We start from the raw sequence: 129,369 nt of genomic DNA on the forward strand, positions 1-129,369 counted from the left end.
TACGCACTTCGCGTAAAATCATCGCCGCCGAAGAGGTGGTATATATACTCACCGGAGGCTGGACGGAATTAGGGTATAGAAGCCCGTCAAAAACTGACGATCGTCGTCGTCGTCGCTACATTTGAAAAAGGTCTATTAACATAATTTTTTCACATTCACCCGATATCTATGGGTAATCTTCAAACTCAGGGTAATGGGTAATCTTCAAACAACAATCACGAATAAACGATTGGCATCGAAGAAAACCGATTCTTCGACATCGGGGCAAATTTATCCATTCGATTCGGAATTACACCAAAGTGCTGCAAAAAACAGTACGTTATTTCACTCAAATTGTTAAATATAAATCCATCTACGGGCTAAGACCGACTTGTGCAAAAATAACAGAGGCAACGTTATATTAGCAGCATATCAAAGTCATTGATCTTGGTCAATTTTCAGCTAATAAAATACCTATATAAACACAGACTAAGGGCGCAAATCCACTCACTACATTTTATAAATAAATAAAATCCGTTATTTTCAGATTGATGTGTTATTCTAGTGTGTACATAGGTGTCTGAAAATTTACTATGCGGTTTCTTAAAACTCTCACTTTTCTGAGTTCGAATAATTACATTTTCTCATTTAAAGGTTGGTACAAATAAAAAAATTTAAAGGCTAACGTTGATTCGATTTAAATTATTATTACGAAGCAGCCAATTACCAAGAGACCAAAATTATCCTCCAACAAGCGGCTGTGAATTCAATTCAAAGTAAATATTCTCATCATACTGATTATTATCATTGCAACATTTCATATATTTATATAACCACCATTCCATGCCCAAGAAATTGATTTCGAAAATATCAGGCAAAATTAATGAGAACGCTGGTGGCCAAAATATATTTAACAATTTCCCTAATATATATTTTACAATGGCATGAATGATTTCAAAATCTCTTTCAATTTTCTCAAAAGCAATCATGCCACAAGCCAAATCCTAATTATTCGCAGAGCAGAAACAAATTTAACGTTTATTACCATCGCAATCGCAGCCCTGATAAAGCACAGACTGGCTGACCAAGTTCCGTCCGAGGCACGCGTGCACCAAGCATCACCGATTGTGCACAGCCGCGGGCGACTCTCCAGAATGCGGCGTCCATTGTTCTTGTAGCCCAGGTGTTCTGGGTGGAACAATGACAAAGCCCCCATCATCATCAGCGAGAGCGAATAATCTTCCCGCCTCTTCCGCTCTCCCGTCATCGCGGCGGCGATGGCCGGTGAGTGAGACAACAGGGAGGGGGAGGGTCCGCGACACTGTTGTCCGCCAGGTTACTGAAAAGGTGGGCGCTCCCGCAATTCGCGGTGGGAAGCAGCGAGGATTTATAGTCCTGATCCGCACTATAGCCGGTGACCCGCGAGAGCGGTACACGACCGCAGGCTTTTACCTGCTTCTTGGCAGTCACGCTATGGGTGTCTTAAAATTCTCCACGGCCATGTGAGCAGCGAGCACCCTGCCGGGTTTTCCGTGGATGTGCGTGGGAAATGAAAGCTTCTTCGGATTGCGGGCGCGTCATCACCCCAACCCTTACCATTAACACGGTGGTCTGTATGGGGTTTTGCCGGTCGCCCTCACATCTTGGGCGAATGCCATACCATTGAACCTACTCCAGCTGAAAAGAGTTCCAGAAAATAATTGTCCACTTTGATTCTCGTCTGCTACAAGATCATTAACACAATGGCTGAACAAGTTGTGGCAAACACAGAAAATAAAATTCTTCCAAACCAATGAATTTTTATGCAAAGGTATGTGAAAAGTAACGTCTGATTCGTTTCATCTAAGTTCCGTGTACACCAACGGCAAAAGAAATAAATGGTATTTAATTTGACATTCCTCGTGCGTCCAAATCCTGACGTAAACTCAAATACCTTGGATGAGATCAACTTTTTTTGACACCAGCATAATGCTTCTGCATCCTGTCTCACCTGTCGTTTTTTCGAAATTAATCATAACATGATTTCAAAGTGAGTAATAGGGAGCATTTCATGCCGAGTAATACATTGCATATGCATTTAACGGCATAATTCACATAATTAAATCCGATTTATTCAAACTCCCACCTCGCATGGTAGCCTGCTGCGAACTTTACTCACGAATAAGTTTATCAATGGTCATAAATTCCGACTGAAATCGGAGAAATATTTCGTGCTAATAACGATAACGCAGTATGGAAAACTTGCACACCCTGAGAAGTAATAATATCATGCCAAATAAATTATTATATTGGTTATCTCGGATAGAATGTGAAGGCAGCCCGTAAAATAAAGGAGGATAGCAGTCACAGACAAAAAGTTATTTTCAGTTTGCTTTTAAAAAAAGCGGTGAATGAGAATAGATGGTTGCCAGCAAGGACCGCAGAAGGCACAACTCACTTCTTTCCTTCGTCGCCGGTACATCCTGTCCCGCCAGCGCCAGTGTACCCCCACCCTCTCCCCTAGCGTAGTCGTCCCCCCCCCCCTTCCCACACACCCCCGCCCGCGCCTTGGCTCCGACCTTCGTCCAGCACTTCACGTCAGTCACAAACGCGACGTATTTCATCCAGACTCAATACAACGCACACACGCTTCCCGTCCCCTCTTCCTAGCCCACCTCGCGTCTCCCTAACCCCTTCCTCCCATCCCCCCCCACACCCTAACCAGGGCGCATTACTCCTTTTCTCTTCCCCTGCCCCTATTCAACCCTCACCCCTTTTAACCTCCCCCCAACAATCCACCCCCGGCTCGGCCGGAATCCCCACTACCCCAGTCCCCTTACGCGGGCAGAACACAATAGCATCCCAGAGTCTTTATATATTTATTTATAAAATGGGTTCAGGAGGACGGTGAGCGAGCGAGAGAGAGAGAGATCAGGGGAGGTACCTACGGGATGAAATAGAAGATATATATATTTGTATGAACGCTGTCTTTCTTCTCCTGTCTCTTGTCTCTCTCTCTCTCTCTCTCTGGATACCGATTCCGGAGCCGCCACCCTCCTGGTCCAAACTCGCCAGACACCCCAAACCCCACCTCCACGACTATTACTACCTACCCAGACTCTCCCCTCTTTATATATATGTGCATCGTTTTTTTCCCTTCCCCGTCCTCCTTTCAACGCCTACCCCGATCCTCCCGGGCCATCCGCCGCCACCCTTTCACGACCTCCTACCGTCGTCGGTCACCCCACCTTCCCACACTCCCGATTTTTCATCGCACTCCTCTTCCCACCCTAAAAAACCAAAGGCCCCATTCATAGATTTTTTAATTAGTTTGCAACTCAGAGATGAACAGAAACTGTAACCATGGGCGTACCCAGTGAGGGGCAGGGGGGGCAGCTCCCCCCCTTGAAGCTAAATTCGCAAAAGTCTTTAAGCAAAATCAGTACTGAATTGAAACGAAAGTATTCAACAAATTTTCTTTAAAAACACGAAAAATGATATATATTAGAATAAAATATGTAACTAAAATAAAACAATTTTTTCAAGGAAATAATCTCATAAATCCCATGTCTTGCCCCCCACCCCCAGATATGATCCTGGGCACGCCTTGACTATAGCAAAAAATATATCAATGCAGTAGTCATAGCATTTGGCAATAGTGTAGCTGAACTTCAGAGAATGAGCTGTAACGCAGTATGGCAGAACACGGGATGAAAATTTCTAACATGAATCGGGAGAAATACACACAAAACGTTTTGCCCATCAAAAACTCCTACCTGGAAGGTTCGATTTGCTTTCAAGTTGGTTCTCAGCTTCTTGTTATTAGAAGTTCATTCAATTCACATGAGAACTTTTATTCTGGCTCACTATGTGTTACAGCTCATGCTCTGAATTCCAGCCACTATGTAGCCAGATGTTGTTACTACCACTTTATTGCTAGAGGCATGCTAAGTTAATAGGTAATGGAAAATCGACTCAGAGTGGTTTTTTAGCAAGCGAATGAACACCGATAGTCGCCAAAGCTACTACGCTAGTCGCTCGAGTAGCGGGTTTCACGCGAAATTTATGAGCAAGGCCCCAAGTTTCGGTCACAGAAACTAAGCACTCACACACAGCGGGTATTACATGTTCGTGAGAGGCTCTTCCCCCCCGAGAGGAAACAAGCGTGCATGTGCATGGCTTGTTGGGTGAGGGGAAGGAGGGGTATGATGATCTGGATAGAGGGCGACTTTGAAATAAAATGAGTTTCTGGGGTTGCCATGGAGGTGGACATACAATTAGGATGAATGGTACGAGCACAATGGGGCAAAACGGGTCCTGCCGAGCGCTGCTAGGTGGGGTGCTCTGTGGGGGGGGGGGGGGGGGGGGGAAGGGGAGTCGTATGCGAATGAGAAAAGTAATGCTACGCGCTAAAGGTCTTCTTTGGATGGGAGAGTAGGAAGCCAGGAGATTTCACGCTTTAGTCCGAATGGGAACGAAGGGTTACATCTACGTCAGTCAGCCATAAACGCAGACTGCTCTCTTCACTCACTTTATTCACGACATTTGGCGCGGGTGTGAGTTGGATCACGAAATTGTGCTTTGAACTAAACAATTCAAAGCGCGTGCCCTTGTACCCCCACCATTCCATAGTAAGAGGGCATAAATAGGATGTGCACTCGGGAGTTACTAATCTTATGCGGTGGCGAGCAGCATACTTCATCCCAAGGTTATTGCGTGGAATACGACCCCATTGGTTACTCGCCTTTGATTGATTTTTAACATTTAAAGTCGCCTATAGTCACTTGTTGAGTCCCGAGATCTAAGCATCAACATGCCATTTTTTAAATTTATGAATGTAGATTACGCCAAAAACTCCGGAATGAGGCGGATGGCTTTCTTCTACGTGTTGGTTTCCTTCGGGCAGTATGCATGTGAGTGCCAATCTAGATTCGTGATGCCGAGAGCGGGTCTTCATTTCAAGGCATCCAGCACGCCTGCTGGTGGCCCCATTTCTTCTTCCACGTCATTTAAAGAGTAGTCGATACTGAAATATTTAATACTGTAATGGATTAGGAGAGCATGGCATACTTACTACTACACTGTTTAAACTATTGTCAGCAGGTAATTATCCTGAGAAAATAATCATCCATATCTTTCTCTTATCTTGAATTTTGTTCGTACATTTAATTATGGAATTGATCATAATTGGGAAAAACTTCCGCACAACTACTTCTCAGACAATGGTGGAAGGACGGTAATAAAAAATCAACTATGGGTTGATTTCTTTCTCAAAATAATATAACTATGCATTGATGCTAAGCGAAATCGTTATTATACATTTTAGCTACAGTTGGATTTGGCAAAGACTTTTAATGCAAGCTTGAGAAGAGGAAAACCACCAAAAAATCCGAAAAAATACCGATTTAACTTTTAGCTATAGCATTGCCTACATAAATATGATTTCCCATTTATTTTATTAGCACCGACTACTTAAAATTCCACCGACATGACTCATTTGGCAGCTACTAACAATTAAACTACCTCCCTCGATGAAGATACGTCATTGATGTACAGATCCCTTGTACAACTGTGTAGTGATAAATAAGTATGAATAATATTCTGAAAATATATAATAATGTTCAAACTTAAAACAATAAATAAACATGTAAATAATCTCAACATTTTTTCCTATGTCGGATACAATCGCTTCATTTAAGAATATAAAATTCTCAAGTATGATAGGAATATTTCTCGGGTTTCCCACCGGGTGTCGTATCGGGTTGTAGTTCCCAACGTTTCCATGACTAAGTCCGTCATCGTCATCAGGGGTTAATGTGATGACGATGACGGACTTAGTCATGGAAACGTTGGGAACTACAACCCGATACGACACCCGGTGGGAAACCCGAGAAATATTCCTGCAGAGCATACGCCGGGAAAAACTCAGATTCTACTCAAGTATGATAGTTACTAAACGATTTTAATTTTTCTGTTGAATACTTCTGACGAATATTTGTCGGGTTTTCAGCCAGGTTAATGCTTTTATACAAGCCTACGCGTCGCGACGTTTCGGGAGACGACTTGTCTCCCATCCTCAAGGCTGTGTTACTTTATGGAAGTCCAATTTCACGCTGAACCGGATCGACCGTTTACCGAGGACAACAATGCGGCAATGCTAGTTAATAGGTTATTTTGAACGACGGCTTGCATAAAAGCATTTACCTGGCTGAAAACCCGAGAAATATTCGTCATGATAGTTACTTTTCTCAAGCAGATGTTACAGTACTCAAATGCTTGACACTAATCGACTTTGTATCGCTGGGACCAACTCATGCAATGAATGCGCTTGCGACGGTCCCTCATGGAGAGTGAGGCGTGGCCTGGGAAGATGGCGAGTGGTGGGGGAAGAGGAGGAGGAGGTGTTGACAGTAGATGACGAATGCGATTAAGCGCTCGCCCAACCGAAAGGGTTATAAAAGTGCCACACACTCTCGAGGTTGCCGTTTTGCGGCCTGCTTAATAATTCCTGAGCTGTTCAAGTGACTGCCACCGCGTGAGGGGCTTTTTGTTGCCCATGGGACGAGATTAGGGAGATTTGAAACAGCGACCGTCCGCTCAGACTGTTTTGTTACCTGTGTAGCGTGTGTTGTGTAGCATTGTGGGGTGGATTTGGGGATGTACTATATAAATGGGTGTGAGCCGAGAGGGGCATGAGGCCTATTTGACGGAAGAGGGGTCGAGAATGCCTACTCAAACGCCACTTACCTCTCTTCCTCCCCACCGGGAAGCTAGAATATGACCTCTCACAAGGTGAATCATAAATACGTGATTTCAGTCTCATTCTCCCAGTGGTACTAGTAAGTTACAAATTGGGGTAGAGAGCGGTTCTTAAAGCCCCTTGCAAAGACAAAATTGGTTTCTGCTGAAGGTTAAATGGAATGGAATGGAGCAAGAAAAAACATCGAGGAAAATATGAATAATCGTAATCATTATAATTTTCATGATCATTCAATTGCTTATCCATTTTTATCCTACGTAATAGCTGCTTAAAAATAGCTTAGTTAGAATTGAAGCGATCATTTTTGAGGATTTCTCAAGGTATTATCCGATCAGTCTAGGACTTCAGACGATGCGAATAAATTATAAAAGTAATGCTAGAATCACATACACTCGCTCACTCTGTGTTTCCACCCAAAGGTAGTGGGGATAGGTGAGGGTAGAGCTCACCTCAAGCTTACCCACAAGCATAGGAAATTCAAACATTCATGGTAGGGTAGTCAGTTCGCTTCCCTAGGCCTCCTCGTATTTCGAGGATTAATGCCAGGGATGTTCAAATACTCCACTGGTGATTTGATAGCATGAACTTATGATTTATATAATCGGCTGGATGGAATTTTAGCCCTTTTTCTCTCAGTCATGAATTATTCTATCAAATACGATTTTTCAAATTCAAGACGCTTTAACTTTAATTAACAACATGCTTCCAAAAAGTTGTAAACATGATAGTACAATTGAACAACAAGATGCACCATTCTGTATTTGCGCAGTGCACTGAAAGCAGAACTTGTGTTCTTCCGAGAGCCATTAAATCTGTGTACAAACGGTCATCGTGCGAGCTTTTTTTATGCGTCGCAAAATATAGACGTTTAAGAGCGTATATTTTCTTTGGGATTGCATTTTTCCAGCCTCCAATGGGTCTCTTCCCTTTGTGCCTTCCTGATAAAACACAATTACAGTTTTTCAGAAACCCTTCATCCGATTTCCACTTGCCCGTTTGAAGACCGAACGACGGAATGAAAATGTGGGTGGCGTGCGCTTCCTCCAGTGGCGTCGGTAAGACTCATTGTCAGAGCCGCTGTTGAAAAATATTATGTGTAGGCTATCAACGAGGTAGCACGGCGTTTCCAAGCATGCAAGCGGTAGTGCACTCCAGAAAGATCCCGAAGTCGAGATGATGTAAGCCCTGATCAGGTTATCTGGTTAGCCTGGGTTAGATTTTAGACCAAATATGTTGATATTTCTGATGACACTCTGATGGGGAATTTAACTAGTTAATTTACGTATCTAAATTTTAGATCGGGCCTGAAATAGTTCCATCAAACTTTATGAAATTCCTGATTAGACCTCATCAGGTTAGGTCAGACATGATGTAGATACTCTCATCAGACTTCATTTAAATCCTGATAAGACTTAATCCTGTTGTATGAGAAATTTCAGCGCGGTTTATCTGCTAATGTCTACCACTGCTTTCACAATTAATAATGGAATTGGGATAAAAATGATGGTAATTACAATAACCGCTCAAAAGTTATGCATCAAATTAAAATGCGTCAAAAATGACAACTGTACTCTTAATGATAAATAATCGTAAGTTTTCCTAACATCGAAGTTCGGGAGAAAACGAAAGACTGACTGAATATTATCAGGGAGAGAGAGGCGAATATCATTGCAGATAGTGAATATTTATCCTTAAAATAATGGTATGAATAAACAATTCATATTAATCTTAAATAATCTATGTGCTAACTAGCAACAACGATATCTTAGCTCAAGTCGAGTATTGTGATAGTAAATTAGAAAAAAAAGCCGACTCTACCCTGGAAGTATGTAAAGAAGTACCTTCCAATCTAAATGAAATCGGAAAATGTTTTCGTATTACCTTTGACTTTAATTTCTAATAATGGTTCGTCAATCTATCATTTTTAATGCAAAGCAAGATTTTATAGCTAAGTTTTTCTCCCAGATGATAATGAATCGAACTTAATGGTTGTTCAAAACGTGAATTAGTACATTTTAATTTTCGGGAAAGTAATTACTCAATAATGGTGAAAGGTGAACACAGTGTAGGCTGGCGTCGCAAAGATCCCAACCATTAAAAAGTTCAATGCTGACCTTTTCCTTCACTTTTTATGAATGAAACCTATTCATTATATTAAACCACCCCACTTAGTCTGTTGCCCCTCATTGCCCAGATTGCATGCATGAAGTAATTAATTGGTATCCTGTCATGCTGAGAATGGGCTCCCTGAATTCTCATAACGCTTTTATATTCACCCGAAACATCTGCTCCTCTGTGTATAAGAAAGTAATTACAGACCAAATAAGAAGAGCGAATTTGGAGCTCCGAAAATTACAGTCGTCACCGGGGTCGATCCTTTTGATTCCGAATGTTTTATTGATTCCCCACATCCACATCCCCACGACCGCATACCCAAGTGGTGACCCGGAAATTTTCCCTACCCTCAGTTTCTCCCTTTCAAAGTCTCCCGTGCGCTTTTCAGAGAAAGGCACTCATCTCTCCCCGCCCATCGAACACACTGCCGTTTCAATATACTAACGTAAAAGAAGATGCGACTCTATTCATTAAACGAGGAAGCGCAAATCCTGTTCTGCTTTGGAAAGAAACCAGTCAATTACTGGTAACCGCACCGTGGCTATGGATTTAAATGCTGTATCCTTCATTTCTTATTCAGCATGATGTTCATTTGCGCCTTATGACTGCCCGTGGTACGCTAGGTTAGGGAGGGTGTTACACAGGAAAGAAGTAATAGTGCTGAGAACTTTATCAGGATTAGTCAAACCAAGTTCGAGCCCGACATCCAAGACATGGGCGTACCGAGCGAGGGGCAGGGGGGGGGGCGTCTGCCCCCTGCCCCTCACCGTAAAAATCGCCAATGTCTTTAAGCAAAATCAGTACTGAATTGAAACGAAAGTATTCAACAAATTTTCTTTAAACCCACGCAAAATGATATGTATTAGTATAAGATATGTAACTAAAATAAAACTATTTTTTCAAGGAAATAATCTCATATAATAATAAAGCACTGTTATAATTTTCTTAAAATGTTGGTTTCGTTCACCTTTTCCATGCTAAAATGTCACAACTTGGCTTTCCCCCTGCCCCCTGGAGCATGACTTCCCCCCAAGTTATGATCCTGGGTACGCCCTTGATCCAAGATGTCACAGTTATAGCTTCATGCCGAATGGTATGAAATACCGCTCAGATCGCAAACTCAAAAACATATTGAAGAAATGATTAATTCATCGCTAAAATTTTCGTTGGTACTTTTCATGTTAGTTTTTAAAAACTTTTAGGGCTATGTCGCCGCGACAATTTTCGGGTGGCCCCAACGCTTGCCGACCGATGCTGGTCGTCTTTTTAATGGAATCTGATGAAGTTGGAAATTGTAGGCATTTGTGTCAGGGGGCGGGGAGATGGGAGCAGGAGGTGAGAGGAGTCGGTTGTTGGGCGTTTTTCGGAATTCCGGGTTGCCAAGTTTGACTTATTTTAAGGCCTGTGTCCGTGTAAATTATTAAAAGTTAAAGGAAGTTGACGTTAAAATTTTAGCATTCTAGGATGCAGACGGGATTCAACTACGGGAATCGCGCTTCAAGGCCATACGCGTACCCAACACATCAGCCTAACCTCTTCTAATCCCTTAAAGAATTAAATTAATCCTCCTCCTAATGAGTCCTCTCTCACAGTTTTAGATAGATTTAATTCGCATCCTTTGAGTTCTAAAAAAGAATATTGTAATCAAATTAGATTTCGCTACTGAAAACGCGCAAAATTCATCGTAAACATGCAACACATAATAACGCGTGGGGTGATTCTGGGAGGTTTGAACCAAACCCAACAAAACTCGCCCAATTTTTTTCGCTTCTATTGTGCGTTTCAGCTCCGAGGAGGAAGACGGAGTCAGTTATTCTGTGGTTCGCAGCGGAGTTAACAAAAGGAGGGTTGTTATGGAAAAGGATGGGGATGGTGGGGGGGGGGTTTGGCTGGTTTGATCCCACCCCTCCGACTCCTGCCGCTCGTCCGTCTGTCACGCCGGGATGAGGATGCCTCGCTGGTAGGCCGCGGCGGTCATGGGGGGAGGGGGTCGAAGAGGGGAGGGAGGGTGGGTTGCTCGGGACGGTCGCTCCCATGAGTGAGTGAGTGATCGCTCAACAATGTACTCGCTTTGTCCCAACAATGGCCCTCACAGCAGCAGTAGTGGGATTACATAATGTGTACCCCATCGGAGAGACATTGAGTCTAGTTCCCTCTCTCCCATTTATTTTTTTTCTGTATTTTTGCCCGCGCCGATTGTGACCCCACAAAAGAAAACGGATTCTTCGCATTAAATGATTCCGACCTATCAACAGCACCTAAACGCGTACCCCTCTCAAGTTTTACCTCTCTCTCTCTTCTATGACTCCATGGTCAGCGCCTTCTATCATGGAGTCAGAAATTTGTTTCCAATTGCCCCCTCTGCCACCATTTTGTTTGGTAGTTAGGGTATATGCTGAAACCGACATGTTTCCAAATTAAATAAGGCTTGGCCATTTTTCATGCGGAGACAGCGTAATGGTGTATTCAAAGGTATTGAGATAAAAACTCATACACAAAGCAATGGTTGCCTCGTATTAGCAATATTGTGGTACAAAAAATTTAACCTCTTAAAGAAAAAAGGAGAAAGAAAGCATTTTTTATTGATGGCCAGCTTTTTTGGCATTTTCGTGGCATAAGAGGCAGAGAAAGGAAGTTTAAGATTACCTTATGTAGATGAGTGTCAAAAACATCGACACTTACTATATCTGGCTAAATACTGATTTTTTATATAGATTAGTGAATACCCGGACTATCATGCTGTGACCTCCATTATCGATCAATTCCTCATTGAATAAAAAACCTCTCGTGTCCTCTCGTGCATAAAAAGTCATAATATCTCAAAATGAAGTATCTGTATGGAACTAAATCATAGCGTCATCAGTCGCGAAGTCTCAAATTCCCACTTCGCCGCGATGGCAAACTTGCTCCCTCCCCACGACCAAAGTATCCTCCCCACCGCCCAGCATGAGTTTCTCTCCGACCCACACTCCTTCCAGTCGCATTCACCAATGAGAAGCCAGGATAGATATTCATCCTCGACCCTCATCCTCGCATGTGAAACTTCTCTTTCCTGGTTTGTGCATTCATTTCATTTCGCAGGGGGGAGGGATACGAAGGTCGCTGGGAATATGAAGGCCCACCAGCATGCCCTCACGGTGTGCCCCCAACCATTAGAGTGTCCTTCTAACCTCTCGCCCCTCCTGCATACTCAGCCAGCGACAAAACGATCGAGAAGATTCGGGCACCAAACACGTTTCCCTCCCGAGTCGAGTTTGGAGTGGTTTGCTCTCGCGGTTATCAGGTTCCCTTCTTCAAAGATTTTAGCGATTCTATTTTTATATATTTAGAGGAAAATCTCTGTGCCATCTTTTTCCATAAGGTGGTTCTTACTTCCTTGAGGGACAGTGACTTCCAGTTTTTGGGAAAGGTGGATCGCGCCGTCCACAATGTTAGCGGGAGATTATCCGTACTGTACTTTCCGAATTTATTCTGAACCTGCAAAGTTCATCGTGGCTATCATGTTGTGACCCCCCAGGTTCCCTAATACATGCCAAAATTACAGCTTCTTCGGGATTGTGGGTAAAAATAGTCCTTTGATTGGCGTACCCATCTTACGGAGAGAAACCCCGCGATGCCGAAAGACTATCAATTTCTCTTATCGAATTCACTCATCCAGTTAACCTATCAATTCCAATTTTCGCCTATTAAAGGGTGTAATTGTGGATTAACCCTACATGGGGGCCAACCTTTGGTCAGTTTCTCGCCACCCATTGGACCCTTATAATCGTAACCTTCCCGTGTCCCTTCCTCGACGCTGAGATTCGATGTGGTCCCTCACCCCGGCGGGATTGGAGTTCAGCGTCTTAAGTTCAAGCTTCCGTATGACCCTACATAATCGGCGGTTTACCAGTAACGGATATTATTACAATACTCAGCTAACTAAGGTGTATTGCAATTGGGAAAGTTGGTTAATGTGGTCCGACGATAAGCTGAATGTTGTGATAACGATATTTCAGTAACCATTTTGACGATTTTTTCCAATAGCATCATTGTATATTTATTCAACAATGCTTCATATGAATCGCCAATTTGACGTAAAAAAATATTAAGCGTAGTTTCCAATGAGAGGTGATAAAGTTTGATTACAAAATTGTTAACGAGACAAATTTTCCCAGTCATCTACCAAACACTTACGTTCTTTTCGTTCATAAATAGTATATTTCAGTAGATATTGAAACGGTTTAAACCAAATGAAAAAGCATACCCACTGAAACGGTTTCCATTGGATAGGAGCATAAAATCTGGTAAGCTGAAGTGATCAAGAGGATTGCGTACCACGCATCGGAGAGCATGCATTTTCAACATCGCCAGAGGGATAGAAAAATGCCAGCCCGACAGTTTTTTATTTGAGCACTGAAGAACGTGACGAGGAATACTCTGGGCGGAAGACGGCAAATATGTAAACGGCGAGTTGCCTTTCAAACTGGCCCACCCCCCGCCACGCGCGGCCCACTCGTACCCATTGTTCCACGACCGAGAACTTGCAAATCCAATCCCTTTTTCTCTTCCGTCGACGGTCGCCAAAAGGCTCGCTCGACAGGAAAAAACCCACTCGCGAGAAACACTTCTAACTTCTTTTATTTTTTCGTTCGCTTTTTATTCTCTCGGCCCATGGATTCTGTATGCTTCTCACTCGAATCCCCAAACGCGCACCACTCTTCCATTGTTCTTCGGTTCGGTGATGACGACGGGCGGTCCGATTGCCTTCTCATTGGCGCGTTCTCCTGGAGGTTATCCTTCCCACTCGAACCTTTCTCTCTCTCTCCGTGGTCGGTCGTTCCAGTCACTTCGCTACTACGTCTGGAAACTCGAGCGAGACTTTAATTTTTGTCCTTTATTACCAAACGAGGTGGAAAATGTGTGCCATTCTTTCCGTCGATGAGCAATCAAGTAACCTCTCGTTCCCCTCCATACTCTTCATTTGAGTCAGTGTATAGTGCAGTGACGAAATGTTTGCTCGGCGATCCTTCCTTTTCCCTCTAAGTGACAAAACCTTTACCAGTCATCCTTTCTTTTTTTATTTTTTTATTTCTTTCATTCTTCTTCTCTTTATTACACAGATGGCCGCGCAGTAAGTAAAGTTGCCATTGTTCTCGAAATTTCTTTGCCGATACGATATATTTTGCCAACTCGTTCGAAGGACCCCCAACTATGTCCATGTGATTGTGGTTTTCGAGTAGGCATACCGTTTCAATGAACTGAAACAGAGGGTGCGTGAGTCAGGGAGGAAGAAAGGATGGGTGGGAAACATTCCGGCTGATGAAAAGTATCAGCAGAATTAAAAGGAGTGACTGCCTTCGCGGTGAGGGCAATATCTATATAATCATATCCATACTTACCAACAACATGAGTCCTTCATAATAAATAAGTTTTTAAAATCGAATGCCACTTACTCTGTAATAAAAACGCTGGATTTTATTCAAGCACCTAAGCATGATCAATCTAGGAAACCTCCAAGATATGACGCGACAATATATATAATTCATAATTACAGATAGCGCTATTGATTCATTCCTCGCAACATTTTATGGATTATTCTTCTATCAATAAAAAATTAACCACTAAATTGAGAGAAAGAATGTAAGTTCACTATAACAACGCACTAAAGAAAATTTAAAGTCGCATCTATTTAAATAAATATATATTTGAATAAATACATACCTATTTTTAGAAAATTATTAGAATGTGTACATAATTTCATCATTCGAACGCTAGAGTGAAACCAATCACAAATTTCATCAATTTGAAAAGAGTCGAATCGCAATTTTTTTTGTAAGTTTCGTTTTTTGGGAATTTCATCTCGCAATTAGTGGAATAATATATTTCCAACAACCGTCCATTCCTGAAGAGGAGGGAAACCTTTAAGTAAAACCTGGAACCGATGCTCTCTCAAACGAGAATTCGGCCGAAATAAAGCTAGCCCGACCATTTAATTGGATTCATTTTACGTTCAATCCTTCACGGGCCTTCACATGCCTCATCACGGCTGATGGAAGTTTGGAGCTATCACTAACGTGGAAGCGGTGCCCCTTTCATCTCGTGACGAGAAAGAAGCTTCCTCGAGATACTCCTGAGCACTTAACCGCCGGGGAGAAAGCTGGGGTAAAAACACCGAGTAGGTATAGAAATATTTTCCGGAATTTCGAGTGGGCAGTGCTTTCGCTTCGCCTGCGCAACATCATCCCAAACACAGCAGCTGGGGCGAACGCCACAAGATTTAGATTCACTTGCCTTTGATCGAGGTGAAGAGGTTTTAAACCCGCAATGCTGCAATGAAGAAAAAAATCAATATTCGTATTTCTCAAAAATATGTACCTCTTCTGCATCACTAGTTCTATTCTATTACGTCATGGTCAAGCGGGAGAATGAAGCGAACAAATTCGACCTACAGCACATTGTGCAACGAAATGTGATCTTTCTGAATTATTTGATGCATCCTTCTAAACATTTACGTCTCTTATAAAAATGGTAAGGACAAATGGAGGATAAAAACGTAAACACGAGGTGCTCCGTAATCAATCGGTAATTAAAATGGGAAGTAAAATATTTCGTTCATTTTTATGTATGGTTTTCCTTTTTTTTCCTAAAAATTTACAAAAAAACAATAAGTGATTAAATATTAATCTCCAAATCAAATTAATTAATTTTAATAATAATTAATCAAAATTAATTTTTACACTGCGGAAGTAAAGCTAGTTTTCATATTTTAGAGGTGCATTTGAACATCTCAAGTACGTAAGGCCTTCTCAAAAATTAGTCAGTACCGGTAGCAAATCTCGTCATAAGGATGCTGAGTTAACTATTCGAAGAAAATGAGACGAAAAAGAGGTCTCAATATGATAAATCTATGTGTATCCCATTCAAAATGTTAGGTGAAAATACATGGGATAGCTATGGTGTAGAACATGAACAAATTGTGTTTGAATGAAAGAGAACGTTTTTTATATAACTTGTGGGAATAGTGTTTAGAATGTAGATTGGTAAGTGTGGAGGGTAATATCACTTTCGTTTGTGTAAAACTATTTCTACGAGTAGTGAAACTATATTGAAGTGGCAATTTGAATTGGAAAGTGATATTTAAGAATAGAATTCGTTGGCCTAGTATTGGAAAGGTCCCGAGATTCCTTAAACCTTTCAATTATACCCACAGAAAAGGATAATGTTTAGCAAATTTTTACAGAAGATTTCTCGGTATCACCATCAGCATTATCATCTCTTGAAGCATCCTACTGAATCCACAATGGCGGCCGTGTTACAACGATCCCTCCGACCCTTCGGCTTCCCTCAAACCTCTTGTTCTATTCTCTGCCGCGTACTCCAACTCAAGTCGAAGCCACTCTCTCTCTATCTCTCTCTCTCTTCCATCCAACCCAGCGCACTCACTCCTCCCCGCAACCCCTTATCCCTCCATTCATCCGCAACACTCTGCCTTCAACTTCAGGTGCTCATTATTATCACGCACCTACCCACCGACCAACCACGAGGATACTGCTGCTGCTAAAGAGTAGCCCGCGAACAATGTCTAAATGGACGCAATCAAGACTCACCGAGGTAGGTATAATAATGCACGCACAACCCCTACCGCATATAAAGAGTTATACACTGCGCGTGAAAGGCCATTTTTTTAGGTTTCACCAAGGAGGAGAACCCATTGAGCGTGTGCTCTTTCAATCCCTGCAGCCTACTTCTCCTTACTCAATTCTGCTTCGATTTCTCCTTCTCTCGGAGATTGCGATTGTATACGGGAGTTGCCCTGCCTACCGCCGCCACTCACCTTCGCGGCGCGCATGGCAGAACAATGGACGGGAGGTGGAGGAAGAGAAAAGCATCGTGGTCCTTGTGATCGGGCCACAACAACGAAATGGACGCATTATAGTCCTTTAAGAGAGCCACGACAAGGAATATGGGCGGGGGATATTCTATCGGTGAAGTGACGGTGGCGAGCCGCATAAAGGATTACAGTAGGAATACCTTTCGGGTGGAGAGGGAGCGGCGGAAAATATCCACAGATTCCTTCGATTTCATGCCGGAGCGACCTTTTTTCCCCTTTATATACAACCCATCCTTCCAAAATTCTCGCATACCTCTCCTTTTCCGATATCTTGGCACGTTTTATTGTCGAGTGCACCTACTAGGGGGGTTGAGGTAGACAACATTCTGCACCCGTGGAACTGGCAACAAAAGGGGTCGAAGAATAGGATCAGATATTTCGATGATGACACGGGATACTCGCATCTCAAGAAGTGACGAGCCGATTGAGAGTGTTTTAATAAGTTCTCCTGAAGTATCCGATAACATGAGCTTTTTTCTGCAAGATTCATTGAGAGCAGAGGCAGTTCTAGGGGCTGTCATTCGGGGAGCTGAGGGAAGATCAATGTAAGGATTTCGCAGGGAATCTTTGACATATTTTGTGGAGAAACTATATCATGGTGATTATAAAACCTGCCTGATACGTCTCTCCAGCAGTTACAAAGTATCGAAAAGTTTATCGGATGTGGTCACATACAAGGTAATATAATACCTTATATGTGGGCTAAGCTACAAAAATCTTCCCTCGCCATTGCATTGAATAGATGCAATATTATAAAAAACCTCATACTCCTAATAGTATCTCCAATCTTTTCGCTTTTTACCGGTATTTACCGAAAAGTCGTAAAATTCTCATAGCTCCTGGCATTGAGATATAAACTTCTAAGAGAGTAATCCACGTATATTCACTTAACTAGTACTAACATAGGTAGAGCGATCAGGATCCAAACAACGCAATATATGATTCTGTGGATTGGAAATTGTCATAATTACATTTTGGCATAATCGAAGTCATTTCAATCGTGACAGAAATGAATTTCTTGCGAGGAACGAATAATATATTCTCTAAGAAATATTTTGGGAAAATTGGTAACACCTTACATCGAGGAAAACACATTTCCTGAACTTCCATTGAATTTCAATGTATACCTCCCTGTCACTTTCTCTTGATGTCCCAAGCAAAATATGAAAACATCTTGAAGATAATACTTCCGACCATTGCCACAAAACGTAGCTCTTCTTGGAAAATTTCATCGTCGGTTCCTAAATTTCCCTTTTACGATGCAGCTTCTATTATAATCACCATTAGTGGAGCAAAACAGTGACATCTGTCCAAGAGGAGAGCAGGCACGCGATAGCTTGACACCCTAGATGTCTGGCCTACTCATGCCACAATAGTACTCCGTTGGCATTACCCATTCGTCTGCTACAAAGGTCCCAGCCAGCATATGCCCGGCTCGGCATCCAAGAGACAAAGGAGAGTGGAAAATAAACTCTGTCGAGTGACGCAGGACGTGATTCCGAGGAACAAATGCTTCGTCGTCGTCGTTTCAATGTTCACTCCCGTGCCTCAAAAGCGGTCTCCGTCGGGGAGAAAGGAGTCCTTCTGACACCCGGCACGGCCCACTGACAGAGCCCCCACTCTCCCATTACTCTCCCTTGAAGGGTGGCACGCTCCCTCTTATACTCTTCCTCCAAGTTTATTCTTTCATACCTCGCACATCTCAATTTCCACTGCACCCGCCATGATATCAGCCCACGACCCCATGGTGTCATGAACTTCCTATAGCATCTTTCCCGGAACATCCTGTGAAACAAAAACCTTCGCTTTTGTATCTTACTTTCACTACTTGCAGCTCTTTACCCTTTCCTTTGGAATATAACTATTGGATTTAGCATTTCAATTTTGTTCTTTTGCCATTAAACGTTTGAAATTTGTGAAAGGTCTAATTATGAATAGACTTGTTTACCCGTTGTTCTAGAGTATTTATGTTTATTCTTTTCACTATTCTTTTGTTTTTATTCCAGAAATTTTCCCGGTAGTTTTAAACATAGATATACCGAGTCACTCAGTTCCGAGTGATGAGAGGTTGAGACATGTAACGAATGCTTCTTTTATAAAAAAAAAAACAATTACTCCACTATTATTTCTGAAAATAACCTTGTTCATTTCACATGTAAAATTCACAAAGCACAAAAATACATGTAACTTTGATTAATTTCATCTAGAATCGTTAGCGATGGAGGCATTCGTGAATAGAAAGAACTTGTGAGAGGGCGGTGGGAGCTAGAAGAAAATACTAGTGAAAAGTGCGATCTGTTGTGAAGCGCTTTAAGGTGTGGGAACGTGGACACTTTGGGATAAGACGAGAATAGTCCTGAGGCCTTATAAGTCAGTGCGTGGAGAAAAACGGAGAAAGTGAAGTGGATGGAGAGGAGGAGGAACGACGAAGGGCAGGACATGGTGGGCAGGGAGAGAAAATTTCAATATGGTGATGCACTAGGTGGTGATACCGATAAGCCATTTGAAAAAAATGCTAACAATTATCTTTTTCAGTGGGTATAAGTGAAATGTTGAAGCACAATAGAGGGGAGGATGCAGGCTAAGCGATGAAGGCGAGGCAGAGAACGGAGGTCATGGATAAAATGAACCCTAAGCCTAATAAATTAGGTGAGAAGGCCAGACCGGGTTGACCTGTAAACTGTAAAAAATCCCGGTTTATGGTGGGGACTCGCAATTTGTGGTGTTTTCACATTCTCATTATGAGATATTTTGATAAAACTTGATGGTAAATTGGTACTTCAAATTCCAGTTTCCTTCTGCGAAAAATTGTTTTAATCTTCTTAATTGTGTGGAGTATCATCGGCCGCCAAATTTTCATACATATTCTGGTATAAAGGCTAAATTTTATGATTGCAATCTGAGTTCCCCTGCAACTTTATTAAGGAGGGGCTAAGACGAAAATTAGCGAGCGTGCGCGGAGCGCCGCGAGAAAGTTGTATACTCCAGCCTCTCATCCTATTATTTTATTTATTTATTGCTTGTAAACGAACAAGGTCCCTCTAAATCAGCCATAGTCGAGCATAGCCTGGAAGAGGACCATAAAATAAGGTGGGATGAAACCAAAGTTTTATGGCGATCAAATCAATTTTGGAATCGTTTAACTAAAGATACCCTAGAAATAAGAGTAGGAAATAAAAATGTGAGCAAAGATACCGGATATTCGATCAGCAACTCTTGGAATAGAATTCTTAAAATAATTTATGATTGCCAGAGCTAAGTCTACGCTGGTCCTCGGTCCTCCGAGACAACAATCGGAACTCGACCAATCCCGCTCCTCCTAATGCTGATCTTCAACGGTCACTTCAAATATTTAATCAGTGGCCGTGAGAATGGGTTGCGAGTCGGTACCCGAAACATCGGCGCTCTTACAAAATCTTACCCGTGCGGAATCCCGAGAAAAGTTTATAGATTCTGTTCGCCGATAAAATCTCACATGAGGTCCCTCTAAGCCACATGGCTCGACAGAGTGCTCCACACATATGCACTGAATGCGGAAAAAAACTAGATGATGTAAGTACACAAAAACAAATTAAAAATTTATAATAATTATTATTAATAGTACATATTACGGTTTGATTTCCCACCAAAATACTAGGCAGCTCTGATATTACAATTGAAAGTTTTATCTAGCACCATGTCTTATTAAAAGGCGCGTAAATTTATAGCATCGAAGAGCGAGTATATTTACAGTGTCAAACATCTTACTGAGCATCCTTGCAGAAAATTACTGTATCATCGACGTTTCCACTAGTCACGGTTTTTCTCCCTCACTCAATCTCATGTTTTTCTCACTTACACAGTCCCTCAGCCAACGAGGCAGGCTGCTTTGGTCCTGACAGCCCCCACCCCTCCTTGCTCCCATTGTCCCCTACCTGTCGCTTTCCCCACCCCAATCCCTATCCACAATAAAAAAAACCTTTCTCCTCGCGAGAAACTCATACTGCTCTCCCTTCAGTGGGAGTGGGAGCGGCGCAGGGGCAAAGCACCGTGGAACAGCCGCCGACGCCCATCAATTAGCTCTCATTCGTGAATCTCAAGTGCCGCACACGGCCGCCCGACATCATCGCACACCCCCCGGTATCCCCCCTTCCCAATTCCTAACCACCCTCTTGTCCTCTTTCCTCCTATCGTCCCCCATTATATTCTTTTCCTTCGGAGCAGCAGCGGACGGTCGGCTCACCTATGCCCTCACCTATTAGGTACAACAACGCCCTCTCCAAAACTCCCTCCCTCTCTGCCTCCACATCCTCGAATCTCCGTCCCCCCTCCATCTCCATCCGTTCGGCTCCTGCTCCGGCTTTTTTGGGTCACGGAGATCGGTCGCATGCCATGTCGAGAGAGCACCGCTGCTCAGCGCCCGCTCCGATTCAAAAGGTTGCATTTCAATCAATTCACGGCCGGCCGCCGCGGCGCGGGGTTCGCCGGACTGTGTGTAGGGAGGCGATGGATGATGGTGCGGTGGAATGCGCGGATGCCAGCCGCTGAGGTTGGCAGGCGAGTTTCGCCAAGCCTCGATGGCTCGCCCTCTCGTCTCTCTCCGAGTAATGGTCACCGAATTAATATCGAGTGAAAGAAATTATCTCGTTTATTGGGGTCGTTCAGTTTTGCAAAGTATTTTGAATGTAATGAAAGTTTCAAAGAGAAAAAATCGTTCGCGATAACGTGGACTTGAAACAATCTTCCGTGGATTTTTCGAGTTTATTTGAAATCTCCAAGGTATATTACCAAAGGCGAGAAAGACGCCTTAGTACCTTAGCTTAAGGTTGTACCCAGAACAAAGTTTAGGCGAGGGTTCATTAGGAGAGGACGTCTATTGTATTTTCGGAAGGGTTCATTTGGAGGGGCCGTAATGAAGACTTTATATTTATACAATATTTTCAAGGTGAATCGAACCCCGAACTCGCAATCTTTAGACTAATATTGAAATAACGTATTAACCCTTAGAAAAATATTATTAGCCATGATATCAAGAGCATATGCACACGAAAGGTTCTCTGTTGACTTTCCCCGTAAAAAAAGTAGTCAAGGTAAACCTTTCCATTCGCTAAAGGGTAATATAATGACTTCTCCAAGAACATATAGGGTAGATCTAAAATTTTGGTTCTACAATCATAGCAATAAGCGCGAGTAATTATCGGGGGGTACCCAAAAAGTTTCATTGAAACATACCGCAAATTAATTCCGAATCGCAATTAAACTGTTAGAAACTACAACCGTCGATGAAAGATATGATGAGCGCTTTTCCAGGAATTCCTTCCCTCTAGAAAAGTGTATTCTTTGCGCGCAAATATTCCCCGTGAATCTTCAAAAAGCCAATATTTGCTCGAGGTACAGTTCCAGAAGAGAGCATTTGTTCCGAGAAGTTGCTCTGCGCCCCGAGACAGATGAGAGCACTTCTATTTAAAATTTTGTAGAGCCTACTCCCTTGAAAGAAGGTAATGTTTAAGATTCACTCGGGAAACTGTTTAATGAACCTGTTTCGTGTCCCACTCTTTTCTAAATATGGGCCAGTTCGGGTATTAAAAATATATTTATATTCACCTTTAGTCTCATATATGGTAGCGTTTTAATTTTTTAAATGAAAATATATATCTATTACAACATTTATCCTTGCTGAGTATACCCTGGATAAAATAACTTAAGATAGGAAAAGCATTAATAACCAGTCTACAGATATGCATTACTCTTTAGAGCCAAGCTGAAATAGTTTTTTTATGTTTTTATTTTTAACATTTTAATGTTAAGTGAATCAAATTATTAGACATGATTCTTTGAGAAAGCTTCTGGAACTGTCAATTTTTTCATACGTTCACTAACTTATTATAGTGTTTGATTTTTAAAAAACTATAATATCTTATGATCATCTCCTCTCTTTTTTATTATGATGTGATACCGATTATTTGTCTTTTTTAAGCCTATTTAATCGAAGTTTATCAAGTCTATCATGCAAGTCATTTCCGTGAACACGGAAATATATTCAATTTCATGATTTTAATGCCCAAATACGTACAAATTAGGTTTCAGAACAATATTGAATTATCATTGTAGAAAACAATATCTTGCCGACAGTTAAATTTTTCTCTTGTTTTTAGATCAACAAATCTGTGTAACAGACAACCAAGCAAGAAAATGCAAAACAAGGTAATTTACCCCCACCGTGCTAAGCTCATGTACATTATTTGCTTTCAACTGTTTGCCTCATCTTTTCGTTCTTCCCTTGTCATTCTCCAAGTTTGGTTGCAATGTGTCAGTCATTCTTTGCACTTTTTCTCGTGGTATGGCCATCTGAAAGGCTTCGTTAGCAGTTTGAATTGCTTTAAGCGCGTGACGGTGATACCTTGTTTTCTCAGCATTAAAAACGACAACACTCGCGCATTTTGTCCTTAATTAGATAAACAGTCAATGATTCATGCATCAAGAGAAAGAGTGGTTGCAAATGGCTTTATTAGGTACTATTTGATTGAATGTCGTGTATTGCACGAATATAAAATTAACAATTGCTTATGATTTTTTATTCTTGTAACCCTTGCACCTGGTGATGACGCCGCTGCGTCGAAACTAGATGTACCGCGAGAATAAATTGGTGCATCAATGCATAGTTTTCTTTACATTGGTAAGATTACCATTCTTTTACGATAGTTATAGCATATATTTATGGAAACTGAAGAAGTCGATTAATATTGTGCATCAAAATTAAAAATAAAATGAGAAGAATAATGCACATTCATGACTATCCAACGCTAAAAATATCATATCGAATAATATGAGAAGATTTCCATTTGAAAAACATGTACCCACATTCACCCACACTCCTCTGCATTTGATTTCCACGAGTTCCATTGCGGCGTTTTTCGGTTAGCTCGGACTGAGTGCTGAGAAGCCAATGGGTTCAGTGCAGCTCTCTAAAATAACACTCACATCACTCGGAAAGATACACATCTTCCTTTCTCGCTTGTTCTCTCTCTTGACTTCTCTCTCCTTGTCTCAACTTTTCTACTTTTTCCTACAATGTCCGCAAGGACGAAAATAGCCGTCGAGTTGTGTGGGAAAGGTTTCCATCACTACAATAATAATGACTGACTAAATATGACTAATAATGACTAACTGACTGATAAAAGACTGTAATACTAGTCATTCCCAAACTGTGGTCTGAACACCCCTACCAGCGAGGTACGTTCTCATAATACTAGGGGACGTTTGAGTTTAGGATGTTTCAGTCCTAAATTTTGTGAAAGTCATTATTATATTGTCGTCGCTCAAATAAAATTTCATATATTAGTGTTAAAATAAGGAGGTATTGGCGATGTACGCCAAGGTTCGTACCGGGTGAGAAGGGGGAGGGGAAAAACAACACAAAGAGAATTACCATGACAACGAAAACGGTTAGAGAGATAAAATTTTGAAGAGGAAAGTACGGTGTATGAGGATAGCCTCAGACCGGTGTTGTAAAGGGAGAATCAGGAGACCCTTTTCAGAAGAAGTCAAGGAAAGCGGTGAGGCACATCCCGTTTAAGCTTCTGAAGGAGATAAGAATATGCCATGAAATTCGTTAAAAGAAAACCAAAGATAGGTGGTGTTGCAAAGTACCGCAGACAGAAAGGGAAATGCGAGGGTTATAATAAAATTAGGCTGGCAAAACCTCAAGCAGATGGTTCAGTTCAAGCATTTTTGTAGCACTTGAGAGGAAAATGGATACTGCTTTAAAGGTATCAGAAAGAGAACCGTGCTTGCCAAGGAGCTCATAGTGAACAGGAAAAAGCTGATGAGAGTATATCTCTACTTCACTAAAAGAATAAAAGAAAAGCTAATGAAGAGCTTTATGTTTAGTGTGGCCGTGTACAAGAACATAGGCAATGAGAAAGGGGCAAAAAAATACTGGAGGGCTTCTAGATGTGACCGCGGAGCATAATGGAAAAAGTGACGTGGATGGAGAGGAAAGGAAACTATGAACTGCTAGACATGGTGGTCGGAGAGAAGGAACTAACGGAGGGGATACGAAGTAGAAAAAGGGTCTGAGTGAAGCTAGTGCGTAGATTGGGGGTAATGCAAAAACTCGTGTTAGAAAGAAGATTACTAAGTTAGAGGAAAGGAAAAGAGAAGGAATAAAATCGATCGACAGAATAAAAGGGAATAGGCGTAGGCGTCAACATAATAGGGTAGTTTCCTTCATCAAAGAAAACGAAAGGCATTGATTGCGATTTTTTACCCACCATTAGTGTATTCATAATATACAAATTATTTGGTTATTGAAATACCAGTTTATACTAATGGCAATGGTCAATTTTAACCGCATTTGAAAAAGGCCAGATTGGCGCCCAAGCGAAAATCTAAAAGCGTGAAATACGTACTCCAAGAGCAATGATATTTCGATTTAGGCAATAAAAAAATGATAGGAAACCTCCCTATTGACGTCAATTTGAGTGGGATCTTGAATTTACAAAGAGAGACAGACCGCGATTTTTTTGCACAAATTATCCAAAACCTACCTTAAATGGTAGAATACCTGTGACAGTAACCGGTTATGGCCGAAGGAAGAACAAAGGAGCCAGCAGAAGTGAATGCCCAAAAGAATATACAAACAGCTCAAATTTCAAGTGTAGCAACGAGGAAACAATTTGTCATGCCATACTTCTGGAACGGGTTCTTTCATGATATAGACGATTAGAGGGCCAGGGAAGTCAATGGTGGAAGCATTTTAAGCATGCTGTGGCTTAAGAAATGAGAAAAATAAAAAATATTGAATTATTTAGAAGTGAGCAAGTCCTAAAACGAGTGGGGGAAAGTAAGGCCTTTTTTAAACCCCCAAATATGAAGACTTAATTGGATAAATTAACTTAATTGGTAACCTCATTTTAGACCGATGAAGACAAGCGTTGAAGAACTAGTTGACGGCAGATTAAGTTCCCATACTTGAGGGCATGCAAGTCATGTATGAAAGATGTAAGAGAAAATCTAAGTATGGGTCATTCCACATTAATGCGACAAACGTTTGTCCTTTAGGGTCTCGTATTTCGATGAAAATTTCTTTATGGGTCTAAATCTACCCCAAACTAAATACCCCGCGACCGTTTTGCGAAAAAAATATTTTGTGCGTTTTATGCGCATTTTTTTTTTCACATTTTTAACAAAAAATATATACGTCCTTCTATATCACCACCAAATTGTCACATAGCCATGATTTATGGCTCGTTTTAAAGCTAAGGCTGGTTGTATAATGCTAAAATGTGTAAAAAAATCATGAAATGCCCTTTCCTATTATTTTCATATTTAAATTATTAAAAAAGTTTGAAGAAAACGCGAGAAAAGTCGCTAATTTACCTACATTCAATGTATGTATGCCATCAAAATTTGACTGAAGGCTGTGAAAACAACAATGAACATAGAAATGGGTACAAATATAGATGAAAATATCAGCAGTTTCGCCTTTACATTGCTGGAAACATTGAAGTGCATTTAGAAAACGCGAAGCTAATTATAAGTAAGCCTCTATGCAGTGAATTCCTGAATTAATGTATAAACAGGTTAATAATGAATTTTCTTTTAAATCCAGCACTCATTTACATTTGCAAACAAGTGAAAAGTAGAAGGTACGACTTTATAAAATCTTAGCACAATAAAACACGGAAACCCAGTCGCCGGAAGGCTTTAAACTACTTCGCAATTAATACCGTGAGTCGAATTTTTTTTTGTTATTCGTAACTTTTATCCGAAATTTCATTGGGATATCCAGACTATAACATATAAGGGCCCCTTTTATAAAGTAAGACCCTTTTGACGACTGTGAAACGTACTTGAACTAAAGCCTCACTTTATCGTAAAGTTACTCTGTATAAACGGCCATATTAGACTCGACTATGAATCGCACCCAAAAATACACGTGCGCTCACCTCCCCAGCGAACGGTGGGCTCGATCTCCAGCGGAATATCTTGTGCGCGACCACGCTCATCGAGTCCATTTAAATTCTTTCACATTCGATGAGTACATTTGCCCTCGGGAGGTTGTCCGCCGAAAAAACAAGTGAATCCATTTCGGGCGCAAACACTTGAGCCTATGGCCACGCAATGTGCCGCCTAGATTACGCCCTTCGTCTTCTCTGCTTTCCAGGGTTGCCCTGTCTCCCGTCGTGGTCATGTTTGCCATCCTCCCCACCCTCCAACGCACACTTTCTCGGAAGTATCTGGGAAGAGGACACAGCTCCGCTCTTAACTCATCCCCCGGTGATCAGCCACGGCTTAAGTCTCCTTGGCCGTAATTGTTTTTGCACCTCAGTGGATACTAGCGATTGAAACTACCTACATGTTGGAGAGATCGTGTTGTTTTTTGCGGGAAATGAGGTTGCCTATCCACTGTCAGGAAATGTATATACATAGCTATTTTTTCTTGCTTCCAATACAAGTCACTTGTTTTAAGGGTAAGTGTGATAAAGATTATTTTCGTTTCCATAGTGGTTTCCGTTCAAAGACTTCACACTGTTGATGATAATTTAGCACCACTATGTGCTTTTATAGATTCTATTTAAAACTTTAAATGTATGACAGCGAGCGTTAAAATTTTGCAAAGTGCTAAAATACTTTTGGTATTTTCTCTAATTATTCAAGTCACTCGTTTATTGGTTTAATAAAGAATAGCATTTTCATTTACCTCAATATTCACGAACACAAGATGAAAGCGATTTTCATTCAAAAATTAGCCATTTATAAACGTTTTTTTCTACTTGTTAATGCTCTGAGGCATGATACGATATTCTTTAAATTCCTAGTAATTCATCTTTTAGATAATTATAGTTTATTTATATGGTTTAAAGAATTGTTTAATAATCCGCATCGATTGTCATCATAACATCACGCATATATTACAACAGTGAAAGAGAATAAATGTATGCTGCATATTTGCTTACGACAGCAGAAATCCACCGACATACACACTTTCAGCGTCATGTAACTAGAAAGCAAATGTATATCTACATAATCCCCAGGGAGCTACCTCCAGGGCGTTTAGCAGGGTGTGATCAATCACCAGCATACACCATGCAAGAGGATTCCCACATGCACACCACATGGGCATAAAATGTTACGCATGCTATCAAATTATACTTCCACATTCATGCGGAAGCTGAAACATGCATTACGGAATACATGACATATAGTCGGCTACACTACAAGTCAACTAACCTATGACGAATGACTGATGCTTCCATTTTTAGGCCCTCTTGGAAACCGGTGTGTCGTCCAAAAGAGAAAGGAAGATGGGAGGATGAGAAGGACCTTAGAGACCGGTGGCATACACAGTGTTTCGGAAAGGAACCACCTCGTTGTATAAGAAGTTTTTAAGTTTGCCAGGCCATTAGCGGACGGCACTTGACCGCAAGGGTCAACACGGAGGCTCCGCCGCATCATCGGGGGTGGGGCGAGGGATTTTTTCGAAGAGGACCTTCGAGTGGACCGAGAGAGGACAAAATGTAATAGAGGGAAAGAGAGCCTTCGGTGGCAAAGGAGAGGAGGAGAAGAAGAATAATAGAACCCCTTCGGACTCCTCACGCCTCCGATCCTGTGTTTTCCGACCGTCCCCGAAGTCTGTGAGTCTGCATCATGGGCGTTCTAATGCGCGACATTCTAAGGGACCGCGAGCCCTGCCTCTCCGTGTGTGTTCCCTCCTGAGTGGACCACCACTCACTCAAGAGGGAACTAGTGTCACCCTCTGCCCTCTCGTATTACCTCAAGGCGTCTCGTCTTCGAGAAAAAATAATAATCGTTTCAGGTGGTCTAGTTTAACCTACGACCGTCTGAGGCTAGATACGTTTCTTCGGGAGTTTATCGATCTATGCGTCACGATCATTTGATGAAGAGGTCGGCATCTATGTTGACGTCACACACGCACTTACACGGAACTTCCTCAAATACCAGGTACATATTATACAGAAGTAAATTCTTATTGAATCAACTTTGGTTACAAAAATGTTTTTATAGAGTTGGGCTTGGAAATGCGTAAATCAAAACAAATTCTTTTTTGCGTGCAAACAAAAAATGTTTTCCATGACAGATGACACCTTAAGAAGTTAAAAAGGCCGCTATGATAAGGATACTTAGAATATGCTTCATTAAATCTTTATGTATTCCAGCTAACATTTTTTCAGCTATTTGAGCCAACGGGAGCGCAATTTCTTCTAATTAACGTGATTTGACTTTAAATAAAGCCTTAATTTGCTAATAACTCAAAAAGTAGTCCGTTGTCGAAAATAAGTATTATTTTTATAGAAGTTATTACGTTAAAATGAAAATTTTATCACTTATTTCTCCGAAAGAAATATGTATTCGAGCAGTAATCAATTTTTTCTCTGTTCTGAGATCATCTTTATAAAAACCTATGTCAAATGCGGACAGGTAAATGAAATGTTCGAATAATATAATACGGAAAACAATTTTTTTGTATTCATCAGTCAATTAAGAACAATTAGAAACTGTTTTGATATTTTCGTGAAAATGACAATTCCTACTTCGTTCTTTGTATCTAAATAACTTCCAAATAAAAAACGGTTTAAAAAAACCATGATAAGGAAAAGTAAATAAAAAGTTTTTTAACATGTTAATGCTGCTGAGTAAGATAACTTATCGGAAACTCGGTCGCGATTGAGCGCCTGAAGCACAAAAAAGAGATGTATGATGAAAGATCGGCCAGAATACTTGAATCCAAAGCCCTGAATGGCAAAGTTATGTCAGCAACTGTGACGTGAGCGAAGATTTAGACCCTACTCTCCCAGTGGATTCTAAATGTGGTGAGGATGCGAAAGGGACGAAGCCAATGGAAAGCTTTGGCCTCGGAGGGGGTGGATAAATTACCTATATCAGTAAGTGGATATGCATCCTACATATGTCGACTACTTAGTGTTGTCTTGGAAATAACCTGTTTAGCTAAAAATCTTGGGTTCAAATGGCAGCATGTCGAAATGTACTGTACAGAAACGTAATTGTGCGGTGGATGATCAAGAAGTTTTACTAACGTAGTGGTAGCGAACAATAAAATTGCTTTATACTGCACAATGAATCCATAAATTGGATATCATGATTATTTGATTTTTAACAGCATGTAAAACTGTGGCAATGCTCTCTCCCGCCACCCAAGTGAGGACAAAATTTTACCATCCGACTTTCCTACGGAGGACGACGGAGAATGACAATAAATTTGCATTAAATATGCATCGCTTCTTTAAAAATTCATGCATGATTGATATTTTTTCTAAGCACTTATTCCACTAAATTCTAATCTCACTAGTTTACCTCTGGAATATTTTATTCGAGATAATTCCAATCCTTGGACTCCTTGGGATGATAATGTGGTGGTGTTCCCTTGCCTTCCACATCGTAGTACTACCGCCGTTAAAGTAAATGTTACCGCGCCTGTAGTGAAATATGTGTCGCTGTACCAGCCAAAATGGCCTCCACCTTCGCATATATGAAGAAGAGCTTCTGCCCTCTCCCCCAGGTGATGAGAGGCATAATTATTGGCGGCCCTTAGTCGCCAAGTCAATGCATGTTCAAAGGTTTCGGTATCATTTAGTCTACCTTACCCAAAGATAGACCAATATCCCCTCAGAGCACCGCCACTTTTTGTCCATGACTGCTTATTCGATGAGAGAACTCACCTATCTCGCAGATAACCCCTATATCTAGAGGTCGAATCACCATCCGCAACCCGGTGGACGCACTCGGTGGCTTTAAGCTCAGCCGCGAGCTAAGTTGCTTATGCTCAGTAAAATTTACCACCTAAAGATGTAAATCCCAAAATTTTATCTTATAAAAATTTCCAACATACGAAAAGTTAACTTCGAATTAAATAACATAAAAAATACATCAAATGAGTTTTTATTTCTTTCGATGAGAAGAATACCGCGAAAAATTCAGTAGATTTGTAGAACATCTAAAGTTTATTCTTATTAATTCTTTTTACATCTTCACCCGCGGTAGAACGCATAGAAATGAAGGGAATATCGAATATGAATGTGTACTCTGCCGGAAAGGTGGAAAGATTTTTCGGTACCGAGGACGCAAGCCCATTGTACACACGGCGCGGAACGAGAGACTTACACTCAGCTTTATTTTTTTTCGACGAAGCTCCCTCTCCCGATGAAAAAATAGAGTGGGTCGGCCGGGCAACGTATTTTGGGGGGGGGGGGTTAAGGATGCTATGAAGGGGGAGGGCGGCTGCTTTAGCGGTGGGCAAAGGTGAGCAGCGAAGCTTGGGGAGTTATGGGAGAGGAGAATATGGCCGCGCAAACACAAGAAAGAAGGACAGGGTGACACATCTTGGAGCCCTCGTCTTTCGTCGGCACATGCTTTTTTTCATCCTTTTTGTTTGTCCAGCAATTTCGGCAGTTGGACGACGAAAAAAACACTTCAATCGTAAATTTTATCCCTTTCCAGAGTTTTTTTCTAGCATATATTCCGTTCGGACTGCTATATTTTTTTACTATTTTCACATTCCTCCCCTTCCCTCTCTCAACTCAAATGGACTTGCTGAAGTAAGAATGTTAAAAACATGAAGATTCCTCTGGGAAGAAGAGAAAATATATTCGTATGTGTGTGTGTGTGTGTGTATGAAGAACGTATTCATTTCCTCCTTGGTGAAATCCGAGGGGAAGCAGGTGCTGTCCCGGACGACTGTTTGATTTATTGTCTCTTCTTTTGTTTGATCTGCTAAGAGTTTTCGGGCTCGATGATTCCACCACTTAAAAATTCCCTATGTAGCTTTCCGAGGCTTGGAAATGGGAAGCTGTGCTCGTCAAGCCACGACGAAATGCTTTGAGTTCTTTCCCTTCATCCGTGGATGTAGGTTTTGTGACATTTTTACCATTATTAAAATGTAATACTTAATTTAAATAATAATTCTTGCTCAACTTTAGCGCACCGAGCTATCCGATTTTTAGGCTCACTGGATATAGGATATATCGCTGTCTCTTGGTCTCCAAATGTTCTCAAGTAAAAAGGAGGCCGTGTCTTTTTCTCCGCCACTGAATTCCAATTTCTAACGGCTTCCACTACGGTGCTTTCAAACAACTTCTACCCGTTATGTCTTTTTATAGTGTTATAATAACCACGCGTTGCTTCTTCATGCTTGGTAAACAGAAATACGATATGTGAAGCTGAGCATGCAAAATAAATAGCGTTGGACTATTTTTCCTGGTTGCCTTCTAGTTTGAAGTATGCTTAGGTATTTTTGTGTGAAACGCATAATAGTAACGCTCATTTTTTGTGCATCTACGCTCAAGTTTCATTATCAATTTTCATCGAACATTCGATTTTGGTTCAAATTTCGCCCACGGTGCTCGTGTGTGAAAAATAAATTGGCAACTCCGTGGTGGCCTTTGCTAGCGGCGATCTCAATTGATCGGGTATCCTATCAGGATATTACTAATGTAGCATGTTACATGAGGATAATTCCTTCGAGTCCTTGAAAAATATTCATCTTCATAACCTATATGAATTTAAATATGAACATGATAATAATAATAAATATTTCATGCTGCGTTTGTTTTACCCACTGCTCAGATGAAACGCCTTTTTCTGAACCACAATTTCTCTCCTCTCATTTTGCCATTAATTTTTTACTCGTACCCGTTAATGAATAGATTGAAGGATATGATTAAATTTTACTTCAGATATTTCTTTCAATGATTCAAGTTTTTGACGGTAACTTCGTACGTTTCTTTCGTTTCAAGCCTATTCCGGCTAGTTGGAGTCAGCCGGCGGTTTAAATTCTTTTCCCGAGATGGAATGTGAAAAACAGTACTTAACGATTCATAGAGTAATGGCGAACAAATAATCAAACTTAGGTGGCGCGTATCTCTCGTTTGAGGTAACTCGTAGATAATGGAAGGATTTGATTATTTCCCTACATATGGTGGGTGTGAAAGTCTCTCACGCTTCCCACCAGGTTAGGCACTCAATTTCTGTCGACGTTTCGATGAAAAACTTTTTTCATCAACCAGCTCTGAGGACGATGAAAAAGTATTTCATCCTAACGTCGGCAGAAATTGAGTATCTAACTCGGTGGAAAGACCGTGAGATATCGAAGATAATACCCATCCAAATATTTTACTGCTTATTTCTTTCTAACTACCCTGATCCACAGAAAGAGAGAGTTACACTTATAAAATCTCTATTCATTCAATCTTTGATTGAAATCTCGTGGGAAAGAATTGTGACTTAATTCTATACACTTTCAAAGATGTCTTGCCCCTTGGTTCGATAAAAATACCGATTCACTCTTAAAACGCTACCATTGTTCCCGCGGTATAGATAAAAAAACAAACAGACGCCGGGACTCCCACCTAGCCACAGAGATGACACGGACTGCTGCGGGAGAAGGAATAATCTGCTGTGCTCTTTGCAACCGCGCCTTGGAGTGGGACAAAAGCCAGCCGGGGTAATTCGGATGGGAGTAATTATACCAATTTTCCCACTGAAAGGGGACCAGAGGTGCTGCAGAAGCATAACCCTTGCGTTCACGGAACTGAGGATGACGGGAAGGATTCCAAATGTCCAGCAGTTTGGGGGTGTACGTACGTACATTACGCTCTGTGAGATAAATTGAATCCCGCGCATGAGGATCCGTTTTTGACCTTCAAAGGAGGACGATGAGGAAGAATAACCGTCGTACTCCAGGAGCTCAACGCATGGGCAAACTAACATTTTTCAGTAGGAGATATTAATCTTATTTTTTCAAGATTTATTTTTCCAATAAAAAAGCCCATCGATAAACTAGGTACCTCGTTAGATGAGTTTTTCCCCCTTTACTGGCCATCTTTAATAGTAGAAGATTAAATGTGTCATTCAAGTGACAAAATAACATAAATGTACTTTTACCATTTCGGCGTTCAACCTATCGTAAGTAATGCAGGACATTAATTTCGGCGAGGCGCAAAAGTTGTTTTAATCAGGAAAAATGGGTAACCTATCGGAGTTGGCCTCTGATTGAGTAGATGAGAGACATCGTATAACTAGCAGCCACCGACTGATAAATGTATTTTCCTGGATCAAGGTTATATCCTAAATTTAATCAATGAAAGGATGTTTTTTCAGATTTATTGAGCAAATCAGGAGCCTTTCAAAGGAATGTATTTGCGTGAGGACGACTGGATCGCGAACATTATCGTCTACTTTTTACATCAATGAGAGATTAAAATAATTTTTGCAACTACTATGATTTTAGAATCCTCATAATGCTTGAGCGAGTTTTCTGTTCCATCACCAGTTTGATAAAAAGAGGGGCTCGTACAAATAACACTATTCCTAGTAAAATTGTGAAGCTCTCGCTTCAAATCAAATTTGTATGGCAAACACCAAACAATTTTTACTAGAAATTTTTTTCCCCAGAGTCTTAAGAATGATGAGCTAAACTCTCTTGATCAAATATCTTCCGGGCCGGCAGCATTTTATACATTTAAAACTCTGACGAAAAAAACCTTGAGCGAAATTATGAAGCAAACAAAAAATAATCTATCATTATTAATGTGCATCTCTGGTTAATAACGTATCATAAAGAATATTATTCATGTATTTTTGATATTATTACAATGAATGATTAGGTTATTTTATAGGCCAAAGCTTTTGTTATGACTGTATGCAATATTTTTCATGAACGAAGAATAAAAAAAATGATAATTCTGAAAAATAAATATATTGTTTTGCTTTATCACTACTGGAATATGGAACTATTTCCTATTTTATACAATTATATTTATGCAGCTCATTCTTTGTATTCAGTATTTGGCATTTTTCTTGTGAAGCATTGCTTTGCATCAAAAATAAGTTTACGTCCTAATGCTGATTTGTTAGGTGAGCACTAATCTCATCCCGTTCTATTCACCACAAAGCCATTTGCAAGGGATTTAGGATACTTATGAGTACTTCTGGGAGGCCCTCCCAATAGGAGGGCTCCTTTCCTTGGGGCGCCTGAAAGTTTCCACAAATCTATGAGTTCCAGGAATTCGCAATTATAGATCAAGGGTCAATCAAGGATGTCTTCAGGCAAAATAAAGTGCCCGCTATCAAAATCTACCAGTACCTCGTCGTGATATTTATGTGACAGATGTCTCTTCTTCTGTAGCTGAACCTGAAATGCCGATATTAAAACGCATATTAATCTCATTATGTATGGCAAACAGAAAACAAATAAGGGACGTTCTTGCTGCAGAATTTTAGGAGGGTAATGTGATTACGATACGTTAAAAAATACATATCGAATGATAGTTTAACTTACATTCAAATTTATGCATACCAAGTTGAACATTTTGACTACTGGTCTGACTTCAAGCGCAAAGAGGCTTTTCAAATGAACTCAACGACACCGCCGATATTTTATTTTTACACAGGATTTATAATGAGGTGTTATTCCTGATTGCTTAATTTTTTCGAATTGCTCCATGCGGCGTAGTAGTTCTCCACCGTCGTGTCTTTGGAGTGGTATTTTTATAGCTACACCTCAGTATTCAGAGTCGAAGAGTATTCAGAATTTTCTTTTAAATTGTTTTATCACATCATTGAATATTATCTATAGATATTTTTTGAGAAACAATGAAATTCCTTGACAATGCTGTAGTTGACACAATGAAGTTTAATCTATCAACAGGTATAAAATAAACTATTGGCATCGAATATCTAACAGCCTCATCTATCGCTCTCACAAACGTTCCTTGTCAATTTCATCAGCGTTTCTCAATTGGCGGATAGGTAGAAAAAAATCGAGGACCGACGAAGATGAGGTTCTAAAAGATGGACGATAGAGCAGAAACTCGCATCCCTTGGAAACAAATTCGATGAAGGCACGTCGTCAAAAACCTCTTTCCCGCAAAACACGTCTGCTTTTCATCGCAGGACTTGCACAGGGAATCCGTATGTGCACGCACACACCCAGCACAGCCACTCACGTCCAGCGAGCGTGGGGCACTACACACGTACACCGCACCACCAACCCGAAGAGCCACCACCACCCACCCACCCCCTCTCTCTCTCTCTCTTGTCAAGCTTCGTCCACACGTTGAAATGTATATGTATGCAGATGCGGCGCGGAGGAGGAGGAAGAGAGGCGAGTTCCGTTGGCGTTGGACGTTTGTCGCGTGATATTATGGAAGGAGGGTGTGCGGGTGGGCGCAGGAAGAGGAGGAGGAGGAGGGGGTCGGAGGCTGGACAATGGATCGAGGGGAGGAGGGAGCGAAGAATGAGGGGGACGACTGGAGAAGGGGGGGGTGGGATCGGCAAGGGACTAGCAAAATTCATCATCAATTGGGAATCAAGGAGGGGGAGGGAGGGGGCGCTAAATAGAACTGTCAGGGCAATATGTCGTCTTGTGTCGTTGAGGACGAGGCCGCCGCGGAGCAGGGGATGAAGGGGAGGAGGGGGGATTCAGAATTACGTAGAGTGGGGGGTTTGGTGCGGAGAAGGAAGAGAGAATGGAGCGTGGTGATGAGGAGAGGACGGGAGAGGAAGCCTGCAAATCTAATCACGGATTGTCTCCGAGTGGGTCTTGCGTTATGTGATGAATACGCGGGGACGGAATATAAATTGGAAAATATTTATATTTATAAGAGTTCCGGATGGGGAGAGGATGGAGGGGTGGATTCTCTTGGCTGGCTCTCCTACTCCCCTATCTTATGCCGTGATTGTTCGGGATTTGACCGCCATTGGGTATACTTTGGACGCGGCTTCGCTTGAAAGAAGTTGCCGGAAAGAGAAAAAGATTCAAAGTATTAAGCATGAACTCGAAGGAAATATTTTATTTCATTTACGAGCGAAAGATGAGCGAGAATAAAAGAGGAGGGGTCTTTTATGTAAGTCCCCTTACAATGTTCTCCTAAGTATATATATTTTCTGGCTTTTTTTGTTATTTCATTTAAGAAAACATCCACATTTTTATCACAAAAAAAATTTTTACCTTTCCTCCAGTTAAAATCGTCGGGGGTAGCCTCACGAAACAGTTATAAAAGTTAAGTGCTGGACACATTTAGCAGATGTTGATGTATTTCTACTTCATTCGGAAATCAACGATCAAAGCACCATATGGAGTTACGGTGATTCTGATTTCATTAAAAATTATACACATCGATTTTTACGAGAAGCTAAAAATCATCTTGTTCCAGAGCTATGAAATTTCGTTGCTCCATCGTCGAGAAACTTATTTAAGTCATAGTGCATATCAAACCTACGTGTAAAAATGAAAATAGCTACCTAGTCAAGAGGAAACGAAATAGTGGTAAATTATTTTCCCATTACAATAATTCGATGAATCTTTCACGAGCTTCCAACTGGGCTAGGGTCTCCATTTCTGCCGAAGTTTCAATGGAATACTTTTCCATCGAAACTTCGAGTCGCATTCCATTGAAACATAACCAGAAATGGAGTCGATCGGAATCCCGAGAAAGAAGCGTCGCAGTACTTTAACGGAAAATCACCGCAACCTTCTGAAAATTTAACTACTTGAAAATAAATTTTATGTTTTTAGAAAAAGCGGTAATTGAACTAATGAAAAAGAGACAAAGAGAAAGCTCATGTTGAATCTCATCTTATGTTTCTTATCTCAAGATTTCCATTGTACCGATATAATTGCTATAATCTCATCCTCTTTCTAAAACAATTTTTCCTTCGTTAAATAACAAATTTCAAAATAAGGCTCCACATGTTACAAAGAGGCAAGAAAAAATGATTAATAAGGCAGAAAACGACATTTGTGCAAAATTTCGTCACGTGTGGACCAAAAACAGGAGTGCAATAGTTTATGAGGCGAGAAATCAATCGTAGGATGATTAACGTGCATATAAGAAAATGTATAAGCAGTATACCACTAAGTAAAAAATAAATGAATTTTAAATACATTTCAATACTTAGGCATAACTCCAGTGTGTAAAATTTCAAGGGAGGATATATTTATCAGGATTATCATGATTAAAATTATACACTTTTCATGCCATCATCAGCAGCCCACTCGGCAACGTTGCCTCCTGATTGTAGCACGATTGCCATGATTTTCGTTATTTTTTAACACCGGAAATCTTGTCATGCTTAGCAAAAGAAACTTTCATTTCGTGATAGGAACTGACCGTAGGTAATTTTAATCTGACATTGAAATTTCTTGGTAATCACGCATACACTTAAATAAGGGAAATAAAATGAAAAACTAATTGAAAACTTTTCCCTCATTATTTCTGAATGCGAAGGCTCTCGATATAAAGTGGAGAAAGGAGCTATTGATTGAAGCATTTCCGTCGAACAGCTTCTCAAGGACAATGTTTGGAGAAAGATATTGAGGCCAACGGTTTTTAAGCAATCCATGGGTTATGCCCACTTCAGAAATCAACTGGGTCATCGGTGAAATTGCATTCAAATTAAAGAAAGATTTGCAAAGAGACAAAAATGCCAATATGTATATGACACATAACACCGTGTGAGTTTAATATAAATATGAGTATGTTATACTTCTAGCAAACTACGTGGGGTATGTCAAGGTATTTAGCTTGAACTGAAAGTCCTCCATGTGATTGGATCGATGTATCGCACAATTTATTTGACGTTTTTAAAAGAAATGATCATTCACCAATAATCCAGGTTCGTCTCTTTTCTCCCACTCTTATTATCACTTCCTCATTACTTAATCAGTTTCATCTCCGTCATTATTCGATTGTAACACATTTCATATGTTTGTACTCTTGACTTCTCTGAAGCTGTCAATCTCCTAAAGCCGCTCCCAAAAGAGAAATATGCTCTTACGTAGAATCTGATGAATTGTTTCCATACTTCTATACTTGTATTATCAGCTATAAGATGATTCCTCTAGTAAAAAAATCTTCGCCTGTGCCATTCTACAATTTACTTTTTGCCTTGTCCATCACTGGATATTTGGCTTCCTAGACAACAAAAATCTTTCACCGTTTCAAGTTTTTATTTTCAAAGTTTTATGTCTATCCCATCCTCCTCTCTTTCACTCCATGCTAATATCTTTTTTATTGATTTTCAGCAGATATCTGGTCGCTTTCCTTACTATATTTTTCAAAATCTTCTACATATCATTATTTGCCTCGTCTACCTTTTGCTATGTCGTCAGACAATCGCAGCATACAAATTCTTTCTCTGTGAAGATTGATACCTAAAGCCTTCTCTTTGATTTCATTGACGACTTATTCGATGAAAACATTAATGATGACTGGGAACAGTGAATGGTGTGCACTGCACAGGCTTGTATCAATCATAGACGCCTATTCTAGCTTCTTCGCAGTTGGGACCAGATTTTATCACAGTTACTCGGTTTTTAAATGTACTTATTGCCTACGCTTTAATTGACATTAGAGCTATTTTTTCTCTCTTTCGCTTTCATTTGTAGAGAGTATACTTAATTGCATCATAAGATACTTCGGGGTTTGAATACTTGAAGGAAAACTGCCCCATAATAGCTCACGCCTGATGAAAACCAGAGGATTGAGCAAAAAATCTGATTTATTCAGTATTTATATTTCCTTATTCCTAAAAAAATTTGATATCAATAAAATTATTGTTGTTGGTGAATTTATTCTCACCTTCTTCATATAAATACTTGCAAATATTATCAATACTTCTAAACTTAAAAGGGATCCCAGGGGTCAAGTCTTTCCTTTGAGACAAGCCAGGTTTCTTGTTTAGATTCATTGTAATTATTGTTGTTCAGGTTTATTGTAATTATTGTCATTTACTGACTGCGGTTGAAAATAACCGAATCTCTCACTGTGCGACACCTCCCGTCGGAGTGTGACAACTGCCCGCTTACGCGCAAGAGGAAAGGCGTCAGAGGAATCCTAGGGTATATTCTAGGCGATGATCCAGATCTCCAAAGCCATGTCACAATCGTTCCTTAAGAAAACTGGCCATATAAATTCAATATAATGTGCAAACATTTTATTTTCATTCATAATCTTCAACTTCTGCCTTGTTAAATATGCAATGTTATGATGCAATTAGACTGTGCGTGGTGCCAATGACCTTAGTACTCGACTCACCCGTGACCCCAAGCCTACCACTAGCAATGGAATTGCTTTCAACAAAAACCCTTGACGAATTCTTCGGTTAAATAGAGGAAGAAAGCAAATGGTTGAAGTCGGGAAGAGGACGAGGAACGTCTGCAGAGAGGCGAGGAAAACGGGGAGAGGATATGCGATGGGCGTGTGGGAGGTTCGCGAGCGAGTAATTTTCTCGCCACCGCCGCCGCAACCGAACTGGTGTCGGTCATGTGTGCACGACCGCCGATTTAATGCCGCCGCCGCCGTCGTCTCCACATCCGCACCAGGACGTCCGGCAATGATGGGCCGCAGAAGCGTGAGGATTTGGGCACATGGGTCGAGCGGGGAGGTGATGGTGGTGCGGGCAGGGAACAGGTAGGTGCGGGGAGGATGTCCCGCTGGAAGGGGAGGAAATGAGAGGAGTTTGATGAGCAGTGTGCGTCGTGAGTGTTCTACCTACCATTTGCACGTGTGTGTGTTGTGGGTGGGCATTGGACGGCTCTCTTGCCTCACTGAGTGATTTCGGAGCGTCGCCTGGACGGCGGAGGGCGTTTGGAATTGGGCGGCTTTGATAATTCCCGTGACTGGGAGCGAGGTGGTGGGAAGGGGAGGGGGAGGTTCCATATCTCTCGGGCCGTGCAGAATGTGTTCTGATGCAAGTGCGTCCGCAGGTGATGATCGGCTTTGGTCGCGCCAGGGGCGTATTTCAGAGAGAGGGGGAACAAACGGAACTTGTTCTTCAGTACAAAAAAAACAGCACATGAACGAGAAATATTAGCACTTTTTCACAGTTATAAGAATGTTTCATCGTTAATACAATTATATTTGGCCGGGGATGATCGGTAAGGCATTGGCCGCGCCAGGGGCGTATTCAAGGGGGAGAGGTACAAAACGGAACTTGTTCTTCCGGGACAAAAAACAACAGCGTAAATTTATGAATGAGATATTAGAGCACTTTTTCGCAGTTTCAGGAGGGTTTCATCGTTGATACAAATACACTTGGCCTATAGTGCAGGGGGTGATCGGTAAGACATTGGTCGCCCCAGGGGCGTATTGAAGGGGGAGGGGAGCAAACGAAATTTGTGCTTCCGGGACAAAAATAAAATAACAGTACATGAACGAAAAATATAAGCAATTTTTCACACAGTTTTAAGAAGGTTTCATTGTGACTGCACACTTTGATACAAATCCATGTGGCCTATAGAGCTAAAAAGGTTAAGATTTCATAGATAGTCTTCGAAGATAAATGTAAAATTGCCGTGAAAAGAATGTAAGAATACACCACGTACATTTTTCTATGTAACCGTAAGTTACCCAAGTAATTTAACAAATTTAGGAAGTTGTATGCTAAAATGCTCATGTTTCATTTGCATCATGCTATTTATGCTATGACAGTGGCGTGACTATAGGGGGGATGAGGAGATAGATCCCCCCCCCCCCCCAAAGTCTCGGAGAAATAAAAAAATTATTATTGCTATTGCCTAGTTTTGACATGTAATAACTGCATCTGGTTATAGTTAAACCTTTAGTGCCAAAATGATGAAAAATGTATTTCCAGGCATGCCATTTTTCAAAACTTTTCCCGGCCCCCCGATGCCTCGGGGGGTGGCCATCCTATCCTGCCCCCAAAGCATATTCCTAGGAACGCCACTGTTCCGTGACACACCTTGGATCAATTTTTGGTGAGAACGATATAAATACATTTGGCCTAGTTTTTATTTCAAACAAGCTTTTTGCCAGCCATATTTAACACCTGTTCTTGTTTCTCCTTTCCCTGGTCACTTTTTTCAATCTTTCTCTTTTCCATTATCGATTGTATTAAAACCATTGTATTAAAAAACCAGTACGCTCTGTAAAACATGCAATAATAATAATAATTATTATTATTATTATTCTTACGTCGCTCGGGTTTCGCGGTATGCACTCGCTTTCGTCTAAAATAGCCGGGTGAAGTGGTCATTTTGTTCATCAACATCTGGCGAGGTGTGAACAGCCATCCATAATTTTGCATTATGATGATTTATTCTACTTGTAATATGTCAGGTGGCAATGACTGGCTAAGGTTGAGCAAAAGCGTCCTTTTCCTTCCCTCAACAGTATGAAAATATGCTAAGAATATATCTGTAAATCTAAATCAAATTCTGGTATCACTTAAACGAGCTGGTCTAATTTTAATAGATATAGATATGAAGTGACATGGGAGATTTTTAATAAAATCATACTAAATTTTTACGCCTAAAACATGATAAAAAGCGATTGACGCAAGCGTTTTGAAGATAGCGTCAATTATAAATCATGCCTGAAAACCCTTCAAATACAGTTTCTTTCATCTGCATGCGTCATTAAAGATACAGAACTCTTGTAAAAAAAACGACATGTCATTGTTGTAATAGGAGCTATTTCAGGACTTAATGAATGCATTTCAGTATAGAGAATTGTGTTCTTATCCTAATAGATAGCTAGTTTTAAACTGGATAAGGAAGCTCATACATATTTCCGCTGACTATGCCTTTAAGTAAGGATTTCTTTGCAGATAGATTAAAGCTGCTAGTTCTTTCTCATAATCATTTACAGCCATTGGACCGATAATTAGTTGTTTACTTGCCCTACAATTGATTATTCCATAGAGTAAGAAAATACTTACTCTATGATTATACTCAACCGTGATGATGTGGCGCCAGCTGAAAATAATCTGATTACCTCGCATTAATATGGAATAAGTACACATTGGTAGCTTGTGCAAATTATTCATTTTTATATCTTCAAAATTAAAGAGCAATGAAAATTTTGATATTTTCAATGAACTTTCTAGTACAGAAAATATCCACCCATATCATTTCTAGATGTTCTCACGATTATCTATCGATATGATAGTGATATAGATAACTGAAACCCAAGATTGCAACGTTTTTATGAGAATTTCGCAAATATGATCAGTGAAACCTCTAGATGAAGAAAAATTTGGAAAAAATTGGAACTATCATGGACAAGATGGACTTGTATGGGCAAATGCATAATTTTCGTTAATATATACTGGAAGTTCATTACTACCTATTAATGATGCGCATGTTAAAGTAGCCGTTAATTGATGAATTCCTTGGTATGAGTAATATTCATCCCAAGATATGGGCATTAAAATATTTGGATGCATCTTATTCTTCATTGAGCATGGCTATCAAAGGAACTAGCTATCTTCCGTAACAGTTTTCTTAAGCAGTAGCTATGACAAATGCTTTGATACTGAAAATATATTTTTCCTGTATAAACCTGCAAATTTATGCATGATGGTATTATAATATCTGAAATTTATACAAATGGTTCCTCCAAGTTCAAGACGGTGTAAATGAAGGCTAACTAGTAGGTTATCAGTGAGCACTGATGGAGTTAATAATTGGTAGAAACAATTTATGAGAGTTAAAGAAAACTTACCAATTTTATTACATGCCGATCTTTCGAAGGTGCCCAAACCAAGCAATGAATCTGTCCGTAAGAGGCTTCTTCCTCGATTCATTCGCTAACTGTCGCCCTGCTGCAGAACGCTGCAGCCATAAAAGTAAAAAGATGATGTAAGTTATCTATGGCAGCAGCAAGTAGTAGTCAAGGATGAAATAAGATTTGATGCTTTCCCGGCGAATGATGTGGGTAAAATTTTCTCGTGAGTCTTACCGGGTTAATTTACCCATACTAACCAAGGTTTTGATCTCCGACTCCCATCGTCAGGGCTGCTGAACGTCGTTTTATTTTTTTCTTGCTGAGTCACATTGCTACAGTTAATTTGATGTATCAAACCATAATAAATTTAGCAAAAAGCATAATTTCAATTCCTTCATCGCAGATTTTTGTGTTATTTGTTAGTATAATCTATTTCCTTACACGATCTTTTGTAAAATCATGTTCTTTATTTGGAATTACGATCAAATTTGTCAAGTGCCTCAGGATTGGTCAGCTCTGTGGCACTTGATGGCGTTAGTTGGCTTGATTCGCTTATCGTCTTCGCGAACTTTCTCTCACTTCTAATATTTTATTCGTAACGGGTTTACAGGTATTACTGATTGTGTACTCAGAATCTCGATAAAAATTATTTTTCTCCAGTTTTAACTCTATGACTTTCTCTGTGAGGCGATTCCAAAAACCTTTGGCGTGGCAAAGTATTTTCACCTCTTCTATTTTGATGGTGCGGTCATGGCTAACACAGTGTTGGGCTATGGCTAATTTCTCCAAGTGTCCAAGCCTCAAGTGACGATTGTGTTCCTGGAGCCTTGTCTCAATAGTGTGGCCTGTTTCTACAAAGTTTGCTCCGCCGCACTCCACCGGATCCGGTAGACGTCAGGACTCTTTAGACCGATTGGTTCCTTCAATTTGACCATTCCCTCAATTTCATCAGAGGCTTATGGATGGTATCAATATTGTGTCTCCTGAGTAACCCAGAGATTTTCCCTGAAATGAGGAGAAATAGGGCAGGAAAGCTTTGGCGACCGTTTTTTCCGTCAGGTCATCCCGTGGCTGGAATGTCCTTTTGAGGAAATCTGGTGCCCCACTGTAGCCATTATGAACAAAATTATTCTTTTCGAAGGCAAACTGCTTTTGTCAGAGATGGACCTGGCTTGATGGAACAATGATACGATGACCACCGAGCGCTGGGAGGGGTTATGGTGATTGCTTCCATTAAAGCATAAATTAGTGTTTGTCGATTTGCGGTAGACACTGTGGCCTACTAGTAGTAACAGTAGTATTCCATCCTTCCTCCATTGAATGAGGATATCTATCTCTAAGGATGAGGATGATACGGTTGCCGACCATCTTTATCCAGTTCCATAGTTAAGGTAATGTTGGGATGCTGGCTGTTCATGTGTTCCAAGAATTGATCTTGGGTATCCCTCCCGTGGGGCCAGACGATGAAAGTGTCTTGACGTACTGATAGAAGTGCTTTGGGTGAAAAGGATTTGAGTTCAAGGCCTTCTCGTCGAAATCTTCGTCGTTGAGGAGCGTGATGGTCTTTCTCGTTATGCAGTCAGTGGGGTTCTTGGGCAGCTTCACATAAGCCTTGATTGAGCCTTGATCCTGAAGTTATTCCAGTACCTTATGGTGGTATTCATTTGTCTTCATGAGGACGGTAGCGTTGCCCTTGTCCGCAAGCAGGATGGTAACCGCGACATTTCGTTTCAAGGCGCGAAGTGTGTCTCGCTCTTCCCTCGTGATATTGGGTTTCGGCAAAACGGCTCTTGAAGTACTATTGAAATCTCACCTCTCACTTCCTCTGCTACTTCCTTTGGTAGTTTCCGTATTGCTTGTTCCACTTCACCAATAAAATCGCTGTACGGAATCACGCTGTGGGCCGGTGCGAAGTTAAGGCCTTTGGAAAGTACAGATAGCGTATGCTCGTCTGTGTCTTGATTATTCAAGTTGATCACTAGTCGTTTGCGGTCCATAGGAGAGGAGGTCCTCTTGGAAGATTGCAGTTTGGAAAACCTTTTTCTTTTTCTGCCTCTTCGATTCCTTCCAAAATAACTTGGGGACAATTTCCCCTCAACAGCTCCTCCTTTCAAAACTTACTTTTAATTAGCCAAGGAGTCAGTGGCGTAACTAGGAATATGTTTTGGGGGGATGAGAGGGGATGGGGAATGGCGACCTCCCACCCACCTCATTAGTAAATTTTGGAAAAATGATAAGCCTGCAAATACATCTTACATAATTTTAGCACTTAGAACTTGGGTTTCATTAAAATTTTACGTTAAAATTTTCTGTGAGTGAAAACTAGACAATAGTTTTGAATATTATTTTTATTTCTCTGAGGCTTTGGGGGGGGGGACATCTATCCCTCTCATCCCCACCATAGTTACGCCACTGCAAGAAGTTATTTATAAAACAAAAACGAAGCGCATTACTGCGGACCGTAAGCAACTCAGTTATGCCTCGTTCACATTACGATCGTCCGAGCCGTCGTCCTTACGATAGTTGACCGAACTAGCCGTGTGAATGCAAGTCCTGACTATAGTTGACGTAGTTCCGAACGTTGCCACTTTACTATGGTTAGGCGCTGGGAGACCGGAAACGGAAGCGACAAGAGAAAGACGAAAAGCTCGTGAAGCTCTATTTTTTTCATGGATTTGTCCTGGGAAGGAAGAATATGGGCGGAAGAAAAATTATTCGGTAAATACACGTTGAACACAGTAATATCTTGTCATTGCATACCTCAACAGCTTTGCTAACCGTCAATTTCCCGTTCACTTTAGATGTCAGCACTAGAGGGCAGCATAGGTTTTAACCATCGTTGTGTGAATGCACGATAGTTCCGACGACGGCTCGGACGATCGTAATGTGAACGAGGCATAATAGCAATTGTCAAGGGGACTGCATATAGGAGGTGCACTTACATCCCATTGAATTCTGATTTCTGTTGCCACTTTGGTAGCATTTTAATCGGTTTTCAAAAATGTCCGCGGCGCGGTGATGAGTGCAATTCGATCCACTTTTTTCCAATATTTCGCAGTAAAATGTTTCTAATTGTGAGGAATATAATTGAAAAGCTATGAATTTGATTGATCACATCATCATGTGTATGAATTTCGGCTAATATTCCTAATTATACCTTATTTTCCCGTGAAACTCGGATCGATTTGTCCGTCAGCGACACGAGTGGCGACTTCTGTAAACCCATTTAAAAGCGCGGTGGGTGACAACACATTTAGAGACCGACTTGAGAATCCTCTACTGTAATATTCGTGACTATGATTATCAAGCGTAAGGATTTCTCATGCAGTATATTTTCGCTTAGAAGCATTGCATTGAAACATTAAAACACTTTATTCCCTTTGATGAAACTAGTGTAATGTGTCACAGAAGACTGTGGAATAGTTAATAGACGAAAGAATGATTATAACAATCAAAATCCTTGTAACTGTTGCATAAGTTTAAGTGGAATCGCGAAGTTTCCATTTCTTTTCACCATGAAATAATTACAAAGATGCTTGAAAAAACACAAAGATGTTGTGGAACGAATTTCAAATTATCTGCCGAAGGCATTGATATTAGCGTGGTATTGATGGTGATTAATTAAAGAGTTCCCCTCGCTAGGAATTAGCCTGAGAAAGAAAACGCCATACTAACTCGCAATTTGCTCAACATTTCTAGGATCATCATTAAACTTGGTAACGCTGAATTGCGTCCCTAATCATCACTCAATCATCACCTAGGAATTCATTCACCGCCAGTTTTCGAACTTCGGTGTTCAATTACCTATCCAGATGGCATTGCTATAGGTAAGGGCTGGAAGAAAAGCAGCTCAAATCAAGCTTCAATGTTATTCTTTATTAGCTGATTATATCAACAGAAAAACATTTTTCTTACAATTATATTTTCACACTTTCTATACACTCTCGTTTAGTAGCTCACTTTTCAATAACGGAAATTTTTAAATAATACAGTCCTCAGAAGATATTATACACAACTCGGTCACACACTTAGGCTAATTGTTAATAATACCACTACTTCACCATTCATAAAGTCTTCACAACTTTGATTCATAAGTACTTTAATTACTAAATAAACTATGAGCATTCTAATAGGTAATATCAGGAAACGGACCTATATATTCATACTTTTGTCATTATATTCACATTAACAAATATATTTTCATTGGAAGTGATTCCCCAAAACTAACCGTCGTTCTATTCGGCACTGGTCCGAGGTAAGGTAGAAGTTAATTGTCCCGGAGAGCATCAGTGCTTCGGTTGAAAAAGGACTCAGTCTCTTCCTCAAATACTTGTCCACACCCGCGAAATTAGGGAGTTAGACAAATCAATAATAACATTGCTAGATGCTCTTACTTATTGGAACAGTAAAAATGGCACAATTATCAGATCAAATTGAATTGCTAAGTTAATGTCCGTCAGAGTGGAGTGAAACTTCAACGTTTCGCTCAACAACCACTCCGAAGTAACCATTTAATCATAGAACAAATCTTTTGAACTTTGCATTTTACTCTCTTCACTACATAACCCACTGAAGACTACCTCTCACAGTTATTTACATATAGTTATTTTATTCACAGTATTCACAGAATGGTTTTTGGGAAGCAATCACAATCGCGTGGTGAAAGCGGATATCTTGTCCGCAAATAAAGGGGACACGTTTCAACGATACCTGTGCGATCATTAGGCATCGATTTTATTCCACCCAGGAGCTGGTAATTGTTCAAAAAAGGCTTATAATTATAACACTTATACGATTGGCCTCACATAACTGGACGAATTCATTCATAAATTGTATAGCACTAGAAAAAAATAAAAGCGCAAAAGAAATAAAATTAAACATAACTTAAAGAGAAACATTTTCTCTGGAAAAGAAGGTGATAGTTAAGACAATATTTCTCAGAAAATCAAACCGAATATATTGTCATATCGCCAACAAGATCACAATTAAAGCAAAGAAAATCTCCCCTGGGATTATAATGTGGAAGAGCAAAAAATCTTTTGAAGATTATTAACTAAAGTGGGATCTGATTGCACTTTTACTATCAATCTATTCTTCGTATTTGTACACCCTATAACCTTCATGAGCATAGTTACATAAATCATTTTTTCTGAGCAACAGCTTCTCTGCACGTCGTCCATCTTTCAACTTTTACGAAATTATGTCAAAACAAGGATTTTAAGAGAAGAAAACTCAGTCCTCCGTAAAAAAACTGAAAGGAAGCAACTTTTCGGCAGCCAGAGAAAACAAGAGGATCCATCGCGAAGACCGGAGACAGGCTCGTGGATGACCTGAATTACTCCCGCAACAACACACGCTCCTCTCACGGATTGTATTTACACAAAGTTTCTCTTCTCCGTTCCGAAGGGGAAAACAACCGAGATCTCCTCCGGCTACTTTCTTCCTTCTACTCTGAGTGCGTCGACGCGTGGTCCGAACCGGGGGAGGGCGAAGAGGCCACCGAGGAGGCTGACGACCCATTGCTCTGGCCTATACAGGTGTTGTTGTTGTTGGTGATGTTGGCCACGCTCTTCTCCATGGACGTGGTCAGGTTGGCGTTGGGGTGCCCGTAGAAGTCGACCGGAGGCGGGAGGCCCCCACCGTTCGGGGGCGGATAGTCGGATGGCCTGAGGAGCGTGGGGAGGTATCCAGTGCCGGCATAGGGGGCAGCTAAGAACCTCCGGTGGTGGCTCTGATGGTGCGCCATGGGATGGTGGTGGGGCGAGAGGGGCGAGAAGGCGGAGGGCCTCCTGGGCGGGGGCGGCGGGGGTGGAGGTGGCGAGAAGTGGGGCGGCGTGGGGCCCAACGAAGTGAGGGAGGGCGAGGTCAGGTGGGGCGGACCCTGATGGGCGTTGTCCGCCGTGCCTGTCAAATACTCGATGGCCGAGAGGACGTCGCCACGGCAGCGGGCAAGGGCCGCCTCCACCTCCGCTCTCCTGCGGCCAGGGAAGGCCAGCATCAAGGTGTCCAGGGGAGTTCTGGCACCGGGGCCTCCAACCTGTCCCCCGCCACTACCGCGTCGCCCGCCCTGATCATCCTCCTCCTCCGGGCTGGACGTAGCCCTTCCGGACACCCGACCGTAGCACCCGACCAGGGGCACAGGCGGGGAATCGCTCCGCTTCTTGGGCAGCGAGAGGTTCTCCGGGGTGATGTTGGCGTCCTCTTCGTCTTCCTCTTCATCGTCCTCCTCTTCCTCTTCGTCGGCGCGCTCTTCGTCCTCCGGCTCCTCCTTGGGGCGCCGCCGCATGTCGAAGGCCACCACCTCTCCGTTCTTGGGGTGGTCGTCCTCGAGAGAGGGCGGAGTGACGGTCGGCGGTGGAGTAGGGGGGCCCTGCGGGGGGGATCCCGTCCGGTGCGGCGGCTGCTGGCCGGCGGCGGCGGTAAGGTGGTCGAGCGGGGGTGATTCTGCGGACGGCGGAGACCGCCTCAGTCTCTTCCCGACAACGCCCTCCTCTCCCGCCTCCTCCTCGTCTCCTTCTCCATCCTCAGCCTCCCGCTCCGCTTCTTCCGCGCTTCTTGCGTCCTGCGCGGCCTCCTCGGCGCCTCCTTCCCTCGTCTCATCTTCTTCTTCCTCGTCTTCCTCCTCAGCGCCAGCTTCGTCGACGGCGCAACCCCTTTGCTGCGGAGAGCCTTTCCTCCGGGACGTCTCTGACCTCGGCCTCTTTGTCGCGCTGCTCGATATCATGCCACCACCTGTGGAAGGGAAACACAGGCTATTTAAATATATTCGAGGATAGGTTTTCCAACCGATTCATATTAATGCAGGGCACAGGATCATCTTTCCCTAAACTTTTTTCGAGCCACCCGGAACACCTGGATCTAAAAATCTTTACCCAACGCCCCCGTACTCTGTTACCCTATCGCCGGGTGGTTTGAAACAGGATCTATGCGGAAAGTAGCCATTCTACAATGCTTACGCTCAAAGACGATCCTGCAGCCTGCGCCCCACTTCACTTCCTAGTTTGATTTTACCCCCTCGCATACAGGTAGCCGTAACACTAGAGTTAATATTCAAGGCCACAACGTTTCAAATCACCATGGAATACTTAAATAATACGTAGCAAGTTGAATGAAAGAAATAATTCTTTCCCTGCAATCCAAATTAATTATTTTAGCATAGAAATATCTCAAGAAATTATTAGTAGCTCTGATAAAATTCCATGCGAGGGACTTTCTCCAATAAATAGACTGGGACACACTCATAAATTACATTATGTACTCATAAAATTCAGGTTATTTTGTAAAATAAGGCAAACTTTCTAGAGAAAAGAACGTTGAAATGAGCGGAATATTAGATATGTTTTGTAGGACGTATTGGAGAACAGGTTTCGACAGAAAATTTTTAAGGAAAAAGGTAGATTTCTGACAGGAATATAACAGATCTGTAAAAAAATTCATAAAGAAAGCTTCCTCGCATTTGAAGGAATAGTTGCAACACTCTCAAGGAACACTTTCTAAAGAATTGTTGAGATGCCAAAGGTTTATAGGAGCACATCTATCAATAATATTATTTCATATCATAATAATTTATCATTCAATATCGATCCAATAGCAAAAAATATTTTGAATATTAATATGGTAAAAATAACGTTGAATGCAACTTACGCCGAAAAAAGTAAACCTAAAAAAATGGGATAAAATACGTACAAGATATTTGAATTGAGCTATGGTCTATAAAGATGCAACGGCTTGGTGCTCAAAGAACTCAAGAGGAAGTATTTTCAATAATATTCCATGTTTTTTCCTCGTTATACTGTTTCCCCGACGGAACCGTTTAATGGAAATGAGTTTCCTTGACATTAATTACTGCGACACGAGGGCGTATTCATATAGCCCTGACGAGGAAACAGGTAATCTAAAGAGGAGTTGAAAACAAAAAGAAGATAAAGAATCCACTCCGTGAGGTAGTTATTTTTCGTAATAAGTGGGTCATTTCCTTCTAAAATTAACAAATGGCTGCAACGTGGCATTATCTATCACATTACACGTGCCATTTTTATCTCTCGGTATTATTCTCCCCTTACCTTTACCAATTTGCAAATCAGTCAGAGAGACCGAGGAGAAAGGTCCTAGGGAATGCGTATAAAAAAATAATTGCAATATGTCTGTTGCATTCAGTTATTTGAAAGATTCATAGAAAGATAAAACACGACCCCTATATTTACAGCTGAGTCATGTCCAGCTAAATTGAACCGTAAATCCTGACGACTTGCTATTTCTTACACTTCATTTTGAAATCATTACGAGCAGTTCGAAATTCTCGTTATAATTCCTAAATCGTGGTACAGAATACCTAAAGCTAGTAAAATTATAGAAATTCCAGTCATACAAATGCTTTATCCAAGAAAAAATCGGATACCATTGTAAGTTTTTTATCAAATGCAACCATTTGGGAGTACCCTGAGAATGAGCAGACTTTTCCTGCAAACATTGGCTGCAATTATTAACTTATGGTAACCAACGCTTTGATAATTAATTACATTTTTTAAATAAGAGCCACTGCTTATTTTTCTTTAGATATAGATTTATTCCATATGAAAGGGACACCGCTCCCGAAGAAAAAAATACAAACGTTCCAGCAACACGATTCCATCCCGTCACCGACGTAGCTTACAACACGGACGACGAGAGGCGCCAGGGCCCGAAGGAAACTCTCAACGCTCCCGCTTGATCTCCTGAGGAGGAGAGAAGGAAGAATATTTCCACGAGATCACAGAGGTATCTGCTTCGAAGGAGGAATATTTTCTACGGCCGTCTCCATGCACACACGCCCCGCATAGAAATTGCTCGCCGGAAAAACACAAAAGCACTCTTCGGAAGATTCAATTTGCCTCAGTAATGAAATTCTAGGGTTCTCCGACCCCTCTTCTCCCCCGCTGCTCGCAAGGCAACTCTCTTCTCACACCGCATCCTTGCTAAGGGACACCCACCGCCTCACCCTTCCGACACCACCCATCCCTCCCCACATTCCGATCTCATCTCGGCGGGGACAATGTGGCAAGCGGCCCCGGCAGTCAACCCGCTCCTCACCCTCTGATACTCCTCCCCCCTTCACCCTCTCTTTTCACCCTTTTCGACTACCTCCCTCCCTTTATTAAGAGTTCGCATCACTACCATTCCACCGAATATATTTCCTTGGCGTACAATTTGTTTAAAAATAATACCAATGTCCTTAAATGGTCATGCATAAACCCTATGCTCATTAACCTCTATCAAAATTTGATTGTAAATGAAATTTGAAAATTATTCGTATTATTTTCTTAGAATTAAAAAATTATCATTTAATTACGGGTATTGAGATAGGAAAAGGTCCTCTACATATACCTTAAAACAATCAGCAAGTTAGCTGAAGTTTTGAACAAGTAATAACTCAAGTACGACGATATGAAGTGATACGTTTTCTCATGGTGGTAGCTCCGCGACTACGTGATTCGAAACCTTTACTTTTCAAAAACCTATTTAAAAATTTTCCATCATATATGATACTAATTTAGGTTAAAATCCCGGTTATAAAGTTTGCAAAAATGGCACAGAAGCCTTTCAAGGCAATCGTAGCGCCGTTCGCATATAACCAACGTGATTTGACAGCAATGACCCCATTCATTTGCAAAAAAACTCCTAAAAAATTAGGGTTACATGCCATGTCCTTACTTTCATCATGATTTCTAGATGTTATGACGCATTCCCCATTTTAGCCAAGCTTTACAATAGCTTTCACATAATCGATAATCGTGGTTAAATTAGTCACGGAATATAGACAGATAAAAATTATTAACCCCGTGTGTGTATCTCATCTTAATTCAACCAAAACGTTCTTAAAGATAGGAGTAAAGAAGGTCAAATCAGAAGGATCCTAACTGAAGTTTTGACATTCAAAATTTGCTACCCTGCTTTCTATATCACGACTACCCCACACCCGTCGTACTCAAATCACCTCAAGTCTTGGGTAGAAAAGAATTGAGCTCTCATTCCCGCATATTCATCACTTTTGCCAACCATTCCCAACCACTTAGAGAACCGGGGAAGCATAGGAAGAAAATCGACATGCAGTACGCCAAGGGCGGAGGAGGAGATTAAGAGTAAGACATAAAAATTCCGCGCCTCACTTATTGCTCAAATTCCTCGAGTATCAATCATCGAGGGAGATTTCTGGGGAGGTGGCAATTCTCCTTCCGTTGGTGCTGAGAAGTGTGCGATGCGGCTGTCTCGAGGACTATATATAAATGAGAATTTAAGACTATGGCGATAGAGGCGAGGTCGAGGGAGGGATTATGGTCCCCATTACACGCTCCCCAAGGCTCTCATCTGGGTGAGAGCATGTGAAGGGGATTGAATGTCTTCATTACAACAACTCAAGTAGACGTTGAGAGGGTTGGGGTTAAAGGAAGACTATGAAGAAAACGACAAAAATTCTTACCATTAATATTTTTGAGGTTTTGAAATCGAGACGTTTACATAACGAATTCAAATATCTTATTTTGGTTGACTTACTTTAGATACAACCTTTAAAGGGCAGTAAATTTATTCACGCGTACTTCCTAAGAAATATTGTAGACCCTAACTCTGTGCGAAAGTGTACGCGAAAATAGGTATCGGAAATGCATGCCACATTTAGCCACGCAAAAATAAATCCTTGCGTGTCTAGAAACAATATATACCCATAGTTAATAATCTTCATTTGTCTGTGAATTAGCAATTACGGGTTTAGCGTTACGCGCGAGTTGTCTTTCCTATGGCAATATGAATTGGCAAAGCCTTAATATTTTGACGTTTGAAAATATGGATGAAAAAGAACCATTCAAATACTTCAATTGCTCACGTAGTGAGGGAAATTCATCTGGGCAATAGGATTTTGAATTCGTTTGTCCCCAGCTAAAATTTGAATGCAATATGAAAAACTAAAAACGTTAATCATTCTCAAAATAGTCTAAACGATAATCAAAAGAAACTTGTCCATGGAAAAGCGACACCACTTATTCCATTCATCTACAGTATTCCTCAAATATGTAGAAGAATAGCACACGTGCTATGCAACGATAAAACTAAAATCAATATTTTGACGAACGGTGTCTAACAAAGGACCGGAAACAAGTAGTAAAATCAGACTGTGGATCGTTAAGTAACCTAAAAACTGGATGCAAAGGTTGATCTTGCACATTAAGTTTTCTAATAGCAGGGACTGACCGATTCAATGTGGAGAAGGAGAAAATAAACCAATAATTATTGCGTTTAAATTCTATAAAAAGTATCTAAGACGTTTAATGGCGAAATATTATCCAAAAAGATTGAACTGGATACTTTAAAAGGAAAATCTTCGCAAACATAAGATATTTCTTCCAAGATCACCGTGCCCATTCTTTTTCACAGCATTCTCATCCTGCTATCCCGAAAGTCATCATGCGGCAATTGTTTTGAAATCAACACATGAGTGTTATCCTTGGTAAGTGCATTAAGGCTTTCTAATAACTGTTTGCACTCCATTCAGTGTGGGATGCGTTGAAGATGACGGGCAAATAGCCGAGCCCTCGAGGATGTTGAGTTATTCCGAGGCGCAAATAACTTTCACCCGCTTGGAGAATCGGTTACACATAGCAAGTGATATCAATTCAACCATTCCTGGATCATATTTCGCGACAAATATTTCACTAAATATAGGCTACAGGTGGAAATGAAAATTTAATGTCAACTTCGGGGGGAAAATGTGTGCACAATGAGCTCAAAAAACGCTTACAATTCTCACAAAACATCGCTGAATTTAAATGACTTATAATCAGCCTAATTGGTTTTCCTTCATCTCTCTCGGTATAGTAAGGAAATATCGTTCTGGCTACAGTTCAACAATAACAAGGAATTCTCAAGGTAACCTTCAGCTTACTTGCGTCGAAATGAGACAAAATCCCAAATCCAGAAGTAAGTTCAGAAGCTGCACGAAGGTACTACCTACTAACAGCGACATGTACCCAACTCAATCAGATAACTAAATGGCATTTCAAAAGCAACGTGTAAAATTATAATAAAAATGTAACTGTAACAAAACATATAAAAATATATAGACTCACTTTACCGATTGCTTGATCCTTACGTTTGCTTACTTAGTGAACAGAAGGCACAGCGATATAAACAATAGAATTACATATATACATTTAACGGTTTTTATCCAAAGTCAAAGTTAAATTTCTTACTATAGTTTGTAAACATTCTATAATGTATGTGAGACACCTATTCGTCGGACATTTTTACAACAGCTGTAGTCATGTTAACAATTCTTATCCGCGGAAAATAACAATTTTTGGTACCGCTAATGATAGGCATACATTTCAACAGCATTTCGACATACGTAAACACTAGATTAATGCACGTAAAGACTCCAGAGTATGTCTATGGCCAAAGTAACTCTATACATTTGAAAAAGAGTACTGCCATTATCTGACCTCTGTCAATACTGATATAGAACTGAATCTTATCGTTAGAGGAATATCTTTAAGGCTGTTCATCCCATTATCAGTGAGCAGTCCCTCGTACTTAATTTGGTGCAGCTGGACACGATCATATACCTAAGATGTTCAATGGGTACCGATAAATCTCGCAATGAAAGCGCAACTAAGATAATGCGATCATGATAATATAGAACTCTTTCCTCTCTTTAACTTTTCAAATTACCCAGAGATTGAAGTGACGGCAGAATATAAAATAGGGGACGAGGAAGTTTTCGATTACTCACCCCGGCTATTAAAAGTATCCGGCGCGTGTTGGAGCAATCGTCGCCTTCATCACCCTACGCCCTGGCCGCTTTGTCATAACAGGCGAGCTGGAGGAGGGTCGAATTTAACGCTCGTGTGTATACGTCCCTCCCATATTGACCTCGGCTGCGTCGGCCGAATGGCTCGAGATGGAATTTATTCCCTCGCACAAGTATAAGTAGACCGGAGCGAACTCTTCATACCTCCCCAAAAGCAGCTCCCTTTCTTAGCGAGCTGAGGCCAACCGCATTCTTCTCTCCCCACACCCTCACCCTTTAGGAAGGCCTGGGGTGCAAACGTGTACACGTTTCGAAACGGTTTTATTGCGTCCATCCCCCGGCGAAATTCACTTCTCTTTCTATTTTTGAATATAGTTTCCCATCCACACCCTTCTCCCTATAAAGTGGGGGGACAGGGAACACTGTTGGGTCGACTGAAAGGTTATTTAGGAGTTGCGATGGTTTTATGCTTCGAGTGAAGTGAAGATACGGTTCGAGAGGGGGTTGGTGCTTTAGTGCTCGATTCCGGGATGCATTCGGCGTGATCACATCTTCTCCACACAAGGTAGACTTCCACATCTTCCCTCAACCTCTCAATTAATTGGGACAAAGAAAAAGAGTATTAAGGAAGCTGCCACTATATGTATATGAGAGTGATACCCAAGACAAAAAAGGCTGCACCAAGGAGGTTTTGTCACTAAATGAGATTTTCGTACGCTAATGGTTTCACGTTGAATGCTACAAAAAAATTGAACACTAGCCAATTAAAATTTTTTGGAATCATTTCTTAATCAAATTTAACAGTAATTTTGATAAAGTATTGCAGCCTCGTGTAGGTAATAATATCAATGAGAAAAATCAATAATTCTTCACGTATAGATTCACAGTTTTGTACAGCATGAAAGTGTAATAAAAACTTCAAAGATGTGGCTATTCTATCTGTGATATCTATTGTTTATTTTGACGTATATTTAAGCACTTATGGTCACTTTTTACAAAATTTTAATCAAATTTCGTATTTCCCCAAGACGAATTGCCAATCACAAATTTCAGCAGGCTGCTGAACATACTAATTTTTTTAACAAGTATTTGCAAAAATACCTAAAATGAAATAATTCAGTCACTTGGAAAGATTAAAAGAAAAAGTTCATCAAGCTTCGAGCCACCAGTCGCGTTTCATACTTCATGGACATATATAGCCTACCACCCAAAAATGCTTTTGCCTCGTGCCTTCGGAAACAAAAACAAAATTCTCGAGGAACCATGAACTCATTTAATTCGAGCAATATATTTTCCTCTAGTTGCAAATTTCCTTCCTTTTTTTCATAAATTGAATCACGCTTGGAATATTTAGAAATCTTATCACCGTCCAATGCCGTACCCCTTTGTTAAAGACGGAGCTATTCCTGAACCCCGCTCACACGGAACAATTTAATGGGACGAAATAGAAGCTGAAAGTATTCGCTTCCCGAAAAGAGATTAACTGATTCAGGATGAAATAAACAGCACGTCTATTGTATCAGACACACGAGAACTCCGTTAACTTCAAGCCGACCCAGACAAAAGCTTTTAAGAGAAGGAAGGAGGCGGCGCAAGAGAGACTGTAGGAACGCGCAAAGGATGGAGACAAAGGCTGCATCGGTGGCAAGGAGCAAAAGAATGAGGAGGATCTCTTTGAATCCGGAGAAAACTTTACGACAAAAGAGAGAGATAAATAGGGAAGGGGAGAGGGTGAAGATGGCGGAAAGGAAGATGGCGGATGACATTACGTTGGAGGAGACGGGAGAGAAAAAAAAGAGAGAACGATGGTTTCACGGGTGGGAGATATTTAGGGAAGGATACGCAGGGGTGGAGAGGGGTCCAGGGGGAAGCCTGGATGAGAGGGGGGCCGAGATGGAAAGAGTATTTGGGTGTGGGAGCAAATTCCGCGCGTTCCAAGTCGCCACCCGCTCTGCGTTAATGAAGAACTCGGCATCAGTCATTTGTCACTTATTATATGCCATTTTGGATCTCCTCCCCACTTTGCCTTATACGATCCCTATTCACCTTTCCCCTACCCTCCCCCCAAATACCCTTAATCCTCTTTCGCCACCCCCTCGTCCCCTCCCCTATTTAACATTTTTCAAGATCCCTCCCCCATTGGTTCACTCCCACACCCTTTCCCACGCAGGAGTTCGTGCCCCCTCGAGCGCATTCCCACCCTGGTTGTCTGCTTCATAGTCAAAGGGTTTTAGCCCCCGAAGACGGGAAGATGACGTTTAACACTGACAATGGAGAAGATGAGGTAACTGAAGTATCAAATGATTGAGCTTAAAAATTAACAAAATGTTTTGGGACAGTGGTTATCATAACCACTAACGCACCTGTTGCCATTGCCAAGTTGATATTCACTTTGTTCTAGACAATAATTACTTCATTCTAATTCGGTCAATATAGTGCCCTGTATCTACTGAAAGACGGTGTCCGATGCCTTAAAATTTTTCAGAGATTAAAATCCAACTCTCTTAGATCAATTAATGTCATAGGTACTTAATTCATTTCGCATGCTTTTTATCGATACTAAAATTTTCCACGCAAAAGCCTCACAAAAGTTTCTGAGCTCTCACATCTTCATAGAACAGAAATCAAGTACCTGAAACTTTTATTTACATGTGTAGGGAAATAAAAATGACATCGGAATTGGTGTTGTAAAGGCGTTATTTAAATATGTTGTAATGTTATATGCAAATAAATATTCCCACTTTTCATTGAATAAATAACTTGCTTCGTCACTAACTATTATGTAAATAAACGAGACGTAGATCAAAATATAACAAACTTTATTTTTTTTAACGTATGGCTTCGATGTTTGAGCGATTTTGGAGAAATAATATAGATATAATGTTGATTATAGATCTTTAATGCATGTTTGGGCACATTTATCAATGTGCAACGTGAGTGATGAATTATGCACATTGGAAAGGTCAAATATTTTTGACCACAAATATTATTTATTGCTGTAATCTATCCTAAGAGGCAATTACAAAATTATCACTTAAATTTATGATCCAATATCTACCATTCTTCTTTTACTGTCTTCATAGAATAACTTTTGATTTTCCCCAAAAAAAAAAAACTTTCCGTGAGGAGAATTCAACTGTTTCCCGATCAAAAGTAAGCTACGCGTGATAAACTCCCTCAAGATTCTGAAATGATATTTTATACGCTGCCTCCTTTGATATTAATTTTCCTGAAAATTTTCTCCATCCCTAGGACCCCTTCTGCTCCCAACCACTAATTTCGCTCCATCCTCCACCCTTACCCTCCTCATGCTTTCAATAAGCCCCAAATCCTCCCGTTTAACAAGCACCTCATAACCATAAGGTCTCACTTTCCACCCCTTCTCGACCTATTTAATGCAAGGGCTTGACACTCCCCGAAAACCCTTCGTCTCATATCCGGTGTCCATTCTCTGGCAGAAAAGGAAATCATCTCCACAACGCAGTCCTAACACGTCACGAAGGTTATCCGTCAATGAAACCGTCTTCATCTCCGAATTCCATGTTTCCTTCGTTCACTTCTCTAACTTCACGCGTACCCATACAATTACCTCTCCATTAGTTATTGTTACGACATTTCATTTAGGGAACTGAAGTGTTCCCAAATGAGTTTACATTTACTTACTTAAATAATATACACAGCTAAGGAATGATAAACGATTTTAATTTTCCTGATGAACAATACTCAGGAATTCTTCTCAATTTCTACAGCAGGTTAATTCAGTCGTAATGGATGACGCGTCGCGACGTTCTGAAAACGACTTATCGAAACGTCGGCCAATACGACTGAATTAACCTGGTGTAGAAACGGAGAAGAATTCCTGAATACTAAGGAATGGTTTCGTTATTTCTTGCAAAATAAATTGGGGAAAAACAATAAACGGAGTTTGAGTTAAGACCTTAAATTTTTGGTTGTGACTTTAGCTAATCATTATTCTGAGCTGCTTTACTGTTACCTAAAAATATTCTTCAGGTTACGGCTGCATTACGCTCTGGTAAACGCGAACCAGAAATTACAAAGCAAGCCCTAAATTAGAGCAAAAATATAATGGGAATTTTAGGGAAAAATCATACTGTTTTGCCATCGTGGCATTCGATTGGAGTTGCCAACGGTACAGGATTCGAGGCGTATCTGTTAAATCTTGAAGTGTGCGCCTTTCCCAGATGGGAGACTTGAAGATGGGCGCTTGACGTAGGTGCTTCCATAATGAGATTCCCACTCGGCTACTGTGGATGTAAGAGTGCTGGTTAAGCGGAGAAGGCGGGGCCATAAAGAGAGGGAGCCACTCGACGCCAGTCCCGAGTCAATAAAACAAACCCGATCAACCTCGGCGCACCCTCTCGAGTGACTTTCAGAAACTCAAATTCGACGAAATAATAAAACCCCTCACGGATAGGACCTCCGAAAGCGTGTTCCTCCGCCCACTCGCCTTTACCCAAGGAGTGTGTCTTTCCCATTCTACCTGCTGTGCCCTTTTGAGAGCTCGTCCACACTCCGAGGGAGAAATCGCCTGTTGTATGTCTGATAGATATGTCATGAAAATATGGAACTTTGAAACTGACCCAGATTGAGCGTATGTTTGTGTAACGATAATTACCATAAGCACTTCACAAATCATCATAATTCTACCTGTAAAATAAAATTTACGACATGGAAATAAAATGCAATTAATGAATTCAATGATGAAACATAAAACTGACTTTCGGCAAAATTTATCATATTCCACCTCAATATTATGAATTTAACGCCAGATTTATTACGTGAAAATTGCGCCTGAAAGTAATGACATATTCTGTCCACACTTGATGAGGGAGTTGAAATTGGTATCACGAGTTCCAGGAAACATCAATGACAAATCTTCGCTAAAATAAAACAGGATATTGTCTCGAGGAGCACAAGAAGCGATAGGATAGGGAAAATGATTCATATAAAAGCTACCTATGACACTTCACGAGCTTTTTAACTATAACGAGTAATTATTATAGTAAATATATTTCCTCCTATGGTATGTTTAGGGTGCTCTAAATCCATACCAATGTGGAATGCATCAGTTTTAGCGTGCTAGAAGAAATTTTCACTTTTTTTTACATTTATGTGCATTTAAAGAGCATTTTTGGGCTCACCATATAGTCTCTTAGTCCCTGAGGCTATCATAAACAATGCAACACATAATTAGCGTACATTTGGTAGAAAAATAAACCCTCATTACATCATGCTAGAGGGTAGAACGTTAGGTAAAGGAAGGAGGACGAGAGAAGATTGGAGGCATTCGAGATGTGGGTATGAAGAAGAATGGAGAAGGTGAAATGGACAGAGAGGAGGAGGAACGACGAAGTGCTCGACGTAGTGGGTGAGGAGAGGCAGGTTTAAGATGAGAGATACGGAGGAGACAGAAGGTTTGGATGGAGGGAGTACTTAGTGGGGAGGGGGTGTTGAAAACTGTGTTAGAGGGTAGAATGTTAGATAAAAGTGGGAGGGGAAGGATGAGAATAGAATTTTTAGATAGATTGAAAGGGAATAGGCCTTACAGTAAATGGAAGAAGGCAGTGCTAGATGGAAGGGGAGGCTCCCAGATTACTTCTTAGTACTCCATGGTAATCTACCTTAATCGGTAGAATACTATAATATGAATCACATCATGAGCTGAATAAATAGGTTAAAACGCGGGGTGTTTAGCGCGATTCATTGTATCTTCAAAGATGCCATTGGTACCACCTTCGGAAGTCAGCCGTGAAAATAATCACATTTTCCTTACTTTGCCGTCAGGGACTACATTTATTAGCATGTCGATCTTGGAACTTCGAAAAAAGTTGTTATATGACCTCTTCCAGTGGCGGATTTATGGGAGATCTGAGGAGGTTATAGATATCCCCCACCCTTGGATATCCAATTTATATTAGATAGAATGGTAATTTTTTCTTCCGACCCCCTCTACTGCTGGCAGTTTACCCCTTACTTAGCCTCCCCTTTCCCAATCCTGGATCCACTACTGACTTCTTCGTATACTTATGAAACTTTTTTTTGAAAAAATTTTGATTGACGAAGAATATAATGGGAAATATTATCCTATTTTTGGAACTCCACTTGCTCGTACTGTAGCATTTTAGCGTATGATTCTCACCGTCAAATCTAATTTCCATCACTTCATAATTGTTTGCAGTCATCATTGAAATTTACATTTTACCTCTCTAATTAATTAATAGATCACCCCTAATTAACGTTTATGCTTATGATGATGATCATCGAATAATACCCCCAGCAATAAACCCCATCTCATAAATATATATATATTCACTCGATTAGCATCAAACCCAATTTTATCGTGCAACCCACTGAAAAAGAATTATTATTATTATTATTATGGAATACAAAATAAAAACGACGAGACCGCATTTCGCTGAAGTAACCTCTCAGTCAAAGCATTTCTCTCTCATTGAAAAAGGTCCGAGCGCTGAAAACATTATTAATCAATTTATATTGGATTTATAAAACACGCGCGAGATTGGAGAGTAAAAATTAATGTCGGCAAACAATGGGTATCCTAAAGAGAAAAAGGGGTGGGGTGAGTCATGGCAGAAACATCCTTTTGTCCGTATTGGAGCCGAGATCCTTTACAATCTCCATTCGACACACACCCAGCCCTTCATATTTTTCCCTCCATGGCAATTTATGTGGGAAAAGGAAACAGCCAAATATTTTGCTTGTCGCCGATGTTCCGTTCGACAACCCTTCCGCAAAGGGAGGATACGAAAGGGTTTGCGGAGAGATATCACGCTATCAGCGAAAACGATGAGCACCGAGATGATGAACAAAGGGACGTAAAATGTAGAGGACACGCTGAATAGGGAAGGGAAGAAGAGATGCGGGACAAAGGGTCCTGTAATCGTTATCACAGTAGCCAAAGGAAGGAGACCGTGCGTGTTTCGAATACATATGAAGGAAAATGCGGAAACTCTAGAGTCGAGTTCCGCGAAAAGGGCGACAAAATGAAGTGTGATTCAGGCGAACGATAAAGAAAGAAGTCTGGGTTTTGAATAAAACACATCCATATAAAATGATCTGGCACTAAAGGTGACGTAAAAAAATATGGACGTTAACGTGACACGTTATCCATTCTGTACGTACGAGATGTCTCCTAAAAACTTAATTCATCGACATTTCCTTCTTCAGGAAGACTTTGTCACAACCTCCGTCTTCCCTTTCTCGCTCTACCATAGGCCACAAAAAGACCTAAATAACACATTTTATCTCAATAAACTTGATTGTTTCTGGCTTTACTTTGTGAAAATCCATTCTTAATAATAAAACGTTAAACATTTTATCTCTCCTAAATTTTATGAGCCTTCATAAGACTTTCATCTTTCATTCTTCTGATCACTATTAAGCCTTGTCCTAAAGCTTAAAAGTATGATTTGGTACTCCAGTGTATGATTTTTAATATTTTTAGTCCATCACAAATAATCAAAGGCGTATAAGTAAAATGTACCCGTAATTCAAAGAACCTCAGCTTCCTATGTCACAGTAAATGATTCTTAATCTGTCCCTCTATTCATCAGATTCGCTTATTTACCTTCCTTGCGAAATTTAACACTTCGTTGCGTCCTGTCCCCACTAGTCCAATACACCTACCAATTCCGTCCTCTCCCATTCCTACATTTTCAGTGTCCCATTCTTCACTAGAAATAACTTCAATAGAAAAAAAATTTCTGCACCCTGAGAATCTAATCTATCACCTCTAAATAGGCGTCATCAAGTCATTGATTACACGTTAAGTTCACATTTTTAGAGGTGTGGAAACTTTTGTAAATATGATGATCTATTAGTAAAGAAATTGGACACACGCCAAGGTTCAAACGGATCTTGAAAGTCGGCAGTAGGTGCAGTGAGAGGGAAATGAACGGATGAGAGGGGCTCCACACCCCGACGGGATGATAACGAAGCTGCTTAACCCGCGTCATGAAGTCGAGAAGGACTTACTCCTCCCTTTCTAAAAGTTAATAAATCTTCAAAAAACTTACTCAGAGGAGAATTACTCAAAAGTTGATTCCACGATAGGCAGATATTCTAATTTTTCATCACTCAGGGTCAACGAGAACGGGCAAGCACATCCATGATGAAAGGGCATAAATGGTAATTTCCACTCTTTTTAATTCCAAAACTCAACAGCCCACCCAGATTTCAACACATTGTATCATTTTCAACCTTAAAAATGAAACAATGTGTTGAAACTTGGGTCGGTTGTAGAGCTTTGGAATTAAAAAGCGTGGAAATTACCATTTGTGTTCTTTCATCATGGATATGTTCTTGCAGCATGTGGGCCGGAATGACTTGGACCGATAGGATACAGATAGCCGAAACATTGCTCACCACCAAATGAATCCAGAAACAATTTTAAATACGGCCAAGCACATACTTTACGATTTTATTAGCTTGAATTGTCATTGTTAATATTTAATAACATGATCGTTCTTAAAACAAATAGAAAACAATTATTTTCCAATAAATAAATAGGTAGCAGCTTTAGAGGCAATCTATTACGCGCTTAGTGTAAAAAACCCATATGGAAAGTAACCATAGCGACAAAAAGACCAGCGACCTACAAATACCAATTTCCGGCATAGTATCCGCCACCTAATAGGATAGACATGACGGGACACAATTGCGTATAGCATGTGGGCCGGAATGACTTGGACCGATAGGATACAGATAGCCGAAACATTGCTCACAGCTGGACAAAGGGAGTGTTGCGGGTGGTGTAGGCGTCATTGAGGATGCTACCCTTGGCATGCGGGGGATCACACCGACCCGGCTAGCTGGGGATCAATTGATGGAAGGGAAGGAAGCCGCGATGCCGTATCGAATGGCGAGGAAGGGGGACACGGATATATATGACGGAGATGGAGCTGGAAGATGAGTCGGAGGAGGGGGAGGCTGGGGGATTATTAACTGTACAACCCCGTCGCTGGCGGATGGCGGGTGCAGCACTGCAGAACACAGAGGCGTCGAGCCGCCTAATTAAATTGTCGTCAATGGAGCGGAAGGCTTTGGAATCTGCTATAACGTCCCGATGAAGTGTGTGCCGCGACCCTCGACCTCCCCGACCCCCCAGAGACGCGCGCCGAGGGAGCAGGAGGGTGGGACAGCAGAGAGTAGGGAGAGACCACGTCGCGAGATGCCGCGAACGACACATTTCTCCGAGTAGGAAAGGGTTAACAGTGCACGCGGAGGACTTGAGACGCAAATAGACGCGAGAGGAACCCGGGATTGAGCGGATCAGAACAAGGGCTCCGTTCAAGAGAAAGGGAGGGAGAAGTGAAGATTCAAGAGGCAAGGAAGGAGACAATGGGACGGGACAAGGAGTCTGCGGGACTAGGAGCAGATGAATGGGAAGTAAGGCGCGTTTGTTTGAGCACAAATGAGGAAGCAACTATGCGTATCTATTGAAAACGATGAGTAGCCTCCCACCTCCTTCATTGATATAATTTCCTTACTACGCGAACGAATTTCTCATGCACGGGAGAAAAGGTTTCTCCACAGTCACCATTTTCCGTATTGCATAAATATTTCCCAATCCTACATGTAAATGATGTATTGATAAAATAAAGGATTCAACAACCAAATACCCAAGAAAAATATTCGCCCATAAACTAACTTTAATCCTATCCCAATCCTAATCCTGATCATTTCAAATTAAGCAATAGAAGACCTTCTAGACCCCAGAGAACTTCAAGAAAATCGTCAATATGGTCAGTTTGTACAGACCTATTATCACAATCAGATTTGTTTCTACCTCTATTACATGTTATTAATTGTAAGCATAATATGGAACGGTGCAATTACATATAGCAATGACACTTAGGAGCAATAATCACGATGGCCTTCACATTAATACCAACATTAATGGCCTTTTATCGAGGGGAAAAATTATCGTTAGAAAGAAGTGGTTACGGAAAAATTTACAAAGTTGTCGTGAGGTTTTTCATTTTTTAAATCACGGTTTTCACAATTGATACATGACCTCACATTATGATTGCTTTTCTTCAAACACAAGAGCTGGCTGAGTCATGAAAATCATTAGACGTGTCCCATTAAAAAACATTTCCATTGAAAATTCTTGGTCTATCACTATTTGGAAGTGACGCCAAATGAGCGGCATCATCATCACCAGTCAACGTTCCTAAGATTGATATGAGGCAGCTCTCCACTCAATTCTCCTATCAGCTAATATTTTCACACCTGCGCATTTCTTCTCTTTCACATCCTTCTTAACCTGTTCCTTATATTTTTTTGAGGCCTTTCTTTTCCGTTCTTGCCATCCACATGCCCCTAGACGATCTTGTTTCCATCAGGCCATCATATCTCAAAATAAGGTCGTCTAAAAGGCTGTTCCGTCTTCTTGTTAAGGATTATTTGGCTCCTCTTCTCTCCTACTCTTCTGATGACTTCCTCATCTCTTACTCGGTCGATCCATTTCTTCCCCATCATTCTTCCGCAGCACCACATTTCGAAGGCCTCTACCCTTGATTTCTCCGCTTCTGCCATCGTCCATGCCTCACTTCCGAAGTGAAGAATATCCTACATGTAAGTTGTGATTAAGTGTTTCTTTACTTTTATGTTTAAATTTCCCGCAGTATGTAGTTCTTTCTTCTCTTCGCCTGGGCTATTCGGATGATAATTTCTTTTTTGCTCCTCCCATCCCTATTTTTCTAGCTCCCCAATTCATAGAATTAAAATATCGTAAAATTACGAAAAAAAATGACACGCACTTCTCCACAATTTTCCTACCATGAGCTCCTCCGAAAGATTGGTGCTTTTACGTCGACACACTTACCTAAGCAATAGATGGGGTTCCTAGAGAATGGATCATCCGCGACACGACCAAGTCTACACCTTCGACACATCCCTTTGATTCGAACAATTTCCAAACCCAGTCCCTTAATCCATAACCCCTATCACACACTCACTCTCTCTCTCCATCTCCGCCAGACAATGGCATGTACCCTTTCAAACCATCCCTTCCTACGACCCATCCGCCCACGATAACCTACCCACCGCCCGCCGTCGCGCTCCCAAACAATAACGCACTCCGTCGGTAACTCCTGTCCGGCAACAATAGAATATCGATCCCATCGCGTCACATAATCCTGTTACCCTACCATTGTCGCGCATCGCGAGGGGAGGAGGACGAGTAGGGAGAGGTTGGATATGGGGGGATATGGGGGGACAGGGATGGGGAGGACTGTGTAGCAGAGGAAACGCTGCGAAAGTTAATAATTTTTCGAAAAATCCCGCCAACTCCCTCTTGACACTCATGTTTTCATCGCTCACCCACACGTCCGAGCAATACACGCTCGAAACCCATAACCGAGCGGCGGGAAGGGGAGAGGGGAGAGGGGGGGGGTGAGGTCGCGCGACCGTCAATGTTCCGAAATGAGTGTTTCGGATGTAATTTATTGGGTCCGTGAACCCCTTCCCATTGTCGCCGATCGCTTCCGCACGTCCAACGGGTGGGGGGGACGGGGGAGTTGCGTTCTCGCGAAACAATAAAGCCGAACCCAATCGCGTTTAGCCTCCTCGTTTTGTTTTCGCCAAGTTTGGTTTTCCTGTCGCTCGTTTTCATTTATTTATAAATCTCTCTCTCTCTGTCTTTTTCGCATTATTCGTCGCTCATTTTTTTAAATTCCGCATCGCGTCCAGGGCATGTTACGGAAATATCTCAAAATGATTACATGACGTTTTGTGAATGGATTTGTTTAGGGGAGGAGTTGAGCGGGGGAGAGAGGATGGCAAATCACTCCATGCGGTGTGAATGCATTTGATTACCATCTGCTCTTTACAATCGTCCGTCAGTGTGCATGAATGTCATTCGGGATGAAGAAAATTACGAACACGCAATGACGTATTAGTTTTTTCATCAATTTCAGTTTTCCGGGTAGAGGAAGGAACAAAGAGGTAACGCAATTAACTATCATAAACATATTGGCATATAACAATTCGATAAAGATATAGAATATACACTTTGTAGTACTTCTAGGAAATATTTTTCCCTTCATAGTGGCGTATCTCAGTGTATATACGTAATTTTCATTACATCTTGGCATAATTTATTAGAATGAAAGATGCAAAAAGATATTTCAACCGAGGATAGAAAACAATGATAATTGTTTTGATGACGAAACGGGTTAAAATATAAAAGCGGCATCTATTCTTTAGATAGCAAGTAAAAAAAGAATATGATTTAAAAACATGACATCATTTTATTTCGCCTGCAAATAATACCATGCGATATGGATAAGTTACCAACGCGAAGGCTCATTCTGAATACAAATAAGGGTTGATGCTTTCTATTTCTGCTTCCTTTACCACTCTCTTCGAGCCTTGGATGATTGCGACAGTGAAACTTCTATAACGACCTCCCCTCCCCCTATAACTGTCTCCGCCACTCGACTCTTTCCATATTCATGGGCGATTGGGTTTCATATAGTAACCATCAGCCAGTAGCGATAACTAAAAATATATGCCCACCGCTGGGAATTATTCACAGACGAAAAGATCCATGAATTACAGATGCATTCAAAAGAAAAATGGTTTCCTTTGCAGATGACACTAATTGCCCGGGGAAGTGCGTTAGGATAATATGCATAAAGCTTCTTGAACCCCGTGAAACTGAGCAACATCGGTTACTCTTTTCCGTTTACCCAAACTTAGAGCAAAACTCATCCATAAGCTAATTACTTCCAAACTTGAAAATCATTTTTATCAATTCTAATTTTAGTCCATAAAGCCAAACTGACTGTCCCTAAACCCAACGCATTACTTAATATCATCTATGATGATTTAATTAACTTTATCCTACTTGAATCAAATAATGCTTCACTACGAGATAGATAGGTAGAAAAAATATAATTCCAAAAATATTCCGTTGTGATTTATTTTAAGCTAATCAAGCAATTAATTATCAATTGGCTGAAACGTGAAATCAGCCAAACAATTTGCGAAACATTTTTATCATTACGACCGACTGCAAAAGACTAAACATTATATGGCAACCTAATATGATACGAGTAAGGCGTGTAGTTCAGTATTTAGTGTTACCTAGATCTAACTCTATTTAACTAGTATTTGACATAGAGAACAAACTTCCCTGGATTGAAAAGTAGAACCACGACCTTTTTGGCAGCAAGACCTTGCCTCTAAAATAGGATTGATTTGTTCTACACGTGCACTGTGAACTGTTGTTATAAAGAATCCAAATTACAATCAATCGTTGCATAAACAATCCTTTTAAAAATCGCACCTAAGCCATACACTTTACTGTAACAACTTATCTTAGATGAGGTAAAATTCCAGAAACACTGTTAACTTCAACCTGGTCTTTCGGAAAACAGGAGGAATTAAATATTCCGCATCACCGCATCAAACGCACTAAGCTTTGTCGAGCAAATGCTGGAATGCTCGCCGGATTCCAAAAGCTTGGGAGAAATTCAACCTCACCACTGTCGACAAATTTGGAACACGAGGGTACAGATCACGACCGCATCATGAAAGTGTTACAATATGCGAGGAATGGGCGTATAGTGATTTAATACGCCAATTTCAATTTATAGGATGGGGTACACAGTGTAATACCAAGTAATGATAATTAGGCGACGCGACGTTCGGAATCATGAGAGACCAGAGGATACCTGGTTAGCAGAAAGCCGCAAAACACTCACTGGCGTCAAAACAATTGGATTCAGCACATTAACTACATTCTAAATGTGACTTTAAAACATGTCTCTAACATTTCGAGTGAAGTAAGGAAAATGTTATTTTCAAGATAAGAAGCATGGTATTTTTTAATAGCCATAATTGTTCGTAGAAATATTATTTTACCATGATTCTTTCATTAACATGTTTATGTTAACTTGCTCAGTTGGCTTAAAATATTGAAATACGACTCGCAACACCGCAATGAGGTCACCGTGATTGAAAGGCGCATCTGCCGATGGGCATCCCCAGGCAAACAAACGCCACCTGAGACCCTTTAAAAAAGGAAAACCTTTTTAAAATTTCTCGCCAACTCTCACCGACATCCACCACGTCGAACACCCCCGTTTCCCACAGCTAGAGATTGGTGCGAAGTGTTTCCCCCCGAGCGAGAAGCGAAAAAATGTAACTCTCGGAGTGTGGCTGACAGGAAGGGCAACTCGGGAGAAGTTCAAACAAGCGCCTAAGTATCCCTCCTCTCTCGAACTCCGGAAGTAGAAAGTGTCGGCAGCGTGTTTGGAGAAGGAAACTTAACGCCTACACTCAACGAGGTTTGCACTGCGTGTGGATGCGGAAATGGACGAATGCTGGTGCCCATGGGGCGGAAAGATGATTTCATCTCACTGCAGGAGAATAGAGAGAGAGAGAGGGAGAGAAAGAGAGAGAAATGGAGCAATGTATAATCGTCGATGGATCATACTACAATCGAATACACCCACAATAAGCCGAATAGTATCGATTTAATTCAGGGGGGTGTTAGGCCAAAGGGTACAAGTGATATTTTTTTCTTGACAGAGTTAGATACAGAAATTAGGTAAAGAAAAAAAACAAGATCAACTAGATATTAATTAGCGCATTAGATTTTCCACTCGATGTCAGCAAAGAACAGAACCTCGCTCATATCCTTTGACCATCAAGTTTTTTATATTTCTTCTATCATTTCTATATTCAACTCTGTTTAGAAAAAAATCCCTTGGCTTCTCACCCCCTCAATTCTAAGACGTTATCTGATTTAAGTTAGCACACAACAGCATTCGTTCTTGACACAAGGAAAGTAGCAAACATCGAAAATAAAAATAAAGATAAAATCCGCGTACACTAACTCTATAACCCTGTAGATATTCAGAGGGACCGCCAACAACAAGAGCGACCTACATTTACGAGCATGTTTATATTAATTTAAGTAATTGACGGTACTGAAATCCTAAGAATATCGCAGCTTTCCATCGTTTTCCAAGTCAGCTCCATTAGTTACCTGATTTTCTCTTTCATTTTTCCCTTTTTTACCTGCCTGAAGGACTTATTTCCTGGTCTTACTCGGGGGAGTTCAATTTCTCTTCCATTATATTCCTCACTAACACGGTACAGTATAACATTGCCAATGCACCAACTCCGTCTTTTGTGTCTGGTGCTCCACATTTATGTTGTTTTCCTCCTATGATACCGTATACGTCCTCGTTCCTCAACCTATCCGACCAATAAATCTGCAGCACCCACCTCCAGCACCAGGTCTATGTGGGCGACTATTCTTGTCTGATAAGCTTTTCCAACAGTCTATGTTTCATCTACATAAATCCGCTGCTCACAAGAAAAAAATCACGTACTGCTTCCTCGTCTTCATTCTTATGATTCCATATGAACTCATTTTTTCTATGATCTCAATTCTATTCGAATAACTTTACGACTGTTCAGTAAAATTTGGTTATTTACTCTGGGATTTAACCCGAAGTGTGGTTTGTATAGGGGAAATTCCATTTGTGACGGTATTACCTGTAGAAAAAAACTATGCAAAAGGATATTTCGATAAAATTGTAAAATACAAAAAAATTGCAGAACTTATAACTGTGCATGATCAAAAAAGATTTATGAAGGTGATTTTCACTTACAGTAACAAAATTAACTATCGAAATACCTTCTAAACATGCCCAAAATTAACATGTGACGGAATTACTGCCAGGTCAACCTCGTATATGTAATGATTTCAAACATCTTTAAAAGTATGTGAATCGAAGTATTATTTGAAAACTTTTAATAAGGCTCTGAATAATGGTTCAAAAACTAATTTCATAAAATTCAATCATTAAGCTGTTGATTTATCAAGATAAAATATTTCCAGCCTAAATTTAATTTGAGAGAAAAAGTTGGCATTTTCATGGAAATGCCCATAGACGATCTTACTCTATACTTAGCCACAGGTATGTGAGCACAGCACATTCACGGCAGAGAGGCCAGTTCCTTTTCCTAGGCCACCTTGCAGTTTGAGGATTTCATTTAGAGGGCGTCCGAAGGCTTCACCCGGTATTTGAACCCGAGACCCTTTAATCAGCAGCCAAGCACTACACCCACTAAGCTACCACCCTCCCCTAAATTTATACTCACATGTGAATATTGGAAATTCGATGAGGTGAATCAGTCGATCGATTTCAGTTAGGAATTCAATAGCCCGAATTACCGGGCCATTCGATAAAAGAGCTCCAAGCGCTCCACACTTAACACGACCACCTCCTCTATTCGGTGAAATTATGTATATTGGGGAAAACTTTTGCTTACGGACATAATTCGACACATAAAAGTTTATCCCACATCGCATGCACGCGTACTGCGAAGGCTAGCGAGGACATGGCAGAGGCGGTGAGACACACGATCGTGACGCGAGTAGGTTACAGGGAGGGGAGGAGGTGCGAGATTTGGGTGCCGGAGCGAGAACAAGTTAAAGACGGAGAGCGATCAAGCGTGGGGATGGTCAAAAAACGGAGGCAGAAAGGGTGAAGGAGGGTGTAGGGAGAGAGATAGAGAAGGGGGAGGGGCACAAAGGAGTGCAAGGCTATGAAAAGGTTTAGGGGGGGAAGCACCACCCCCCGCGGGGCGAATGATGTCGTGTACCGAGGGGGAGTAAATCAGACATTGTCAGACGCAAATCCTCGACTCGAGAAGGGATGAGAAGGAGAAAGGGCGGACGGTTTTGCACCGCGCTACGATACACGGGACATACGACCCCCTCCCTTCCTCCTCCTTTGTTCTATCCTTCGAAGCCAATATAGCCACATTTTATCCCGGGACGATGTCGAGTCCTCTCCCTTCCTCCCCCCTCTCCATTCCGAGAATGTTTCTTGTGACTTCAATATCCTTTGAAATGAGAAATTCAATATCCAGAGGCGCGCTATTTCGCACCACCACCACCAGCCACACTAAACGGAACACGAGACAGATAGAGGAGGAGGAGGAAGGCTAAAATTCGATGATGCACATACACACACAGGGAAGGCAATGTGGTGAAAATCCTCCTTTTTGATGCTCAAACACGGGAAATACAAACAAGGAACGCCGCAACTGGATGCGTGAAATGTTTTCATGAAAATTATTAACAGTAAGAGATAACATCGCATAATATTTCGAAATGTTCGCTTTAATTGAACGTGTTACAGACGAGATAGGTAGATATATTTCTGAAATACAACGTCAGAATCACCACATGGCTATACTAGGGAAAAGTGAGAATGCAAAGTTTAACAGATCTTTGAGGGGAATATTTCGTTTATAAAATACAACAGCGATGAACCAGAATGTGAAACTCCACATTTTTGGTTACATTTATTTCCAAGAAAAAAGGAACAGTCAAATAAAATTCTCGAATTTCCCTTATCAGATATCATTTTACGATATGCATAATTTCAATACGATTGAAATGAAATTAAATCTAACTTTTCCCAAGCCCCAGCTCTTTATCAAACTGTAGAAAAAAAGAAGAAAAATGAAACCATGAGTAATCTATATCATAAGAGCGAATATACTCTACAGAGGAAAAGAGGATGATCATAAACACGCCGTTGTAACTATCAATAAGTGGTATTACGGTGAACTGGAGAAGTGCTATGAATTTCAGAAAACTCACGTTCAAAATATTATATGAAATGCAGGAGATGATGGAGTAGCTCTGATGCGCGATGTGTTAATTCTCACTTTGATACTAAATGTGAAGTTTACTAAGTCCTTTAAAAAGATACAAAGCCACAAATATGTTTATGCTCAGGAAGCGAACCATCTTTCCACTCGTATGAGTATTTAATGAAAGGATGCGTGGCCAATTAAACACACATATCGCCATAAATTCATACACAGAACTGAAATAAAAATTTCTCATTGAGAAATGAGCCATCATCGGCCGTTAGGTAACCTTCGGGTCGAGTCCCCACTTGGCAAATGAAACTCCGCACGAATAATCTTCAAAGATTCGTTAAGGACGTATGGCGAACAAAACAATCGCTCAATTTTATATCCGCCTCCTATACGTACTAGACTGGGGAAAGGTAGCTAGAGAGAGATAGCTGGAGTGGGAGAGACGTATGCATGTAGAGCGGTTTTTGGAGAGGCAATTGAATGGCGCTTGTTACCTTAAACCTCGCGCGCACCGTCAAGAGGGCGATTTCCTTTTCAAGATACCACCACCACCACTCGTCCATTAATTCTCCCGTGGGCGAGGAGGGGAGGAGATCAAGTACGGGGGATGTTGAATGCTCCTCTCGTCCAATTAGACGCTCATTATTTCGGAACAGTATTCGAAAAAAAATCGTTTTGGAGAAACAAAAGCGAAGAGGCCAGCGAGGCTCGTGAAAAGGGGGCGGAAAGGATAAATGTATAACACGCGCACGAGATGGCCGCTGAAGAGGCTGGGAAATACATGGGAGAGTTTAAGGGGGTGCAGAGTGAGAGAGAGAGAGATGTTTGGAAGCATTCAGGATGATCTGGATCAAGAGGGGCCCACGGGCGGGTGAGCCACTTGAGGTAACCAGGATGATGGAATGGAATGGAGTGCGGGTGAAAATAGCCCGTGGCCATTCAAGGAGATGGAGGCTAAAGTGTGGGCGGGGAGGCGGTTAGGTGGTGGTTTGCTTGCCTAGCGGAAAAAGGGTCGTGACCCTAGATGAGCAGGAGGTGATAGGGAAGTTTGAATTGAGAGACTTGCGAGGGAAGCGTAAGAAGAGTAACTCCCTATTCAAAAAAATGGAGGTGGAATTTGAAAAGCGTGACGTTTTCAATTCTTGTATCGAGTGAAATTAGAAATTTCACTGGTATTTTCTACTTTTTTGACAAAAAAATGGAATGAACTAATTTAAGTCTCAATTTAAATGACCCGGGTATCTATTGTTACACGTTCCATGTCGAAGTAACCTTGACTACGGTGGTAGCAAGATCGAAGAGAGTTCACTCGGAGGAAAGTTGCATTACAAGGGAGTTCAATTGGTGTGGCTCGACTCAAGGCTTCACCCACAAAAACTGTGAGTTTGAGAGAGAGTGCAAAAACTAATACCTGCAACATATCCACCCTTTATGAATGTGACTATTGAGCCCCGGGTCGATTTTACTAGGCGAAAGTGAATAAGAAAATGAATTACTCTACAGAAGGGAAAGAATAAAGTCACAAACGAATAATGACGATTCGCTGATGAACTTGAAACACTTGAATCTGATTTACTGTCATTTGATGAGCTTAATGAACTTTAAACTTGATTGTTTCTGGCTTTACTTTGTGAAAATCCATTCTTAATAATAAAACGTTATTGTACTTTTCCACACGATTTAATTAATACGACCGGTTTCGTCGCAGAGGCGACATCATCAGGTACAGAATCCGTTATAATAACAGTTATTTTGTAACAAAATAACTGTTATTATAACGGATTCTGTACCTGATGATGTCGCCTCTGTGACGAAACCGGTCGTATTAATTAAATCGTGTGGAAAAGTACAATAACGTTTTATTATTATTAATGAACTTTGTTAAAACCGATTGATAGTGCCGATAAGATGCAGAAACCGGTCGAGGACAAAGAAACCGTTTTGTTTCGTGTGGAAAACCACTTAAAGCACACACAATAGTTTGTTCTTCCGCAATAATACACGTTCCCATAATGCCAATGTGATACCTAATGAACTTGTGATAGAGAGGTTTAAACACTGGGAAATGTGGCAAATTCATTTGAGGATAAAATCCGCCAGAGGATAAAAATGAGGAGAAAATTAACGCTAGAATAAGAAAAGTAAATGCGAAATAACGATATGAAAGAGCAACCACAGTACATCTTATTCCGCCATGGTACTGGAGACATGAACGCTCGATTAATGAACACCGAAAGAAAATGGAAGATGCAGAATTTTCACTCTATAATAATAACACTGATAATTCAACATGCCAAACGTGTCAAACTTAGCTTATTTATAAAAGAAGATAAAATAAGAAGCGGGAAATAATAGAAAATTTCATGGATTTTCAAATAGCACCAAATTTTCATAGATGCACCGAATGAAATATATTCCACAGAAATCAAAAGAAGCCAATCCAAAAATTGCCCGAAATATTTCCAATTTATAAACTCTTGACTTCACTTAGCTAAATAGCCGGACATAGAGAGAGAGAGTAAACTCCTAGTTTTTTAATAGGCTACCCGTAAGGACATTTACTTTCAATTCGAGGATTCGAAAAGGACTGAGCTGAACTAAAACGTGATACTTCTCTATTACAACACCAACGAAAGCATTTTCTCGACGCACCTCTCTTTTTTCAAATGCCACTAAAAGAAAGTTCCCAATCGTTTTAGAAGCTAGCAAAATATCCCTCTAGACGCCCATTCCGAACTCTTCAGCCCCCCCCCCCCCTCCTCTCTGTGGAGTCTCTCCTCCCACCACCTCCCACCCTTCGCCTCGAAACTAAATCCTGGCAATGTTCCTGGAGTGATTCTAGTGGGTTGGGATAGGGATGGTGGCGGAAATCGAGAACATTTAAATGTGAGGCAATTGGAGTCGAAGGTAAGAGGGGGAAATCCGCGTGGGTGGTGGCGATAGAGGGAGGAGCGGCTGGTCAGCACGGCTCAAATTGACTGAAGGCAATTAGGCTGGCCGTTCCAACTCAAGTATCATTCCCATTCAATGGATACCACCCCAGCTACTCCTCCCACCCAAACGGCCCTTAATCCGACCACTTCTCTATATTTTTGCCCGCCGGGGAGAGAGAGAGATCGCGAAGGAAAAATAATATATCGCCCGAAAAAAATATGTATGATAAAAATATTAGCCATCATTTTTTTAGAGAGAGAGATCGCGAGAGAGGAGGAATAAAAAAAAGGAGATTGAATTCTACTAAAACCGAAGGAAGGAAGGCAGTGCCTTTCGTTGTAACCTCCCTTCCCATAATACTCTAGCGCTTTCCGCCGGACTGAGGGGAATGGGAGAATTCGAAGAATCGTTTTTCGAACGGAGCGGGATTTTCCTTTTTTATTCATCCCTACCTCTCGCAGTCCCTCTTTCGCTCTCTAAACGGCCGTCCGAAAGTGGGTGTGTTTTTTTTTGCTACGATTGGATGGAAAAAAATAAATGAAATTATTTTCGTCCGCGACTGTGCGGGAGCACTCCAAGCGTGACTTTTTCCCTCTCTTACCCCTTAGAGTTGTTCGGTAATCAGGCGATTGTTAGTTTCGTGCGGCCAGGGGTAGAAAAAACTCTAGCCTTTTCATGCGGCCGTTTATGGCAGCGAGGGCCACGATGTGGAGGCAGGAATGCGAGTGTAAGTATGTGATTACTAATCGCGAGGGATTCAGTTCCCTATCCTCTGACCCACCCGATTCCTCAATCCCATAATTACCTTCAGAGCGCAGTGAAATATTTCACTCTTCAAAAGAAATACCTTCAAATGCTCGTCTTCTGGCCTCGGTGTTTTTTTAAAGGAATTATCCCAGTCAACTATGACCAAAGGGCGGGATTAGTTCTTTATGACGTCTAAAAATATTTAGAAGCAATATTGAGTGGGCTTAACATCTCTGGAAATGTAATTCATGGAAACCGAAGAGTCAAAATTCTCATGGCATGTGCATAATAGTAGGTACACGGTTTTAAGTAAAGCATATGTGGATTTCTGTTATCATATCGGTAGGGGTCACGTTCATTTATCATGACAAGTGAAGGACACAGTATAAATATGAAAAAGATAACGCATTTACGTGGAAGGAAAATAGCGTGAATTGTGTGCTAAAAAGCGTCAGGATGGCTAAAACTTTAACCCTAATCAGGTAGATACAATAACAAGTTAATAAGTAAAAACATATGAAATGATGATAACATAAAGTTTCCTAAAGTTATCCCCTGATGTTCTTGGAGATAATTTTCTTAGATAGATTGATAGATAGAATCGATGAGATCATCAGCACCACTTTTTGTAGGTGTTAATGGATTCAGAATAATCAATCAAATTCCGGATCTTTCCCTCCACTCAAAACTAATAATAAAAATAAAGGTGCAAAATGTATTCATATATTTGATCTGTATAGTTAGATCCAAATCCAACACTTCAATTTTTTATTTGAATCGATGGCGTCTATATGATGCGGGAAACTGCATTTCACTCGAAAATGGATGAATAATAAGGAACAGCTGAATACAGAAACAAGTACTGCATTACCGATGGACTTATACGCCAATAATAAGAAGACCGAACCTTTTGCGACATCTCGAGTGATACCCGAATAGATAATGTTTTCCCTCCACTCCCTACTGGTCGTTTAAATAAATTTACTTAGACGCAAGTATCTCGAATTGACCGAAAGCTCTCAAGTTGAACGTTTTCGAGTGTTTCCACATTCGTGTCCATGATTAAGGGTCGAATTCCATCAGAGCAAAGGAAATAATAATCAAAGAGAACCACTGAGGACGGAAAATAATGTGTATTATGAGCTCAAAAAGCGTCGGGTTGGCCACAAAAGTAACCCCTATTCGCTACATTAACTATTTACATGTTTGTAAGTAAGTAAACGTTAAATGATGAATACTTAAAACGCATAGCCGTCGAGATTTGTAGATTTTATTTTCAATTTTGCAATTGAGAATAAACTCCATAAGAACTCCACCTTTTGATATCTCCTTAGTTATGTCTAAATCGATGCTATTTTACCTCCACCCCCCCTTCATTGGTCATTTAAACATATTTATTCAGACGCAAGGATCTCGAATTGACCGAAAGCTCTCGAGTTGAATGTTTGCGAGTGTTTCCACATTCGTGTTCATGATTAAGGGTCGTATTCCATCAGAGCAGAGGAAGTAATAATCAGAGAGGGGAATATATTTTGAAGTGCATTGCAGTCGGAAATAAATTACGACCTCTTGAAATCGCTCCACTATCTTTCTTTGACCACACTCTTTTTAGTGTTCTCTCCGCCTCTGTGCTACAAATTAACAAACCGGCTTACTCGAACACTCTTTCACCCTGTGTCCTTCTGCCCTTCGTTCAACCTCTCCTTCTGCATTCCACTCACTCTCTCCCATTTTTTAATAGGCCGATGGAAATTACAAATAAAATATATGTTAAATACGCTTTCTTTCTCCCCTTCCTCCTTACCCGTGGTCATTCACGAGTAAGTTTTTTGCGAGTGTATTCTCATGGAGAGGCAAAAGATAGAAAAAAATAATGAAATATTTCGCACGCCTTTAGTTAACGAAAGAAATAAAAATTGCAAAGCTCACTCTCGGCACTGCTAACGATCGTTCACAAAAATTAAGCGAAACTTATGAAATAAAAGTTCCGCACAAAAACTTTGACTGAAACCTTTGGGCTCGTTAAATTAAAAAAATATGGAGGAAGAGAAAAAAAGTTGAATCGGGATTCGGAGCCGGTTGGAAGAAAGAAAGAAGGACAGAATGAAAGAGATGAAAAATGAAAACGGACCTCTCAAAAAGTAAGAGGGCCTCGAGGAAGGAAATAGAAAAAGCGATAAGGAATGAGACGGGGAAGGAAACAAGAGTGGGCACTAAAGAGCTCTCGGGCAAATGTGAACACGGCAGAGCATTTGCAGAGAAAAAAATAATGTTTCGGTGTAGCGTAGTTCAACTCCAAAAGCATTCAAAGCAATCTTTCCGTATCCATCCCAAATCCCCGCCTTGGAATGGCGATCACCGATGTGAGCCATAAAAAGTCTCATTCGCATGGGTCGCATTCAATTTTGAGGCCTCGCTTCCAACAGTCATAATTCCTCTCCTTGTTACCGCCATTGTTTCGCCGAGATAAAAGGGCACAAAAAACATTCGCGTGCACAAACCACCACAACCATATCTGCTGCTTAATGGCAGTTTTTCGGTCGGAAGAATATATATCATTGCAGTATTATTTTTTTGTCGTTGCCAAGCAACTCGTGTGGAAAACGTGGATTTTCTCCATGGTGGGAATAGCATTTCCGAGCTACCCAAAAAAAATGCAACTCGGATTATTTCTTATTCCACGTGGAAACTGAACCAGTCCACCAATTAATGAAACGCTTGAAAAATAATAATTTTTGCGGAAAATGTCAGGAGCGAAGCAGGTTAGTTCTTAAGGGACTCTTTTCATTTATTCGGAAACGCTATCCTTTTCTCAGATTAAAATGAGTTTTTTAAAAACATTCAGTACCTACTCTCGTGACGTGAACTTATTCGGTCAATGGAGAGCCGTAAACATTTTTACGAATATGTTAAAAATATCATTTATTCACCGTGAACGTTTCCACGTCGACTGATATACCTCCACTGTAATGTTTCTTGACGTCTAATAAATATGACACAAATGAGCTCAATAAAACCGTCTACAAATTTTACGTTTTCTAGAGATGATAATGAAAAATTATTATTTAATGACCGCACTTAACATGTAACGCATCACATGCAGTTTTTTTCAAATATTATATTTTAAATAGCTTTTCTCTACTCTATTTAAGCCCTCTGCTGCGCCATTTTTATTCACTTTAAAGTTTTACTCCAATTGCAGGTTTAACGCTTCAATATATCAAAAAGTAGTGTGGTGAGGTTTTAACGCCTAATTTACATTGTTCATAATTTTCACGCGAGCATTATTTCTGTTTCTATCCGAATGGATTTCTTTGTCAATTATATTTACACCTTTCCAAAATATAGATTATAAAGAACATTTTGAAATGCTCTTTCTAAACATTTACCTTGAAACATAATTTTTTCGCGACGGACAATTGAGCACAACAAGAAGTCTGCAGTTGGAACTCTCATGAAAATGGCGTTTATTTTAACATCAATGTAATTCGACCGTGCATAAAAATAAATTTCGTACCATACTGTAGAGGAGATATCATATACCACTTATTCCGTCGTAATAAAAACTTGAGGAATACTTATAGCTCCTTTCCCTGCTTACGACCCTGTTCCATGCCGGAGTCAGATAATGTTATTTATTTACAATATGCCGTAATTCGTGCAGAAAATAAAACCGTATTGCTCGGCATTTCCGCGAACTTGGAGGTCTGTCTCTTGATCCACGTATCGTGCCACTCATATGTATCCGCATTTATGTCATGCTAGGCCTTTTTCCTGACCTCACTTCTTGCGTCACGAAGAATTTGAAAATATTATGTTATCCTGCAAAGTTTCTTCGAGCGAACGATTTATATTTATCTGAGATAGAAATACTCCAAAACGTGAAAAAAAATATTAGCAAAATGAAACGGATAACAGAAATACGAGCGTTCCAGCATGTCAAGACCGACAACGCTAGACGGACTGAAATCGTTTTTCTGGATATATTGAGTTCTCACAAAATCATAATTGCATACCAATCTATTTAAACCTCCTAAGCAACTTCAAATTTCACTCATCAACGAGAAATTATCACTGAAAAAAAAGACAATATTATTTTTTACCCTTTTGAATTTGAACTCACTCATTTCAAATTTCGAGAGGTCTATTTGATTTAGCACGCCGCTTGCATATTACCGTGCATTTTTATAACTCCCCTTCAATTTTCTTTCCGAACATGTTTCCTTTGGCTAACGAGAGATTTTGGAAGGGAAATAGTTACCTCATGTCACATCAGATGGATTTTTTTCCGATCATTGGTATACACATCGTCATCCCGATCTGCACCAATCTATTTATACATTTCCATCTCCTGCAAAACAATTCTCTGCGGAATTTTTTTAGAAACACTTAAAAACGGAAACATTTCAGATATAGCCACGCATTTCCGAGATCACTGATAAACAGTTAATGTCCACAGAAAATGACAGGCCACAGCAAGTGAATTTGTAGGATCCTAAACACATAATTGCCAGATCCAATTTCTCTTTATGTAAAAATAGGAGGTTTGTACATACCTTAGGTGCACATATGTACCTAATATTATTATTACTATCAAGTTTTTTTTTATATAAAGGTAGTTATCCGTGGAGTACCTGAGCAGCAGCAATGGAGTACTTGAGAAGAATTCTGGCAGCCTACCCTTACTTCATGTACTTTTCTCTCACACATTTCGTCACCAATAAAGTATTTTCTGTTTGGTAGGAATTTGACGATTACAATATGGGGAAAATTGCAAAATAAAATGATCAACGCATGTTCACCGATGCACAAAAATCACGCGTATGTGAGTACCTACGATCATTATACGCAAGCGCACATGGAAAAAGACACGTAACGGAACCGTTGACCTTTCAACACACGCCGACTGGGAGACTCGATCCCCCACACTACCTCCCCCATCATTTCCATTTTTTTTGTTTTTGCCCCTTTGCCACGTAGAGACCAGTCGCGGGTCATTTCATTACCTTTTCCCCTTCCGTATCTCTTCTTTCGGTTCTCTCTCGCCGTTCTCTTTCCCCGGAGCGCTCACTTCAAATATTACCCGTTTTTTTCATCCCACAAAAGCATGTTTATACACCAATGTGAGTACGAGTGCCCGAGAGAGCGTCGAGTTTGGCCATTATGGATACGACGCGACTTGTTTATTCCCAACGGCCGGCCACTCTTACAGCGCCAAGTCCCCTATACCCCCCCTTCCAGCCTAACTCCCATAACCACCCCCCCCCCCCCTCACTCTTCGGTCACTGAAACCCCTGCGAACACCTCTCTTCCCCCCCCCCCCCCCGGTTTCTTTGACCAACCACCTAAAGCCACCCAACACAGCCCTCCCACAGAATCACGTAATCACGTACACCCGCGCTATAAAGTACATTCTGAAACCCTTTTACCGCTTTCACGTCCTTCTGTCTAACCCTCCCCCTGGTCTTTTTCTTGCATCTTGCCCTCAACTCCTTGAGCCGTCCAAAAGCAGCCACTCGAGTACGTTACGCCTGGCCCGCGCTAACTCGGGGGGATTGCTAACCTTTTCATGAGCGCAAAACTAAAATGTCGGATCGTGTTTTATTTTTCTTTTCCTCGGGTCATTTTTCTCTTTATCTTCCCTGTCTGACCAACGGCGCGGCCGCGTCACGCTACCGACTCGTCCCACGACCAAAAAACCTCAGAGACCTCACCCCGTGGTGCGGGTCGAAAGAAACAACCGCTCCCGACTGCACCCATAATCCTTTCCACCGCCGACTATTCACCTTCCCGTGCATATTCACCCTTCCCCCCCTTAAACCTCTTAGAGTCTCAACTCCCTCTACCTGTCTCAAATATCCACCCACCAATGGAAATCTCTTACCTCTTTTCTCGAGCACCACCCCCACAGAATATATAAAAACAAAAAGGTCGCTGTTTCGTCGCCCAAGTAAGTAAACTCCACCTATCCTCCCTCCCCTCACCTCCGTATACTGCAGGGTGTGTTCCAAAGAAGCACCCCCTCTCATCTCTCCCCTTCTCCAGACCTTCGCGAGATTCTTGTTGGAAGGGGAAAAAAGGGACATTATGATAACGTTATGGAGACTCAACCTCCGCGAAAGACGGTCTTGGTCTTTATTTTTTCTCTCGAAATTTTTCATCGGTCGCGAATGTGATGGCGGCGGCCCCGTCGAGTGCATTCTCTCTGTAATATTTTCCCCCAAAAAGCTCACGATTGGTGCGTGGTGTGCTCAAGCGTATGGGAAAGGAAGATACGCCGCCTGCTTCAGAATATCATTTAGCATGACACTCTTCTGACTGATTCATTATCCCCCCTTATTTGGGAAGTAAAGGAGATAAAATTGCACGCTACTAAGACATAACATGCCGCCGGGACCGAAGTCATATAAAATGGAGTTACCATTAGACTCACAGAATCAAATACTTCGGAGACTTGTCTTCACTTTTTTGACATAACGCTACACGCGCATTACTATGCAATCACCCTAGAATATTAAGCTCCTTTCTTTACAAATACACGTAATGGGTAGTGAAAGTATTCTATGAAATATTGACGTCACGATTAATGAAATAGTAACGGATTAACTATGAAAAAATCACTGCATTAGCATTTTCAGCTGGAGAAAAATGATATAGAGGAAAGAGACGGAGCTCTTAATGCTCCATAATAAATACCTGAGAAATAATCACCATATTTTGATTACATTCTATGCTTTTGGAGTTAGACTCGCATAAAAAACATTTCTCAATTTTTACTGCAGGTATTTCTAAAGTGTATACATTCCCACTTCATCTCGTTTTTTATAATGAAAACTCTTATTTTTTATATTTTTAAGGCTAAAATTCAAAATCAAGAATCATTTTCGATGAAAAAAATTACTATAAGAATATATCATTCGACTGAATTTATAATTTGGCTCAGCATAATCCACATAAATTATTAATATAACACCCTATATTTATGTGTAGCTCTTCTCGTAAACCTGATGGTAGTTCCAATTTTTATATAAATTCCTTCATAGGTTACATGTCTTTTCGATTACAGTGTATTTCACGCATAAATATGACGCCAGGTATCGCAGTAATATAATCAGAATTAATTTAACGTACGTAGAGGAGAAATATAAAAAAATGTCAGAAAATTCCACAAAATAGAAACGACCATGTGGAACAAAGCTGTTATTCCATTAAATATATTACAGATAAAATATAATGTCTGAAATAAGTTGATAAGCAAAATATGAATTTAAATTCATTATGCCATTGGAATGTTATAATGAGAACTCATTTTAATTTAGCATTGCCTCAGTAATTCAACACTGACAACGATACTAGATAATGACTTTGATTTAGAAAAAAAGCCATAATGCATTCTCGGGAAATTCCGTGGGCAGGTAGAAAATTATTTACTGAAACACAAATGATTGGACATCAATCGCTATTTCCATTACAACGGTTACCAAATTACTGCGAGCCACATGAACGCATTCCGATTTTAATGAACGCTAATAAAGGTTCCGTGTAATGGTTGAATATAACGATAAAAGTTGTGAGCCTGAAAAAACAATTAATTACGCGAAAACTATCAACATTGAGGGAAATCAATTAACTCCCATCCGGCGGCGGTATCATGTTTCCGGCGGCGCGCGGAGTTGCGAAAGTTTTCTATCGGATTGCGACTTGAATGCGGACCTGGGTCAAAAAAACAAAGAAATGTCCAAAGAGGGGGGGGGAGGGAATAGAAAAAAAAACGAAAAAAAATACCGTTCAATGATTAAAAAAATAAAAACTGAGCAGAGACCTGAAATAAAGGCGCGCTTTATAAATAGGAGTAGCTCCAATCGAACACAAAATTCTCTGTTTTCAATTTGACGGCGCATTATTGAAGCTTCATCGGTCTCATATTGCCAGTTTTGAATATTGTTCGGGACGAATGGGGAAATGAATGAAAAAATATGTGTACAAGAGAATACCCTGCACGCGATTGTGTGAGAGGAGGGGCATTCCAGGAAGTCCTGGTGGGTTGAAATGATAATAATAATAAAGAGAATTTAAAAAACGATCGGGGCAGATGGAAACGTGGAGGAAGTAGTGGGGGGAGATAGGGGAGTCGCGGAAGGGGTCCACGGGGTGGTGGGAGGGATGGGGGGGAGAGGGGTTGAATGCGCCGATTTTTAATCAGAACAGAAATAAATTAGAACAAAAGAGAGAGAGAGAGAATTTCAGAATTTTTTTGAAATAAAAGATGAGGTAGGAAGGAAGAGTTTCCGTATTCTCTTCGTGCACATCATCATCATTTCAAAAGGTCTTTTTATCACATGAATATTCATACTTTTTTTCAATCCCAGCCGGGCATTTTTTGGGATTCAGTTATACTCAATATCAACTTCGCCCGTCAGTACCGTTCACTCCCTCCACAGCGCAAGTTGCTCCCTTCCCCATCGTCCAGTCAGTACCACGGTGGGAAGGCGACGACATTTTTTTTCCGGAAAAAATTTACTCATTCCTCCCTGCCCTCCCACCGACCAGACATCAAACAGTCTTCCTTTAGTCGCTGTCGACAAAATTTCAATTTGGTGCTTTCACCCCCAGAAGCTTTTCCCGTCGCGCGAAACAATTGTATTGAGAGACACATTCGCCGTGTCTCTCTCTCTCTCTTTTTCAACTTGGACACACGACATAAATTCATTCGTTCGCTAGTTTCACTGTCACATGCATGCGGATTATTATTTTCGCGGGACAAAAAGAGAGGGACACACCATTGTTACTCCAGGAGGCGCCCGCTGAAAATATCCGCTTCAAGCGCCGGATTCGGGGCCAGATTAGCCAAATTTTCGAGTTTGAAAAGAAAAGATGATTGCAACCAAACCTCTGCCTATATATCAAATTCCTTTGACGAACTCGAATAACATACTTGCTATTCTCACAAAAAGTAGCATCATCAATTGAATTAAATATTAACCTTCAATCCACGTTTAGAATTTCATATCTCTATGCTTACGAAGGGGAACAGCTGTTACATCTTATTCGTATATCATGATTTCGGTTAAGTTATGCGAAAAATTATTAATAAACGTGTTTTTCATTGCAATACGTAAAGTCGTTATGTTATGATATTACGTATGAATTGGGTGTTACAGTGGAACATGGTCTCAACGTTTTTTGTGTTTGAATTGAATAATTTAGAGAGACTTTCAGACTCGTAGAAATTTATTTTACTTTTTTAGCCCCTCAGAAAAACGTTTCTCTTTAAAAGTATTTATATTCAAATTGTAGCCTACGTACCATGCGCTCGTTTTACGTGAAAGTGAAAATATTGCTTATACCTAAGCTAGCCAGCTTAAAAGTAAACGATCTTTAAGTAACAAGTGGCAAACAAAAATTGTAAGACCTCCCACAGTGAGCATAACAGGCCGCACGACTTTTTCGGGGAGGCCTGGGGGGGCAGAGCCCCCCAGCGAGCAAAGCGAGTCTCTATCATATAACTAAAAAAACGAAGAAACAATCCTAGTAAGAGCTTGTGTTTGTTTCTCGGCTATAAGTGACCATGCATCATAATGGGCGATTACCTCAGGTATAATTTTCTCCGATATCATAAAAGTTATCCTGATGACATAATATTCAATCACCTTAGTCATATCGTGTCCATTTGCATTTCCTCCCGCACAATAGCCTTGACATTTTTTTACATTATTTCATCCACCATTTACATCATTATGCAGTTAATATCCAATCTCGTACTCAGAGTGATGAACAAATTTTAAAATGCAGTTTTAGCACATTATTTAAAAATCACTCTTTTGATAAGTCATCTGATTTCTATGATATTTACACTAATAGTTGCAACTTTAAGTACTTGGTTGGCTAACGGTCAATTCATACTTTTTATCGCTGAACTTTTTTATGATTAAGAGCAATGAGTTAGTAAAAAATCGTTTGAATAAATAATATAGGATATAATAACTTCTCATTCACATTTACAACTTAAGGAAGGATTTATTATTGTTTTCAAATAAATCAATTATAATGTTATGACTCATGATAAACATAAATATTGCATTAATGAAGGTATTATTTGCCCCATGCTTCATTTTTTCATATTGTCCCCATGGTTTTTCCTGATCATTGCAAGAGAAATTGAGAAAACCTTTTACTAAAATAGGTTGATTTCTTCGAAAGCAGCCAAAACGAAGGTCATTATAGCAGTTTCAAATGACATTCCTTTGTTTTAAAATCACATTTATCCTTTCGAAGGATTAACGCGTGTAAGGACAACAGTTCACAAAATAATTTCAAGCCGATCAAAGTTTCCTTATCCTCAGAGTGAATCGAATCCGGACGGAGAATAAACCGATCCGCGGTTCGCTCAACATCAATTTTAGAATAATCCTCCCCCACAAGATCGTTTCATGCAGGAAGTATGAAGACAACACATTCTTGATTCGCCCGGGTGCGAGCCTGCATTTTATAACGCCTCACCCGCCATGAGTCAATCCCCAAACTCACCATAGGGGCTACGACCATATCCTCGGCGGTGTGCAAGCTAAATGCTCCGAATGCCGGGGTTGGGGATGGGCCTGATGAGGGGAGGGCGGTGAAAAGATCGACACACTTGCAAACACTTCCCAAACCCCTTAAGGGAGGTAGGTCAGGTAAATTGACGCTGATGAGAGGAGGTTGAAGAAGAGTTTGAAGGGTCGGGCGTCGAAAGGGCAAAAGGGGAAAAGAGGGAGAAATCGTTTAGAAATATATCGTTTTCAAGTGCTTGGGTCTGGAAGCATATTGTGGACAGGAAACGAGGGTGGATTGAGTGAATGGATGTGGAAGTGATATACTGCTCCGAACCCTCCCCTCCCCACTTCAAAGGGCTCGGAAGAAGAGGAGAAAGTAACCATGCGTCGTCCCCCAGTAAAAAACACACATATATATACATTGTGTAGCGATAGTGAAACTCGAGGGGGGCGAATCTCAACTTTAAAAAGTTTGGCTGCAAGGAAAATACGGGGAGTCATCGGGGAACATTAAGATGAAGGGAGAGGGACTTGAAGAGAATTGAAGCACCACATATTTATATAAAAAAAAAGCTTGCTCCATGAAGGAGAGACGTTAGCTTGCGTAGTAGAGGTGGATTAGCTCGCATTTTTTTCGCCCATCTGATGGGATAGATGAAAGAAAATAAAATGAAAATCTTTATAAAGTTTGAATATTTTGGGCAATTTGATCCCGCTGAACCGTAGGTGCAGTGTTTTTCTCGTTCGTGGATAAATATTCCAGGGCGGGGCGCATTCCGCAATCTTTTATTTTTCTCGTGAGAAACCGGCGACTTGGGAAATAATTTGACTATCTCTCCACTTCTTCTCGTGGCCTCGTGCATAAGAGCCCTCGACCATCTCCCCTGCCACGGCATCGCGAACGCATTCAATCTGATTGGCAGATGAGCACGTCTCCTCCAAAGGAAGAGGGAGCGTGGGAGAGGGTTGAAATATTCGTTGAGTTTAAGCGCTCGTTTTTAGAGAATTGCAGCCGAATGAACGTCATTGCCAGGCCTCCTCCCTTTGGATCAAATGCAAACGAATACTCAACATTTCTCCCTTCCCTCTTTTAATTAACTGCGTCGATCTAAAAACAAAAAGTTCCGAAACACACGATCCGAGTTCGGACCACCCAAACTCCGAATCATATTAATATTACGCGTAAAATTTTGGTTCACCGGGATATTGTTTATTATCAATTCCAAAAGAGGCATAAAAACCGATCGCTCTCATTAATTTCCTCGTGATAAGTGGATATTAAATATCGCATAAATATTTAAATTACCATTTGTATTTCCCATGGCACCAAATTAGAAAGGCGTTCAGAATGTAACGTGTTGCGCTCATAAATTGACTAAAAGTGAAACTGTTGAAATATTGTACACTCCAAATAATTAATACGAAATAATATTTTGATAATAACCACCCGCCAAATATTGCCTTTTTGGAAGAATTTAAAGTCGTAATGAGCATCATGATATTTTAAGGCAAGATTATACCTTATGAAGCGCAAAATAGCAACCAACAAGAATTTAATTCTAATTTAGCGAAATTTTTAAAAATTCCGCCATCCCAAACAGGGTTTCATCGCTAAAAATTCACTGAAAAACAATTGTAAGAACCAATATCCACTGGGCTTAGGAGGGTTTTTATTTGATGTTTTTATACCAATTCAAATGAGGGATCCAATATTTTAAAAATTGAGCTAAAATTTATCTGTTTTCTTCTTCCTCCCCAACTTTTCAAGTGGCGAAATATCGATTCTCTTCTCGATAAAGACGGGATATAATTCAAGCATCTCAGCTGATTTTAGCAACGAACGAATTTTAATTACATAAGTCGGTTTAAAAAATAGGGGTTGACACATAATTTCAATGCTGCTTTAAATTTTGTTAACAATATCATTAAGAAGATAGAATAAAGGAAATAATAGAAAGTTGTTGACGTCATTAGGTTGTCTCGTCCAGCAACCAATCACGGAAAATACGCAACAGGCTGTACGGCGACCGGGTTGGGCACTAAGTAAGGTGAAAAAGCAAAACCCATTCAAGAGAACATCTAATCTGATAAATTATAATTTTCAATTGAAGTATGATTATCTGAACGAAGGGTGAGTACGAAGAACAATAGCCAGGACAAGACAACGGAACGTAAGGAACGTGAAAACGGAAATATAGGCGACTTCCTCCATGCAGTAGAAAATTTGAACGCCCTTCAACCTTAGGGTCTATTCGGAGAAGATGGGAGGCTGAAGCCTTTTTCGAAATGCGTGCTTCGCGGAGCAATCATGCGTCTCCATTGAGTATGCCTATGTTTCCATTCTTCTAAATGCACCCGAAGCCGGTCCTATTATCGGAGTCATTAGCCAAAGTACCTGGCCTGCAGCCTAAATACGTAAGTATATCGGCGCAGACTTGAAGTGTGCTTAAGTTCAAGGGTTTGAAGCACTGCTAACACTATGAATTAATTACAAAAAAAGATTTATATAAAAAATACACCTATCCTAAATATTTATTACTGGGCGGTGAAGCTATTTTTCGATACTTTTTACGTCAAAGCATGGCAGAAGGAACATCATGAACAAACACTTGATTGACAAAAAATTTCGAAAAAATTTGATAAAATATAGTTGTACTGCATAGGTGATTCATTATTAGTGGACTGCTAAACAATCCAACGATTGAATACAAATTTTTTGACAGCAAATGAAAATTTGTTTTCAAAACTCTTAGCCAATCTCATTAAATGTCCGAAAAATCAAGCAGATGCCGTGAAATCGTCTACTGGTCATTTACTACTCTGTGAAGGTGTCACCACTTGAGTGAAGATTTCCAAATATTCAAGCGTATAAGTCATCCTTGGTTTCATCAAGAAAGCTAAATGCTACGTCACCTCTGCGTAACGCGCAATCACGGTAACGCGAATCACGCTTAGCATTTCGGATACGGCTTGAGTGAAGAAACCTTTTCCTTAAAAAAGTGTACACAATTAATTTATTTTGTCGCTGTTTATTGCATTGGCGTGATCATATCAGCGGACGGACTGATTTCTATGACTATCCACGCAGCAGTTGGTGACCGTACGACTCAAGCAGGGAAGCAAGGGCTTCACGTTCAGGCTTGGAAAGCGAGCGTTTCCGACTTCCGCGTGCCCTCGACTACTCTCAATCGTATCCTTCCATTCCTCTCCCACGTCCAATTCGGCACGCGCGCTGCCGCATTATCTGCCCACATAGAATAGCGGCGCCCCTGTCGGGTGGCTGCAGCACGCGGCCGCCTACGAATGACCAGGGGCGTCTGCGGAGGACGGCACAAGAGACACTGCATCACCCCCCTTCCCCGCAACCCAATACTCACACCCGCCTTCGCTGGAGGCAGAACAACGGCAGCAGATCGTCCAGAAAAGACTACCCGCATACTTATTTCGCCATTTGGATGATTCTAAATCCTCCGAAAGTGAAGGAAAGAATCTTTTCCATGATGAAAGAACACAAATGGTAATTTCCAGGCTTGTTAATTCAACACTCACAAGTGTGGACGTTACCATTTGTGTTCTTTATCACATGGATATAGCGAACTTCCCCAAAATCAAGCCTGAAACGATTTTATAAAGAATTTTTTTACCAACAATGGTTAAGAAAATTCATAACGATCTAAGGATTAGTCCAATCGTCTCGCTTTCTCCTTTCATATTCCTCATTTCCGAGGAGTTTATTTCTCATTCCTGGAAAAACTTTGCGTTATTAGTGATTCAGAAATACCTAACTTATCAAAAGTAACATTAATCCATTGCCTCTAATAGAGTATATTGACAAGTTCAATGATCAATACGACCTATTATTCTCGATAAGATTTCGAATGTCTAGAGATATTAAATTCGGCTATCCCCACCGAACAAACAAGGACGACGAAGGAGATTTCGATACAAGTTTTCCGTTTAATTACAAGGGAGTAACTATTTCTTAGGGTTAGTGATTGCCACAGAGGCACTTAAAAAAACAATTATTGGCAAAGAAGAAAATTGGGAAAAGGCCTGGAGTCAACAAGAGCGTGCTTTTTGTACCAAATAAAGCACATTTAGATTATTCAACTACAAATCGTAATCGGCAATGGTGGAATGCTATCTTTGCAAAACATTCCATAAAGATTCACGGCAAAGCACAGTTACATATATATACGAGTAACATTCACACCTTGCTAAAACTATGTCGCAAATGGGACAGTTACGAAATTCTTCGGAGGGTCATTATACCACTGACCATGTTAACTGAAATCCTTTGGTTCCAATCCAATCTCAATGTGTCATCAAATAGAAAGGAAAACTTAGTAATTCTACAGGTGAGATTCACTATACGCGGTCTTCTTGAAAAAAATAATGAGAATACCATAAAGAGTGAAACTGGGAGTTCAGAACAATTGTGAGGAGTTAAACTGAAATTTTAAACAGCAGTTCGGAAGAAAAAAAAAGGTCTATCTAACTCTAAGTGAAATACAACGAAAATGAGTGGCAGAAGCGGAAGGCATCTTCTTTCCCAACTCAGGGGAATTTATAGAGGAGCGCACGTCAGTTAGTGAGCAAGAGACCTAAGTATACTGAAAGTGCAAAATCCGAAATCGCGTGGTGGATCAGATTGGCTGACTACGGAGATTACGTTTCTTTCCCCGCTGTTTAATTATATTTCTTGGAATTTAATACCAATAAAGGAGGAGAAATAAACGTTTCTGAGTAAAATCTACTTTAAAGTATTAACTTAGTTAATTGCTGCCATTTTTCATCATAATTCGGAAGTTGCCGTAAAATTTAGAATCGGTTTGTTGCAAATGTGCCGCCATCATGGGCGCTCTCGTATATATTTACTCCGGGTTCTTCATCTCGTGATAGCTTGTGGAACCGCAGATATGGGGCAAAGGGATCATCCATAGAAGCACGTCCGCATGAGCTCACCCGCGGGAAGGAGGCTGGGGCCGAATAATGAAGGCGGACCCTTAGGGGACAATGTGGGTGGGGAGGCCACCGATCCAAGGTTTCTCTCCCTAGGGACGAAAGCTAGAGAAACTGAGGAGTAGAAATTTGGAAGTCTTCCACAACAGATGAGGGCTACGCAGAAGGGAGTACTGAGTTCAGAGGTGCATATAACAGAGGGCGGCTGTACCCTTAGCCCGTCGCCTATCGAATCAAGTAAAAAATATTAGAAAACTTAATTACTGTAGCCTGAATTATTTTAATGAATCAAGCGCGAGAGCAGCTTGATATGGATTGATACTCCACCATATAAATATTAATAAAAGTTACTGAGGCCTGCAAGATGTAATGACATCCTGATTTAAGGAAAAAGAGAAATAGCAATTTTTCCACAAATTTATTTTGTAATTTAAGACGCGCTTCGACTAACAGGCCATTTTCAAGTACAAATTTCAACAATTTCACATTTGACTTGAAAACATCCTATGGTAAAAAAAGTCGTAGATTATTAAATAAATTTATGGAAAAATTGCCGTCTCTGTTTCTCATTATATAAATATTAAAATTCATAAACATTAAAATATTATGGGATGTTCTCATTTGAAATGAGTTAACCTAACCATTCATCGATCTTGGCCCCCACACAATCATCGATCCATCAACTTCAGTCATTGCTAAACTCTAATAGCCCGGGTACGCGTAAGAGGCAAGCCCGAAGAGTCGAAATTGTCAAAATGAATGTGGCGAATATTACGGATGTGTCCTGACAGGGGCGATCGCCTCTTGTCACCGCGATTACGCTCTGGTTTGGCGCCAAACCAACTGCTGATAGGATGACTAGATAGGATGGCTGACAACAAGGGCGAATATGAGGGAGACGGCCCCCACCCAAAGTGAGGTACATGTATATATATATATATATATACTTGACCACAATATATACCACTATATAAACCACATATATACAAATACATATGTATACAAATCATGCTGCATCATTCTCCAATCTCCCCCATTGCAACCTCTCCCCAAGCCGAATGCAACCACTTGCCCCCGCCCCTCGCAAACCGGCTTCGCCGTTAAATCTCGCCACGTGGTCCCCGAGCCCTCCAGCAGCTCAGCAGAAGCATCATCGTTTCCCGCTTTAATTGCCCCGAACCCCCACCGACGCCTCGTCCCCAACCCCTTCCACCCTCCTCCAGAGCGCTACCCTGGGATCAATCGTCTCCAGCCGCTAGAACAATTGCGGCCGCGCCTCCCACGCGCAAATTTATCAGTACCGATGACCTTAATATCTCTCGGAAAAACATTTTGTATAAAATCCCGTGTCATCTTCCCTCTCATTCTCCCCTGATGATCGGAAACCATCAAAGTAATCGACCTGTCCTCGGTCCCTGTTCGTAGATCCGTCTGTCGTTGCATATTAAGACTGTAGTATTTGATTATATCCTAATGTCACCTCAATTGGGATGCAGAACTGCCTGAAGATTAATGCCATGAGAGTTGACGGTAAAAAGGTAGGTACCGCGGGGCCTGTATCACAAGGTAATTTCCCGTATACATACATTTCCCGTGACACAAAACACTTAAATGATAAAAATGATGATACATAAAACTATAAATTTCCAAAATGCTATGGATTAATAAAATAGTTCTTATCAGGATACCGGATTTCCCAAACCGATTTATCTGGAACATGAGCAAATGCGACAGAAATTGAACGTCATTCCTTCAATAGAACTTACTACTCCAACTGTTAGCTATGCTTTGAACGAATACAACGAACTTCAAAGCGGAGAGTCCAGCAATCGTATCATTGATAAAGAATTACATTCAGGTTATCACGCAGTCTTACTTGTCGGCCTTCCATTATATCATGTACTGATTTTAGATCTCTTTCACCGGGTTTTGTTTAGTTTCTGCCACCGAGTGCTGGAAGTGCAAAGTATCCGCAAGGTCCTGAAGAGGTGTTTTTCTTGAAGGAGTCGCTCATTGCCACTGATCCACGCTTAAACCGGTTCAATCACCTATCACTAGAAAGAATGTGAATTACAGCTTACACCTGACTTTCAAAATTAGAATTTTTCCTCTGAGAGAAACTGCATTGGTGAGAGGCTGTTAAATGATATTTGGAAAATAGAATAATTTTACAGCCAAAATTTTAAGGCAAAGTCATACTTTCTTTTTGTAACTACATTCATCAAGCCGAGAAGCAACGTAATTATGTACGATAGAACAGCTAAATTTATTTCCAGGAAAAATGACTAATCACTTACGCATGGAAAGGAACGCAAACACCTCTAGTTCGATACCCAAGTTTTAACAATTTTATATACTCGGTTATAAGAATTCTTTTGAAATAGATTTCATAAAATAAAAGAATGCCGTGTGGCTAAATGCATGACATTACACTGAAAGATTAAAATGGGTTTAAAAAAAATTCTATCTAATACAAAAGTATTGTGACTTTTAAATAACTCCAACAACATTAGTTTGTACAATCTCACTAAAATAAAACTCAAGCAGCCCTTTAGAGGATATAAAGAAGAAAGCCCTGGCTCCCATTAAAACTTATAAAAAAAACCAACGCCAATTCCCTTTTGACCCTTCAATCGGTCCCTCAATCCATGAATCGCTCCGTCTGAAAAAAAATCCAATCGCCATAGAAATAAAAGCCTTATTATGTTACTCGGCGATTAATACGACCCTCCCCACCGCCGCGGTCAAAATGAATCGCTTTCTTTTGTTCGGGAACTTAGGAGTCTTCGATTGCTAACCCTCAATTTTTATTCCCACTCGTTTTCGTTCGCAGTTGAACCTTATCCTCCCCCAACACATCCTATTCCTGATTTTTTCGTCGTCGGGTTAGCTTCCTGCCCTCTCCCCAGCAACTACGCGGCCCTTACCAGGTCTCCATCACGCAGACCCCTCCCCCACGATCGTAATGGCAGACAGAACTTCCCTCCCACCCCAAACCTACCCATCCCTTACTCTCCACAATTATCTGCCCGCCACTCGTTCTATCAGCCGAACGCTTCCAATAAAAAAGATCCTCGGCCATCCCTATATGAATACCCCCTCATTTCCTCCCCGGTTGTCAAATTATAACCAATTGCGCATATCGTGTGTCGCTCCTGCTACTGCCGCGACAGTTATTTTCTCACCGAACCACACAATTCCAACAATTTTCCGTTCCAATCTTCAGACACGAAACTCGCGCTATCGAACTTGGAGTAGATTCTTTACCATTTTCAGTTACAAGTAAATATCTTTCAAGTCTATGTAAACTGAACTAAAAGGGAGTTTTCGAAATATAAGACGAAAAGAGATATGTGTATGAAATTTTCAATATTTATTTAAACAAACAACGATAAACGGCATCAAATCAAAATTCTGCTTGAGATTTCAATTAGTCTAAGAGATAAAAAATGAAATTCTATTTTAGTCAAACAAACGAGACAAACTTATACCGCAACGTTTGTCCATGTGTACGGCTTCCAAGGTTGCTTTAGTCAAGGCAAGGTGAAACGCAGACCGATTACTGGATTTCTAGTCACGAATTTTTTTCTTGGAAAAATATAGGGGTGCATTATACCTTAAACTCAGACTGACTTAACTATCTTTCAAATTCGCAAGGTTATTCCTATTAGCACGGTTGCAATAAAACTCGAGTTCTTCCCCAACATAAAATACCCTGATGGTGACTTTGATGAGCTGTGTTTTTTGTATTATTATAGAGTAGCTGAAAATAAATTGGCTCACGCTGTTATAATAAATTGCGATTAATTATGTGTTGCACCATTGAAAATATTATGGTTGCTCTAGGAGGACGTGAGAAGAGGAGACCAAAATTTAACCACTGCAGCATAACCCTAGTATCAGAAATGGCAGAGCTGATGGAGAGGAATATTATCCATCACCTCCGACTTTATGATTTCACGTAGAGGTTTCAACGACCATAGTCCTTCGAGATCTAGTAGAGCCCATATTAAGTTACTCATTTGGAATGTTTTTTTCTCAATCGTAATTATTGATTCAACTTCCTCAAATACTCGACAGATCTCCAAATAACAATTTAAGATAAGAATAATCTTATGTGCCAGTGAGGGGGCACATAAAAGAAGAAGAACGTCCGTTAGAAAATAAGATGCTCCTCGTTCAATAGTTTACTAATAATTAAGTCAGACAAATTGAAGACCTAATACATGTGACCATGATTAAACGGTTTTAATAAAAACCTGACTTTTGAAAACTGAAAATTAAATTTCAAGAGCCAATATCGTTCAAATTTCATTTTTCCTCAAATTTACACAAATTCGTTATATTCCACTAAATTTTTCTTTTCCTAAATTGTTGACTCACTTCTCAAATGATGAATACTATACAAGAATTCAGTAATTTTAAGGCAACTCAATTCTCGTATGGCGCGTCAGTGAATATAAAAGGAGTTTTATAGGATCGATTGAGATCATGAATTCTTAACGTAGATTTTACAAGCATGTACTTAACACCTGGCATAAATGAACGACTATAATGTAAAGGTTTCTTTTTATGGTCAATGTCCATTTTTTATAACTTTTTTGATAACAGATACTATGAAAAGCACCGCAAATAATTTTATATCGACTAAAACGAATGATTTTTTATATTTTGAGTCCCAATCAGAGGGAAATCAAAACCTCCACATAAAATCATTCACCTTGCGGTTACTACCGCATCGGTTGCAGTGGCGCAGACAACACTTTGCTGGCACTACTTCCAGCGTCTTTAGGTCGAAGATCATCTTCGTCCGAAAGGCTAGCAGTAGTGCCAGCGAAACTGTCGTCCTCGCCATAGGAACCGACGCAGTAATAACCGAAAATGAAGAATTTCGTCGCACACGGAGGAAATCTCTGCTCTCACACATCCACATAAAATGTAAACCTCTCACTGTAAACCACACAAAAACTCATTCAACTCCGCTTTCGACAATTTTTGAGGAATTTGATCTAACTCGAGTCCTTCCCGAATTAGTTGTTCACGCTAATGATACGATTACACCAAGACATTCTTATGCGAAGGCCGTTTGCACGAAATAATTGTAGAGTCGTCCACTTAAATATTATCTCGCAGGAAAACTACCAATAAAATTGCGTGGACACATTTTGAATTTACCATTTAGATAAAATATTCCGCTGCAAGTCAGCCGGTAAGAAGATAACCGTATACAAGATTCCTCTTTGCCAAATTCTTCAAGCCAAATGCACAATAACTTACCATTCAAAAAAGTATCAAGCATCACTGAAAAGAATTTCCACAATAAGAGAGTATGAAGTGTTATTCGGTCAAAAGCAATGGGAAACGCTGATACGTTCTTCCTTCTTTTCTCGAGTAACAGACAATAAAATTAGCCAATTCAATTTCCCGAGTAACAAAGAAGATGAAAATACGATACGCGGAGAACCCACATAAAGTGACGTGCGCTAGCAAAAGGAAAAAAGGCCGGTTTAAGGCTCCTTCAATAAAAATCGAGTCCTCCAGATCCTCACATTTCCCTGGGTTTCCTCGACGAAAGAAACTAAGGAAAATGAAAGATGAGAAAAAAAGAGCTCTTCTGCCCTTTCCCAGTGTCTCTTGAGCGAAAGAAATCAGAGAAGCGCCTCCCGGGTTCGCAAGAAAATAGCGCTCAAATGAAACTCTAGAGAACACCTGAGACACAAGAGAGAATGGAAGAAATACTGCCCCCGTTCTATTCTTTTCGATGGAAATAAGTCTCAGCTGTTCACGCCAAAATCGTTTTTCGTTTTAAACATACCAGTCCGTCCTTTATCGTTCCCTACTATTGTTTTCAGCCCTATTTCCTCAGTCTATTCTCGTTTAAATTTATCCCCTGTTCTAGTAGTATTTCGTTCTGAGCCGTGTCTGTGTAATCCCTACCCGTAGCCAAATGTTATTTCCTTCAGCGCACTTTTCTCCCATAGTTTTATCTACGCGTTCAATTTTAGTGCAATGGAGATTGTCATCCGCCGAGGTCAGGTCCCTGAAGTTACAAGTATTCGCTGAAACAGGTGTGACGATAAATACTCTTACCACTTCAAAAGTGATCAAATATAAATTAATCGTTTCAATACGTGACAGAAGTAATAAATCAGAAGTAATCAACACTACTCTTTGTGCTCCGCGGGCGCTCTCAAGGAGCGATTCGTTCATTACGTAAGTGGGACTATTTTAGGACGCTATCTTACGTAGGGATGGAGACAAGGGGACTTGAATCAACTAATATAACATTTTTTTTCACCGCGAGAAATACTCTTTTCCTTTATAAATCATATTTAACTGCAATATAGAGGAACTGTCTTTGAAAACGCTCCATCATGTTCCCATCGTCTCGTCTATCTTCCACTTCGCTACAATATCTCCTATATTCTCTTTGGGAGTAGCTATGCTACTCCCAAACTTTTCTTAGTGAAGGCGACGACTCCTGCCTCTTAACTACCAAATAACTCAAGTTGCTGTTCCGGTTTAGGTTGTTTTTTAACCATAGTCAGTTCAAACTACGGAACATTAGTATTTATCGAAGATTGGGCATCAAAATCTGACTCCTTCTGTAACTTTGCCTGTGGATATTGCGGTCATCGAAATTTTACGTACTCTCACATAGGTTTCGGGAATAAATTGAGGGTTAAATAATTTCCAAATAAATGCTATTAAAATTTCACTCCTTCAAGAAATTTGGAAACCCATCCAACAATCAGGCGAAATGGTACCCTATTCAAATTTACTTACGCACAAAACATGAATTGTACTTTTACGCATAATACTTCCCATAATTGCAGCAACGCAATCCACTTCCCCCTTGACCGTTTTCCTGATTTGACTAAAATATTTCGTCCGAAATAAAGACTCCGGGCTCTTCATAAGGCATCGTGGACCACAAAAAATATATTAAATCACAAACCCCGAAAAAAATAACGCTTCCCGAAACGTTCCCGATCATTAATGCAACAGAAGTGATTTCGTACGTATTGCACTGACTAAAGTGCAACTAGTATCCCAGGGAATGAAGACGCGAGCGGCATCATTACTGCACGGCCCTTAAAAAATTCTAAGAGGCGGAGGCAGCGGCTCCTTTACACTGCAGAAACGGTCTCTCTCAGAAAGGAAATTCTCGAGATCGAGAGGCATGTAGGTCGAGCGAGCGAGGGGGAGCGAGCGAAAATTCAGATCCAATAAAAGGCGAACTGGAGAACTGTGGCACATACACAAAGTGTCTCGCGTTCAACAACTTCCCTCCCACCCTCTCTCGAGAGGAGAGGGTGCAGGGACAAGCACCCCCGTCCCCATTTTCACTCCCTTGTAACCCCTTGTGTCTCTCTCTTACTCCTCGCGCCGAAACCTTAAAATTCGCCCACCTCCCTCCAACAGGTCCTCTTAAGACACCGCTTCCCCCACGCCACGGGTTGAGCATCAACCCCTGCCACTCTCCGGAAAAAATCTCCTTTTCCCCATATTACTCTCCCCCTTAAGGGTGAGGAGAGACAGAGGGGCAGGGTTAAGAAAAGCAATATTATCAAGCGGGCGAGGGACTCATTCCCGCCCTTCCTCGCGACGAAGCCACTGAAGAAGGAGGAGGTGCGGGGGATGGAAGGAGGCGAAAGAAGTGGTTGGCAGTCGTGGGCTGCATGAGAATTGTAGAGGCGTCTCGCAAATGGCAAACAGTCTCTGCCGTTGAATGAGATGTGCCTATTATGCCTTGTATTGCACGAGCAGCGTCTATTATTACTGTGACTGAAAACAACTATGCATCCCATCTCGGAAACGAATGCACCATGAATTCTCCCATTCAGTTCAACAAGTATTAATAAATATAATTTTTATTAATACGCTGTCATTATGTAATACCTTCGTTATATCTTTTACCGGAAGTTTCAATTTCACCAAGAAAGACTGAAACGATTATGATTTGCAGAATGGACAGATGCAATGGAATCAATTGTACGTAAATTTGTAGTTGACATTATGTGACTGGGGTAAAATTCATCACTAACTCTTTGAGGGCACTCGAACACGCCTCTTTGAAACAGTCCGCGAGATTACACCGAGGAACACATGGCCAAATCTGATCATAACAGCTGCTTTTCTACAAAAATTTCACCAGGAACCGGTAATATTTACTGTGTACGTATGATGATACCTAAAAAATGATACCTTCAAGGCGTAAGACTCACGGTTACGTCCCTACTCTAATTCGTTCATCGTCATGCAGATATGTTGGGAGTAATTTTAATATTGTAAGGTGTTTTTATCCAGACTTTTGCGCATTCCCATTAGAAAAAATATTATATAACGCGTTCAAAACTTCTCGAATTGATAAGAAGACAATAGGGTGGTTTCCTATTATTTTTTTATTGCCTAAATCGAAAGATTATTACTCCTGGAGTACGTATTTCGCGCTTTTAGATTTTTAAATGACGATATCTATTTTTCGCGATTAAATGAAAAGTGAAAAATTTCAAGCGCGCAAAAACGCGACGCGTAAGTAGGAAAGTCCGTGCGCCGCATTTCTGGTTCCCCCTCTCTCCTTGTGAAGTGACCTTGATCGAGGCTCTGAGCGCTGATAGGACGCAGGATGCTAGCGGATAGCTGAGTACCTTCCTGTCTGGTAGCGCATGGCTTAAAAAAGGTTTATTAATACCTTATCAAACGAAGAAAACTTTCCGACCTTAGCCAGTTTTAATAGGTGATTATTAAGACATGTTTCCCTGATCTCTGTGCCTCATGCATGCATTGGTAACCTCAGACGATGTATAACTCCTATCCTCTCGTGTAGAAACTAGGTCCCTGTGACGTCACGCGGAGCGGAATCGCATGGGCGCCAATCTGGCCTTTTTCAAATGAGGATAAAATTTGACCCTTGCCATTCGTCTAAACCGGTATTTCAAAAACCAAATAATTTGTGTATTATGAATACACTAATGGTGGGCAACGAATCGCAATCAATGCCTATCGTTTTCTTTGATGAAGGAAACTACCCTATTAACTTTGACCAAGTCTTTTCCGGGTTTCTAGAAAAAAATATGTCTAATATTTTTAAAATGCCTCACGAATAACGATATAAAAAATCTTTTTACTAGGCACTAACAACCCCTGGGCCCCTATTGTTCCTAAAACGTGCTTTCACGGCACCCTTGATTTTTCATTTAACTTCATATGATTAGGGACTCCGTCATCTCCAGAACTTCCTTAACAACGTTACCAACTCACCGCGTTGTGAAAGAAAAAGGTAGGAGCGAAGAAGGAAGTGAGACCCAACACATTCAAGCATCTGTTCCTTCAGTTATTCTGGAACGCTGTGTGCTCGGAACATACTTCCGCAGTCCCCCCTCCTTTTTTGTCTTCAAATTGAATGACTCGCAAAGGCATTGCCTCTTACGATTAACATTTCACGGACGGTCGAAGCAATAGCACAAGGAAGGAGGAAGACCGCACTGAAAAACGGGACCTCTACTTTTCAGCTTGAATTGTCCTCGTTCGGCGTTAATATTTCGTATTTTCCGGTATCTCACATTTCTGCGGAGCAAGAATATGAGAGCGATCCCTTACATCGGAACAATATCCAGCGAGTCCAAAAGACTTAGCTCACCTTCCGTCCTTGGCATGCGTGGTAAAACCTTGACTTGGGAAATATTTCTAAACGAGAGATATTTTTGAATGAGTGCGTTTCAAGGTATCGTCGAAATTTTCGAGAATATCCCGAATGCCACTGAGAAAAAATAATGACGAACTCGAATGAGTAAGGACACCTCTTGCATAAATAAGTTCTAGCGCTGTGAAGTTGGGATGTGAGTTGGGTTAAATGAGGCCAAGTACACCGCGAGTTGAAAGTTGATGAGAACAGTAGTAAAAGGACATTATCCGAGAATCATCCCTCGTCAGATTTAGTTCTATTGCGTAACTGTTAGGTATTTTTTATTGTAAGGAGTTTTCGACCTGTAATATAGAGACATTGCTACAATTTTTTTCACGTAATCGAGAGGATAACAATTTTGTTCCAGCATTTAAATGAGACCTCAATGATTTTTACTTTAGTTTTGGAAGAAATCCATTTATGGAATTTAAACAAACACGTATCCATTATTGCATAACCTATTGCAATAAATTCTCCGCGTTGTGAGTAAGGAGTGGGACGTATCAGAAAGTGGTTTTCGGGAAAATATCAACCGAATGAGTCATTAATAGTGTAAGAACAGTCTATTAGAGATTTTTCATGCAAGTAATAATAAATAATGTAGAGACATATTCCAGACTACGACCAATACTACTTCCCACCACACACACAAAAATTACCCATCCATGGATAGTAGCATTCAGTTAATCTGGATTGAAGCGACATCGATGCGGGGCTTCTCTTAATGACCGAGAGGTTTGTGGATTTCAATCATTTTACAAAAATGTAATGATATGATGTTAGCATATAAAATTAGAAGCTATGAATGTACAATGACATACAGCGATAAAAACCCAGGCCGCACCTGATGTACCCAAAAATCACGGCCTAACGAGGTCAGTAGGATGTAGAAGTGAGCACAACATATTTATGAATATTCTCACTATAAGAGACTCCTTGTGCCAAAAGAGATCATCATTTATAAACTATAAATGCTTATTTTTACAAAAATGATCGAATGAACAAATTTTTCCGTAACTACCACTACGATTCTGTATCGTGTAGGTCATAACCTGCTTCATACTTAAGGATAAATTTTAAAAATAATTAGGTTTTGAGTTCATTGTGAGTGAGAAACCAACAAAATACAAAATCGAACCATTTAAAAGGGACATTAATAAATATTTTGTCCCAAGAATGAGGAAAATGTTGCCACCAGAAATATCAAACTTATTTACACTTAAATGCGATGGTGGTTGGCGTAACATGGTGAAACTCCTTCATGATGCACAAAGGTTAAGAAAAGACTTAGCTGTTTCACAAAATAAATTATATTTGCGACCGGTTTCGATACAGGCCAGATGATGATACGCTGTATCGAAACCGGTCGCAAATATAATTTATTTTGTGAAACAGCTAAGTCTTTTCTTAACCTTTGTGCATTATTTACACTTACATCGACGTGATCTCTCAATGGACACTTCGAATCAGATTGAAAATCAATAGAAATGACCTTCAGCATTTACGGTATTATAAATTAAGGTACATAACATTTTAATTAAAACTACCATGAAATCAGAAAATTAAATTCTTGACTAGATGTCCGCACTAAAGCTATAAATACTAGGTTACAAAAATAAAAATATGTGAGTTCATTGTGGCCTCAAAGGATTTCACTCCGCACTGTGATAAATACCATATTCCCACAAACATGCCAGATCCATGGAATAACTATGTAGATAATTAAATGTACCTAGTAATTTAGAAAAAACTGGCTATGTTGGGCAAAATAAGATTCCATTAAACAATTCCACAAGTGCATTTAACAGTGAAAGCACTGGTATTGAACTGAAACTTGAATGAAAGACCCAGATAATAACTATTTTTTTGCAAAAATGAGATCCGCACATATGCACGAAGCCCCTTCCTGCCTCCGACAAGGAGACGCGGCCCTTTCCGTCAGTGTGTTGAGTTCTCAGAGGAGATTAACAAATCACCGCCGAAAATGACGTTGTACCTACACTGTTTGAAAGAAAGAGAGGCTTCTTACATGCGTGGTAATGTCATTTTCTAAAAAAATTGGTCACTATCTGGTTCTCGCACTGAAGCGTTCGGTCACTCATACAATAAATATTTGCTGCAGGCAGCGATCGAAATCGCCACCATGGAGAGGACCTATATGAAGGAGGGAAACTCCATGGAGCTTACCGGAAACCCTTCGATGCGCCACGGCCGGCGAGTCGTATCCGCCGGGCATGGGACTGGAGTGGTGCTGCATGGCATGGTGCGAGTGCAGATGCGCCGCGTGGTGCATTGGTGAGGGCATCGGATGCGGCATGCCCGCGAACAGCGGCTGAGGGTGCACGCCGGAGGCGCCGAGGGCGGCGAGGCCCAGCGGATGGCCTCCACCGATGAGACCGTTGGCGGGCCGCTGGTGGTGGAAGAGGGGAGGAGGCGGCCCGCCGCTGGACGGGTGGTGATGGTGGGAGAGGTGCGGGTCGGACGGGGGCGCGGACGCGGAGAGGTTGTGCGGCGAGGAGGACGAGGAAGAGGTCGGCGGGGGCGAGAGGGTCTGCGGCTGCGGCGGGGGCGGCTGTTGACCGCCTCCCGCCGCCGCCGCTGCCCCGCCGTGGTGGTGGTGTTGGTGATGGTGGTGGAGGCCAGGGGGCGAGGACATGTCGCCTCCGGCGCCTCCTCCGTAGCACAGGAGCTCCGAGAGTGGGGGCGGAGGGGGCAGCGCGGGAGGAGGCGGAGGCGGGGAGGAGGAGGGCACGCCCCCGCTGCCACCGCCGCTGCCGGGCACGCTCCCGCCGCCACCGGCCACTCCTGCGCCCCCCCCGGCAGCGGCTGCCGCTGCGCCGCCATAACACAGTAGGGTGCCCAACTCCCGCGCCTCGTTCTCCTCCTGCGCCTGCTGCCTCCGCAGTGCCACCTGCAAGCACAGGAAAAGGAGGTGGGTGTTAAGAAATGCGAGAACAGTCTATAGACGTATACATTAAGAAATATCTACTGTTTTCCCATAAAATTAACAGGATAAAGTTCTTCAGCGTTTCAAACCGATGAGAGTATCCTCGTATTCCGAGGTTCGAAGTACATGATGTTCTTCGCCCTCCGGGAATAATGATAATTATCTATTCCATCATTCTCGCACATGACAGGACACCACAAAGAGCTTTATCCAAGTACACAGAGTAGCTATGAATTATATGATTACCTGAGATACTCTGTTGAGTTCGGTACCTAATAGAATTTCATGTCCTCAAAATAAAAATTCTTGGAAATATTCCGTAACTTTTGTGGAATGGCTATAGCTTTGGAATAACAACAAGTATTTAATGTTGCACTATTAGTAAGTAAATGTTTTATCCCAGGGTTCCCCCACAGTAAAATTCTGATTCAGACATCCAAGTTTCGCATGCATACTTGGCGTACGGATGTTTCGCTAGTTCTCCCGTTAGCATTTCTATTGAAAGAATCGCAACATATGTAAGTGGCCGCTACCCTAAAAGATGCTGGCTTTGCCAGTGCAACTGGTCATTGTTCTTGTCTAATAAACGTTGAAATAGTTGAAATTTTATTCGATTTTCGGGAATATGTAATTCTAGAGATGCACTGAGCGCAGAAATCACGTGTCTTATTCCATTTAATTATTTATTAATAAAAACAAATAGGTTACGGCACCTAAAATACTGACAATATGTATTTTCGGGCATTATGATAATTCGCCGGTCTAATGAAAACGGCTATGAACATGAAACTAAAGTGTATAATAATCGAATTATATCCAAAGTGATGCTCATCAGAAGCAAATTTTCGATGCAGTTTTATAATACGGAGTGGATTCCATGCTTGTGAATGACATGAATACATGTATTAAAATTGGAACACAGAAAATACTGCTGTCAGGAGAAGAGTTCTCATCACGCAGAATTTGTAAGGACATTTTTAAGCTGAAATGTTGTCTACTGCAAGTGCACAGCATTCGCGGGGCCCCGCAATCTTTTCTTCTGATTGAATGAGTATGTTATCATAAATGTGTTATGGGGGAGCAGACACCCTCTATCAGTAATGCTACTTTTAGGGTATGATTAGTTAGATTAGTAATTGTAGTAAAGTAAGATGAAAAGTTAGATTAGTAATTAAATGTAATCATTTATCAATAATTAGCATCATTACCATAACATCCGCCTACTGAAGAAGAAATCACGCAAAATAATAACGCACGGCACACTGAGAAACCAGTAGTTGAAGCATCCAAAAATTTCCGAGAGATACTTATCATTCGCAAGTCCACAAATTTCGAATTAACTTCCAATTGATTTGTTCATCAAGAGTATATTAGGTTCAATGGTTTACGGCTCAACTTGGAGGTACTTGAAAATGGCCTCTTGAGGTTGAAACATGTCGTACCGAGAAAATAAATCCGTGGAAGAAAACGAAGTCGTTTTGTCATTTGTGATAGGTTTATATTTCAACACTCTCTAGCAGCATGATATTTCCCTCATCCTAAAGAATACGGCGCAGAAATTCACAACAAGGCCGGTGGAAGGACAGCATGGTGGTAGAGGGTGAAGATGAAGGACAGCTGCGACGTAACAACGAGACAATAGCGGCGTAGAGGCAATATGGTAGTGCGGCAAATGATGACAAAACCACTAAAACACATGCGAACACAAATGCACCGTTACCAGCGAAGTTGTCGAAATGACTCACTGTTACTACCTCCAACTTTCAAAACAAGTTTCTAATCGGTCCGCAAGATAGGTCGAAAATGGACGATAGCACTATCGTAAGAGTCAATTTTATCCCAACTGTTTCATTCAAAAACTAAAAATGGTAGTGATGGTGTTTTTTTAACGCTCATTCGTACTTCGCTCAAAACTCCACGCCTATCTCTAAAACATATTCATTATCTTGACACAGTTTTTTGTGCTAAAATGAGCTCATGCTTTCCCGGCGTATGCTAGTAGTAAAGGTTGCTCGGGTGTTCCACCAGGTAATCTCTTCCATGGCTGCCGACGTTTCGGGGTACGAGTCGTAGTACTCCATCCTCATGGCTGAAGGCCCTTGTGAAGGATCTTTTGAACGGCAGGCCCTTCAGCCCTGAGGATGGAGTACGACTCGTACCCCTAAACGTTGGTAGTCATGGAGGATATTACAGTGTAGAGCACCCGAACAGCGTTCACTACCATTTTTTGTGCCATTTTCGTTCGGAGTTCTCATTGATGTTGTTCAAATAATGGGCCTTATTTGCTAGTGCATGGAAATATTCCCGATGACGTAATTTTGAATTTGAGATCGAGTTCATACATGAATGCATGTGGCGGAACAGCCAAACTCTCGAGAGAGGAACAGCCAGACTTTCGAGAGCGTAACGTCTCAAACCTGAAAGAATACCTTCTTTTCGAATAGTATTCCTTGTCATTTTGTCGTCACCCTTTCATCAAAATTACTTATTTTCGTGATGCAAAGTTTCGGAGATATTGCCAAGAAAATAGTTGTTGATTGAAGGGATAGATAGCTGATTCGTAATCTGTACATGGCCCAGATTGCGCAAGTGAGGGTAGCGGACGGAGACTCTGGATTGGCAAGCATTGGTTGAGGAGTGAGATAAGGTTGTCCTTAATCGCCGCAGCTTTTTAACGTATACGCTGAGGATATGGTAAGAAAAGCGTGGGACGAGTTAGAAGCTGGAGTGAAAGTGGGAAGAATGATGTTTAAATCGGTAAGGTTCGCGGATGATCAGGCGCTCATCAGCCAGTCAGCGAGGGGACTACAGACTCTACTGGATGCGTTAGACGAGAGGTGCGAGGAGCATGGGATGAGGATTAATCACAAGAAGATCAAGGTAATGCGGTTTTGTTAAGCATCGCGAGTGAGGAATGTGAGACTCAAGATAAAAGTAGGTGGGGAAAAACTTGAGCAAGTAGAGCAATTCAACTATTTAAGCAGCACATTAGAGGAAAACGGATACAGTAGTAAGGACATCGTAAACCGGTATAATTTATCAATATTTCTTGGTGAGGTAAAAGGCTCAAGTAGGAAGAAATAATTCTCCATACTAAGTTTAAAAAGTCTAATTGATAGCGTTAATTTTCTTATGAGGAATGAATATGAAAAATGCATGGGTGACTTGTAGTGACATAGCCGACCCACTCTCATTCTATGGCACAAAAACTGACACCGCATAAAACGGAATTCAGACATATCACATCAAAAAGTATTCACTGACTGCGTTTATACGTATATAAAATAACTACCAAATAAAGAATTTTAAGTAGAAATTCAAAAAGGTTAACAGAAGAAAAATATTTATGTGATGTGGTACTACAATCAACTCCGGAGACGCGATTTAGAAACTCCTTTGTGATAATGAAACGCTTGATAAATGTCATACGTTCAGATTATTTAAAACTGCAGTCTGCCCCACTTATGTTTCGTAGCTTTGGAAATAAAGAAGCTGAGAGTTTCTTTCAGCGTTGAGTTAATTAGGTAAGCTGCACGCACTCCACCTCAGGCAACCAAAAAAAATAATATATGGGTAAAAGTTACTCAACAAAACCATAAAAGCTAGAACCGGCAGTATAGCCCATTACTATTAGCACAAACTTCTTCATGAAATATGATTCATCGCTAGTTATTAAATTAAAATTATGAAAAATATGGAAATTCGTCATTGAATATTAGTATTATGATTTTATGAATGCTTCATGTCCACATATTGCTTGCGTTCTCGTCTTGTTTTGATACCATAATTGCGCCCAATTATATCCCTTCATTTCAAATAAAGTCTTTCATCCAGTTTCAGGCATTGTCTGCCCATTAAATTGTCCCTGAGAAAAGCTACGTGATACCCATACCTTCATTCCCCAAAACTTCAGCATAACCTTGTAAAGTAACCGTTGAAAATTCGCGACGAGAAAATCCAAAAGGGGAAAATTGTTCTGCGTCGAATGTCCTTAGAAATTCTGACACAAAGAGTGAGTTCAGGGGAAATTCCAATCCAATTTCTTTCATTTTCGTGGACTGTGACTCAATTTTTCGTAACTACAATTCCTATAGTTGCCCACACAACCCTGTAAGAGCAGAGAAAAATACCTCCCCGGAAATAAACTCGTGAAATGGAATCGGCGAACAACGACGGTCGAGAACGGACAATGGAATTATCCCACCGAAACTCTGGAAAAGTCGAATACAACCGTGAATTATATTTCTTTTCTGTGTGGGCACCTATAAACATGCATGTCTCTTTCCCCATCTATACTACGTGAATACAAAATTAATGCACACAGTGGTCCCTCCTCCACATACCGACTCGCCACTCTTTCCGCGCGGACACGGGGGAAGAGAAAGAAAAAGAGAATCGAGAAAAGAGAATGACTTCTGAGTGTAAGGAAAGGGTTAAAGGTTGGAGGAGGCCATTTAAAGCTACGAGAGAGAGAGAGAGAGAGAGAGACGATGAGGGGGGAGAGAAAAGCGTTTCTTTTGCGAACGGTTTGTTGCGGGAGATGATTAAAAGCGCGAGGACAAATACACAACGACTCTCTCCCCCCAAGTCCCTCATCACATACTTACCATGGGGGTGGTTGTTTCATGGTAGGGAGATTCCAAAGGATTTCCCCCACTTCAAGAGGAAGCTAAAACGTAGCGTTTGGCGAGGGAGGAAACCTTATACCCCCCTTCCTGAAGGGGACATTTTTCCCCAACTTGTTTCTACTAATACGGTTTCTCATCGCCTACCGCAATACGATCGCCAATGTGTTTGTTAAAGTCCGAAATAAAACTGAAAAAAAAGTCACAAAAATCCTTTCATTCGAAAATGAATCCAGTCCTTTGATACACTATAAAACGTTACCCTCAAGCTATGGCGTATTATCCTCCTATCCCCCAAAAACACTTTCTCAGAATCCTTTTTTTTAGTCCAAGACCTCACGTGAGGGAGACGAGGGAGTTGAATCTTATTTCTCTTTTCAATTCACCCCGGAATCCATCCTCACCCCCGATTTTATATTTACACAATGCAACTCGTAGAAAGAAAAAAAATGCACAAACTGTTCCCTTCATCCCCAACTGGAGAGGCAACAGTGTGAAAACGTATATATATAGGCACCCTCGGCTGTTCTTTTGGTGGAACGGATAATAACAGTTTTCGCGAGTGTTGTGGGAAGTTCGAGAGAAAATACTTCAACATCGGTCTTCACACATTCCCCGTTTCATGAGCGTGAGGGAGAGATTATTATCCGCGACACGTCCTCCATACATTCTCAAAAGTCGTGCGAATGGAAAGGTAGGCCCCTTGAAACCGACGTCCACTAATGTACGCGTGATTCAAGGTGGTTTGCTTTTTGTTCGCTTCCCGATTTGCCCTTTTTCCGATGGGAGTGGCAGTTTTCGCGAATTTGGGAAAAGTTGAAGTCGCGGAATGGTGATGTTGCAGTGGGGAGCAAATATTAATTGCACTCCTTACCATTCCCCTTATATCACCGTGAATCCCAGACGATGATGGCATTGCTTCCCAAACGTGACCTCATGTATTTGCGCCTTAGCAGAGACTGTGTTCGTCAAGGGAAACGGACTACGATCGAAGGACAGTGGAAAGTTCTAATTCGCACCCGTGACGTAACGAGAACTTTCATAAGACAAAACCAGCTCATCATTTGAGGAGAAAAAAACAATCAAGTCAACTTAAACTACAGGGACTACTCCGAATGATAAACATTAACTCCGAAACGAATTTTCTACGGTGACTAACTCAAAGAGGCGTCTTGCAATCGCAAGTTCTGCAAGACTAGATACCTCTTCAAATTGCCACGATTCTGTCAAAGCGGGCGAATTGAGATATGCTTTGGCCCATGAAGTTTTTCTGTGATACAAAAATAAACGATATTAGTGCCCAAACATGTTTCATACTCAATGCGAGTGGCCATTCCTCGGAATTTCCCCAAAGTTATCCGTCAACAGCCTCACATTCGATAAATAGAAGGCATATCTGGACAAACCGCCCCACAGAACTCGGAAATAAAACTTCAGCTACTAATGCGGTTCCAACTAGGCAAAATATTTTTTTAAATACATAACGATACCAACGGTATGAATGAGACTTGAGAATACAGTCTACTTCCGCAAGACCGGTCATATTTTTCTTTTTGCCTGATGATTTACATATTTAAAGCATGCATTTATGCATTTATCTCGAAATTTTAAAGCAGATAAGTGTCTCAAATATAAAATATTCACATCTGAGAAAATTCTGAGGTAAAGTTTGAGGAATAAGGAAATTTTTCCTCGAGTCTGACTAGTATAAGATGAAAACTTCGAGATAAAAAGCATAAGATTTAATCGAGTTAAGCGCCATAGAAAAATACCGGTTAAGCGGAGTTAATCTCGCACGCTCTAATCTTTTAAATTGCATGGCAAAATTAATTTTAAAAACAGAAAAAACGACAAGAGAGAGACAAACCTGAGCAGCCATGACTCGTTGCCTCTCAGCTATGAGGGTGCACTTGGCGCACGCGCAGTCCCTCCACCGGCAGAACCTCTTGTGACCCTTGAGGGCGGAGACGACGCCGTGGTTGCGGCACCTCGCGCACTTCGGGGTCCTCTGGTAGCGCTCTGCGACGCAGGCCGCAGCCGCCGCGGCCGCAGCAATGCTCCCGCCGCCAACCACCCCAGGGGGCCCCACGCCCCCTCCGCCTCCAGCGGCCGCAGCCGCCGCCGCCCGAAGGAAGAAGGCCGCCGCCGCCGGGGGCAAGGCCCCGAGCACCGGATGGTGGTGCTGCGCCGAGTTGGGCGGCGGAGGCGGCGGGGGAGGAGGGGGAGGTCCATGGTGGTGCGGGTGGTGGTGCGGATGGTGCCCGGAGAGGGCGTGGTGCTGTGGCGGGTGCGGGCTGATGAGGGAGAGGGCGGAGGGGGGCTCGCCGCGGCGGCTGCCCGCTTCCAGACCTCCGGGCATGCTCATGGCGAACGCCTCGTCCCCGCTGCGGTGGTGGAAACCATAACCGCCCAAGTCGCCGCGGAAGAAAGAGGCGTGCCCTCTCGAGGATCCGATTCCCCCGGGCGGGAATACCCCCGGATTGCCAGGGACCTCCTGTGGGAACAACGGGGTAGAGATTAAAATAAGTGTCTCTGCTAATCATTGCATCCGCTTGCCCGTCGTGGCTTAAATTACACGAGGAATTAAATAAAAAATAACTGAGGCCGAACCAAAAGTTAAGAAAAATCTTTGGTGAACTTCACACAAAGATTTAGTTTGTCTCTCTAAGCTTCGATGCATGGAGATTCAATTTCTTCAGATTCCATAGTCATCAAAACGTCTATGACCCTGGGTCGTGAAATTAAAACCCACATTGGAGTTCGCCAAAGAGTTTCCCTTTATTTACAAAAGTAAGCCTCCACTATATCGCCCTCTCAGTTCTCCATATCGCTGTCACTATATCACGCCGAAATATATTTTATTCGATATAAATTGAGGAATTAGGGCATGAGTCGCAGGTGAGCATCGCAAGCTATAGGGTCTTCCCTCAACCAGGCGCAGCCCGGGAACAGAATCCGTGGGCTGCAATGTGCGTTCGAAGCGTCTATGTTCATGCCTCCTGTCTATGTCGCTGTTACTCCACCTCCACGTAAATCTGAAATTAAATTGTTCAATGTGAATGCCACAAGATTTCGGGTGTTTCTTCGCGTCGTAGTCCTTCATGACAAGAGTTTCTATCATAAAGCAGTCCGACTATGATAACAACAGTTGTAGCACTTACGATAAATAAACGGCCTGGAACATCTAAAATCATAGAGAATTAGTCTTCGTAAAATCGACATAATTTCATAATTCATGTACTTTTCATACCCCTGGCTCATGGGCTTTCTTTACAATATTGTGTAACCATCCATTACTTTTTATCGTAATACGGAATACATCCAATTGATTTTTGTAACTTGAATATAAAAATAAGGACCAAACCAGTGCCTTATTCACCACATTCAAAACGCTACAACTGGTGGGCAATACAGCTGCCAGCTTAAACTTTTAGAAATTATAAATTTAAAAAACTTTACCGGATCGAACCTATCCAGTCGTCATCAGGGGTACTTTTTGAATCCTAGTTTTTAAATGAAAACATAAAAGCTAATATGCATCAGCACGCAGCCACTTTTACGGTAAAATATAGTTAAACCACAAACTAAACATTAATACGCCCTAAAATTGTGTCAGGGGTGCATGTACGTCACAGATTTCCGATGAAAAAAATTGATTAACTTATGATGATAAAGGGTATTAAACCTTATCTGATAATCACTGGATCTTCATGATACGACAATGAAAAAAGCAAATTAATAAATGTATCAAGATGGTGACTAGGTCTCTTGTTAATAGTGATATTTTCGTGGCATTTAGCGCTAATAATGACTCTGCAAGTGAAACGAGGAAAATATTAAACCGCAAAATCCCGATTAACTAAATTGACATCGAAATAAGTTTATTATATTGCTGGTGATCCCCGAGATTAAAAAAGGACATTACAAACGCAGAATTCACGAAATAAGCATTAATGCATTCCATGGGTGCGTACACTAATGTACTGGGCAAGGAAAGTGATAAGGGTAGGAATTATCATTTGATTATATTTATTGTAATTTCAATCACGTTCGCAGACGCTTGGTAACCATCTGTAAATCCAATCCGTCAATCTCAGTAACAACTCCTAAAATATCTTACCGTTAGCAATGGGTTACACGACTAGGATATTGCTTTCAAAACATGAGATACTTACAGAGGACTGCAAAAAGATTTTTTCATCACAGGTAAGAGTGAACGCACAGCAATAGGGTTGTAAGTAAAACTATTTTTTTACAAATTTCGCGTCTTAGCAGAACAAAGTCTAAATATGTGTATTGTTTCATTCGAAGTACAGGCTAGAGATAGGATAAAGACAAAGACAAGCTAAAAAAGAAAAAAAGTGTTAGTACCGATTATTAGCGGAAAACTTATCAAGGGAGACAGAGTATCTGTTTTTCAGGTCGCAACACGTGTATGAAGGAATCGTTACAAAAGTATGATAGTATGGTATCAAATGAAATTTATTGCCGAGAACTGAATCGAAAGCATCCGAGAACAATTACTCGATGACAAGTTTTACTGCCCGAAAATATAATGTCAAAAAAGACCAAGTAAACAAGAAAATTCAACATTAAGGATTGAAGACGTGGAAAGATCAGTTATGAGTATATTAGATACTATCTTTCATGCAAAATTCGGATGGATATTATTTTTTTACATTTGTTTCCATCTCAATTTCGAAAAATACTCATGAACTTGCAGTATTAAAGATGAACTCAAATGAAAGGGTAATACATGCAACTGAAAAAAACATGCAAATCATTGGGAGATCTCAACTAACGTAATTAACTGGACCGCTGCTGATCATCGCGTCACCGCGACTTTGGTCCTCGTCCTATTCCAGGGAGCACTTGAGAGTAACGCGAATTGCAGATGAAAGTGTACTTATTTAGTCTTCTGGAAAGGCCATTATGATGTTCCCAGCACTGTAAACCAGCAAGTCTACTGAAATGGACAAAAGGTCTTGAAGCGGTCACAACCAGAAAGTATCTTGGGGTTCACGGCACGATATTGCCCGGCGCCAAGTCGGTTCGCCGGCCGGTAGATCGACGCCGCGTCCTCGGTCAATCGTACTCGGTGATCGCGAAGATATCCACTGGATAAATGGACGGTTTAATTTCTTCCCTGGCCAGAATGCGGTAACGGGCACTAAGCACCTTCCAAGAGATGTAGAAAGAGTGGTCCTTCGGCATACGCCGGCCGCGAGCCAGCCGTGTTGTGCTGTCGAGGCTAAACCAACAATGGCCACTCTACGTGAGACGCGAGTCTCGGAGTACTAAGCGGGATAGAATGGCCGGCCCTCGATCAGGAGAGTGTCTTAGTGCAGAACAGGGGATGGAAAAAAGGGCGGTTGGTGATATCGAGTGGTGGTGTCGAGGGGGGTGAAGGGGGCGATATGGAGTCAGTCATTAGTGGCCCGTTTAGGGATGAGGGCGAGTGGAGGCCGACAACGGAACGTGCCCCCTCAACGAGAGGACGCCTCAGACGAGGAGGGAAACGCGCACCGCCCTCGGTCGACGGGAAAAGGTACTTATTCTCCAACCAAAGAATGCATAGGTATATCTGATATAGCAAGTAACAATGCAGCTAAGGGGGCGTATCTCTCCCACTTGATCGGTTTTTTTTAACCTGCCGCATTACTTGTTCAACATCTTGATAAAAATTTTAGAAATGAAAGTATTCCACCGAAGTTAATGGCGCACGATTCATTTACCTGTTTAATACAGTATTCTCACTTACGCGTTGAACATTGCGTAAAACAACGAAAAACGGACGCTATAAACTTCGGTGGACAAAATGCGTAATGCCATTTTTAAACAATGCTGATAAATTCAAACATAACGTACCTCAAACCACACTTGAATATCATACTGAAATTTTCAGGGTACATTGAGGAGACCCCAGCTACAGATTTTTGTACCTAAAATTTGATCATTTTTCCACGTTATTCTCCCGGATATAAAATTTTTATGCTTGGGATACAGGAAAATTCTGATCAAATTCTATTATTAATGACCTGAAATTTTCGGGATAATAGGGTAATTTTTGAACAGGCAATTTGTCAGGAAATAAGATAGAATACGACCGGCTGAAGAGGATTGACCTAGTGTGCCGATCTTCTTTTTTGAATAAGCTACTGATATGCATGTCTATCACTGCTGCATTCAACTACCAAACGCATATTTTTATTTCTCAAAAGAATTCCATTACCTTAGATAATAAATTAAGAATCTTGTACACTCGTTGACTACATTCTCAAGCCGATATTGCGAAACTGGATGCAAATATTTCATTGATCATAAACTTAGTATTGAAATGAAGATGTGAATTTAATACATTTTCTTTCTTTCTATGAAATCTTTAGTCTTAATCGTTAAAAAATAATTTCAGCCTACAAAGGGAACTTTTAATCATGAAATTTTTGTACGTGAAAGAAGCGATAGAGAATAAAGCCACTCCCCAGCTGTTACCAATAGGATTGATTAGTCAAGGACCGATTAACAACTAACCAAACAGGATTACCACTATGATACTATAGACATCAGCGTAAAATAAATTTTACTTTCTTCCATTTATTAAAAATAGAAAAAGTTTCTCGATAAACATGTTTCCCATTAACACCTATCGAAATATACTCGACATTATAAGAAGTGGTAATTACGTAAGACGAAAAATAGTTTGCGTACATGAATTTTCATTAATACGGTAATCTTACTCTAATCAAAATAGTTATAAAATTCTAATCCTGCCACAATGGGAAGTAAATATGTCTGTATATTCCAAAGCAAAAATTAAAATCATTTTCTTTCAAAAATCTAAGCATTTATTACCGCCTTCCACCAATATAGAATATTCCATTTTCGAGCAAGGATATGGATAGAAATACAGGTGAATTAGAGCTTTGAAAAAAATTATATTCATTCATCATTCCAATACCAAAGAGAAAACCAATTCGGTCCGTCAGCAAAAAAAAACACAGATGGCAGTTATCACCAGGATAAAAAATGATTCGTAAAGCCCATCTCATGTTTCACTATAAAAATATCCTGTAATTAAAAGAGCATTATAAAATATTTATCTGGTAGCATATACTTTGATAATGATAAATACTTGAATAGAAAGTCAAATTATGGAAGGCTTCATAAGAGCGCTTTCGAAAACATTTTAATCATTTACGAATGATATATATTGATGATAAGAACTAACAACTTTTGTATTTCAGAGACTTTGTTGGCTGCATTAATAACCCAAATTCCTATTCTATATCATTTATACTAAAGCGGTGGATAATTAAAGTCAAGCTCTGGCCTCAGGATGTATTCATTGACGAGATATCTGATTCGATATTCGAAGGTGAGTATGAGTAAATACAACTCTTCTGATTCAACGGTAGAGAAATTTCAGGGAAAAGATACTGGAAATGAAGCAAACTACCAACAGAAGGACAACTAGTATACATTCATGCCTAAAAAGGAATGAAAAATCACAAGTAATCACGATAATAATTCAATAAATTATGGTATGCGTCATTTGCCTTCCGATAGAGAGATGATTAAAATTAAAATTATTTTCTTCCCTTAATTTTCTAATTGTTCAACGAAGAAAACAAACACGAATTAAGCTTCAGAGCGAAGAACAATTCATGCGGTAACATTGAGACCTAATGTAACGATAATGAAAATAGGATAATTTGACACACAGGGAAAATTCAATAAGCTTAGACCAAGACATCAATATTATTCGGGGCAGATGAAAAAGAGCACATGAAAATATCAGAGAGAAAAAGCAACCTATTTGGAAAAAGAAAAATTGAGGGCTACATTATAACGAGGTTAGTATTGGAATGTTATGAATGAATGCATATGAGGTAAAGCATCTGCTGCGCACATCTTATTGTCCCATTGAGTGTCATGCAAAAGCTCTGAATTGCGGGGGTGAGAAGCCTATGGGTACAAGTGCTTTTTTTCTAAACAGAGTAAGGTACAGAACTTGATAAAAAAATACGCAAAAACTTGGTGGCCATGGGATACTGTCTCTGTTCTGCGCTTACATCGAGTGGAAAATCAAATACACTAATACGTATCTATTCGATCTCGTTCGCTTTCTTGAATTAATTTCTGTACATAACTCTGTTTAGGAAAAAATCACTTGTAACTCTTGACTTCTCATCTTTTCAATTATACTAGTTGTTATCCACCGCGCCAGAAGCAAGCGTAATTTTCACCCACCCTTAATTCGCGAAAAGTTCGAGGCGGCGAACGCTACGTCTGCGCCGCGGTCACACAAATGCGCGCAACTCACCAGCAGAGAGGAGGATACCAAGTCCGCGCTCTGGCCCACACCTCCTTCGGCGACCCGGCGATGACCCTCGATGGCCGCACAACTCATTCACCTACGCACGACCTCCCCTCACTTGTTCCCTTTTCTCCGTCTCCGCTGCTGATACCGACCCTCCCACTCTCTCTCTCTCTCTCTCTGAACAGAAACAAAAGAACAGGCTGAGATGAGAGTGAAATTTCTGAGCGGCTGAACGTGAGAGGTAGTCTTCTTGCAAGAGTCTCCGAACACGGGTCTCATCCGCGGGACGATCCGAGGGCTGTCCCGCCCGAACGTTCTCACCCCGGCAGGGGGGCGATATCCTCCACCCTCCGGAAGACAGAAAAAATCCCAAACTGCCCTCTCGCTTGCTCCTCACGACTTAATTCCACGTCCTTACAATGATGAACAGTGTAACAACTTCCTGGTACTCCTGCGGTGATGTCGGGAATTGATTAACGACCACCTCCTCCACCTCGTGGTGGACGTCTTCAGTTAGCAATGCGATGGTCCCGTGCGGCCCGTGTTCTTCCTTTCCTCTCGGAGGTCGGGAAGGAAATGTGTGGGGAGGTAACCCCGAGGAGTCCGGAGTAGTTGGTGGGGAGCCGGTGGGGGAGGGCGCAGTGGAACTGTTGAAGAAAGAAAGGATACCGGGCGGGCGAGGGGGGAGGGAAGGGACGAACCGATACGGGGGTGGGAGGGATTGAGGATAGTTGGAGAGGGGAAGGCCTGCCACCCCTCCAAGCACATCCACAAGCGGCCCTTAATCCCTAGAAGTCCCCCCCACCCACCCTTCCCTCCCGCCCCACTCCAAGCCCTCCGCACTCTGCCCCGTTTCCCTCATACCCTTCTCCACTACCCCTCACCCAGGAAATTCAGGATTCCCACTATCTATATACTTCCCCTATTGCCTTTTCCGCCTGGCACCCCCTCCTTCTCCTTCTCCAGCAAACGAATGCATAACTGCCCTCCATCTCTTCTCCCACTCTTTCTGCTTTGACCGTCTCGGTAATTGTTGCGTTGCCCCGAAACACATTTGTGTAAAATGGAGTAGAGTTAGAGAAAGATATGTGGCAATGCGTACACTGCGGAGAGCAGTAACGTAGGTGAGCATGGAGACCGTGGCGGTTCAATGAGTCATGCACCGCATGCATTTTAACAACCGTGCGTGGATGAAGTTACGTCCTACAACCGCGCAAAAGACGACTGATACCATTGGGTAATAGCACTCCTAACAAGTGCGCCGATCACAACTAGACCCTAGCCAAAGGACTACAGGCTGGCGAAATAATTTGTTTCGACAAAATCTAAATAGACTCTATCGTTTAGTCATATTACCGTACGCTTGTCACGGTTTATTGAAGTTTTTTCCTAGAGAGGATTGGAAAGAGGAAACTTTTTGAATATTACGATGACTAATGAACGAAATAATGTAGATGTGAGAAAAGAACACTGATAATTTCAGAAAAAAGCTTGCAATGCAACGCCGAAAACTGGAAATAGCATTCTTGACTCCTATTCCCATTTATTCGCCCTTCATGTTGAGAAGTTTGCTCCCGAGGGCCACTTGAACTCCTAAGTACTCTAGTCTGTACTGTCTGTTACATACGCCGGATTGAAAATGACGCACTCAGAGTCGAACGAACAGAAAATCAACGCATGACTTTCCAAAAGCTCTTGGGTAGCTGGTTTTTTTTCATTAAACATTATATTCCTCCAGCTGCCTGCCCTCTAACAGAGCGAACGTCGAATAATGCTACACTTGTTAGAGCGAGGTACGATATACTTAGGAACAACTTCTCGCCGCATAACAAACAGTTCGTTCGTCAGAATGTCTTCGCATGGATTTAGAACTAGTAAAATTGAACATAGAACTTGCAATTAACGGAGAAGTAGCTTCTTACACTTGGTATAGTAAAATTAGACTGTCTCAATCGATGAATTCCGTGTTTCTTCTCTTCCGAAGAAACACGCGAAAAGTGACGCAGAATTACTAGCTCATTATAAACTCTCAATTCATCATATAAAAAATTGACATTTGTTTCAAATGAATTTGATGCACTTCTTTGGTTTATCAATTAAACTTCACGAGTATCTGCGCAAATTTGGTTCAATCGTATATGTAAAACATCCCGTAAAATTGCTAGACTTGGAGAAAATGGTCAATGATTGACCTTTCAGACTAAAGTTATAACGATTTTGTGCGGTGCAACTGCGTTTTAGGTTCTTCAAATGGGTTAACCTCCGATTTATAGTCCTCTGACAAACGGCATAAGCTTAGTATGGTTTGAGACTTACAAACAGACTAGCGCCCTAGATTTGAATATAGGTGCGGAATTCTCTAGGATTCCGATTAGGCAACTCTATCTGCATGTATGATGAACTACAACGAGTAATTTTTAAAGCACGAATTTAGCAAGGTATTTATGAAATCGAGAGCCACCTTAAGTCCAGTGACCAAACCGTAACTTAAAATTAGGATGAAAAACTCCACCACGATATTGACAATAAACAACTCACTCACTAGTGTATTCAAGGCAAAAAGACATTTCCTCTTCTGAGTTAGGTTGAGGCAGGAAAAACCAATTAATTATTTATTAACACTACTAAAAGGACAAAAATCAAACATCGGAATAGCAATGAACTACACTGTTGCATTACTTGAAAGCGCGTATGTACGATTAATAATTTCTCATGGACCTAAAGTTTACATTTATTAACTTAATCGTTAATATTTTAGCGATAGATGGTAAAGAAAGCTCAACATTTCCTTGCTACATTCTGTTGTGATATTTAAGCTTATTTTGAGAAGGTATGAGTATATTCTGGGCCCATCTTGAATGCTACTAACCTAAAAATATGAATGTTTGACTTGTAGTCGGTAGCAAAGGCGCTCGAGGAAGTGCAAGGTGCTACGAAACTAGGTCGAGCAGAATCGATTACGCCTGCACAAAGCTTATATTATTATGAGCTTAGGAAATTACTACGGGGGTTATATCTCGCTAATTGACAAGTAACTGGAGGATAGCATGTTGAGAAAAATGATGTTCAATACCGTTTACAATGGCTACCGAATTAAATCATGCAATCAAGTGGATATCACAGTGATCTAGCCCGAAGGAAGATAAGAATAGGTGAGAGTGGAACTCACCCCACAAGCCACAGAAATGTGAATTTTCACTCGTTTAGGGTAAATGGGCCGAGATAGTTACAGACTGAGGTTGATGCGGCGGTTCCGTGGACCGCCGTTTTGGTTTTCCGGTGTAATTCGCGTAGTCATCATGATTAAAATATTTTTCCTATTTAGCTGTAGGCGTCCTTAGGCTAGACTGTTATCTTCAGCTCCCCGACAGTCCTCCCTCCCTACTCAAACTTCCCTTCGCTTTCAACATTTTCGTGAAGACTTGAGCAATAAAGACATCAGTCAAGCCTGAGGACGCCTACGCCAGAGTAGGTGAAACGTCGTCATCACCGTGATGCCAAAGAGGGCAAAACAAGAAAACCATTAATTAACATTAAAAGAAGAACTTTGTGCTTTCACATTAAAATTTATTCAAATAAATTCAGAAACGTCGTAAATTGTAAAATTGTCGTCGTAAAAGTGTAAATATTTGAATAAATATTAATGTGAAAGTACAAAGTTCTTCTTTTTAATGTTAATTATGAATCGCTTTCACCAAGTTACGCCTCAAACAATCAATTTTAACAAGAAAGCCAATAAAATAGTTCACTATCCTAAACATTTTCATGCGATAAAAGATATCCAATCATTAAACAGTGTTTATTAACTTATGATACACGGAGGAGGCGACCGACAGTGCCATATTCATCGTAAGGAAGTCATATTCTATAGAGGGAGACGTAGGAAAGAAAGGGTGGAGAGTAATTCGGCGTCAGCCTTCATTTAACATAAGGCGCCAGGGAATCAGGGCTTATGTTAGCGGACACAGTGCTGTCATTCAAATGCCCTCCACAAAGCACTACTGAAGTAGGGATCAGGTTATATCTGAAAAATCTCCGCCACCGTCATAATTTGAATCCGGGTCCACGGGGTGGGAATCCTCTGCTCTAACCACCACACTAACTATTATGACTTATGACTAACATCTATGACTAATAAGGCAGAAAAGTAAGAATAGATACATGTTATAGATGGAGAATGCGCACGTTCAAAAATAAAATACATAGTTCCTCTCGGCATTCACCTTGAATATGAGGGCCTATCATCTCAATAATGCAGAAAGGATTCTCGGGTTTTCCACCGGTTAATTTGCTCCATGTCACCCGACGTTTCTGAATATCTCCTGAGGATGAAGAGTAAGTCGTTCTTCGAAACGTCGGGAGACATGGAGCAAATTACCCAGTGAAAAACCCGAGAATCCTTTCAGCGCTTGATTCGCCGGGAGAATCTAAGATCTTACACCTCATCAATGCCGCAGCTAAATATAAATCCAAGTGTTAAAACAATACTGGAGGGTTGCGTCATATCACTCCATCACTTTATCGCATCATATCAATGGAAGTAAAGTCGCAGTAGGGCGAAATCTTCCGCTTTCCCTTGATACCCCGAAATTCTTCCCGAAAACCGATCTCTCTGGCCAAATGTACACACAATTCCTATATCCTCTTTACTCCTCCGCTTCCCTCTTTCTTCTCCCAAATCACCTTTCACCTCTCTCCAACCCCCTAACCCCCCTCCCTTCTTTCACCTCCAACCCCCGCCCAAGATCACCCACCCCTCTCTCCCTCCCCATCCCCCTCCACCAACTCCGCGCACATGTCACGTGACACGGCTCTGGCCCTCCCATTCGCAACCGTTTCCCCGACCGCCCGTCCCACTCCGCCCTTCGCAGGAAGCCACGCCCACCCATTCTTGTTCTCGGCAGCTGATAGCTCACGCCGAACGCAATACAACCGGAGAGTACGATTTCAAACATTTGTTACAATAGTGTCTTTTATCTATTGGATTGAGTGTATTTTGTGTCATTCAAATAATTGTCTTCGTTCAATATTTATTTTTTAACTTATTCGAAGGTTGCTAAACTTTATAGAGAAAATTTAATGCAAGTTTTACCACACAGGCAATTTAGAAATTACGAATTCTATCCTAAATTTAAAAAAAAATATTTAGAAGAATTTAATATAACTATGCTTGCGATAAATGCTATTTTCATTAAAGTTCTTAAATGCACGAGTTATCAGAAAAAAATTAAGTTGTGCGCCCATAATTTCGGAGAAAAAAATCAAGCGCGTTCTGTAAGTAACTACCGTTTTGAAATAAAAATATAGCAAACCTTAGCCGGAGGCCACGCCTACCTATTCTGGCCGCCTCCTCCTCCGTATCTTCAGCTCACAGACAGCCCTCCCTCCCGATTCAAACTCCCATTCCTTTCAACTTCCCCTGCCTTTACCCTTACCCGATCCTCTCCCTTTCGGGGGGAAGGGTCGAGGCACTTCCCCTTCCCTAGTTCCTCGTCGTCCTCGACGTAATCTCCCACTCCTCTCTCTTTTGCCCCTCACTCCCGGAGTAACTGTGGGAAGAGGAAACGCCGCCTCGCCATTGGCCGATGGGTAATTGTTAAGAAACGCAGAGCGGGGAGGTCAGGAAGGAAAGGGCTAAAAAGACGAGGAGGAGGAGGGGAAGATAGGTTTCGTATGAGGCCGTGGAATGGGTGAGGAAAGGATCTTTTCGGGTTGGGGACATCAGTGGTGGCAAGAAGGAGATATGGTGGGGAAGAAAAGGTTTTTGTTATAGTCACATTTGCATGTGACGCACGCAAGTATTAAGAATTCAATTTAAACTCGGAGAGCAGCCGAGAGGACCGAGGAGGTAGCATTTTTATATTCCGCATTGCTGGAAATCCTGAGCGTATCGTCTCTTCTACTTATTAACTTAGCCTCCATGCTCGTCCCCATCTCGCTATCCCTCCCAGATTACGTCTTCCCCGTATTTTCCTCTATTCTTTCTCGACCGCCGCTTCTCATTTTCCCACTCTCTTTCGCTGTTTACACACTTTCTGCCATCTCGAATCCTTCGTCCCGCTTCTTCGAGTTCACACTTGGCCGTTCCATATACTGCCGGAGGGACGAGGGCTATGAAGGAGGGTCAAACCAGATTTCACAATTCTCCTTGGATTATTTCTCATCTCTCCCTCGATCCACCATTCCACAATGCGAAACCACTCTCTTCCTCCTCTTTTTCTCATGCAGGAAAATAAACCCTCTCTCATTCGTTTTTCTCAATCTCTGTCAAGGCTTAGATATCACCACCGTGCCTATTAAAAGCTTTGGGAAATTTTTCTTTACCAACTTCTGACCAAACTCCCTGCATGAATCCGAGATAGTGTTCATGAGAATTCGATCGGTTTAGCCGAAAAAATAACAATCAAAGCCAGACAAACAGCAACGATCTATCCAGGGGGGTTTAAGGGTTTCATAACTCCTCAAATTTTTGGCAGATAGTCTCAAGTGAAACCCCACAGAATTAACGGCACCCGCGTTTTTTTCTGGCTGCAGCCTTGCGTGCCAGAAAGCTCTAATTGAATATATTTTTTCTTTTCCGTCGGCTAGTATGGAACATTGTCCAGATTAAAAAAGCTCATTCTCACGACCTAGGGCCAAACAGTTCCATGAAGCAACAGGGTTCAATATCGATTAAACGCTCAGAAAAAAATGAAAAATGTATGTAGCTAGGATTTTAGTCAACGCTAGCTTTCTCTACTTCCTATTACGTGGTTGTATTTTGTCGTTGTAGCTTTACACTTAACTAAATGCCCATACTAAATTTTGCTAGAGGAGAAGCAAGAATTCTACCTAGTCATCTTAATCGACAAATTTATAACACAGTGGTTTCAGCCCGTGGAAAGTACCTGGCAATTTTGCAACCAAAGCAAACTAAGTTCCATGTATAATTTGCAGGATACTTGGTTTTCCTCCTCCTCGTCAAATACAACCATATTACAGATGAAGCTTTCAGGTGGGTATTAAAGTAACACCAAATAAATCGGTAAGATACCACGCTGTTATAAAGTAAACACTAACATATATATATAACTCCATCAAGTTAGGCAAAGGGGAAAGGAAATGGATTGGCGCGCTACTGTAGCCTTATTACAAGGCGTATTCGTTCAATGAAATCATCATTATCAACCACAATCACACCAAACACATAACTCTGGGTAAGCATATTCATAACTTTAAAACTTAAGTTTGTGATCATAATTCCTTGCCAGCATTGGGTAGAATCTATCGAATCTACTTATATTCATTTCCTAATGATACATGGTTAAAGAGCGATGCCCTTTCTAGGTAGATTGTTTCTCTGCGTGTTTCAATGTTAACTCCCAAATGAATATTTCGCTTTATTGGTTGCTCTGTAAGCAGCAAAAGGGCATTGGAAAAAACACATGACAGACATTTTTAGGTGAGCACGTCTTTAATGACTAGAGCAGTAAGGAAGGAGACATTCTAGGCAGAGAAAAAGCAACGAGAAACTGGGAGCCTTTGAATCTTTGCTTGATGTGAATTACTTCATTGAATTTCATTTCATGAATGTCTCAGTGGCATAATGAAGCTTCTTTAAATTTTAATGCATTACTTGTCTTCTCTGGCTTTCCTACTCAACATTTTTGAAAGGGAGATAGAAGAAAGGTATTTCTAAGATGAAAAAATCCGCTGCGGCAGGTCATTTCTAATGCCGCTCTCTCTCTCTGCGTAATTCTTTTCTGACTAAAAAATAAAGGTCACACCATTGACAAGAAAGAGCCATTCATCGAGACCTATCATTTAATACCATCCTTGCCGTGCAAAAAAATGGGAAGGAGATATTAAATTTTTTGCAAAAATATATATGGCTTTTATTCCATTTTTCATGCCAACTATCATCCAGGTATTCCCGAAAGGGAATAATGTGCGGAAAACAAGGTTTTCACAAAACATGCTCCAATAACTGTCACGTTTAATTCCATGATCTCTAGCTCTCAGCACACAAAAAAGTCTGTTCTACCCTCACCCAACGTTAACACATCATCAATACCTGTATTGCACCCACCTGTCGCTTTCGATTACGATGACTAGCCTTATAAAGTGGATTCTAAGCATCAAATAAAGCATGCATCAAATACTTGGATTTTAGATAATTGTGCGCGAGACCCAGCGGCACCACTCTCTATCAGTGGATATTTAACACAGTTTGCCGTTAACTACAAACTTCTTTGGTCCCGTGAGAAAAATGACGCGTAATTTTGTTTTCAGAATCCAAATACATTCAGATCGAAACAGTAAAACTTTATCGGTTTTATATTACACCATCTCTTTTCTACGAATTGGCTTTAAAGCGTAAGGTTCATGTTACCAAGATGACTAACAGATAATAGCGAAGCATAATTATGAGAATACCGTCAGTGGTTAGGAATGCCGAAGGTGTAGGTAAATGCGGAGGAAAGAAGAGCATAGGGCAATCTCAAGGAAATAAGAGCGCAAATAGTTCCATTTATGAATGTAACCGAAGCAGGTAATACATATGAGTTGGCCAGCACGAAATGCATTATTTCCGAAGCCAATTCCCTCACATACGATGAATACACCACAACCCCATGCTAAAGACATCATTGATCAAGACTATTTCACCGGGACCAATGCATCTCAGACAATGAGTCCCTAGAATAAGAAAGGAAACAACTGATGACTGCACTCAGAAGGAACTGTTAGGAAGAATAGGCCTTTCAAAGGGCCTCAGCACGAAAATAGCCCTCACGCAACAGCGAAGACTCTGAGGTAAGTGAGGACAAGAAAGTGTGGGCTATGTAAAACATAACATCATCACCAGGTTCGACAGTGACACAAATGTCGGCAACCAACTCCCCTCAGTGAAAGACAGTCTCCACCACGACCAGCATGAAGGAGTTCATCGTGTGCCAGGTGCTCCTGCGGAAAGTCATACATCGAGGACACCGGCAGACCGTCAAAGGTGCCCGTCTACAAGCCCTCCCCTGCCTATTCCCTGCCTGCCTCGCTAGCGGAGGGGTAAAGTCTTTGCCTTCCAAATGAAGGCCGCGGGCTCAGGGTACCGTCCGAGAAGATTCCTCCAATCTTCTGCATGAGTGTCTGTGATCATCAATTGTCATTTATTGGAAACCCCTCAATGCAAAAGGACTCGTCGCGATGTTATCGCGGTGATTGAGATGGCCAATAGAGATGGTGAGAAAATCCTTTAACTGAGCGTGAGCCATAAAGGATCGTCAGGACGTAATATACGGTTACGTCATGAAATTGGATCATTCCACGTCAAATGAATCGAAAAAGGTAACATTTTCAACTAGAATCGCTTCAATTACTTCCACATTTTGAATATTTAGTCGCCTTTTAATTAATATAAAAAATGAAAAAAGTCAGAGTTTTACAACAAATACTTAAAACGTTAAACGTCACCAAAATTTGCAAATTGAGTGAATTTACCTATAAACTGGCATGCATGAGGTCTCCATGAATGAGTTTTTAAATCAGAAGTTATTAGCCTTTATGACATCAGAAATCTCAAAATACCATCCTTAAATGTTTTATAATAAAACATCTTATTGCTCCAGTGTATTTACATATTCTTCGAAAATATCTGAGCGGAAATTTTGTTCCAGCGTCCTACAAAATATTCACACCATAACTACACCATCGAAACATCATGAGCAGCACCACCATTCACTTACCTGCTCCCAAAGGCGGACCCGGTGACGAATTGTTTTTTGAACTGTATGCGCAATTCTACCAGGATCTATAGCACAAAATATTTTATAATCAGAATGAAATAAAATACTACACTGAAACGGGTCAATGTGGGGATATACTCACAACGGATAAGGCAGGCACTTACATTAGTCCGAGACTTTTTCCTGGACCTCAGGAGGAGGGAGGACAATTGGATGGAACAAGGAAGGAGCTCTTTGAGACCTCTCGGGTTCGGATAGATGCGTAAGGGAAAGGATGGATGATTCCCATGACATCATCAGGGCAACACAGGCTACCACTTGCAAAATCGAAGTCACTGTTCCTAGAGAAATGGTCGGCAATCGTGAGATAATTATCCAAATATGAATGAACTACTGCAGTTAGATCGCTTAAGTTTTAACAAAAGACAATTCAAGCTTCAATGGGACACCACCGTCAATGGAAATCGAGAATCAATAATTAATACCGGTGGTTTAGAATATTTAGATGTAAAGTTTAACTTTGAGTTCCACCTTTGGCGTCCTTTAACTATCTCAATCCTGCCGTAAAACGAAGTTGATGCGTAGTTTTCCGCGGTGTTGTCTAGATGATGTCTCCATGTTTCTGGGTTTCACCGCGTGGATTTTTTCTATTTGACGACAGATTCTCTGGTATTCCAACCGGCGTCTTCAGGTCGAACTGAAGAAAAAATCCACGCGGTGAAACCCAGAAACATGGAGACTCTGCCGTAAAACCTTTAAAAGCGATATTTTCTGAAAAATCTCTTGAAAACCTACAATTCTAGTTTTTCGGCAAAAAGACATTAAATTTCTACCGCTGAAAGGCCGAAGGAAGTTGTTAACGTCATGCAATGATTCTGTATAATCACCATGAAGCTGTGACACATTTCTCTTCCCTCGCCCCTTTTAGATGACGTCATAAACTTTATGAAATGGCAAAAGAATTTGGTGCCAAAAATGCAAAAAACTACCAATCAAATTAATGAATTGAATTATAATTTTGCGTCAGAGTAAACGGACCCTACACGGCTGAAAAAAATAACTGAAACAGATGTCGATAAATGCCATATTCGTACCACGCCCGTCTATCCATAAACATATTTAGTAAGTTGCAGTACCTACTATTTCCAGACCCTCAATCTTGGTTACTAGTCTTCGAAACGAATGTTTCTGGCGCAATAAAACGCTCAAATGAACGATACGTAGAGCTAATCGTGTT

The 129,369-nt window shown here is 41.0% G+C and overlaps 1 protein-coding gene across 1 annotated transcript; it reads right to left on the minus strand.

Annotated features, from left to right (window-relative positions):
• Window positions 1-47,050: 47,050 nt before the first annotated feature.
• LOC124164062 (SKI family transcriptional corepressor 2) lies at window positions 47,051-119,044 on the minus strand. The gene is made up of 4 exons (XM_046541233.1): window positions 118,417-119,044; window positions 111,961-112,587; window positions 104,709-105,432; window positions 47,051-49,927 (listed from the first exon to the last, which is right to left on the minus strand). Exons 1-4 carry the CDS (start codon window positions 118,501-118,503, stop codon window positions 48,642-48,644), a joined length of 2,724 nt encoding a protein of 907 aa, XP_046397189.1. The 5' UTR covers window positions 118,504-119,044; the 3' UTR covers window positions 47,051-48,641.
• Window positions 119,045-129,369: the final 10,325 nt, after the last annotated feature.

This window comes from Ischnura elegans, chromosome 1 (assembly GCF_921293095.1).
Source record: "Ischnura elegans chromosome 1, ioIscEleg1.1, whole genome shotgun sequence".
Taxonomy (NCBI): domain Eukaryota; kingdom Metazoa; phylum Arthropoda; class Insecta; order Odonata; family Coenagrionidae; genus Ischnura; species Ischnura elegans.

What these genes read in the sequence shown, in the direction of transcription:
- LOC124164062 (XM_046541233.1), bottom strand. Translation starts at nt 118,503, where the DNA reads ATGAGTTGTGCGGCCATCGAGGGTCATCGCCGGGTCGCCGAAGGAGGT. An exon ending in TGGTATCCTCCTCTCTGCTG is followed by an intron (nt 112,588 to 118,416) that starts GTGAGTTGCGCG and finishes TTGTTCCCACAG; the next exon opens with GAGGTCCCTGGCAATCCGGG. An exon ending in AACGAGTCATGGCTGCTCAG is followed by an intron (nt 105,433 to 111,960) that starts GTTTGTCTCTCT and finishes CTGTGCTTGCAG; the next exon opens with GTGGCACTGCGGAGGCAGCA.